This window comes from Monodelphis domestica, chromosome 8 (assembly GCF_027887165.1).
Source record: "Monodelphis domestica isolate mMonDom1 chromosome 8, mMonDom1.pri, whole genome shotgun sequence".
NCBI lineage: Eukaryota > Metazoa > Chordata > Mammalia > Didelphimorphia > Didelphidae > Monodelphis > Monodelphis domestica.
In genome coordinates, this window is record NC_077234.1 from 15385191 (window position 1) to 15529369 (window position 144179).

Genomic DNA, 144179 nt, shown 5'->3' on the forward strand with positions numbered 1-144179 from the left:
TCTGTGTATCCCCAGATGTTATCAGAGTGCATGGCATATAGAACGCACTAAATAAATGTTTATCACTTGATGGATAGATGGGGGAAAGTATCTAAAGGCTATTATCTGTGAGAAAATACAATAAAAGAGGAGAGAAGTATATGAATTTTAGATTTTTGCCTAAAATCTTCTTTCAGACAGGACAGCTTCCATTTTCATTGTGGCTTCAGGTCCATCTAATGTAGAGAGAACTTATCCAGTAAGCCAGGTGGAAAGAAGTAGGACAGATGACAAGATGGTGAGATGACACAATGGTAGACTATTGGGAGGCTGGTTGAATAGACTGGATTCAATTTTGTTATAATTAAAAAATCAGCAGATAAAAAATATAGAATTTTTGAAAATAGTTAAGCAAAACTACCAAAAATAGAGATACCTCAAAGGTTTGTGGAACAAGACATGATGGGGACAAAAGAACTTGAGTTTCTATCCCAAGTTCTTCCATTTATTCACTATTTGACTTTGGGTACTTTTTCTTCTTTCTTGACCTGTTTCATGTCCTCTAAAATGAGCATATCAAACTAGTTTGGCATTTCTCAAACTTTTTTTTTTAAACCTTTACCTTCCATCTTAGAATCAATACCGTGTATTGGTTCTAAGGCAGAAGAGCAAGAAGGAGTAGGAAATGGGGGTTAAATGGCTTTCCCAGGTTCGGTCACATAACTAGGAAGTATCTGAGGCCAAATTTGAATCTAGGACCTCAAGAGGCCTGACTCTCAATGCACTGAGCCACCCAGCTGCTCTCTCAAACTTTTTGATCTTAGGACCCTTTTACACTCTTAAAAATTATTGAGGATCCTCCCCCACCAAAGCCTTTGTATATGTGATTTATCTCTATCAATATTTTATCATATTAGAAATGAAAACATCTTAGAATCATTATGGAAATAGTTTGATCTTAAAGACACCCTGAAAGGGTCTTAAAAACCACCTTGGGTCTGAAGACCACACTTCAAGAATTGCTGGCTTAAATGATCAAGAAGGTCTCTACCAGCTTTAAACAATCTGTGATTCTGAAAGAATTACTCTAGGAGAAAAAGGTCAAAATACCTAATTATATACAATTTATTCATGCTTGTGTTCGCATAATAATTACAGTATTTTTGAATAAGCAAAGGATAGGAACCCTGTGAGACCCTTTGAGACCCTGGTGAATTGTAAAGCAGAAAAGCTGATCTGCTTTTGAAAAGAGTTTCCTTGTAGGACTGAATTTGTAACATTTCCCAAGTTGATGAAATCACAAGAGAAAGAAAAAAAGAAAGAAAGAAAGAAAGAAAGAAAGAAAAAAAGAAAGAAAGAAAGAAAGAAAGAAAGAAAGAAAGAAAGAAAGAAAGAAAGACAGAAAGAAAGAAAGAAAGAAAGAAAGAAAGAGAGAGAGAGAGAGAGAGAGAGAGAGAGAGAGAAAGAAAGAAAGAAAGAAAGAAAGAAAGAAAGAAAGAAAGAAAGAAAGAAAGAAAGAGAAAAAGAAAGAGAGAAAGAAAGAGGGGGGAGGGAGGGAGGAAGGAAGAAAGAAAGAGAATCAGAAAGGTTAAAATCCAACTGAAGTCATGTAGTGAAATAGAATATTGTAAACTGAGGCGAATCTGTGGTGACACTATTACTTGTTTCAATGACTGAATGCTCTGGCACTTGAAATAGAATATAAACTGATGAGAAACTATTACTGCTTGAAATAGAACTTCTTGAACTGACTGCTGGCCTCTGGCTTATGACTAGAGAGTGCTGCTAGAGAGGAACCACCCTGAGGATCTCCTAGTTACAATGGTGATAGATGTGAGACACTGCAAGTACAGGGGAATGCTGCCACACAGGGATACTGGCGCACAGGGATGCTGGTACACAGAGGACTGCTCTGGGGTTTATTCTGGGTTTTACCTGCTGATCCCTATTAATGGATCAGTATATCTTTCTAACTTCCTCCTCCCTTTCACTCCCTCCCTTCTCCAACCCTCTACTCCCTGCCCCCCTTCACCTCCCAATTCTTCATGAATCCTTTGGTTTCTTCCCTCCCCCCTAAGTGAACTATAAAGATCTTCTCTTCTTTTCCTTTTTCAAGTAGGGGTTTATTGGGATAACAAGATGGGAAACTGAGGAAAGTGGGATGAGGGTTTCCCTAATCTATAAGTGGAAATTGAGAGGGTTATGGAAATAATCCAGTAACAAAGGTGAGAAGAGGATCAGTTAGATAAATGAAGGACAACAGCTAAGATCTTTTTTCTTCTTTTACACCATCAAAGTCTCTCAGTTTCTCCTGGCCAACTTAAACTCTTAGATAGAGACAACCAAATCAAAAGCTAAGTTTCTCCTTCTTTTCCTCTCTCTGTGACCAGAAAAACCCCAACTCTTGGTCAGTCAAAATCTCAGAGAGCGCAGGGGTTTCCCCTTGATCAGAAAGCCCAAAACCCAGAGAGCACAATCAGGGTCTTTCTTCAGCCAGACTCAACTGCCAGCTTCAACTGTCAGAGAGAGAGAGAGAGACACTCTCCCTCCCCTCCCCCTCATCAGTTTCCTGCCACTCCTCCTGGGAACATTCCATTTTAGAATCTTGTCTTGATTGACAAAACATGTCCCCAGCTTAGTCTCTTGCATCTTGTCTTGTCCTTCAAAACCTTTCTCTCTTCATGCCTCTTCCACAGTAGCTAATAAGTGTTGGAGCCAGAATTTAAACTCGGTTCTTTCTGATCCCAAATCTAGAAGTCACTCTGAGTCCACAGATAGGAATATTTGAAGGGAAAGAGGATGGAACCATCTTTCTCAGTAAGCTTTAATGGTCTTAACGTCAACATTCCACTGGCAGCCCTAAGATTTTATGACCCTATGAAATAAATGTAAACCTCAAATTTCCTTAGACTTATAAATATTGGAAATTTCACCATTGGGATATTTCATACTTGGAAAATTTCTTACTGATAGTCTATTGGAATGGGAACCCCATTGGCATGGGAGGTTCTTTCTCTTCCCTTCTTAAGATTACTTTAGGACAAAAACCCTTTGCTGAACAATGGAAAGGACTTTGACCTATGCTTAAGCATAGAACAGGAATTTCTTTGAGTCTTGATTGATTTTAGAATTGATTCAATGGAGATACTTGGAATCAATCTCCACCTTACTCAGTCCTAATAGGATTGAGTAAGGGCTGCAGCCTAGATCAAAATTTAATTATTCCAATCTCTACCCTACTCAAGTTAACAGGATTTAGAAAGGGCTGTAGCAAAGGATCAAAGATTTAATCATTTGAAAATATGACCTTCAACAGACATGTGCAAAAGCCAGAAACCTCTGGGCGGTCCTGGGTTAAGCTAGAGCCTCCATTGGCACAGGGAAATTGATGAACAGGGATTGGTAGATGGGAGAACTGAGGGGAGGAACTTGGAGGGTTTTCCTTAAAGATAGGGGGTCGGAAGACTCAGGGAGGTTGTTGAGGTTTTGGTCGGTGTGGTTCCTGGGCTCTGAGAAGGCTTGCTCTGAAGGAAGCTGAAGGTGGGGGCCTCTGAGACTGTTTCTCCATTTTGGACACGTGAGTAATAGGGACTGATCTCTTTTCTTTGCCCCAGCTATCTAAGGGCTTGGGCCTTTTGGCCCAGCCTAAACAGAAGGGGTATTTAAGCCCTATTCCCTTCTCTCCCTTTTCCTCTCTCTCTATCTCTAATTCCTTTCTTACTCCTATTGTAATTAAACTCCAAAAAAGGCTGACGGCTGACTTGAGTTTTTCATTTAGGAATTACATAGCTGATTCCTTGGCGACCTTAAAGTAATATATATCAGTCTTTTAAAGTGATTCCCTTGTTACATAAATATCAGGTTAGAAGTAAAATGATTTAATTTGAACTAAAGAAATATATAAAGATGAGAAAGATTTTTCCATCAAATGTTCATAATTATTTTCTTTTTTAAGATCTTAATTTCTGTCTTAGAATCAACACTAAGTGTGGATTCCAAAAGTGGTAAGGGGTAGGCAAATGGAGTTAAGTGATTTCAGGGCCACATACTAGGAAGTGTTTGAAACCATATTTGAACCCAGGTCTTCCCAACTCCAGTCCTGACTCTATTCACAGGACTACCTTAACTGCCTCAAATGTTCATAATTCAAGTCCTTTCTTTAAAAAATTTAATTCTTCTTTCAGTGATTGTAATTCTATCAAATCTTCCTGTATTTCCCTAGTTGAATATATTAGCCACTCTCAATATTTTCTCCCTAAATCTAATTTTACTTATAAGGGTCTTCTCATTTTGTTCATTTCTTAGCCTATAAAATGAATACTTATGGGGCTTTTTATGTATTTATTTGTTTGTTTTGCTTACTGATTTCTTCATTAATTCTTTTCCCTTTCATTTAAGGTGATTTTTCAACTGATAATTTATTTCCTTTCTTTTCATTCTTTTTGGTTATTATTCTTTCACTCTATACAGTGTACATGTTGCTATTTTGAGGTGATCAAAGGAAACCAGACTCATAGGTTCATCTTGGAAGAATTCCATTCTACTTTGTTTTCTTTGGACTTTGATCTAATGGTCAATAAGTTGGATGGTATGAGAGGAATGATATATATATATATATATATATATATATATATATGTATGTGTGTGTGTGTATATGTATATATACATATATATATTTAATTTTCCTGGGAAGACATAAGGTAGATATGATAAATATCATCAAATATTTGAATTATTTATATGAACTGGGATCGTACTTCTCTGTTTAGACCCAGAAAGTAGAATTAAGATCAATGGAGATCCTCTGATTTTTCAAAGAGATTTAATACAAGGATTAACTTCCTAAGAATCAGAGTTCCTCATTAATGAAATCTTGCAAATTAGAAGCTTAGTCATCCAGGCATGTTACAGAAGAAAGTGCTACTTATTAATGGGTATGCCTGGAGCACTAATGAGGTTCTTCTAATTCTAAGCTTCTGTAATATCATGAGCAATGATATAGCTGAGTAGCATATTCAGAAAAGATCTGCTACTCTGATTGATTAGGGTATCTCATTTCTTGCCCCAATCACACTGGTGATATATTTGATTGTTACTCTAAAACAAGGAAGTTGGGTCCAGTTTGAGAGTAGGGAGAATCAAGAGCACCAGTTTCTAAATTGAATTTTAATTATCAGTTAGATTTTCAACAGGAGAGAAAGAAGATTATAAATTTTGAATTCTTTGCAAAAAGGGAGCAATGGAAAATATTGAGAGATTCTTGAGCGTTTTAGAAGAGTTGGCACAGAGGAAGAATTGTTAATGATTGGTTGCATTCCCCAAAGGAATTTTTTTTTTGTTTGTGTGTGAAATCCTTTCTTGCTTAAGTATAAAAATGATGGCAAACTCCAGTGCATCAATAAAATAAAAGGTCTTGGAGTTTTTGTAAATACAACATTCGTCTTTAACTTTACATCCTGAATATTTCCATACCTCAGAATTAATAAATATATTTATTCTTAAAATATAAATGTCCTCAAACTAAAAGGAAGAAAAAAGAAGTCCCCCTTTATATTGAATTTCCTAGGTTCTTTTCTCCAGAATCTCTGAAGAGTCCATTGTGTCACCTGCGTCTCCCCAAAAAGGAGTTGAAGATAAAACAGAATTTTTTTTAGAACCATATCTAAATCCTTAAGGATACAGTTCTTTCTCAGCAGCAGAACATGCTTTTTTTGAGTAGCAAACTTAGGAAGTTTAATTCTTAATTTTCTCTCACGATTGTTTCCTTCTTTGTGACCCTGAGATTCCATTTATAATGTCTGAAAATGTTATGTATGTGTATGAGAGATAGGAAAACTAGACCAAAGGGGTTATAGTAAAATCAGGGACAATTGCTACTAATCTGATTTCAGATGGGGCTTTTTCATTAAATTTAACAACACATTTTCTCTCCAAGGACAACAAGAAACTGAATAACTTACTCCTTTCAACTGAAGAACAAATGATTGCCTAACAAAATGCTTGTGATTTAATAATAAAAAAAAAACAAGTTATATCTAACCTTGCCTGATTGAATGACTCAGATTTTCAGAAAAACAAATTTTTTGCATATGCATTTGACTTGGAGATAGAAAGTCCTAAATTCAGATTCTACCTCTGGTACTTGCCAGCTGTATGATCTAAGACAAATCATTTTACCTCTCTCTACCTCAGTTTCTTCATCTGTAAAGTGCATAAAACACTTACCTTCCAGGGTTATTGTGAGGATAAAATGAAATGTTTGTAAAGCATTTGTTAACTTTAAAGAGCTATATGTAAATATTCACTTTATTATAACTACAGTCTCACAATCAAATCTGTATTATTCATGTTGTTAATAGGTACTTCTAGACTGTTATTTTTTCAAATCATATAAAAATTTCAAACCAAAATAAAAATATACATTTTATGTTAGATTCTGTTTATCTTGGTAAACCTAAAATTTAACTACCTTAAAAATTAGCACTTTATTGAATTATCTACTATTTTATATAGAGACCAATAAATCTCTGAAGAACTAATGAGTACCTAATGAAATGCTTGAAATTTATTTTTTTATTGATTTGTAAGAGAGCATTATGTGAAGATGTCAGAGTAGGGTGGGAAACTTTCTCACCCTCCTACAATCCCCCACAAATAACAAAAAATAACTCTATAAAATCAACCTTAAAAGTGGCAGAACATAGAAGTGCCCAGATTTAAGCTGAACATCAAAGGGCAAGTAGGGAGAAAGGTATTGAACTTCTCTGGCCTCAGTCCAATTTAATGTAGGCCTTGGAGACTGGAAAAAAAAGCAGCCCCAGAGGACATGATTAGCAACCTCACCTTATTTGCTCAGCCTACCAAAGAATCACTGGAATCTGAATCCAAGAAGGAGGTCCCTGAGAGCAGCTATGCTTCCTGGGGACCCCAGCTCAGGAGACCATGCTGGCCCATGACTAGAGAATCAAGGAGTGGACACTTCTGTGGGTGCCCTTTGCAGGAATTCAAGCCTCATAGCTACCAAATGAGGGACTCTAGAGGCCTGAAAAAGGATAACTGCTCCATCCTGGATTTCTGGGGTAGGAGAGGAGAAGTGAATAAGGAGCCCATACCAGTGAGTATTTGCTGAGGAACTGGGGCCCTATCAGCTGTGGTCACTCCCAGGACAGTGGTCCCTGGCCACAGAGAGAGGTGGACTGGCTGCTTGCAGTTGCAGTAGCAGAAATGCCTTTGGGCTCTGGTTGGAGCACTTGAGGTCAGTCTTCAATGGGGTTTGAGTAGCACCAGGAGTACATCTGACTCTGGATATAAAAATGCAATAACTAAATAGCACCCAAGAAAAAAACAAACACACACACATACTCACAAATCTTGAAACCTGAGATAACATACAACAACAAAATAGAAACCCCAGGACTCTAAGAAAAAATAGCCAATAATTAAGCGATTGGCCTGACCATTAAAATTTAAATAAATAGATAGATAGATAGATAGATAGATAGATAAATAAATAAAATGAACAAGTAAAAGAGAAAGAACACAACTATTGATAGCTATTATGGAGACAGAGAAGATATTGGCTGAAGCTCAGTGAAGTAAAATCACTTACTTCAAAACCAACAAAGAAATACAATAAATGGCCATAGAGCTTTCAGAAGGGTTTTAAAAAAGACCTCAAAAACCAAATGAAAAATGTGAAGGAAAAATTAGGGGGAAAAAAGAGGAATGCAAGAAAAGCAAGAAAGTTATAAAGGTAAGATCACCCAAATGGAAAAAGATATACAGAAAATCACAAAGGAAAATAATGTATTAAGAACTAGAATTGGAGAAGGAGAAGCTATTGGTTTTCTGAGACAACAAGAAATAATAAAGCAAAATCAAAAGAGTGAAATAATCAGAGAATACGAAACATCTTGTCACAAAAACAACTGACCTGGAAAACAGATCAAGGAGAGATGATATAAGACTAGTTGGACTCCTTGAAAGTTACAATCAAAAACAGTTTAGATACCATACCAAGAAATCATCAAAGAAAATTGTCCCAAAATTTTAGAAACAGAAGGTAAAATAGAAATCAAAATAATCTAGCAATCACCATGTCAAAGAGAAACAAGATGAAAATGCACAGAAACACCATTGTTAAATTCCACAGCTCCCAGGTTAAGGAGAAAATATAAAAGCAACAAGAAAAAAATGGAAATACTGTGGAGCTACAGTCAGAATATCATACAAACCAACAGCTGCAACATTAAATGAATGTAGGACATGGAATACAGCATTTTGCAGAGCAAAAGGACTAGGCTTACAATAAAAAATAACATATCCAGCAAAGCTGAGCATAATTATAAAAGGAAAAAAAAACATGACATTTAATGAACTAAAAGAGTTTCAACTGTTCCTGGTGAAAACCCCAAAACTCAGCATAAATTTGATCTATAAGAAATATACAAAAGAAATGAAGGACTATACATAAGCGATCCAAAAACTCAAATTGTTTGATTCAAGTATGGGGAAATATCATCTTTGGCTCCTGGGAATGGCATCATTGCTTGGGTATGTTGAAGGGTCCTGTGCAGAGGGAATACTTAAGGTCTAGGTGAATGTAAAGGAATGTAAAGGGTAATAAAACAGACCAGGAGGAGGCAGGGTAGAATGACCATCTCCTATAAGGAGGAATGGATGGAGGGGTTGCCATGGAGACAGGGAGGAAAGGATAGAGGAATGTGTATTAGAACTCAACTCTCATCATATCTGGGATAAAGAGAGAACAACATATACCATTAGAAGGGTAAAAATTTTTCTTAGTGTACAGAGAAATAGGAGGGAAAGGGAATGGGATAAAGGAGGGACCAGGAAGAGGAAGGAAGATGAGAGAATAAGTAAAGGGAGGTAAGAAAGAAATACCTGGAGGAGAGGACACAACAAGAGGTATGGTGAGGGGACAGAGGAATCAAGAAGCAGGAGGGCACACTTAGGGGATAAGGAAGGGACTTGGGGAAAGATGGATAGAATAGGAAATAAGCAGTGAGGAATGATAGATAAGGGACTGACCTTTGGAAAGGCTCAATGCACTTAACCTCTGTTTGCCTTAGTTTTCTCACTTGCAAAATGAGGATAATAATAACATCTTTTTCCCTGGGTTGTTTTGAGCATCAAATGAGTTAATGTATAAAAAGGGCTTTGCAAATATTAAAGCATTTTTAAATTACAAGCTATCCTTTGATCTTTCTCTGTCTCTCTTCTTCATGTTTATCTCTGTCTCCTACACAGAACTCAGTGGTAATAGGCTGAAAGAATTTAAGTGTTCATGAGTCTAAACAAATTAAAACTATTAAAAAAAAAACTCTAACGTTCCATCGTAGAATCAATACTATGTATTAATTCCAAGGCAGAAGAGGGGCAAGGATTAGGCACTGGGAGTTAAGTGACTTGCCCAGGGTCACCCAGCTAGTAAGTATTTGAGGTTATATTTGAATCCAGGATCTCTCATCTCTAGTCTTGACTCTCAATCCACTGAGCCACCCAGTTGCCGCCATGCTATTTTTTTTAAAAAAGAAACTACAATTTATCTCCTGAAGTTCTAGAGTATGTTTGAAGAAAATGACTAAAGAAACTATCTCCCTCTGAATGACTACATTCTCCCTCAAACCATGTGACTTAGCTTTTATTGCCAGTATTAAAATAGAGGATGTTATTAGAGGAAACAAGCATTCCTCAGCTACTAATCTGGAAAAATCTTTGTGGTGATGTAGATCCATATTTATATTCATATATAACTTTCAGTGCATTAAAAGACACTTTAATTAACCCCTGTGAGGTTGGTGCTATCAATGTGATTTACATCTGCCAGGAATATGATAGATAAGTCACTTTTTTTTTCTTTAAACCCTTACCTTCGGTCTTGGAGGCAATACTGTGTATTGGCTCCAAGGCAGAAGAATGGTAAGGGCTAAGCAATGGGGGTTAAATGACTTGCCCAAGGTCACACAGTTGGGAAGTGTCTGAGGCCAGATTTGAACCTAGGACTTCCCATATCTAGGCCTGACTCTCAATCCACTGAGCTACCTGGCTGCCCCAGATAAGATACTTCTTAACCTTGCTAGGGTTTATTTTCTTCATTTGTAAAATTCGAGAAGGAAGGCATGGAAGAGAATAGGTGTTTATATTGTTCCTATTATGTGCCAGGCACTGTGCTAAGCATTTTACAAGTAGTATCTCATTTGATCTTTACACCAACTCTGGGAGGTGGATGCTATTATTATCTCCATTTTAGAGATGAGGAAATTGAGGCAAACAAGTTATGTATCTTGCCCATAGGTATAAGAAGTATCTGAGGCTGGACTTGAATCCAGGTCTCCATGACTCCAGGCCCAAAGTTCTGTCCATCGCAGAAGAATTTTAAGATTCTTTGCTGCACTAAATCTGTGGACCTAGACCCCAAATTTGCAGTTGAAAGGAGTTTCCATGAGAGGATAATATTTTTTTTATATCCCATAGGTTCCATTCTATCATTATGCAATACATATTTATTATGAGCAAGGGACATGTTTAATAAATTATTTTATTCATAACAAAACATATATAATAAGATGTGGAACAATTAAAAATTTAACAATAATCTCTGTGGCAAAGTGGTTTTTATTCTTCCTCTCACATGAAAATCTTCTGGAATTCTTTTTTTCTGGAACATATTTCCAAGTGGGACTCTGGTAGATTTTGATTGCAGACCAAACTTCCCCTGCCAGGTTATAGTTTCATATGTTAGAGGCAGTGTTTGTTTTCTAAAAATATTAGTAAATACTCTTATCAAAAGAAAAGAAAATCAGTACATTTAGAAAATTTAAATGAATTTATTTTAAATTATTTTGAATTGCCATAAAATAAAACTAGAGTTTTATGGTCCAAATTGCTAGTGACAAAGTTCTGGGTAAAATATAAGAAGAAATGAAATTTCAAATGTTCAATACAAAGAGGTTAGTCACATATGGTATATTGACGGACTACTGAATTCATAGATATGTCTCCTTTTGTTTGGACTCAGCTTCCCTTTTCTCCTCAAAAATAGAGACTTCTGAAAAGGACTTCTTTGTCTTCAGTGAGCTGGATAACAAAGGTCCTAGTTTTATCATTATTCCACCTTGCTGACTGATTTTGTCTTTTAAAGGAATCGAGTCTTTCCTTCTTCAAACAATATGAAACAAGTCAATCATAATAAATCTATTGTTTACACTTCACATTTTCTTTTCAGATTGAACCACTGGTTTGAAGCCACCAGTTGTTTTATTTACTTGGTGGTGTTTTGCTAGCATAACCTTGACCAATACAACAATTTTTCAAATAAAATCTTCAAATAAATACAGTGAAATTCAAAATGAAGGTATACTTTAATATTATAATTTAACCCAGGATTTCTTTACAAACATGATTGGAAGTATTACAATTATATTACATTTTTTTGAAGTGAAACAGAGGAATTAAATGAGAGAGAGCAATGGGTAGCGTAGTAACATTTACATTATTTTGGAAGCTTTTTAAAAGATGGGAACGAATATCAGATGAAAATATTTGTTTTACCTTTTAATATCATGGATCTAAGCAATAGGCACTAGAATAAAACTTCGTGGGAAACTACATCAAAAGGAGCCATTTCAACATTGATACAAGACAATTAATATTTACATAATGGTTTCAGTGAACTATTTCAAAGAAAGCCTGTTTAACAATATTATACCTATACAGGAACAATATTCCATGGTTACAATGATGCTGCATGGGTGTGATCTAATACATCTACTTTTCCCACTGGAAATAGACCCTCTCTGACCACAGTTCACACTATGGATGAATAGTTTCTCAGCATATGACTCATGCTTTTTAGGAAGAGAATCCTAAAGGCCACCACTTCTATTAGGACTTCTTTTTCTAAGGAGCAGAGAGGGCTGAACCAGTTTGCTTACTCTGCTCCTTTGCAAATGATCATTTGGGTTTTGAGAAGCTGGCATAGCCCTTCTTTCACTCACGAATGTTGAAGAGAATCCTTATGGCTATCGTCCTTGGACTGGGGTCTTTCAAGCAATGTGTGGACAGAGTAACAGGTTGTCAGTTTCCTTCTGCTCTTTGAGTCTCCCGTCAATTAAGGACTCAAAGCCTAGCAATAGCTCAGTTTGCACGTAGAACTTATCCAGAACTTTTGAAGTCTTCCTCACTAGTTACCTCAAATCCCACCATAAGAAAAACAATTTTTAAAAGGCAGGGGAGGGGGAGGATTCAGGAAGGGACTTACATTCTCAAGAAATGCAAGAAACAGATTTTCCAGGGCTGGAAAAACACATGCTTATGTTTAAGCTGCTTAGACCCCGAAATGGATTTCCTATTTTCCAGCAATAGGATATACATGGATATAGTATATCTTATCATGTGTGGAAAACTAAGTGAGTAATGGGAATGGGTTCGAATCCCTTCTGAATGTAGTCTGCTTTCCAAATTTACCTCAACATTTATTAATATCCCTTTTGTTTCCAGAGGAGGCATTCTTAAAAGGCCTGCTTTTGAGCTCTAGAAGAAGGTTAGTACCCTATTTTGGAACATTGGTCCAGGAACAATGTCATCAGCCCATTACTACAGGTTCTAGATGACCTTTGAAAATCATCTAACCCAATCAAATACAGTGGGCATTTATTAAGTGTCTACTGTGGGCAAGGTATTAAGCCAGGCCATGGGGTTATAAAGTCAAAACCAAGATATTCTCTGAATGTGGGCAACATTTTATTGTGGAGGGACATATTTTACTGTGGGTTGAGAAGGGCATAGTTTGTATACAGATAAATATAGGCATGAAAATTTGATGAAGGAGAGAACAGTAACAACTTGAGATCAGGAAAAGTTTCAAATGATGACTGGCATGTGAGCTGGAAGCCTCATCTTCTTCCAAGATGAGGAAGGAGGACTTTTCAGACAGACCACAGACTCTTATAATTAGAAGGTATTTCAGGGACCATCCTTGGCTGAACAAGAATCACTTTGTGAGACAGAGTGTTATAATGGGCCAGACATTAGACTTGGAGGCAGGAGGACCTGGGTTCTAATCCCACTTCAAATATTTACAAGCTATGAACCCTTGGACAAATCACACTCTGTGCCTCAGTTTCCATCTCTGTTAAATGAATATTTGGACTGGATAGCTTCCCAAATCTCTTCCATCTCTGATGCTCTGATCTCTCCACAACTCAAGCCATTGATTCAAGCTGATTAGAAGGGGTCTGGAGACAGAGGACTTCAATTTAACCCTTGACTGAAGCTATCTGTGTGAGCATAGCAAATCACTTAATTTCCCTGTGGCTCAGTTTCCTCATCTTTAAAACAAAAGGTTTGGAATAAGTGATCTGACATATTTTCCATTTCTGGATTCTATGGCACTATAGCCTAAAGTGAGAGAGATCTTTTCACCCTCTGAAGGAGAGAACTTATTCTGCTTTGGGAGACTTATAATGGTTAGTACATTTTCCCTGACTTATCAGTCTGTCTCTACACAACGTCTGCCAATTCCATACTGGAAGAACCCCATAAGCACTATGAACAGAAAAGGGGCAGCAATTGCCTAGAAACAAAATCTTTTTGTTAGGGCAGGGCTAGGAGTCCAGAGGCAACCCATTTGGCTCCCTTTATCTACAAAGGGCTGTTTCCAAGGGGTAAAAATAATGCCTGAAAACTATGTATGGGACTTAAAAGTAGAACCCAAACCAGCTACGAAAGTCATTGCCTTAGTAGTCAGTTTTCTGTACCCTGGACAGCTCTTAGCTTCCACTGCCCTCTTCTTCCCTTTTCCGGTACGCTTTATTTAGCAACTGTATTTCTTCCTGATAACCATCTCTTTCCAGATGCTGCTTCTGACTGTTCTTCCTGTGCGCCTCCACGGTGTCCGGAATGGAGATATTGATGTCGCTGTCAGGATTGTTTGTGGGAATGAAGAGGGAGTAAGAGGCGGTCTCCCCCAAATCACAGGAAACGAATCGGTTTTCTTTCCGGGAGTAGCGTAGAGATGGAGACCTGACTTGGGTGGAGGACTGGCTGATGTTGCTGATGATGGACACGGTGTCCATTGCTTCTTCATTGTCACAGATTTCCAACACTTCCAAGTGGATCTTGACACTGGTGTCCGGGAAAGTGGTGGGCGAATCCTCGGGGTTTGGCTCGTGGCCCACGCTCTTGGATCGATAGACTTCGATTTTCTTGGCTGCCGGGGTTATTTTTTGCCCTTCGGCGCTCACCTCATAGGTGGAGAGAGACAAGGTCTTCCCTGTGGGGGCGTGAAGAGACACAGTCCCTTGAAATGCACACAAAGGAATGGCGAGAGCTCCACCAGATTTCTGCAAAACAAAACAGAACAAAAATGCTCGTTTTTAAAAAGCAACGACCATAGTTAATTAATTGAGCACTTCAGCGTTTGCGCCATTTACAAGTATTGTCTCATTCAATCCTTACAACTCTGGGAGGTGAAGGCTATTATTATTCCCATTTTATAGATGAAGAAACTGAGGTTAAAATGTATGATTTGCCCGCGGTTAAATTACTACTAAGCTTCTAAGGTAGGATTTTAACTTAGATCTTTGTTACTAATTAGAGCCTTATTTCTAGGGTATTAAGACTCCCTTTCGAAGTACAAAGCTTTTGCTTTTATTTTTCCCCCTTTGGAAAGAAGCATGACTTTATTTTCTAGTTTAGTTTCCAAGGATCGTCTGGTGACTATGGAAGACGAATTCTGTCATATGAGATTCTAGCACAATTACTCACAATTCAAAGGCTGTGCTCAGACTCAATCTCTCACCGTATGGAAAGAACAATGTACACACGTTTGAGGACGGGAATTGCTTACTGATAAGAATCCACTGATGTTTTCAAGATCAGTAAATTTGGGTCCTGAAAGCCAGTGCCCCAGCTGAGGTACTGGCGGAGTTTCCAATTAGTTCAACCATTCTGGAAAACAATCGGAAATTATGGGAATAGAGTGGCTAAAATGTCCATTCCCTTTGACGTAGGGGTTTGATAAACATCCCACAGTGGTCATGGATAACAAGAAAATCCACATATATGGCCACACTTTTAATAGAAACACTTCTTGCAGTATCCCAAAACTAGAAGCAAGATACATGCCCATTGATTGGCTCATGAATGAAACGAAATACTACTGTGCTGTAAGAAATTAGTACAGTGGTACCTTGACACACGAGTTTAATTCATTCCATGGCTAAACTCGTAACTCAATTTGCTCATGTGTCAAATCAAATTTCCCCATTTAAATAAATGGAAATGCAATTAATACATTTTGATCTCAAAAAGCACACTTTTGGGGGGTTTACATGCTTTTAAATATGAAAAATATGCTTTATAAATAACAAATAAATATATTTATAGATAATAAGAGAAAGTGTAAAGAAATAAACTTGCTTATGAAAAGTTATTTACCTTCAAGGTCAGGCAAAGATGCTGACAGAGAAGGTTTTCATTTTGTGTGCTATAGCTTATTATAACTTACTCTCCACGGGATAATGTGTGAAACAATCATCATTGTCCTCACTGCAGCTCCAACTCCACCTGTTGCAACTTTCTCTGGGTCTTTCAATAAACTATTTAATTTTCCCCCAAATCCTCAACATTTCCTTAATATTGTTTGTGCTAATTATATCATTCTCCCCGCTCCCTCCTCTCCACTAATTTCCTGCAAAACTCCTTATGCTGCTACTGCTTTAACTCCTCCATCCACAGGACCCTTGGTTAAAAGTTAAGAAATTTGCACACACACACACACACACACACACACACACACACACACACACTGATAATAAAGACAAAAATTAAGCAATTCAATACAGATGCTCACAAAGCCAGATAAACACTTAACTAAATGAGAGCCTCATGAAACGTGGGAAACCAAACATTCTGCAGGCTATCTAGTGGAGGGCCGCAGAAGCTTGTGATTCAAATATCCGATCTTATAGCAAAACTTATAGCAAAGATTCCTGATCCTGATTGCACCTATCTCAAATTGTTCCTGACTTGAGGTGCTGTGTATCAAGGTACCACTGTATGGTGAATACAGAGAATCATGGCAAAACTCAGATGAATTGATACAAAATAAATAATCAAGAGAGCTATGCGCAATCGTTACAATTTCAATAATAATAATCATTTTTTAAAATCTACCATCACATAGCTATATGACCCTAGGCAAGTCATTTGACCCCCATTGCCTAGCCCTTACCACTCTTCTGCCTTGGAACCAATACACAGTATTGATTCCAAGATGGAAGGTGAGGGTTTAAAAACATCCATCACAACAAAGTGAAAATGAATGTTGGAGCATTGCAAAGAACAAAAGACCTCCAAGGGAAAAAATAATCCTTTTGCAGAGAAAGGTGTTGAACATTGTCTATATTGTCGGATTTTTTTTTCATTGTGTTGTCTAGTTTTGCTATTTTTTTCCCTATTCTTCTTTTCATCTTTAAAAGATCTTTTTTTGGGACAGGCAGGTGGCAGGGTAGAGTAGATAGAGTGCCAGCTCTAGTGTCAAAAGAACCTGGGTTAAAATTCAACCTCAGACACTTCCTAGCTGTATGACCTTGAGCCACAACCCCATTTACCTAGCTTTTGCCCATCTCTCAGAGTTGTTTCTCAAACAAGCAAAAGTTTGTTGTTGTTGTTGTTGTTAAGCAAAGTTCTTTTTTATACAGGATGGCATTGTGGGTAAAGGGAAGGAGAGGAATACAGGAGGAAATTTAGGCAGTGTGAAAACAAAAGATAAAAAATGTATTTTAAAAAAATCAATTCAGGGTCAAAAACTGAAGTTTATGTAAGTTGTCACTTTATTATTCTATTAAAATGCTGTACAGGTGAGGGAGACGGGATTCAAATGTTATTGAAATTCATTTTTTCCCCTTCTGCTTAATATGCCAGGGAGATTTACAGTCACAGAACTCTGACTCAGATATGGTACAAAAGATGCCTGAACTCTATGTTTTAGCATGAGAATCAAATGTCATTAAAGCAGTGCCCTTACCTTTCCACCAAGAAATCACTGCTGTTAAATAGAACCAAAAATAGAGAACTCCTCCACAGCAATGGGGAGGGAAAAAAAAAAAACTTACTAAAAAGTTTGAGCTTTTGGTATGGTAATTTAAATTTAAGATGTTTTTTCTAGAACTCAATTCATCCCTTAAGCAATGATGAACTAAGCTGTTAAGTATTTGAAAAAGCTTTTGTTTTCCATTGTGTTTATTCTTTTAGCTATAATTTTCCTTTTAATTAGTCTGCTTTCTGCTTGCTAGCTTGAATTTTGATCTCAGAAGATCATATTACTCAGACACATGGAAAAATCACTCCTCTGCTCAAAAATTTTCAGTGGCTACTTATTGTCCCAAACTTCTTTTTGCCTAGTATTCAGGGCCCTCTGGAATTGGGACTACTCTACATTTTCAAGTTTATCTCATGTTCTTCAAATGATGAATCAATTCAATAATCATTTCTTACGGGTCCCCTATGTGCTATGTGCACCATGCTCCATGTTGGGGACACAAAAGCAGACTCAAGAATGTCTGCTTTCAAGAAACTAAGATTTTGTTGGTATAAACATACATTTATATTGGTAGACACAAGAAAAGATGATTTGGCTGAGAGGCATCAGGAAAGACTTCTTGTAGGAGTTTGCTTTTGAGCTAAGACTTAGAAATGTCAGCATGAATTCTGGAAGCCCCAAGTTTGCTCATTTCCCTTAGGAACTTACTTTAAAGGAACTCCCAAAGTGACTTTGTCTTAGATTGAATAAGAGATGTCCTACCACCCATTAAATGGCCTGAATAGGAGTAACAGAAATGCTCAAATCTTCAACCACCCTTTTAGTCTTAGAAGTGTCAAATTGAAATCTGGACACCCCAAGTGTAACTTGGTCCCCTGAGAACTCACCCCAAAGGAAGTCCCAGACTGCCAATTTCAGACAATAGACTTAAAGGCAGACCTAAGTGAGTAGTAGTAGTTTCTTGGTAACTGAGGATGACAATTGTCTTTGTGCATTTTCATCTATGGTGTATAGATGAGTGTTCACAAAGACACTTGTGCGTGAAGGATATTTAAGTGGAAAAGTCGTTGCACAGAGACAGTCCCACTCTCTAGGCGTTGGAAGCCTGGGTCCATTGGCACGAAAAGTCGTTACACCTGGAGACTTCCTCAGCTGCATTGGATGGCCCTGTTGTCCTTTGTGCTCCAACACGCCCTGAGCACTCCACAGTGCTTTGCTGCGTCGCCCTCTCAGCCGTTGAACCTTCTTGTTGGTTTCTTCCACCTGTTCTGCCGAAGCAGTCTTCACATGCTGGGTGAGCAAAGCCCTGGTTCACCAGGGGTCAACAACAATCCGATGGCTACCCTCACAAGGTTTAGCTGGCCTGTCGAAGCCGTTGCCCGGGGTGTGGGCGCTGCCACATGCTAGCAGCTACTGGGAGCCACAAGTGAGAGCTGGGTGTCAGGTGAGGGTCAGAGGCTGGAGAGCTACCCTAAGAGGGCACCACAAGCCCTCCATACCAGAGGTACTACCCCTCCCTGAGCACCCCATATACCCCTAAAGGCAAACCTAAACAGATGTTAATACCCTTTTGTCCTACTACTAGTAGTAGAAACTACTAGTAGTTTCTCCCATTGTATCAAAATCCTCCCCCAAGTAGCCCAGGCCTAGGCTGGACCCTTCCATTTTGTATCCATTGTAAAGCATCAGCCTCTCCCTGATAATCTTGTCCTGGGCTTCCTATTTTCTTGTAACCATGGTAATGGCAATCAATCATACTTCCCTGTCCTTAGTTCCCCAAAAGGTATATAAATTCCCCAAGTTCTATTGTTCTTTGGAAGAAATCATCTAGATGGGTTCATTCTTCCAGGATGTAGACCAGGGGTCCCCAAATTATGGCCCGCAGGCCACATGAGGCCCTCCAAGGCCATGTATCTAGCTCCCATCGCACTTCTGGAAGGGGCATCTCTTTCAGTGGTGGTCAGTGAGAGAAACACTGTATGTGGTGGCACCACAAAGCGCCACATTGCTCATGTACAGTACTACTTCTGGTGACATAATCCTTTTCATGGCATCTTAGAATGAGGCGAGGCACATAGGATTATTTGGCTGCACAAGGGAAGACATCAGTATGTTGACCAGTGATCTGGGGGAGGGGATTCTGTACTGTGTATACTGCTGCTGGGTTAGGGTTAGGGTTAGGTTTATAGTATATATATATATATATATATATATATATATATATATACAACAGTCTGAGGGACAGTGAATTGGCCCCCTGTGTAAAAAGTTTGGGGACCCCTGGTGTAGACCCTGTGAGGTGTTTTTTGGGGGCTGGGCTCTGGGATTGCCACCAAATACTGGACCTATCCCTTTCCTGATTAAAGACTTGGTTTTTCAACTTTAGTAGTTCTGTGCTATTTCCAAGTTAACAAAAGTTTCCCCCATTGTATCAAAGATCTGTTCCCAAGAAGATCAACACCTGTGCAAAAACCATCTTTTTAGGATCCATTGTAGTAGACCCCTCTTTCCCAAGACTGCTTACAACCTGTCAGGGTATATTTGATGTGTTTAATTCCCCAAAAGGCATATGCAATCTCAATGTTCTATTATTCTTTGGAGAATCATTTCTCATGGTGATCCTTTCAGAGATACTGTTCCCAGAGTCCCAGAGCCCTTGACTTTGTGTGGTTTAGGGGCACTTGATTCTGTAGTGGCCAAATATTGAACACAGTCTCTTTCCTGATTAAAGATCTGGTTTTGCTGACTACTTTAGTAGTTCTGTGTTTTTCCAGGTTGACAGAAACTAGGATTTCTTTTAAAAAAAAAACAACTCTTTTTTACTTTTACCTTCTGTCTTAAAATAAGTACTATATCTTATTAGTTACAAGGTAAATGGCTAGACAAAGGGGGTTTCATGACTTGCCTAGGGTCATACAGCTAGTTAGTATCCAAGATTAGATTTGAACCCTGAACCTCCCACCTTTAGGCTTGGCTCTCTATCCATTGAGTCACCTAGCTGTCCTTTGAGACTAGGATTTATCAGAGAACTAAGATGAATTCTAAGCTTTTGGGACAGGCAGTGTAAAGGCAGAGACAGGAAATGTAGTGCCACATGAACCATATAATCCAACTGCTGGAGACAGTTCACTGTCCCCCAAATATATTCAATGTTTTCTTGACAAATTTTTCTCACATTGCTCTCTCTATATGCCTGGACTTGACTCCCTCTTTCTTTTTGTCTGCTGAATTCCAGTCATCCTTTATAACACAACTTAATTAATAAACCAGCACTTATTAAGTACCTACTATATGTTATCTACTGTTCTGAGTCCTGAATGGTAATAGCTGACATTTCTATAGCTCTACAGTTTGCAAAGTATTTTTTCATATCTCATTTGCATTTCTTGACAGTTCCATGGGTACGTATAATTATCCTTTTAAGATTTAAGTTATTTAATCTCCAATTAATTTCTACTTTGTGTTTCCATGTTCCCTTATTACACAGGTTTTTTATTGTGTTATGGCCTGAAAATCTTATACTTATTTTAGAGATGAGGAAACTAGAGTAGTTGGACAACTTGCCCACACTCACAAGGTATGTAAATGCTGTGAGGGGGGTGCTGTGGGGTGGTGAGGTTCCAGCTTAGGCTTCCTTGACTCCAAATCCAACATTCCATTTACTACAACCATGACAATTCAAATGTCATCTCCTCCAGGAAGTTTTATTTGACTTCTCATTTTGACCTCTTGGGGCTTATCCCTTCCTTTACATACCTTCAATGTGTTTAATATGTAATACTTTAAATTAAAGTTGTGGGGCAGCTGGGTAGCTCAGTGAATTGAGAGCCAGGTCTAGAGACAGGAGGTCCTAGGTTCAAATCTTGCCTCAGACACTTCCTAGCTGTGTGACCCTGTTAGATTTAAAATAGTTTTGAGCGTTAAATTATTGTAGATAAGAGAGTGGGAGCCATAAACTGTGATAATTAAAATGTTTGAGCAAGATAAATATATATAACAATTATGACCTCTGAAATGTGTTTTCTACTGTGTCTTGAGTTTATACAAATATGAGATGGTCGCCAGGGAATATATTCCCAATTTATGAATATGCCCAAGCCAACTGGGTTTTATAGAGAAATTTAATTTATAATACACTGATTAATCAATAGAAAAAGAGAGAAAGTAAGAAAGGAATAAGAATGAAGGGCCTCAAGCCAATAAGGCCTAGACCTCAGTCCTAAGAGATAAATCAGTCAGTTGGTTTTATCACTCACCCAAGATCTCTCTAGGTAAGGCTTCTTATGCCAACCTCAGGCTCCACCTTCAAGAGAGCCTCCTTTCAAGAAATGTTTCCAGAGAATTCTCCTCCTGACTCCTCCTGAGTTCACCTTCCACAGCCTCCTTCAAAACCTCTCCAGGAACTCTCCCTCCAGGACCTCTCCCTCTCAGACCTCCTTCAGAGCATCCTCCTCCTCAGAGCCAAACCTCCTCCTCCTCCTCAGTCCTCAGACTTTTAAGCCGACAATCTAAGTTCCCTCCCCTCAGTTCTCACATCTACCAATCACTGTCGATGTCTCCCCTGTGCCAATGGTGGCTCTCCCCTTTGCACATGTCTGTTGAAGGTCATATTCTCAAATAATTAAATCTTGATCTTTGCTGCAGCCCTTCCTAAATCCTGTTACTCTGAGTAGGGTGTAGATTGTAGTTTCCAAGACCTGGCTCTGTCATTCCAAGTATCTCTATTGTATCAATACTAAAATCAATCATGACTTAATGAACTTCCTGTTCTATGCTTAAGCATAGGTCAAAGCCCTTTCCATTGTTTAGCAAAAGGTTTCTGTCCTCAAGTAGTCTTAAGTAGGGAGGAGAAGGATCCTCCCATGCCAAGGAGTTTCACATTCCAATAGAGTTCTTACTATCAGTAGGAAATTTTTTCAAGTATGAAATTTCCCAATGGGGAAATTTCCAACATTCATAAGTCTAAGAAATTTTAAGGTTTACAACCCTAGGGAAATCACTTAACCCTCATTGCCTAGCCCTTACCACTCTTCTGCCTTGGAACCAATACACATTATTGTTTCCAAGACAGAAGGTAAGGGTTTAAAATAAATAAATTACAGTTGTTTCTGTATGTGTCTTATCTCCTGCCAGTCTAGAAGATTCATGAGGGCAAGGGCCACATCTCACCTAAACTTTGCTTCTCCCTTTGTGCAGGAACATGGCACTCTGCACACAGGAGATGCTTCTTCAATCACCCTTCTGGGTTGAAATGAACACTACTATTGGCTTATTGAGTGTAGAAGGAAAATACCTACATCTTTTTGTTAAATGATGCTTTCTCTAGTACAAGAAGGGGAGGTAGAGTGGAGTGTTACCTGGGTTTTTTAATATAGCAAACAAACAAATAAATTAACATAAAAAAGATTTAGAAGGAAAAAATGAAAGGAGTAGACACTTTTGTTGTACTTAATATGGGTTGTCTTCCCCTACTAGAATGTATACTCCTTAAGAGTAAGGACGGTCTTTTTATATTGTTATTCTTGATATTTAGCATACTACCTGAAACAATGGAAGTGCTTAATGAATGTCTTTTTTGTTGTTGTTGTTAATTCACTTATTCATAGAGATAGACCCAATGAGAATATTTTGGGTGTCCTTTCTACTCCCAGGTAGGACAATAGTTGATTCCGATTCCAAAAATTTATTTCATTTTTTTAAAGTCTTAGCTTCTGAATTAGGGTGGCTAAGAAGTTATCAATTCTAAAATAAAGAGTGGTACGGGTTAGGAAATCAGGATTAAGTGACTTGCCCAGGGTCATACATATAGGAAGTGTCTGAGGTTAAATTTGAATGCAGTATCTTCTGTCTCCAGACCGTGTTCTCAAACATCTGTGCTACCTAGCTGCCCCTCTCTTCATTTTGATAATTACTTGATGAGTTAAATTAAAAGTACTTAGACCTAAATTGCTGATGTAATTATTGCTACAACAAAGGAGGTGAAGAGCATCTTTAAAAAAGGCATAAAATCTAAGTTATGAAGCATAACAGTTGGGGATCATTCAGAGTCAAAGGACAAAATTATAAATGAGGCTTCACTATTTTAATGAAAGCCTTCAAAGACAATGACTCTAAAAGGTGTGGTTGAATAACATTGGAAAGATAGCTCAGGCTACTAAAAAAGCTCCCCAAATGGAACTAATGGAAATACATAAAACCTGAAATTATTTTGTCAATATCAGCATAAAAGGAGATATAAATGACATCCATTTTCAGTGATCACATTTGTCCTGTCCATTTTCAGAACACATAAGCAATTTAAAATTAACCAAAGGGGGAAGGTACCCACACTGTACGCATTTTAAACTTTACAGTTTCACTGTCTTCACTTTTTCTTCCCCCTGTAGCGTAAGAGTTAAAATCACATAGAGACAAAGCTATGTAAACCGCCTGTTTCTTTAGATTTCGGTAGTTATGATAGAAGGTATAGTATATGTGTTCAGACTCAGTTGAAATCTTACATTGTAGTACTGTGGGGAAAAAATGTGCTGGATTTGAAGACGCCAGTTTAAATCTTGGCTGTTCTGCTTGCTACTTGTGAGACATGGGGAAAGACAACTATCTCCTTTGTGACTTGGTGTTCCTTTTTATAAAATAATAACGGTTATTGTTAGAATTATAACAACAGCAACAATAATAGCATTTATATGGCATTTTAAAGTTTTCAAAATGCTTTACACATATTATCTCATTTCATATTCACCACAAAACTATTAGAAAGGTTCTATTATCATCCCCAACTTAGATGTGGAGGTAAAATTAGGACATTCAATTAGATGATGTCGTCAGTTCCTTCCATTTAAAATCTATGATCCTATTCCTTAGTAAGCATTAAATAATGTCATTTATTACAGGACTGAATCCCCCATGAAAGTTTTAATGTGAGATAAAGAGTTGTAGGTCTGGAGAATAAAGGATTTTGTTCATATTTTCTCATTAGTAGTCCATTTAAAAGTCTATACATTAGCAAATGCTACCAGAAAGGTTGTTTCTCTTTCTTTCTTGGGAGAAATGACTTAAAGTCTATTTTGTTTGAGGAGAAAAATGAACTCATAACTTGACAAATGCTTAATTTCTTGAGAGAAGATGCTCCAGGAAATCCATTAATTCAAAGCCCCTGAAAAGAACTGGTTCAGAGTCACCGACCTTGGACCTCTTGCAAAATATTCACCATTAAACACAAGATCCTTAGTGGAATGTAGGATGAAGTTATGCTGCAATTTGCTTTGTTTCTTCTCTGATATATGTGGTAGAGGCATGGAGAGAGAGAGCACTTGTAAGCCAAGATGCATTTCTATTTCATATAGTATCCTTATGCAAGGTGAAAAATTGTATAACCTTTAGAAATTAAGTCAGGAAAAAATGCACATATTCACTCCATCTCAGAAAAAAAGAAATTGAACAAGCTATTTATATATACCCTAAGAAAAAATCCCCAGGGCCAGATGGCTTTATAAGTGAATTCTACCAATTATTCAAAAGACAGTTAACTCTACTACTATATAAATTATTTGGAAAAACAGGTGATGAAGGGACATTTCCAAATTCCTTTTATGATACAAAAATGGTGCTGATAGCTAAACCAGGAAGAGCAAAAATGGAGAAAAACCTGCATATTCTCAATTGATTTTAGAATTGGGATGACCCCAGGACATCATCGAGCTTAACTCTTTTATTTTAAATGTGAGGAAAATTGGGAACCAAACTTCTAAGTGATTTGACCAAGGTTACACAAACTATTTAGTGAAAGATGCAGGGTAAAAATTCAGGTCCATTGTATTCCAGTGTTCCTTCACAATGTCATTTGCCTTTTGAAAGAGACTTGCATTAAGTTGGGATTCAAACTTATCTCTCATGTGGGAAGTAAGTTGTCACCACTGAAACACCAATGATACTAGCTACTGACAGCATGGTCATACAGGTAAAAGCAATTATTATAAGACCTTTATTGGCCCCAGACATAGAGTAGGGTAGAGTTTCAAGAATTCAGAGAAAATGAAATCCCTGATACCTTCCTGACATGAAGTTCAGCATTCAATCCAATATACCACATCACTTGTGATACTTTGAGGTGACGTAAGGACATTAGAAGGGAAAATGGAAGCTTATAGGGGAATTAAAAAAAAAGAAACTTAAGCAAATCTTTTCCCCAGCTGATAGAGAGCTTGTCTTGAAGCAAGGAATAGTTGGGTTCTAGTCCTACCTTTTAAAATACTGGTTGTATGACTCAGAATAAATCATTTAATCTTTCAATGTTCTAGTCAATTGTATAAGGTTATAAATTGCAGAAAAGGTGCTGTCTAGCATGGGTGGAATTATATGATCTGGGAGTACCTGAGAGCATTGAAAGTCCTCAAAATTCATGAGATTAAGGTAGGAATAGAAAATCTAGGAAATCTGAGTTATAAACTAACCTTGGACAGTAATCTGAGCTATGTAATATTAGGTCAATTCTTCCTCATATTCTACACAGTCAAGATGATACTAGATATTATCTAATAAAAAACTAGATATTACCCAATCAAAAGATTGGAGTGTTCTCAAAAAGATGGCTGAATGAACAGTTGGATCTTAATTCAACCACTCAATTGTCTCAAGGCAGCAATAAATGTGCCAAATAAAGTAAAAATCATCTTTAAAAGAAGGGAAAGAAAAATAATTCTCAGAAAGAAAATCTAATACACATACATACATGCATACACACAAACAAACAGTAGAGCAAACAACTGGGTAAACATAGAAGAGTTCATAATACAATTGAATAATCTATCAACAAACTTTTATTAAGTGTCTGCTATACTCCAGGAATTAGATTAAATATTGGAGATTCAAGTACAAAAAGGAAAGCCTCTGCTCTAAAAGAGTTTATATCTAAATAGATGAAGAAATGATATTTCTACACTGGAGATCTAGAGTAAAATTAATTAATCAACCAATATTTATTAATTGCCTACAATTTGTCAGACTGTTTTATGCACCATGGATAAAAAAGGGACAAAAGATGGTCCCTACCTTCAATGACCTCACAATCTAAAGGAAGAGATGACAGCAACAAGAAAAAAAATATATATATATATTACATACAAGGTAAATAGGAAATAACCAAAGAAAAAAACAAAAGGAAGAATTAATAGGGGTTGGGAAAAACTTCCTGTAGAAGACAAGATAATAATCAGTCCTTAAAGGAAGCCAGGGAAGGCAGAAGGTAGGAATGATTATGGAGAGCATTGAAGGTATCAGGGACAGCCAGAGATAATGCCTGGAGTTAAGAGATGGAATGTCCTATTTGTGGAAAAGTTAGGAAGCTGTTTTCACTGAACTGAAGAGTCCATGTTAGGGAGTAAGGTGTAAGAAGACTCTAAAGGTAGAAGGGAGATAAGTTCTAAAGGGTTTTTAATATCAAACTTTCAGTTTTGCATTGATAAAATGAGAGAAAAGTCTAGAATAGGAAAATTATTTTTCCCCAATGATTATTTGTTCAACCAAGTGAGCTTGATCTTTAAGATAAAAAAAAAAAGTCAATCACTTCTAATCATTCTTCTTGAGCAAATCATAGTTGAATAGGATTTTTCAAATTCAAATTTATTTAAAAAACTCTATAAAGGTAAACAGGTCCACACAATATGAAAATGCCAGGTGATTAGGTAAGTGACTATTCATAGGTTGCACACAAGAGACAATAGTGTTGTCCCTAGGAGTCTCATGTTGTATAATGGGCACTGAAAGAATAATGCGAGAAGAGTAATGGGCATGGGAATGAAGTGACTTATTGTTTCTCGCAATAAAAGCACCATAGGGGGAGGTCTTTCAAATTAACAACATAGAAAAATAGGGCTTAGAGAGGATCATATAAACTATACTTATATGGGACTTGGCAGTGAAAACATAATACATATAAGTTAAAATAGAATCAAGGGAATCAGAGCTACATCAGGCAAGGAAGGGGAAAGGGAATGTTTGTTTTTAGAGTGGAAATAAAAATTGCATTACTTTCAGCAAAACAAAGGGCAAATAACAAGTAATTAAACTATAAAGGGTAGGGCTGGGAAAAGGACTGAAAACACATTGTTTTAAGCTATAGGTACCTAGTGTCACATTATATATGTGTGTGTATGTATGTATTATAAGAGGCTTTTATGAGGAAAAAGCAAAATTTAGAAAATTGAACCCTGAATATTAATGGTCTGAACCTGCCTATGAAAAAGAATATAATTATAAAATAAGAAAGCCTAGTAATTTTCTAGTACAAAAAGTGCATGAAGATTGAAAATTAAGGGTTAAAACACAATTTATTATGCCCTAATTATACTCTTAAAAGCTGAAGTGGTGATTCCATTTTCAAACTAAGAGATATTAAAGATAGCTTAAATAGAAATAATTGCCCTGAATTTTTTCCTAAAGAAATATAATATACAAACTATATAAATTTTCTCATAGAAAAATGATGGAGAAAGGACAAGGATGTCAATTTTCCTTCCTTAGTTATCAACCTGGTTCAACAAGCCATTGCTGCAATGAGAGCAGATGATGAATTAAGTATCAAAAATATATTTTAACCAATGTTGGAAAAGTCCCAACTAACATTGGCAAAGCCTTATTCTGAATTTTCAACATCAGCTGGTGGGCCAGACATGTGGGCTGGAGACACAGATGGTCTTGCCATACTGTGCACTGGGTATTGTTTATCTAGATCAAATCTTGCAATGTAATTTGTTCAAATTAATACACAGACAATACTGTCAATTCATTTGACCCAACATTATATTTCTAGGTCACAGCTTCAGACTGTACTTATTTTTAGGTTGAATTCAAGCAAAAAAAAATCCATGGCTCTGTCCATCTCCCTGACACTCTGGATGAATAAAAGTTTTATTGATCATCTAACTAGCAACCAATCTAGCTTCTTCTCTTACTCTGAGACAGCACAAAATTATTGGAATAGGCTATTTAGTGTAGAAATGCCTTTCTTAGTGAATTATAATTATAGTTTATAGTTAACAAATACAGAATCCTAGAGTTTGCTTTTTTTACAATAACCATATTAGGTAAGCCATAGAAATAATATTATTCTCATTATATTGATGAGAAAAACAAGGATTAAAGAAGTTATGCAACTTGACTGATAAGAAGCAAGACTAGGACTGAATTAAGGTCTTTGGGCACTATAATCATTTAGGATTTAGGATTGGAAGGGGTATCTAATATAACCTATTTTTACAGATGAAGAAAATGAGATCCCAAAAGAGGTCATGTAGGTAGCCAGTTGCAGATAATGGAATTCAAATTTCTGTCCTCTGACTTCCATCTTCAGAGCTCTTTCCTCTATTTTGCTTCCTGAATTGTTATTAGATTAAAGTTCTACTATGATTAATTCAGGGGCAACTAGGTAATGCAGTGCCTTTGGTCCACCAATGAGGATTGGACTGATGATGGGAACATAACCCCTTCAAAAGCCACTATGGATTCCTAGTAACTGATCATTAAAGACTAAAGCCATTAATGGGAGGAAATTGGGATAGGAGGAAATCAACCTGGATCAGAGTTAGACAACCTTTCCTTCTGTATTGACATGCCCAAGTCTATTTAACAAGAGAGAGTCTACTTCAGTCTCTGGTAATATTCTCTCTTATCATCACCTATCAACAAGAGGGACATTACAGTTGGAGCTAAGGTAGAGGTGGTTAAACGTTGTCTGTTATAGAAGAAAGCAGCAGTCAATGTCTTATTGCAGCTTATCAATCAATCATTCAGCCACTAAATGAGCATTTATCAGATGCTTTCTTTATGCCAGACTGAAGATTGCTGGAAAGCCTATATATTCCACTGAGATCCTTGCAATATCAAAAGAAAGTTAAGAAGGCAATCACCAGAACATTGAACAGACCTACTATGGTGGACATATGGCTCAAAGTGTGTCAGGATGGACAGGTATGAACGAGGGAAAGGGAGTTACAATCTTTATCATTGATAGAACCATCACAGATACTTGAGAATATATGAATAGCTGAATCTCCGTAAATAGAACACAGGTTTTGGAGATAAGAATTTAGTTCAAATCCTTCTTCTGTCACAAGCTATGCAACCCCAGGCAAGACATTTAACCAATCAGTGCTTCTATTTCCTCATTCACAAAGTGGGAATAATAATAACACATAGGTAAAGAGCCTTGAAAACCTTGAAGTACTATGTATTTGTGATCTATTACCATTATCATCATTCTTATTTTAATACTGTGATTCTTATATCTGAAATACTGGAAAACATCTAAAATAGTTATGCCAATGCTATATTTTGTGAATAAAGTTTATAATAATAATAATAGCTAGCATTTACAAAGTACTTTATAGTTTGCAAAATGCAAATATTTTTCTCATTTGATCCTTCCAACAACCCCAGAAAGTAGATGCTATTTTAAACTTCCATTTTCCAGGTGAGGAAACTAAGGTGTACGGAGGTTATTTGACTTGCCCAGGATCATACAACTAATAAGTATCTGAATCAGGATTAAAAGTCAGGTTTTATTGACTTTAGATCCAGTGTTCTATTCTCTGCTCCATCCTGCTTCCTCTAGTTTATAACAGAAATATTCCATTGGGACACCCATTTGCTTCAACTAGATTGTAAGCTTTCTGTGGACAGGGATCACATCTCATTTAATAGTAATAGCTTATATTTACTTATTGCCTTGAGGTTTAAGAAAGTGTCTTGCATGTACTGCCTCATTTGAACTTTGAGAAAAGTCAAAGGGAGATTTCATTTCTCTTCACCATGAAGCCATCTGTCATTGTTACCCGATATTTTCTGAATCTTGGAATGCATTCTCTATTAGTACTATGTTATCGGTATCCCTTACATTTTTGGAGGGTTGGTGGCATGGTCCCCCCCCCCATATGGAAAATTTGTATAAAAATTTTGGCTCTGCCTTCATACCAGAGAAGATGTCTGAATTTTTTTCTTTTTCCTTCATGGAGTGTTGATAAAATTTGAACGAAGTGTTTGATCAATATGTTGATCTTGTTTAATACCACATATATATTTTATGCATTTCTGAGTTTTCTAGTTTATCTGCTAATCTTTCTATGTCATCTGTGGCTTCCACAAAACTCTCCCCAAATTCCCATTTAACTCCTTATGCCAAGCTGTCACATATCAAAACTATGATGGGGAAATTCAAGATGTGAAAGTGATACTTACATTTATTCTATTCTTCTTCTTCTATTTATTCTTTGAGGAGGAATATTTCTTGTGCAAAACACTGCCACTTTTGAAAGAAACTTTAGGTTTTGGTTTGTTTGTTTTTTTTAATACAAGAGAAGAACTTCAATAACAACCCTGTTCTCTGAGTTGAATGAAAATGCAATTTTACTTTGTAAAATGCTTTAATCCATCCTAATGTTTTATCCAAATGACAGGAGATGATTAGACCCCTCAATTCCTACATAGGTAATGAAGGCCGAAAGCTTTTCAAGTTCGAATCTTATGTAACGCAGCCTGATGAAAAATGATCAAACCTCAGCATGAATCCGTATTATCACACAGAGCTTTTGGTCTCTAAATGAGCTTTTGAAATGAATACATCATTGAGCTGAAATTATTTTCTTCATCTTTAAGGCAACTGGCGTTCTCAGATTTTGTAGCTGAGATGATGATTTATTCATTTCCTCTCTCTTGCCTTTAGTATACACATGAGGAGCTTGCAGTCTAAATGTGTGATGTGGGTTTTACTGGGCATCTTCTGACATTCTCTGATCTAGCAAAAAGTCACTTGCCCAATCTTTAGTCATGTATCACAAATAACCCTGAATATTTCTGTGCTAAGACTTAAAGGTTTGAGACTATTATTATCTTGCCCAAATACCTTTAGAATCGATTTCCTTGCAGAGAAAACAGGCTTCTCCCTTCATCATATAAAGCTCTTCACAATTAAGTATGACTCAAACTGACCTTTTCAGACCAATTTCATATTAATTTCTTCACAATCCTATATTCTTGCCTAAATGGTTGAATTTGTGTTTTCCTGCCCTTTGTCCTACCTTTATGCTTTTACATAGATCATCTCCAATACTGAAAACATATTCAAACCTCCATTTCTTAAACTTGGTCTTCTCTTGTTCTCAAATAATCTTATAAATACTTGCTTTTAATGTGTTTTTTTAAATTTCCAGTTAAAAATAAACTTCTTGAAGGAAGAGAACATCTTCTGGTTTTTGCCTCTGTTTTTCCAGTGTCAGGCAAAGTGCCTTACATAGAGTCAGTGAAAAATAAATATTCAATGGATTTCATTGTTCCTCCCTAATTTTGTGGATGGCACCATCAGCCCCCCAGGTACCCAGGGACAAGACCTTTGAGTCATCCTTGATTCTTACTCTCTCTCATCCACCATATCCAGTCAGGTATCCATCATTACATTCTATTTCCATCATATTTCTCCTATTTGTCTTCTTGTCACTCAAATAGCCATCACCCTGGTCCAAGTCCTCATCACTTCTTGCCTGACAGTTGTTGTCTAACTTGTCCCTCTGCCTCAAATATCAAATCTTGTGAAATGACAAGATAACATTCCTAAAGATTAAGACCTACTATGTCCCTCTCTTATTCTAAAATTTCCAGTATGTCTCTACTGCCTCTCGGGAAAAATACAAATTCTCTCATTTGACATTTCTAGCCCTTTCCTATCCAGCTCTAACATAATTTTTCAGACTTACTAGTATTATTCTTATGAGCAACAGCTAAGTGGCACAGTAGAGAAAGTGCTAGACCTCAAGTCAGGAAAACCTCCATATGGGTCTTCCTTCCTATATTTAGTAACTGTATGACTATGGGCAAGTCATTTACCTGCTCTTTGCCTCAGTTTCCTCATTTATAAAAGTGGGGATAATTTTAGGGTCCACTTCACAGGGTTCTGTGAGGACAAAATAAATTAAAATATATAAGGCACTTTGCAATTCTCAAAGCACCATGTAAATGTTATCATTATTATTTACTCCTCTTAGTTCATGGCCAAATTGTCCTTCTTGCTCTTGGTGATACAGCATTTGCTCTTTCTGTGCTTTTTTCACAGACTCTGACTCAGGCCTGGCATGGCCTCTCTCCTCATCTATATCTCTTAGAATCCCAAGTTTCCTTTGAAACTTGGCTTAGGGAACACCTTCTGCATTAGAGCTTTCCTGATTTCTCTAGCTGTTAGTCTCCTCTCATCAATTTGCCAAATCACTTGGTATTTAGATTATTTAAAAAAAGAAAGTGCCTACTAGGTGAGACACTATATATAAGGTTAATATTTTTTTGATTTGTAAGTTTTACAAAGCTTGGGTTTTTTTCTTTGTTACTTTGTTAACTAAGGGGTTACTTTCTGAGAGGTGAGTGGGAGGAATAAATATACATTGGTACTTAAGTGATGAAAAAGCAAAAGCTAACAATAAAACATTTTAAAATACTTTAAAAATTACTTATATGCACCTATGCTTCATTTTTGAGGGCAGGGAGTGCTTCATTATTCTCTTTAGCACGTAGTCCAGTTCCTGGAACATAATTGATGCTTATTTAGTATTTGTTGACCGATTTTTAGGAAACAAACAAAGAGGAAAGAAGAATGTCTTAAAAAGAAGTAGAGTTCATGGTCTAAAGGTATTTGGAAAAGGAGAGAAAAACTCATCAATAAGGAATCAATCCAGAGAACCAAAGAGTTTGTTGTTGTCCGCCCCATTAGGTGAGTTGTTCATTTATATGGATTTGGTAATAAAGAAAATCATCTGTGAATTTGGCCAACCTCTGAAGGCATGTTGAACATTTCTGGTGACTCGGGTCCACTTCAAAGACAACTTGAAAGCTCACTGTGCTGGTGATGTGCCACTGGGAACAGTAAAAAACTGTCCTTACCATTTGTTCTAAAGACAAGCAATCCACCTTGGACACCACTTTTGCCTTGACAAAAATATAAGCAGGCAAGTTCTGCTATGAGGCAATAGAAATCACATCTATTTCCTTAATGAACTTGCCAGAGCCAATTATGGGTCAGTGACATTCCCAGCATTCATTAAACATCAGTGCCAAGTAATCATTATTGATGGCACAAGATCCAATTCATGGTTAGTATAAATATGGAAAACCTCAGTAACCATTCCTTCGGTGCAGAAAAATGTCCAGGAAGGGAAAGCACAGACAGATGCTGTCATGGGCAGAAGGAAAATGAATTATAAATTAATATTTATAAATTATAAACTAATTTTAAGTGACTTGGACATGGCTTTTCCTTGGAGGTTGGAAATCTTTACAGAAAAGATCATTAGATACTTCTACCCTCTGAAATATGAATCCTATTTACTCTTTATCATCATCATTCTTGACAAACATTTGTTGAATCATCTATTATGTGCAAGGAACTCCTCTGAGCCTTCTTAAAACTGCTTACATGTGTAAAGAGCAAACAGTGCCTGAAAGGTTTGGACAGCAGTCTCCAGAGGGAGCAAATCCAGAGTATGAGGGCTTTTAGGGCTGAACTAGAAGCCAGGAAGCCCTATACCCTTACCAGCTATGATATAAGAGGGCAAATCTCTTATTCTCGCTGAGTCTGTTTCCTCATCTGTAAAATGAGGATAATTATATCTATAGTATCTACTTCTTGGGATTGTTGCGATGCTGAAATGTGATATTTTTCTACCTTGAGAGTGCAAAACAAATAACTATTATTATCTTCATCATTACTCAGTCTATTAATCAACAAATTTAAGGTCTCCTATGAGGAAAGCAGAGTCAGCTAAGTGGCTCAGTGGATAGAGCACTGGACCTGAAGTCAAGAAGCCCTGAGTTCAATTGTGACCTAAGATGCTCACTAGCTCTGTAACTCTGGACAAGGCACTTGACAAGCCTCTGTTTGTCTAATCCAATGGGGAAGGTAATGGGAAACCACTCTAGTATCTTTTCCAAGAACATCTGTCATAGCTGAGCAGTAATGAGTCCTTCACTTAGGGGATGCAAAGACAACAATCAGAGAGTTCTGTCATTGGGGAGATTATACTCTATAGGAGGAAAACACTATATAAGTGAATCTACACACAAGGTAAATACATAATAATTTTGAGATGGTGGCAGTAGAAGGTAGGGGAATAGGAGTCAAGAGAAGCCTAACTAGGAACAGTTAGATGACTCAGGGGATAGAGAGCCAGGTTTAAAGATGGGAGATCCTGTGTTCAAATCTAACCTCAGATACTTCCTAGATCTCTGACCATGGGTCACAATTCCAGTTGTCCAACCCTTACCACTCTCCTTCCTTGAAACAATACAATGGGTGGTAGGAATATTGACCCATAAAATGGCAAATCCATGAATCCATTCAAATTTCCAAAGCTTTCCACATAAAAATGTTCAGAGAGAAGGAACATATTGTGAATTGCTCTAGGTTCTACATCCCAAGACACAAAAGATTGACAAATACCACCTGTGACAGGATTCTAAGTAATAAATAAATTAAAGATTGTTGGCTGAAATGAAGACCATTGACTCTTTTTATTGAGGAAGCTAGGTGACAGGCAATGGATATATCACTAAGCCTGGAGTCAGGAATACCTGAGTTCAAATCCAGTCTTAGATATTTACTAGCTGTGTGATTCTGGGTAAATCACTTAACTTCAGTTTCCTCAATGGTACATGGAGATTAAAACTGTATCTACCTCCCAGAGTTGTGAGAATAAAATGAGATAATGATTATAAAGGAGTTCTTCTCTATGTGAACTCTACAAAATGCATGATATTGAAGCTGAGGGACTGAATGCTAGATGATCAAGAAGTAGGGTTTTGATCTTAAGGGTAAAAGAAGGAAGAGAACACCTAGAAAAATGTTCTTGATGTCCCCCCATAAGTGAAAGGGCAGAGACACAAGAGAGTCAGAAGTTATGGCAAAAAGTTTGTCTGAACTCCAATAGTGGCCATTTTTTCTTGGAAACTCAGGAAATATCAGAATTTTTGGAGATGGAGCCAAATGATGTAATCTAGATGTTATTGAATCTTTTGTGGACACAGAAGAGTGTACTAGAGAGATGAATGATCTTATATTCAGAAAACCTGACTATGGGCATAGGCTCTGTGAAGATTAAATTTAACTCTCCCCTGATTGTGAAAATTTAACTCCCCTGCCCATTTTTTAGATTTTAGATTTCATCACCAAAGATAGACGTAAAATGAGAGGAAGGCACAGGAAGTGACACAAAAGAAAGTGTCTTTAAAAGTGAATTACAAGTTCCTCAGTGAGTTTTTACTTAGAGTTCTACTTGGATTTGAACTTCCTGTGAGGGACAGTTCTTCATTCTTGAGGAATTGAGTCTGGAGAAGGATCTACTGACTGGACTGAGACCCTATTCCTGGTGACGCTATTCTTAAATCTCTTCCTTTGTACTGACATGTGGTGAGTGAAAAGGTTGACTCTTAACTGATGTATTTTCTGGAAAAACTAGCCTCAGGAGAGACCTACCTCTTGAGAGAGACTTCCCCAGATCATGGGCTTTGCTGAGGCTGCTAAGGACTAACTCTTCCTGCCCAGGTTGAACCAAGGACTGGGAGTAAATTACTTAGTGCTTAGGCTAGATATCTTACCCAATCCTCTCTCTGATTTTCTTACTTAGCTCTTCCTATATTTTGTAAATAAATTGTAAATAAATCTCTTTGGAATTAATATAAATTTCTGGCAACTCTATTTTAAAAATGTAATCTAGTCCAACCTTTTTTAATTAAAAAACAAAACCTATTTCCCCCTTAAAGCTCAATATGAGATGTGAAAGACTGTGAACAAATTCTTGGTCTTTCTCTACCTCAGTTTTCTCATTTGTAAAAAAAAGCAAATAATGCTTTCATTACCTACCTCTGGGAAATGTTGTGAGAAACCTTTATATAACTAAAATGCTAAAAATGATATATACATTAGAATATTATTATTTTAGTTATTGTTATAGACCTTAAATATCAGCTTGTTTGGTGAACTAGAAAGTAAAAGTCTAAGGATAAGAAGAAGGGAGGGTTTAGCAGCTCAGTTTTTAATAATGATCCTTCAATTTTAATTCTACCAGGTAGTAATGACTTTTTTTGGCAAAAATTGTCCTACTTTTGCCTTAAAATCAATACTGTGTATTGTTTCCAAGGTAGAAGAATGGTAAGGATTAGGCAATGGGGATTAAATGAGTTGCCCAGGGTCACAAAACGAAGGAAGTATCTGAGGTCAAATTGGAATCCAGGACCTTTTATCTCTGTGTGTGGCATTCAATCCACAGAGCCACCTCAATGTCCTCATAATACCTTTTAAAAAATGTTTATTGAAAAATTTTGTTTTTACAAACACATTCAATGAGCACTGCATTCTAATAAAGAAAACCAATTAAACAAAGACAACCAATCAAAGATAACATATCTGAGAGCATATGTAACATTCTAGATCTCCAAGCCTTCCCTCATCCCACTTCTGAAAGGAAAAAAAGGCTTTTCCAGAACTAGGATGAGTCTATACAAAATGCATCTTCCTTAGAGTAGTCTTTTGGTTTCTATTATTAGAGTAATTAATTGAGCAATCAGCAAGCATTTATGACGTTTGCTCATACTTGGCACTGTGCCAGAGGCTGGAGATATAAATGCAAAGCATGATGCAGTAAGAAGCTAATGGGGAGCCAAGACAATAGATAAGAACCATCTACAGAACATATATAATGGTTATATACATATCCGGAATGTGTATATGATATTATATATTATATGGCATATGCTATATGTATATGAAGTCATTAAATATTGGTTATTTGGGAGGACGATACTGGCAATCAGGGAATTTGGGGAAAGCTTCAAGCACGAGGTTATTTTAGAAGGAAAAGAGGGACTCCTTGAGATGGACGGGAGGATGATGAGTAAGATTCAACCATGGAGGTTGGCCAATGCAAAGGCTCAATGATGAGTGATGACATGTGTTAGGAACAGAGAATCCAATTTACTCGTCTGAAGATTGCTGGAGATGGAGAAATAATGTACAAAGAGGCAGTGACAATAGGTTGGAGCCTGGTTGTGAAGGGATTTAAAACAAGAGTTTTTATGTGATCCTAGAAGCGATTGAGGGGTGTTGGCATTGTTTTGGATAGAGGCATGATACGGTCAAATCTTTGCTTAAGGAATAGAATTTGGGTAGCAGTATGGAAGATGGATGAGAATGAAGAGAGACTTGAGTCAGAGAAACACTGTAGTGCCTTTATAGTCATCCAGGTGAGAAGGCATGATTAGAAAGACTCAGATATATTGGGTGGGTGTACATATACCTGCATGCATACAAACTGGACTTTTCTGTCTGACTTCTATGTGATTATCTTCAGGAACTAAAGAACATGAGCCAAGTCCAACCCAACTACTGCCCACTATCACTAGAATCTGGGCAAAGGAATTCTTGGCAGGAAATGGATCAGGGTTAAATCTACAAATGAATCTGGGAGAAAATGCTTGGTTTATAATTAGTCATTCAGATGCACAAACTTTGTGTCATCTCCATTTCTCTCTCTTGACCCCTTTTTTCACAGCTTATCAGGTGCCAGGTTTTAACCTTTGATTTTTTTTAACCATTACCTTCCATCTTAGAATCAATACTATGTATTGATTCCAAAGCAGAGGAGTGGTGAGGGCTAGGCAATGGGGGTCAAGTGACTTGCCCAGGGTCACACAGCTAGGAAGTGGCTGAGGCCACATTTGAACCTAGGCCCTCCTGTTTCTGGGCCTGACTCTCAATCCACTGAGCCACCCAGCTTTCCCAATCCCATTTGATTTTCTTTTACACTCACATTGCCTTCAGACTAATTCCAGCTCTTACCAGTTCTTGACTAGACTTTAAAAAAAATCTTTACTGTTGGTCTTAGAATTGATACTATTCATTTCAAGGCTGAAAAACAGTAAGGGATAGTCAATTGGGATTAAGTGATCTTCCCAGGGTCATTCAACTAGGAAGTGTCTGAGACCAGATTTAAAACCTGGGCAATTCATCTTCAGGCTAGGTTCTTTACCCATTGAGCCACCTCACTGTTTCTCTTGAGTAGAATTATGCGGTAGCCTCTTCACTGGACTCCTGGCTTCTCCTGTCTCTCCCCCTCCAAAAAACTCTCAGAATAATTTCCCAAAGCACAAATCTGACCTTAGTTCAATAGCCTTCAGTGGTTCCATCTGCCTTCAAGGAAACATGGACATCTCTAGTGCCATATGGGGAATCCCCAACTTCAGCTGTTTACAGACTTTATTTGGCCATGATTCACAGCCAAATAATATTATTGGAAGAAAGCTAAGGTTAAAAGATTAGCCTGAGTTATAAGGAGGAGCCTTCAGGCTGAGATCCATTGTCCAGTTGTAATAACTGGCCCAGTCAGGTATGCAGATGCAATTACATAAACAGATATATGTATTCACACACATTTTTCATATAACTCCACCAGCATATAAGAGCATATATACAAACACTCACAAAGAATGCACACAAACACATGCACACATTTGCATTCTCTATAGCTTTTATCCAACTATGGGATTATAAGGATTTGGATTGTTCTAGAGTTTTACCCCATTCAAATTTTTCCTATTTTTTAAAACAAGGATGCCCTTATCCCATGTGAAAATTCTTCTCATTAGTGTTCCATATATTTAGGAAAGTAGACATATATCTCAATAGTTATTGCCAGGGGGTCATTGGTTAGTGCCTTTTACTTGCTCATTTTTTTTGTAACAATCTGTATAATTTCTTACACATTTCAGATATTTCTTTTTTACACATGCCTTGATGGATTGAGGGATCAGCATGGAGTTTAATTTAGATCTTAATCTAATTTTAATTAGATTAAATTAAATTAGAAGTAAAAAGGAAAACATCAGTTTTTGCCAGGTCTTTTTTCTTTCCATTTTTTTTTGCCCTTGTATCTCATTTATTATTTACTACTTATACATTTAATCCATGTGTGCTGATATTTTAATAAAGAGTTATATTATTTTAAAAATCAATAATAAATAATTTAGGTGCTTTCTCACCAGAGTTTAACTTTGAATTATGGGACCTGGGTTTGAATCTCATCTATACTCCTTATCACTTGTGTGACCTAATACAAGTCTCAACCCTCTGGACTTCAGTTTCCTTATCTCATCTCAGAGGTAACTGTTCATCTATTTAAGAAAATCTACAGTGAACTTTCAAATCATAATCCCCAAACCATGTGTAAAGAATGTGACATTCCTGGGTCTTAAATCCCAGTTTCTTTTTTTTTCTCCTTTCTTATATGGCAGAGATATGATGCTGAAAAGAAAATGGTGTTTTCCAAAGCTGATTTAGGAGGCAGCTGCCAACATCTTCCCATCCCACACAGCAAATGCTATAGCAACCCTTAAAAGCATCATTACAAAGGCTTCTTTTCTCCTTTTAAAGTAACTAAAAACCCTTCTGAGGATAGTGAATCTCAGAGAAGGAGCTTCCCAAGGCAGTATTCAGCATAGAGCATCACCCTTCACAATTCACTAGGGAAATGAATCACTTGGCTGCCAAAGGGAATGAGTGCTGCAAATAGGCAAATTTGTCTTATTCCTTGAGAGAGATGAATGCACATTGGGAATACCAATAGATTCATATACAAGATAGACCTAAATGCTTAAATGAGACTTTAAAGGAAAGGAATCCGATGGCGAGCCTTTGTTAGTAAAGTGAGTTTAAGGTTAGCTTTAGAGATCTTCCAAAGATTTCTTTGAATTCATCTCCCATATAGATTTGTGAAGCATTGTGTAGGGAAAATGTACTGAGTTCAGGGTGAGAAAACCTGAATCTGAATCCTGTCTCTGCCATTTATTCCCTGTGTAACCATGTGGAAGATACTGAAATCTATGATGCTGCCATATATGTCCATCAATCAGTCAATTACCATTAGCCAGGCACTGTGCTAAGCACTGGGACTGGGGAGACTGAGGCTCTAATTTTATCGGCATTTACATAATTAATAGGCAAGCAGATCTAATAAATAGAAGAATATCTATGCATATATCCTTGCCTTATTTCTTTATCTTTCTCTAGAGCCCTTTCTCTTCCCTTCTTCCTTCTCCATCTTCTCTTCCTTTTTCCTCTTCTCTCATTCTAGCTCTGTCTCTATCTCTCTTAGCTATTATTTCATCTTTGTGAGAAAACCCTTTATTACTGCAGTTTTGGCAACTGTTTTGTGACTTGGAGTCCTATGGAGTCACCTGGGAAATTGAGAAGTTGTATGCTTTGCCTGGGGTCCCACAGTCTCAAGTTAGATGTAATGGTTTGGAATTAGAATCAAGATCTTCCTGACTCTGGAGCTATCTCTGTTTCCTTGACTGTCCCATGCTGCCTCTCATTAATATATTCAAAGAAAAAGATCTAGATAAGGAAAGTCCTGGAGTTTTACTAAAATAGAAGCTCTCAGATGAGGAAACTCTCTCTACAGGGCAGGTTGTCACTTTCCTTGCAATTTAAAGTCTTAGAGAGTTGCCTAGAGCCCTGTGTCTTTCAGTCATTTTTCCAGGGTCAGGAAGCCATTATGTGTAAGAGATAGGATTTGTGCCCAGGAAATCTTAGCTCAAATCAAGCACAAAAACTTTACAAAATACCTAGTTAGAAGGAAATTTTGAATTGATGAGATCCCAGGTCCTTTTGAGATTTTAAAGTTTCACTTAAGTGACTGACCAGAGTCAATGCTAGAAAGAAGTTGTTGGAGACTCATCAGAGAAGGCACAAACAAACATTTTAACCATTCTCATCCCTTCCTGTTTTGTAAGAGCAGATTCAACTGTTGGAAGAAATCCTAGTGATCTTGTCTGGCCACAGGAACCTTTCTTCTTCTCACCTCCCCTGATCCCTGAACTCCCACTGAAGGTGCTGAGACTTCTTCATCTTTCAGGCCCCGCAGTCAACTTTGACTTACTGTCTTCTGCACTCAAACCCTTATTTCCTATTCCCCCACCCATTTTTTTACTCTTCCAAATACCTCTGAATACCCTGTCTTTGTACCCATTACTATTCCTTTATTTTTCTTTCAATCTATGCCCCTTTACAGATACTCTAGACAACAAACATACATTTTCTAGGGTTTATAATAAGGAAAAAAGATCATACTCAAATTCAGAAATAATATAATATGGTAAAGCAATGAGATGTTTATAAAATAAATCAACCTAGTCCAAGACTAGTTAGCCTGGGAAAAACAAACAAAAATGCTTAACTCAGATTAAATTCAGTAACCAATAATTTTGGTCTTAGAGAATAGTTGATGAAACACATCCTTTTCTTCTTAATAAGGAGATGGGGAACTAAAGGTATGGGGGACTGGAGACCCTGTCAGATGCACCTACTTTATAATTTTGTTTCATTTTGACCCTTCTTTTCAGAAGGGGGAATTTAATGTGAATAGTGACATATAGGGATTTTCCTGTGTTATAAAAATTAAAAAGCATCATTTTATTTATGATGATGACCCTATATATTTGGTAATGTATAATAAAGTTTTGCCAGGTTTGGCAGACATACTGGTTCTCTCTGGCACATAGTAGGTGCTAAGTAAATGGTACTTGACTAAATAACTTGACTGAAAGTAGCATTCCACTCTGCCTGCTCTGTTCAGACATGGATGCATCTTCCCTTCCAAATACATTCACACTACCTTTGGGATTTCCCCACATGGGTTCCTCCATTCTTTTCATCTCAGGTACATTCCTGTTTAATCAGGAATCATTCCTATGTCATGTAAAGCTTTGGGATTCTCCACTTGTAGTATGACATAATATCTTAACAAACAAAGAACATAGCTAGACATCATGGTGTAGTGGAAAGAATGAAAGGTTTGAAATCTCAGCATCTAGGTTCAAATCCCATCTCTGATGTGACTTTTTTTTACCTATGAGACATTGGGCAAATTACAACCCCCTGGGCCTCAGTTTACTTACTCATTTTATAAGAGCTTCTTAAAGATCATTTTAGTCCCTGCTGTTATAAAATCAAAGTCAAAAAGTTCCCTATCTTCCAGCTTGTGTTCTATGAGAATTTGGGAATGTAATTCATATAATGACCATATTAGAATTGTATTTGATTTCCCTGAGTTCAGTCCTTATTCCATCTTTTCCTTTTTATAATGTTTTTTAAGAAAAGTTAGAGTCATTTCCGCACCATTCTGATTAAAAAAAAAAAACGAGCAAATATGGACTCTTCATTTGCGCCTGTCTTAAGAGCTAGAATTTTAGAAGAGTTACAGAGAGAAAATCATTAAAGAAAGGGAAAATGAATGGACTTATCTTTCATCTTCCTAATCCCAAAAGGAGAAAAACAGGAAAAATTGCTACCCAGATGACCTTCATTGTACTGTTAACTGTTGGCTTGTCTCAGCTCTTGAATTTCCAACTTAGAGCAAGGAACATATTTTTAAACAATCCATATCATTCATTGTCTAGTGCAGGGTTTTGTGTAGAAGAGACAGAGAAGAGGAAAATATTGTCAAAATACTCAGCCACAGAGGGATTAAATAACTCAAAGTAATATAGCACATCTGAAATAGAAACCCTAGAGCTCCGCATTATCAGCCTGGGCTGTATTAAGGACATAAAAATGAAGCTCCCATGTTTTTTACATCAGGCAAAGGGGAGCAATAGAGATGGGCTATACTGACCTGAATTGCAACCTGGAGACTCATGAGGCTCATTTTCACAAGATTAGCCTTTGGGGGACACATCATAGAAATATCAGAAAAGCTGAACAGCAGTATGGATCTCTTGTTCCAGTCCCCCTTCCATTTTGTGACACTATCTTTGTGAGATGGCATTAGTGCATTCCTTAGGGAGGCAAGTGAAATGGAGTTGGAAGAGCTCACTGGCATTTCTAATAATCTACTTGTCTCTGTTGGCAAAGTGCTAGAGTAGATGGACTTAATAATTCTCTCCATTCCCTTTTGTCTGTTTTCAAACCCTGATCTGCCTAGAGAATCACCTAAAATTAATTGAAATAATTTAAAACTTTAGCAAAGTTGCAGAATACAAAATATACCCACACAAATCATCAGCATTTTTATATATTTCCAATAAAGTCCAGTAGCAAGTCAGAAAGTAAAATTCCTTTTATCATCACTTTAGACAATGTAAAGTACTTGGGATCCTATTTGCCAAGAAAAACACAGGATTTATATGAACACAGTTACAAAACACTTTTCACAAAAATAAAGTTAGGTCTAAATAATTGGGAAAAAATTAATTTCTCATGCTTAGGCAGAGCTAATATAATACAAATGTCAATCCTACCCAAGTTAATTTACTTATTCAGTTCCATACTAAACTACCAAAAATTATTTTGTAGAACTAAAAAAATAATAATGAAATTCATCTGGAAGAACAAAAGGTCAAGAATATCAAGGGAACTAATGAAAAGAAATGTGAAGGATGGTGGCCTAGCATTACCAGATCTTAAACTGTAACATAAAGCAATAAACATCAGAACAATCTGGTACTGACTGAAAAAAAGAATTGTGGATCAATAAATAGATAAGGGGAAAATTACCTTAGAAATATTTCCCCTTTTAGGATGAGAACTCATTGGAAAATAATATGAAAAAAATTAGGTAAAATCAATATCTATATGATTTAGACATAAAAAATAGCTTACCTGTCAGACCTATGAAGAAGGGAAGAATTATGACCAAACAAGAGATAGAGAACATTATGTAACAAGATATAAAATTAATAATTTTGACTACATTAAATTAAAAAGGTTTTATACAAACAAAACCAATGCAACCAAAATTATAAGAGAAGCAACAAATTGGGAAAAATATTTATGACAAAACTCTGACAAAGGTCTAATTACTCAAATATATAAGGAGCTAAATCAATTGTACAACAAATCAAGCCATTCCCCAATTGATAAATCAGCAAGGGACATGAATAGGCAATTTTCAGATAAAGAAATCAAAACTATCAATAAGCACATGAAAAAGTGTTCTAAATCTCTTATAATTAGAGAAATGCAAATCAAAACAACTCTGAGGTACTACCTCACACCTAGAAAATTAGCTAACATGAAAGCAAAGGAAAATAATAAATGTTGGAGGGGATGTGACAAAATTGGGACATTAATACATTGCTGATGGAGTTGTGAATTGATCCAACCATTCTGGAAGGCAATTTGGAACTATGCCCAAAGGACTTTAAAAGACTGTCTGCCCTTTGATCCAGTAATACCACTGCTGGGTTTATACTCCAAAGAGATCATAAAAGAAAAAAGACTTGGGTTTTTTTTTGAAAATTTTATTTAATTAATTTAGAATATTTTTTCCATGTTTACATGATTCATGTTCTTTCCTTTCCCTCCCTCACCCCTCTCCCATAGCTGATGTGCAATTCCTCTGGGTTTTACAAGTGTCATTGACCAAGACCCATTTCTATACCATTAATATTTGCACTTGTGTGATCATTTAGAGTCTATATCCCCAATCAAATCCCCATCGACCCGTGTGATCAAGCAATTGTTTTTCCTCTGTGTTTCTATTTCCACAGTTCTTCCTCTTTCTGTAGATAGCATTCTTTCTCATAAGTCCCTCCAAATTGTCCTTGATCATTGCATTGCTGCTAGTAGAGAAGTATGTTACAGGAAAAGACTTATACAAAAATATTCATAGCTGCACTCTTTGTGGTGGCAAAAAAATTTGAAAATGACGGGATGTCCTTCAATTGTGGAATGACTGAACAAATTGTGGTATCTGTTGGTGATGGAATACTATTGTGCTAAAAGGAATAATGAACTGGAGGAATTCCATGTGAACTGGAATGACCTCCAGGAATTGATGCAGAGTGAAAGGAGCAGAACCAGCAGAACTTTATACACAGAGACTAACATACTGTGATACAATCGAATGTAATGGCCTTCTCTACTAGCAGCAGTGCAGTGATCCAACACAATTCTGAGGGACTTTATGAGAAAGAATGTATTCATATCCAGAGAAATAACTGTGGAAATAGAAACACAGAAGAAAAACAACTGCTTGATCACATGGGTTGATGGGGATATGATTGAGGATATAGATTTTAAATGATCACCCTGGTGCAATTATCAATAATAGGGAAATAGTTCTTGATCAATGATATATGTAAAACCCAGTGGAATTGTGAGTTGGCTATGGGGGTATAGAAGGGGGAGGAGAAAAGGAGGGATAGAACATGAATCATATAACTATGGAAAAATATTCTAAATTAATTAATTAAATAATTTTTTTTCAATTAAAAAACTCAATGCAACCAAGGTTAGAAGGGAAACAACAGAATGGGATAAAAATCCATAACAAATTTCTCTGATAAAGATCTAATTTTTTAAATATGTAAGGAATTAAATCAAATTCATTCAAATATAAGTAATTACCCAATTGACAAATGGTCAAAGGATATGAACAAGCAATTTTGAGATAAAGAAATCAAAGCTATCAACAATCATATTAAAAATGTTCTAAATCCCTCTTGATTAGAGAAATGTGAATTAAAACAACTCTGAGGTTCTATCTTACACTTATTAGATTGACCAATATGACAGTAAGGAAAAATGATAAATGTTGGAGTAGGTGTGGCAAAATTGGGACACTAATGCATTGCTGATGGAGTTGTGAACTGATCCAACCATTCTGGAGGGCAATTTGGAATTTTTCCCAAAAGGCTATAAAACAATGCATACCCTTTGATCCAATAATACTTCTGCTAGGTCTGCAGGTTTTTTTTTTTAGTACAAAGAACCTACTTTCACAAAGATATTTATATATGCCCTTCTTGTGGTGGCAAAGAATTGGAAACTAAAGGGATGTCCATCAATTGGGGAATGGCTGAACAAATTGTGGTATGTGATGGTAATAGAATGCTATTGTGCTATAAGGAATGATGAACAGGATGATTTCAGAAAGAACTGAAAAGACCTACGTGAACTGATGCAGAGTGAAATAAGCAGAACCAAGAAAACTTTGCACACAGTAATAGTAATATTATGGAATGATCAAATGTGATAAACCTAGCTACTCTCAGAAATACAATGATCCAGGATAATTCTAAGGGACTTGTGACAAAGAATGCTATCCACCTCCAGAGTAAGCAGTGTTGGAATAGGGGTGCAAATGAAAGCATACGAGTCTTTAGTAAATGTGGCTGCTAAGGAGGTGAGGGCTGCAGCATCTAAAAAAGCAGTTGCCATGTTACATCTTCCAGAAAGACATTCCTTTGGATGATAATTATGATTATATCATCTCCAAAACAAAGGGGTTAGAGTAAGACTCTCTGCGGTTACTTGCAGCTTTAAAGTTGCAGTTCAGCATAAAGGAATCAACATTGGCTCTATAATAAGAGGAAATATGTTTAAATTCCATATCTGACTTGCCTAGTTGTTTAGCTTTCTGGCTCTCCGTTTCTTAATTTGTAAAAGGTAGAGGCTGGACTAGATACCCCTGAGTTCCCTTTCAGGGCTATGATAATGACATCATGATCTTCCATGGTAGGAAGACAAACCTAGATAAATTTGCAAAGTATTTCAAAAAAGGTCATCGTTTGGGTGAATGTACCTTTTCCCTCTGGGAATTTCCTATATTTATGAAATGACAGGCTATTTGGGATTAAGAACCAGAAAGAGCAGTGGATGATTGGAGTACATTTTTGTCTTCAGTAGATCCACTTCTAAGCATTACATTTTGTAAACACTGTGTTTTATAAAATTGACACCATTTAAAAAAGAGTTTTTTCAGCAAACTTTATTCTATATTATCATCATCTCACTGCAGGGCTTTTTTGTCCATATTAAATCCGAATGAATTCCTGTCTCGAATGTCCTCCAGCCATTTTGTCTAGTTGAAACTAGGACACTATTTTCACCAGAGGACTTGATGTGCCAAGACATTAATTTTTAACACGCTGAAAAACTCCAAATGCTGAAAGTTACCATAAAATAAATCACATTATTCCCATAATTCACGTACCATCATGGCAGTCAGGCTAAACAAAGATTTTTAAAAAGATTAATTATGCAGTAATTGCGTGTGAGTTCAATTAAATCACTCAATGTTCCCTATTATAAAAGTAAACAATGAAACCCTGCTTTCATTATCCACACCTCAGCTTGGCAACCTTTAGTTGCTGAAAGTGACTTCTGCCATGATCCCCATCTGTTCGGCTGTAAAGACCTCTACCTATTCAGCTTAAAATTCTCCTCAAATGATCCATCTTCCTCATTATATGTTTCCACAGAGTTTCCTAGAACATTGGTCTTGTACCTTTAGAGGATAACATTAAATTACTTTGGGACTGGATATGACCAAAGAGAAAAGAGTGAGACTATCAAGTTATTCAACTCAGGGGAGAATGACCTTCCCAGCTATGTACCATAGAAATGAATGAGTGAAACAGTAGGTGAAAAGAAATAAATCTCTTATAGATTTTGCTCTCAGGATCAAAACTATATATCATCTAACAACATATATTTACTCGAAAGACACTTTTTTAGGGTCTGCTTTGTGGAAGGCTCTGGATATGGGGCACAGTGAATGGAAAGAAGAGATGCAAAAGTGAATAAGACAGTCTCTGCCTTATGGAATTTATCATTCAGAGCAGAGCTGAAATGCACATAAGTGATTGTAAAGAAGGTAGGATTAGCAATGCTGTAAGAAATATCCATCCCAAGTATACACAATGTCACTGGAGGAAAATAAACATTTGCCTAGAGTGTGATATGTGCCAGGGATTGGGCTAAGTATTTTTTGAGAGCAGGATAGAGGGAAATATGTCTAGGATATGGTGATTAGTCCAATTTGTCTGGATTGTAAGAACATAGAGACTATGTGTGAGCCTGACTAGAAACATTGGATAGTTTCTTTTTGTGAAGGGCTTTAAGAGAATCCATTTTAGACTTTGCCCTGGGTGCCATGTATGAGGAAGGATAATGACAAATTGGATAATTTCCAGAGGAGGGTGATAAGCATGGTAAAGAGCCTGAAGATTGGATGAAAGAACCAGGGGAGCACTTAGACAAGAAGAGAAAAGCTGGAGTCTGAGGAAGATAGTAGCTGCTTTCACATATTTAAAAGGCTGTCATGCAGAACAGCATTTAGATTTGTCTTGCCTGGCCCCATTGGACATAAATGTGGAAGTTAGCAAAGAACACTATTTAGGTTTCATGTAAGTAAAAAAGTTCATGACAATTAGAACTAGCCAAAAGTAGGACAAGCTAAAAAGTCAAAGTACTGGCTTCTCCATTAAATGTCTCTAAGTAAAGACTGGAAGGCCACTTGCATATTTTACAGAGGGAATTGGGGTTGACATACTAGATGATTGGATTGCATGGCCTATAAGTTCCCCTACAATTGTATGATTCATCAGGCAATATGTTTTGAGCAGTGGGATGATATGATCAGAATCATACACAGGGAAGGTCAGTCTGGGAACAGGAAGGAGTGTAGGTTGATAAAGGAAGAGATTGGCTGTGGGAAGACAGGTTAGGAAGTTATGCCAATGGGCCATGTAACAAGGATTTTAGTAGGAAGCAGAAAGGAAGAGAGGGATTGAGAGATGTTGTAGAGAGAGCATCAAAAGGACATTGTACCTGATTTCATTTAGGTAAGAAACAAGAAAGAACATGAAAAGTTCTGTTCAGTTGTAAACATAAAAGGCTGGTGTGTGTGTGTGTGTGTGTGTGTGTGTGTGTGTGTGTGTGTGTGTGTGTGACATTGACAGAATAAAAGACAATTTGTTTCAGGGAAGATGTTTTGTTAAGAATTTATAGAATTTGAGATACTTACATAGGGCATGAATGTAGAGATGTGCAGTATATCATTAGAAGCATGGACCTAGAGAGCAGGGAAGAACTCAGGGTTTGAGATATAGGTTGGTAATCACTTGGAGAGAAACTACATCTGATACAATGGGACAAATGAGATTGCTGAAGGAATGAGAGTATAGAGAAAAATTCAGTCAATAAACATCTATTAAACATTTACTCTGTGTCAGGATCTGTGGTAAGTTGATATATAACAGGGAAAATAATTCTTGCCCTCAAGGAGTTTATAGTCCAATGGGGCAGACAACATGTAAATAGCCAGGTACATACAAGATACATATAAAAGAATTAGAAAGCAATTTTAGAGGGGTTAGGCACTAATAGGTTGTGTGTTTGTATGTGTGTGTGAGCATGTACATTAGTGTGTGGATGTTTGTGTGAGTGTGAATGTATGAGTGTGTGTGAGTGTGTATAGATGTCTTGGGACAAGAGATTTGGTGAGGAAGACTAAGAAAAGTTTCCTGCAGAAGGTGAGATTTCCATTGAATCTTGAGGGATAATGAGAAAATCATAAGGTAGAGGTAAGGACGTAGAGTATTCCAGGCACGGAGGATAGCTGGTTCAAAGGTTCAGAGAAATAGGAACTGAGTTTTGTGCTTAAGGAAAATTAAATAGGCTAATGTAGTGAGATCACACAATTCATGGAAAGAAGTAAAATATGTCTAGAAAAGTAGGGAGGGAATTGGGTCATGAAGGTCTTTTAATGGTTCAAAAGAGGATTTTATATTTGATCCTACTAGAACTTATTGAGCAGGGGATATCAAAGTCACATCTATGTTTTAGAAAAATCATCTTGACAGCTAAGTGGAGGACTGATTGGAGTGCGGAGAGATTCAAGTAGGGAAACCAGTTAGAAAACTTGCCGTAGTCCAAGTGAAATATGATGAACTGGGGAGGTTAGTGGAGAGAAAGGGATGAATAGGAGAAATATTATATAAATAAGAATGACACCATTTGGCAGTGAATTTGGATATATGAAGCAAATGAAAGTGAGAAAGTAAAGATGATAAGATTGTGAGTCTGCGTGACTGGGAAGATGGTAATTCCTTCGACAGTAATAGGAAAATTTAAAAGAGGGGATGATCTGTCAAGGAGAAAACTTTGGTGAATATCAACAAAGGAGAAAGAGAAGGAACAGTTAAAGAAATTGGACTGAGTAAATGATATTAGATTAGCTAATTAGGAGGTCAGTGGTGGCCTTTGAGAAAGTAGTCTAATATTGATCAGATTCTCAAATATATATAATGGCATAATAAATATCCATGCTTATTCTCTCTCTCTCTCTCTCTCTCTCTCTCTCTCTCTCTCTCTCTCTCTCTCTCTCTCTCTCTCTCTTCTCTCTCTCTCTCTCTCTCTCTCTCTCTCTCTCTCTCTCTCTCTCTCTCTCTCCACATATATATATATATATTTATCCATCAACTATCACTTTCTTTATTAATCAACTGTATTTCTCTCTCTAAACTCACACTGTTTCCCTATATATTTATTTATCATTTCTCTACTATTTGTTATAAGAATGGGCATTTTTGTGGAGAAAGTAAGAAAGCATGTGAAACAGAATAGTGGTGAAATAAGGAACATGCTGAAGAAATCCGTATGATCCTTCAAAATTCCCAGAGATAACTATTTAATGAAACATATGTAGGAGGAGAAAACATATTTACAGTAGCTATTTATATAAACTTTAGGGTTTGCAACATACCTCATACAAATTTTCTTTTTTGTGTATTATGAAAACAACCCTGTGAATTGGACATTGTGACCTTCATCAGCCCTATCTTACAGATGAGGAAAAGGAAGTTCAGAGAAATTAAGCCATTTGGCCATGGTCAAGCAGCACGGGTCAAAGGTGAGATATGAACTGATGCCTGATGCCAAGTTCTCTAATTTATTACTAAATCAACTCTGCAGAAGATTGTAAACTGATGAGAACAGGAGGTAAAGATTTATTTTAGGGGATGATGATTGGAGAGAACTGAAGCCACATGGGTTTCAAAGATAGGAGATAAATGGTGAAAACTAACTTACTAACAAAAAAATCATTTATTAAATACTTTCCACTGTGATAACTACAAAGAGAGACAGTCCTTTGTTTCAAAGAACTTAGATTTTAAAGAGAAGGCCATATCATTTGGAATGGTGATTTGGGAAAGAATGTTTTCATTTTGGAAGTCATAGCCATGGGAAATGGCATAATGGGGTAGTTAATCAGTGCACCAAATACATAGATACATGGGATATGGATGTAGAAGGAGAATAGAAGAAAAATCAATGGAAGAAAAAACACATAGAAGGAAAACTTTGAGAAAGACAATTGAAACAAAACCCATGGTCTATCAACTAAATATGGTTAACAAGAAAAGTGAAACAGAAATCCTAAGAGTATAGATTTAGAGCTGGAAAGGTCCTTAGAGGATGAGGAAACAGGTTCCTTGATGGGAAGTGCCCTGCTCATGATTACAGAACCATTAAGTATCTGAGGCAGCATTTGAATTCAAGTCTTCCTGATCCCAAGTACTGAGAGTTATCCATGCTCATGTAGATATGCTTCTCGAATCTGAGTGCAAAAAGGACAATTTCATTTTATAGACATGACTGATGGTGGAAAATATTCCTAGAACATGATACTGACAGTGTACTTTTGAAAATGTATGGCAGCATATAATAAGTTATAATGTATAAGCATAACATATCTTACATATATATATAAATAAAGTATGATAAGATACAACAAACATACGAAGAAATCTAAGAACCAGATGGGCAAAGTACAGTGGAGACCCTGTACATGAAAAAGAGTGGAAGCAGAGACAGAAGGTAATGATGATGCTTTGCAGTCCAGACCATAATGACAGAAAAATAAATGAGGAGTTCAGGAAATTGATCAGAAGTCTGGTACCAACATATGATGTCATTTATAGTGATCAGTATATAATTATCTAAACAACTTTGGGTGCTCTATCTCTCTGTCTAAAGAATAGAACTAATAAATTCTTTTCTCATCTTTCAAAAGATAAAGGAACCAACCAGAGAAGACGTCTCATTCTTCTTATGATACTAACAAAATGAAACTGGTTGCTGAAATGAATGTGATGGGACCTTTGGTGGAAAATATCTTGGGCAAAGTCTAATTTTTGGAAAAGTTCATTTGAAAAGGTTCAAATAAAGAATGGCTAGAATCACATAATCTTAAGTAATACAGGAAAAATCAGCCAGAATAGTATAGGAAACTCTCTAGAATAAAAATTTGAAAGCTCAAAGAGAAACAGTTTGGATGAGGAGAAAAATGGGAATGGTCAAAAGTATGATACAGATACTTAAGGTATCAACCAATTCAGACACTACATAGACATGTAAAGAAGATGAAAAAGGGGAAGTAAGAAAGGTTGACAAAAACAATGAAAAATAATGTCAGAAGCACTACAAAAGAATGAACTGAAGTTGGAGAGAAAAGCTAAGGTCAACCAAAAAGATACATTTTTTTTTACTATATTGGAGGGGATAGAACAGCATCATAGAAAGGATAGAACTTCTGTCTGGGCTACATGGAATAATGATAATGGATAATAGAAGACTGACATGCTCAAATCTTATTTTAATTATATTTCTTCTGCCATGGAGAATAATCTTTGGACTAGAAAAAGAGATTAAAAATGAAAATAAAGATTTTTTACTTTAAGATAAGGAGAATATCCTTGGGTTATCAAATTTAGCAGAGTTCAAATGGAATCCTTGCCATAGAGCCAGGGACATGCTCTGGCCCCAGGGAGCAGTATAATCCCATTTATCTCTTTCCTCATTCTCACAACATTACCATGGAATGTTAATGTAGGCTTCTTTGGGAAAGAATATGATTGCCAGATGACTGCAAGTGATCTTTGAAAAAAATGTGGAAGACTTGATTACTTGGTTGTGATGGTAAACATGTCCATTTTCATACAAAGAGAAAGAACATGGTGTCTGTAACCCAAATGTAGTGAACTTGACTTTCATTTCTGACAAACATTTTCAATGTATTATTAAAGAGATGGCTAATAAACATTTATTATTTTTTAAAAAGTAGTGGCAGAGCATTTCTATAGTTTCATCAAGAATAGTATATGCAGAACTAATTTCATTTCCTCTTTTGACAGTTATGAGATTAGTAGAAAATGGGGTAGAGAGTGCTATAGATAGAGCAAAAAAAAAAAAATAGACAGTCTCTTGTGAAATTTTCATGGAAAAAGTAGAGAGATAGGGGGGAAGATAATAGGAAATGATTAAATGGTCAAACCCAAAGGAGACTCATGAATGCTTCTGTGTGCCCTTGGATGAAAGTGCAGTACTCTTGGACTGTCTCTGAGCTCTTTGACAAAAGGTATAGATGCCATAATCATCAAACCTTCAAAAGATACAAAGCTTATTGGAATATTTAAAACAGTAAGTGACAGTCAGGAACCTAAAATCTTGATAGGTGACAACATGGGGTTGAAGCTACTAAAATGAAATATAATAGAGGCAAATGTAAAATGTTTTCCTTAGGTTCAAAAAATAAATGTCACAAGTGAAATGAGACATAGCTGGGAAGTAAATTGTCTAAAATAACTTAGTAGTTTTAAGAGATTGAAAGCTTAAAATTAGTCAATGGCAAACAGCAAAACTAATTGATGGTAATGGAGGCGGCCAGTTTTCTGATTGAAAAAAATACTGTGGTGGATGACAGGAGTGACCCTTTTGGAAGGTCATTGAAGACTTGCACTGAGACCACCATCTCTCAACTCTTTCTCACACACAGGTAAGGTGTATTCACATGGCTGGGGGTTAACAGGAATTAATTAGGAGCCATACCTTATTTTCCTCTTTCATGCATTTGTTTTCAGATTATCTGTGTGTGTATATTTGAGGTGGGGTGAGCACACATGTGGAGATATATAAATTGGAGATGATCAATTGAACTGGAAAATCTCAGAAAGGTGGAACTGCACTTAGCTGGTAAACCAGGGAAGTAACACAAATCAACATATGGTTTCTGTCCTTTGCAATAGACCTCATAGGAATCCTTCAAGATCTTTTGGTTTTTTTTGCCTTTGTTTATTCTTAGAAACAATGATTGTTTAAAGACGTGTCATAAGACACATCCTTTATTTAATTGCCTGAAAATATTTTGTATAAAATATATTGGAGGGAATAACATACTGTAGATGCTTATTATAATATGAAGTTAACAACTCCTACGCACTAACCCCAGGTATAAAAGTAATAATTCAGGGTCCATTTACAAAACAGTAGGAAAGAAATCTCAGTAAGTTATAGTTCTTGAAATTGGACTTGAGAGTGAATAGGATTTAAGGGAAAAAACCACAACCACCAGAAAGGACGTAAAGACTTCCTTGTGTTGACAAGGTCTTCCCATACTAAAAAAGAAAAAAAAACGAGCAAAGGAAGGGGAAAAATGCTAAATTGTCTTACATTAGAGAAGTTAATTATCTTTTAACTTAATGCAAATAACACAAAATATGAAAATTCTGCTGGAATAATCCAAATACCAATTTTTTTCCTTCCTCCTTCCATTCCTACTTCCTTTCTTCCTTCCTTCCTTCCTTCCTTCCTTCCTTCCTTCCTTCCTTCCTTCCTTCCTTCCTTCCTTCCTTCCTTCCTTTCTCCTTTCCTTCTTTTCTCTTTCTTCATTTCTTTCCTTTCTTTTTATAATAATAAAAATATTAACAATAATACCCCACATTTACATTCTATAGTGCTTTGAGGTTTGCAAAGAGCCTCCTGTATAATGATCTCATTTGTTCTTCCCAATGACTCTGTAATGCCAGCTACTGTAATGCTACAGGCATTGCCCTAAGGCAGTGTGGTTTAGTGGAAAGAGCACCAAACTTTGAGTCAAAGACACTGGATCCAAATCCTGCCCCTGAGAGATGCAGTAACTCCCTTGGGCTTCCCATGTTTACATTTCCTCATCTGCAAAATGGAGGGGTTTGATGAGATGACTTCTATCTCTTCCAACTCTAGATCAGAAACTCTTAATTTGGGGTCCATGAACTCCTGTAGATTGAAGGGGAGCGAGACTTTGAACTTGGAAAGGGGAAAAAAATTATACCTACATTTTAATATAAATTGATCTCCTTTGCAATTCTATGCATTTGATTTTAGTCATTTAAACTATGTATTTTATTGATATCTTTTTGGTTTTTATAGTCTTATATAAGAATATCATGTCCCACTCTCTCTTCCTCCCAGAGAGCTCTCTTTTATAAATGATAAAAAGAGGGAAAAACCCATTCAGCAAAGCTAACCAATGTATTAAAAAAGAAAATATTTTAAAACAATGCATTGTAGGAAAGGATAATTTTTCTCTGAAGTCCCAACACCCACAGGCATCTTCTCCTCAGCCACATCTTGTCTTTGAGAGAAGGACAATTTTTTTCTGCTTTGTCCAGCTCTCCTGTGGGGGTTAGCATAATTCTGGGCATTCAATAAGTAACTACTTGTAGAATTTATATAGTTGCTAGGGCACAGCTAACCTGGATTCTGTCTCATGCTAATCTTTCAGTGCTTTAAATTATACTCCAACTTCCCAGCCTCGTGACAGACAGTGAGTACTGCAGTTCTCAGGATCCAGGACAGACTGTGGAGGAGAGAGCTATTGCTTAAGTCATTAGGGGTAATGGAGAGATCATTTGCTTTGGAACTGGATGAGCTGGATTGGAAAGCATGGCTCTGATTGCTGTGTGATCTTGATCAAGTCAACCATTCTGTGCCTAAGGTTTCATGTCTATAAATTGAGGGCACTAGATGAAGTGATCTCAAAACTCCTTTAACAGAATGATCTCCTTACTGAGAAGAGCACTTGGTTTGTGGTCAAGGAACCTGGGTTCAAATCTTGCTTCTCCACTTACAATGGACTTTAGAGAGGTCACTTATATTCTCATGGTCAAATTAAGATCCATGGGGTCAAGTTTCAAACTGCCACCTACCCCCTTGGTGACCTTCATCAACCTGAGCCTCATTTGTCTCACCAATAAAATGGAGCATTGTCTATACATACTCCCTATTTTACAGAGGGTAATTGTGAGGGGAGAGCCTTGTCACTCTGGATGTGCTCACTGAGTGTGTGCATTATTCTCTGTGTTACTTTGGACATGTCTCTGAACCATTCACATACAAAGAACATGGATGGACTCTCTCAGCCAAGTGATACTGGATCATTAGATTATTAATTTAGACTTGAAGGAGCTTTGACAGTCACTGAGTCCAAACCGTTTATCTTACAATTGAGCAAAGTGAAGCCTAAAATCTTTTAGTAATTTGCCAGATGATCACATAGCTAGAAAATATCTGGGGAAGGATTTGAACTCAGATCTTCCTGACTCCATTTTGGAACTCAATTATGCCACCTAACTGACTATGCATACCTATATTCAGGGACTGTAGGGATGATGTAGTCTCAACCTCTCATTTCACAGATGAGGAAACTGAGAGAGTCAAAGTGATTTTGTGATAACAAATGGTTGACATGGGACTTAAATTTAAGTCTTCTGACTCCAATTCTATTTTGTTTCTCTGAACCCCAGTTACTTCACCTGAAAAAGGATAGGCTTAGCCTTAGAAGATTTCTAAGATCTCTCCCCATTTTAACATCCTATGACATCTACAGTGGAGTATTAACTTTTGAAAGGGTAGATCAGGGAAATCACAGATCACAACCTAGACATGAGCTTAGCCTTTGACAAAGTCCCTCATGGCATCCTCACAGACAAGATGGAGAGGCAGCATATAGACATGGGGTCCTTAAATATCTTTATGCCATGTGCTCTTTGGGCTATCAGTCTGGTGAACCCTGTGGATCAGTTCTCAGAATCATGCTTTTAAATAATTGAAGGAAATACTAAATTTAAATTTGTTTAAGGGAAAATGAATATGCATTTTTTTCCAAAAACATTCATGGATCATCTGAACTCTATTGATGGACCCCGTGAACCACTAGTTAAGAACCCCTATTTTAATTTTTGCCATTGCCTTGGATGAAGGCAGAAATGGAATACTTATAAGATTTGCAGATGATATAAGAAGGACCATCTATATTGGCTGGCAGGGTTAGAACACAAAAGAATGTCAGAATGATGGGATTGATATAAATACATGTTAGTGGTGGTTATTTTAAAGCTTTATATTTTCTTTTAAGGAACCAGATTCCCAGATATCAAGTAGGAGATGTGTGGGTAGTAAATGGCTTATATGAAAAAACAAAACAGCTTCAGGTTGTAGTGGTCCATCAGCTCAAAATAAATCAATGGTGTGATGGCAAGCAAAGCATCTTGGTGTTATCCTTAATTTAATTAAGATGCAGAGTGTCTAAAAGGGGGAAAGTAATGTGTCCTGATTAGATCTTCACTGGAATACTGTTTTTATTGTTGGTGCTATTGAGTCCAATATCCTTATTTTATAGATGAGGAAACTGAAGTTGGGAGATTCAGTGATTTTCTGGCATCACTCAGCTAATGAATTTCTGAGGTGGAATTTGAATTCAGGTCTTCATAATTCAGCACTCTATCCACTATTCTTTTTTTTTTCTCCTTACCTTTGGAAGGCTTTCTTCCATGACTGAAATACATTCCTTCTTCATTTCTTCCTTTAATAATAGGTAAGACCTGTTAATGCTCAGCTTAGCTGCCACTTTTTCTATGAAATATTTCCTAATATCTTTTTTCATTGTCTCCTTAAATTATCCACTTTGGTCCACTCCCTGTTCCTGTATATTTCTTTTGTCTCTTTTAACTCCTTACTTTCTGCCTTAGAATCAATACTAAGTATGAGTTCCAAGGCAGGAGAGTGATAAGGGCTAGGCAATGCAGTTTAAGTTATTTGTCCAGGGTCACACAGCTAAGAAGTGTCTGAGGCCAGGCTTGAACCCAGGATCTGCCATCTCCAGGCTTGGCTTTCTATTCCCTGAGCCACCTAACTGGACACATCTCAGCTCCGCATAACTTTCCAACCAAACCAAACCATTTTGCCCTGACTACCACTTCCCTATATGTACTGTTCCTCTAAAAAGATAGAAGCGCTTTGAAGGCAGGGACTTCCACTTTCTAGGTGGCACAGTAGAAAGTTGAGTCTGGTGTCAGGAAGACCTGAATTCAAATGTTATTTCAGAAGCTTACTAATCATATGATCCTGGGTAAGTCATAGCCTCTATGCCTCAGTTTTCTCAATTGTAAAATGGGCATAATCATAGACACTATCTCACAGGGTTGTTGTGAGAGAGACTGATGAGATTTTATCTGTAAAATACATGGCACATAGTAGATGCTTTAAAAAATACTTCTTCCTTCCCCTTTAAGCAGAGTGCAAGCTCCTTTCAGTTTTGCCTTTTTATCCCTACTGTATACATACAGTAGGTGCTTAATAAACACTTGTTGAACTTGTACAATATTATAATTCATTCATTCATTTATTAAATGCTGGCTCCTTCCAATGTGATATGCTAGGTGCTAGAAGAGTTAAAGAAATAAACAATTTTGAGCAGATTCCATAAAAAGAACAGTATGGGGGCCAAACTTCTTAGTTCACCCCTAGAAAACCTGTACAGTGATAAAGAACATGCTGAGAATAACAGAGGAGTTTCCTGTTTGTTTCAGCTGATTCTCACAATCTGCCTTCAGGGGCTATTTTTTCTTTAAAGAATAAAGGAACATTTTTTGTGTGCCAGTTCTGAGGTAGAGAGGGAGAAAAGTATGGATATGAAGAGCATACAGTTTCTAAAAAATAAAATTCATGAGCATGGCAGAGTTCCAGCTAATTTTACAAACCTGGTTTCCATAAGTGACATCTTTAGTCCCAACTGGTCAGTTCTAACAAGGCCTTAATACCTAATTTATGTGGGTGATATTCTAAAATTTTTTATTAGATGCATAGACTTTGATCCTTGGAAAGACCCATGATTTCCTTTAAGCAGGTGCTTGCCAGCCAACTTAGGTGGTAACCCCTTTATTTCACTAGCAGTTGTGTTGAAAAATTCATTGTTTCATACTCTGAATTTTGGTGCAGAATCTCTCCCTCAATCTTAGTTGATCCAAAGATGGAAGATGCATAGTTTATCCCTAGTTCCTTACTTGAAGCCCTTCCAACTTGATCTGAACTTGTTGTCAGCTAATGAACCAGGCTTATTTTCATGCCAGGATGAAGGATAGGGGAAACTCAATGGAGAGATAATGTTCTAGTTCTTTAAACTATGTGTTTTGATAAAAGCACCATGGCCTAGAGGGGAGAGAAAGATGAAAGAGAATATGAAAAATATAACTTCAGCTTTGGCCAGTGACTATATGCTTTATTTTACAGGCAGTAAAAGTTTCAGTATTTCTTTTCATTATCTATGAAGTGAGCAGTGTAAACAGCTAACAATTGCTAAATAACTTATGTAGATTAGTGTGATTTAGTGGATAGAGTATGAACTTTGAGTTGGAAAATCCCAGATACTAATTGGCACAGGCAGAGTTGGGGCTCATTTTCCCATCCCTAAAATGAAGCTCCTACTTGAAAGGAAGAATTAGGCTCATTGTTAATGGAATAAACAGGATTTGATATAAGGTGACTAGTCTTTACCCTTTAATTTGGGATGAAGTTGGGAGATTGAGTGGAGTGAGGAAATGGTGGGATAGTTTGAGAGGAAAGAAAAGAGAAGAAGGAGGAGGAGGAAGAGAAAGAAGAAGATGAAGAAGAAAGAAAGAAAGAAAGAAAGAAAGAAAGAAAGAAAGAAAGAAAGGAAGTAAGAAAGAAAGAAAGAAGAATGAAGAAGGAATCTTGGATCCTAAAATGACCAGTCCAAGGAAAATGGTCATCTCCAGTTCAGAAAACACCTGAGAAGCAGCCTCAGTTTGCAAAGGTGGGAAGCTCAGACTGCAAAACTCCCTAGGGTTGCTGAACCAGATTAAATGTAACTGGGAAATGTTTAACCAAATAAATAAAAATGCAATAAAACAAAAATGATGTTAACTTGTCATTTTCTAAGTTAATAAGCAGCCTTCAGGGATTTGTTTTTATTTGAGTTTGACACCATTCAACTCAGGCATTCATGAAGAACCTTTACTATCTTGGATCCACAATACTATCTGACAAATACTCTACCCAAATTAAGCAATCTGAGTGAAAATGAACTTTAGGTCATCTAATTCAATTTATTCCTGAACCTCAATTCACCTTTTGCATTATCCTTGAAAAATGCTTGTTTGATTCGATTCAAAACCACTTCAATTCAATTGAACTTCTATTTTTCTAAAGCTTCTGCTTTGATTGGTGTCCAGGGGTTCTGAACTCTTTTCTAATATCTGTTCTATTATTTTAAAAAATGGAATTCAGGATAGAGACAAGAACTATCTTCAGCTGATTTCAACTTTCTAGAATTTCTTTCCTTTATTGGAAGAATGACTTTCTTAAAGATTATAGCAAAGGAGAAACATGTTGGGATAAAACAGTGTGAATTTTAATACTACTCCACCCTACTCAGACTGTATGTTAGAAGATCTGATTTAGCTATTTCCTGATTAGTAACAATGGAGATAGTCTAACGGAATCAAGTCTTGGGAACTCTACATTGCTCCACTCTACTTAGTTTAAAAAGGCCAGGAATGTCTGCACCATACTCAAGAATTAAGTGTCTGAGAAAATGGCCTTCAACAGGCATGTGCAGAAACAGCGGACAGACCCCTGGACTTTCTGAAGTCAAGCTAAGGTAACATTGGTACAGATGAGATGCAGGAAAGTGATGTAAAACTGTCTATATAGGGCACGTCACTTCCTCTCTTCGGGCTCTTTTCTCCAGAGAGGCGGCTCTGGCTGGCAGTGTGCTAAGCGTTCTGAGATCTTGGAGTGGTGGCAGCTATTTGTCTGGGTTTTGGTAGTGAGTTTGCCCTTTAGCTAATTCAGGGTCAGGCATCTTGTCTGAGCCCTCTTGGAGTTCAGGCTGATTCCTTCCTCCTTCACACTTCAAAACCTTATTTTCTAGATCCCCTAATCTTTCTGCCAGGCACAGGCCAGGCAGGAGAAATCCTATACCCTTTCCTTCTCCCTTCTTCTTAATTTCTTTCCACCATATTAATTAAATCACCATAAAATTTCAGACTGACTTGGGTATTTTTATTTTATTATTTGGGATATCCATGGCAACTAATAATTAATATAATTTAGGTCACAATGCTAAAATTTATCCTTTACAACAGTGAGTACTACTTCAAACAGGAAGGATACTTTGATAAAGATTATAAATATATGTGCATGTATGTGCACACACAAAGTACATATATATATTTATAGAGTAGTTGAGGATGAATATATATGTATACATATACTTTTTAAAATAAATGATCATTTGTATATGTCTTTATATGTGCATACACATGTATGGATTCTATCCCAGAATGCAGCATGCATATACATATATATATACATACATACATATTTATATATATATATGTCATTCATGAATAAAAATGATTCCTCAGTTACTAAAGTAGTTCACACTGGTTATATCAGAAGATTTTAAAGAATATAAAAAGCACATTATTGATATTAGTAATAGACAGACTAATATTAATACTTCTAAAGGGGCAGTGTTGTAGCACAATGGATAGAGCACTAGGCTTAGAGTAAGGAGTACTTGAGTTTAATCTGGCCTCAGACACTTCCTAGCATTGTGACCCTGGGCAAGGCATTAAAATCTGATTGTCTAACCCTTACTACTCTTCTCCCTTGGAATCAATAGTACTAAGACTGAAGGTAATTTTTTTTTAATAAGGTCTTACCTTCCATGTTAGAATCAATACTGTGTATTGGCTTCAGGGCAAAAGATCAATAAGGGCTAGGCAATGGTGGTTCTGACTTTTCTATGGTCACACAGCTAAGAAGTATCTGAGGCTAAATTTGAACTCAGGATCTCCTATCTCAAGTCATGGCTCTCTATCTACTGATGCTGTCCCAAGAATGTAGGTTTTGTTTGTTTGTTTGTTTGTTTGAAAATCAATGCTACTAAAGCATAGATATCATTAAGATTCCAGAGCCTCTAGCTCAGTGTGGGATAATCATAATTATGGAAACACAAGATATAATGCATTCTCTCTCAACAGATCAGGTAACAAGTGATCAAATATAAAAGCATATAATTGGAAGAGAAGGCCAAAAAAATACAGGAAAAAAGGCAATAGGGATATTCTTATCATCCCTATGAAGAGGGATAATCTTTATAGACACCAATGGGGAAAGTAGCACTGCTCTCCCCACCCCAACCCCCATAATCCATTTGAAGTAAGGAAGGGACATGTTGAGAAAGGAGTAACAACTCCTTCCAGCAATCAGATATTCCTTTCCAGAACATTCTCCAGCAACTTCCATGCATAATCCCAGGGATCTCATTCCACTTCATCTCCATAGCTTTTCCCCCACCACAGCCATTATTCACTGAGGCTCTGCCTTAAATTCTGTCTTCCCTTGCTTTCCAGATGAGCTAATGATTTCATCTGCTTGAAGTGTCATTGGCTACTGTTGCTACCTTTTCCACGAGGGAAGGGGATCTTCATCATTCTTTTGGAAGACTGTCTGAGACCAACAGCCCTCAAAGGCTAATCAACCTATTCTGCTCTTTTGTTCAAACGGTCTTTACCATTCCCCTTCACCATCACCTCTACAAAAGGATTTTTTTTCCCCTGGCAGCTGGCAAAATCTCTTTTCTATTCATATCCATTCTCTGGTAGGTTCTTTGGTACTTGCTTCTATTACTGAATCAGAATGCAGACTGTGTGCTGATTATATGGTCAAAGACTACTGTTGAGTCTTTATGAGGATGAACATGAAGACATGTATCATTTTTTCATTCATTCCTCCAATTTCCCTGTCCATCCTGATCGGCTAAGATTTGGATTGTGTAAGTTGTATTAAGGGTTCAATCATTTCACTGAGAAAGATTACTAAGTCATCTATGGCATGAGGCTAACTCGTGATTTTTGCTCTGCATTCCTGCCATTATAGAACAAGTCTCTGCCCTACTTACTCCATGACTGACTGGTTAACATACCCAAACTGATTAGTGATAGCTTAGATGTGGACAACTAGTGAGACAAATATTCAAACTATTGACAATTTTGTCACTACAAGTCATTTGATAGTCATTATTTCCAAATCAGTTTCCAAACCATAACCTGTTATAATTGATACAAAAGAAAATATTGATATTCTCCAAAGTGCAACTGTTATGCCAAGTAAATATAATTTAATTAAAAAACCCTAGCAACTTGATCTATGAGAAAAGGACCCAGATTTAATAAAAGCAGCACATAATTTTAGAGAGATCTTTCCCTAGCAGAATGCTACTCAAAGCTTTAGAACATTTATTTTAGAGGTGAGATGTATATTTCATAAAGTACTAAATATTTTATTATGATTTCCTTGGTTCTGATGAGTGCTTATCAAGAATGAGAAATGTACCAAAATATTTGTAGTTTGGGTCACAAAATGTGGAAAAGGTATGGTCTGTGCTTAGGAAGGTTCTTACTAAAACAGCTAATCATAGATGGATATTATGTATATTGCTGTACACTTGATGCTGAAGCTTTCCTCATTTTAGAAATCATGTCATAAATGACTTTATCTTATGTCTCGGTGAACAATCAAAGACATATGCATTTACCTCATTTACCTTCAGAATATTCCCATTAAATTTAGAAGCCATATGACTGCCCCTATTTTACAGAAGGAAAAACAAGACTCAAAATCAATTAATTTGCCTCAGAATTGTATAATTAGTACTATAATCTAGAATCCCAAATAAACTTATTCCTAAGTAAACTTTACATATTTACTTCTCTTTGTTGGTTTATTTTACTTATCGTTGAGGTCCCTCGTCCATTTTTATGCTATCCTTTTCAATTCAAAGATAATTTTCTTTGTCAGAGAAAAAAAAAGGTTTTCCATCTGTTAGCCTGAGTACTCTTCCTATTTTTTCTTTGCTCCCAAATCCCCTCTTTTATACTTCTAAAATTTGTTTATATGTCTCAGATAATTCTGAGCATTTTCACTTCTAAAAGGATTATAGAACCAGGCCATACTTTTGTTTTCAGCCTCTATTAACTGATTTTTCTATCTCTGATATCTTTGGAGTTGTTGCAAAAGAGATGCATAAATTTCTACTCTCTTGCATCTTTTGGTATAGATTCTTTATTGGATAAAAATTGGATTTTTGATTGGATTGAAGTTCTCCATCCCAATCTTAGATATCACGAGAAAGAACCAGGAATGTATGGATTGATGAAGAAAAGACTGGATGGGAAATGGAGGTGTGATAGCAGTGTTCACATATGTCAAAGGCTGTCATTTGGCAGAAGGAATAGTCTTGTAGTGTTTGGCTTCACAAACCAGGATCAATGGATAGAAATGGCAAAGACAATTTCAGACTTGATAGCAGAATAAAGTTTCTTTAGTTAGATATGTCCAAATGTGGAAGGGGTTGTCTGGAGAACTTATAGGTTTCTTCTTCTTGGAGGTCTCTAAGAAGAACTAGATAACACTTATCTAGTATGTGAAAGTGAGGATGATTTTTTGGTATAGATTGGACTGAGGTCCCTATCGGCTCTCCAATTCTGTGATCTCGACTCTGGGCATTTCCACTGGCTGTTCCCCATACCTGCAATGTTCTTGCTCCTCATTTCTACTCATGGCTTCCTTTAAGACTCAGAAAACATCTTACCTTCTGCAAGAAATCTGTCCTGTTTCCCCATAATACTGGCTCCTTTCCTTTATGATTATGTCTGCTATATCCCGTATATATTTTGTTAATCCATAGCTGTTTGCATGCCATCTCCTTTATTAGTTTCTAAACTCTGTGACTGCAAGCACATCTTTGCCTTTTTTTATATGCCCAGAGCTTAGTATAGTACTTGCACATAATGGGTACTTAATAAATGCTTGGTAACTGGACTTCACTTCTTTGGTTTCCATGAAATACTGAAGTGGTTCTTATGGGCTAATTTTTCATTTTGCTTCCTGCTCTGCTAATCAGATAATTTTTTTCACTGTTCTTTAGCATCCTTACTTCCTCCCTTCCTCTTCCTCCACAATTCTCTAAGGTGTAGGGAAAAGAGAAAAAGAGGAAGAAATAAAAAAATCAGAACTAAATCTGCTATTTCACTTTTGGTTAAGTGTTTGGTAGGACAAATTAACCAATGTAATGCATGAGAAATCTCTTAATACTGCCCATTAGAGCTCGGATGTTTTTGAGAAAGTTGATCCTTTTCCCTCAGCTCTAGTGAGCCTGAAGGCCTTTAAATGTAAAAAACCCTCTACTCCATTAGAGGTGCCACTAATAATAGTCATGACAGATGCTTTAGGCAATAACTAGATAAAAGTGTTGCTATTATAATGTTTAATTATTGTCTATGAATTTCATCTGTTAGTGATCATCATCTTAGTCTCTTTCTTCTGATCTGTTACAGAGAATCATAAAAACTGAGTATTTTCATTATTATCCCCACGCAGACAGGTTTGAATTTTCAGCTCATAATAGCTTGGCATAATTGAGAACAGGAAGCTGAGGATGTATGTACTTAAACAAACAAACAAACAACTGAAACTAAATGGGGAAGTGACCCAAGCAGAGTATAATCACTAAAATGGAAATTTGGATGGGATGAGCGGTTCAACCAATTCATACCAAATGTGTCTCTGAGATCTCCAAAAATTAAAAGTGGGCATGACTCATCCTATTAGCAGTAGAACTGACTCAGAGGAAAGAGAGATCATGTACTTAGGATATTCCACCATCATTTTCATTTGATGGATTTGGCAGACTCTGATGTGAAGACTAAGTCAAACCAAATTTGCTTAATTTCTACCATCTATACAATTCAATTTAAAGCAAAATTGGTGCTTTCAACTTAAAAAGCATCAATACCATATAGAGCACTAGGTTACCATCTGTATAACAAAATATGCTATCAAATATGCCAATGGATCTGTGATTTCACTGACAGAGAGTATTGTCTCCTTTAATATACATTGCAATTCATCCCTTCCCCTCTGATCTTATTTGACTCTTATTCATTTCACTCCATATATTTTATACAAGGATTTATCCAATGTGCTCAGGCACTTCTCTGCTTTCTTTCAACATTGAGAAAACAGGGGCTGTCCATTGGTTGTCACTTATTCTTGCCATGTAACCAGTTCCTTATCTTTTTTGCTATCCATTTTTATGACATCCTTTACTTTATTTCTCCCCCATAATTCCTGGTTTGTACTGTGTTACAGCCTATTTGTATGCACTGTACATTTCTCCTTGTTCTCTTTTTAGTTCTTTGGAGAAGAAAACACAACCACCAATCTGACATTAAATTCAATATAGTCCAATATTGAAATTAAATTCCCCCCTTTTTAGAAGGAAGTTTGGGTTTTTTTAAAAGAACTTTGAAATTTCTCAAAGGCAATCCAGCTATCTTCCCTTTCCTATTCAAGTTATCCACTTGATAAGTGACCCTATTGTGAAATATGTCATATGCAGTTGGATAAATTGTAGAATTCTTCCATCGGTTATATGGATAAATTATATTATTTGTCATTTTGCATTTCACGGACTACATAATAATCATTCATCATCCACTTGATTTTTCCTGTGTGGATGGGTAAGGCATTTTTTTTACTGGTTATTGATCTCCTTCAGGTGATATAGTATTCCAGGACTTGAAGTCAGCACAATATCTGGAGGTCAGAAGACCTTCCCATTTGTAGAGAATTCATCTTTGATTTGGATGCCTCACTGGGTTTCCTTTGAAACATATTAAGAAAATATATCTCCATGATTTTGCAATACATGATAGTAATGATTAAATAAGCTTCATTGAAAAACATATTGTCTTTTATCATTCTCAAGGTATCTTCTAAAACATATGTTTATCAGGAAGGACATTGTTAAGGGAGAATATTTTATAAAACAGCATTTCATCCTACAGAATCAATTTAAAAAATAATTAACAACCAATGTATACAGTGGGGTCTTATATTCTTTATATATTTTTGTCAGTTGTGTTACAGTCAACAAAAATATGGTCAACTGTGTAATATCCTTTGTGAGCTTAGATTATTTACTTAAATTATTAGGTTATTCTCCTAAAATTTTCATATAGGTAGGAAAGAAAACATATAGGCTGCTCATTGATGATATTCTCCCATTTACTTAAAAATTAAGTAATAAGATAGATTTTTCCCACTGCATTGACATATTTCCCTCTTTAATATATCTTGAAAATTGATCTCCCAGATCCTTTAAAATTACTCTAACATGAACTTCCTCTGTGCATACTCTATAGCATATGCTTTTGACACTTTTGTTTTCTTTGGGGCTACTTCCTTCTCTGTAAATTCATTTGGGATTTTGATTTTCAAGTCAAAGGTAGGGAAAGTTCAACTGTCTGTGCTAACGAATTATGGATTTTTATAAAAAGATTTAGAGATGTTTTCATATTTCATCTGTTTGTTGTCCTCCTACTTTCATCCTCAAGAGGCTTTTCAATAGCTTTACTTATTTGGATTTCTCACTGTTTTCTTTTAAGTTTTACTCTTCAGTATTTCTCTCTGTTTCATGAAATTATTCTGCTCATAATTTCCCCCATCCTTTCCCATAATAATTTATCAACAATTTATATGCTTAACAAACCTTATATTTGAAGGTCACATCTTTTATTCCTTCCACCCTCTTCTCTTTCCTTCTCTCTCCTCTCTTTCCCTCTTCCCCCACCTCCTTCCTCTCTATCTCTGTTTTTGTCTCTCTGTTTGTCTGTCTGTCCCTCCATTATCCATTGACTTACATTCTACCTTCTCTGCCACATCCTACCACAAATTGAAGTTGTCTTGTGTAGCAAATTTTTGGAAATGTATGACATCCTCTACCTCTCATCTATCACTTCTCTGCCAAAAGATAGAAGGCATGTTTTATCATTATTCTCTGAAGTCATGATGAGTCACTGTTATCATCAGAGTGCTAACATTGTTTGAAGTTATTTTCATTTATATGGAGGTGATCAGCCTACTAATTGATGATAGTTTCTCTTCATCTTTACTCTCTATCAATACATATATTTCTCTGAATTTTCATATTAGTTATTTCTAATGCTATAATATCACTCTCATAAAATGATAGCATTTGTTTGCCATTATCTAAATGGATACCTACTTTCTAGCTTCTAATTCTTTATTATTGGAAAAATCTAGCCAACATTTACAGATTTATTAAATATTATTCCTTTTTTCAAATGCTCTGAATCATCCAGATTCTCCGATTTCCTTTTTCTCATTCAAAACTTTCTATATTTCATTTTAGTGATTCTGTGCAGGCTCTTACTAATGCTGGAAATGTGTCCTAATCTCTACCTCTAAAATGTCCACTAGGTCCCTTAAAATTTATCTTAAGCCTTATCTCCTATGTAAGGCCTTTCTAGACTCTCCCAGATTTTAGTTCCCTCAGACGTACCTTTGTATTTATTATGCCAATTTTTATATTTATTCATAAGCCTGAATGACCCCCCCCAAGATAGCAAGCTTCTTGAGGGCAGGTACTATTTTCATATTGGCATTTTTATTCCTAGTTCCTGGAACATAGCGTATACTTCATCAATGTTTGTTGATTTATAGCATACAATATTTTTTTCAATAAATCAGAAAGTAAAGGAATAACTTCATCTGTGTCATGGAATTTAGAAACATTTACTTGGGGAAAATATTAAAAGCAACTTTAAGGATACATTTGTAGGGATTCTAAGGGCTTCTTCTGACTTCTTGAGAAATTGATGAAGGAATGTGTTTTACTATCATCTTTTCTTCCCCTTGTAATATTTCTCTAGAAAAATAATTTTCTACTAGGGTCCACTTTGAAATAAATAAAAATTCTGCCCTCTTGAATTACTTTCTCATAACCATTTCAATCTATAAACTGACCATTATTTTCATTGAATCTTTTACAATCTTGTCAAAAATTCTCAAATATTATTATAAATGGTAGCCAAACTCAGAGATACATAGGATTAAATTTGAGATTAAATCCATAAAGCTCCAAATCTTTTAAATCTTAACTCCATTTAATCATTCATTTAACAAGCATTTAAGTGCCCACTCCATGTAAGGACTAGACTAGGGACTAGGACTTCAAAGACAAAACTGAAACTCTGTTTTGCCATATATTATTAATGGTCACCATCTTGAAAGCATTGCTTTTTAGGTTTTATTAGTCATTTTTTAGAATTGAAGATTATATTTATTCTAAAAGAGAATGATTTTTTAAAAAATGTAGCAGAAAAAGAATTTGATTTGCATTTTGTTGTTCTGGGCTTAAATCAAGATTTTGCTATTTATTATTACTTGTGTGACAGGCTAGACACTTCATTTCTTCTGGGATCAATTTGTCATCTGCAAAGTAGGCTCAGCCCTTGGATGAGATGTTCTTCCAGATACAAAACCCATGATTATAAGTACAAGAAAATGTATACACTCAAATAAGTTTTGTTTTCAAGACTCTGCCCTAATTTAAATGGTGATGCTCTTGCTGGTGACATTTCTGGGAATCTTCTCTTCCAAGTGACTATAGAGACAATTGACAAGGCACATGAGGAAGAAGCCTCAGTGAACCCTCTCATCATTATGGAATTAAAAAAAATAAGTCAGTGTTTCTCTTTCTTTGGATAAGATATGCATGTGTCTGCTACCTTTCCCTTCTCTCTTTTTTCACCCTCTTTTCCCCAGGACGATGATAAGCTGACAATGTCTGTCCTAAAGAGAAGAAACCTTTGAACAAAAGAACTAGGAATCAGGATCAGACTTTATGTGCAAAGAATGATAAGAAATAATAATAGCCTCTTAAGATGTCATTGAAAGGGCTATGAATTTGGAAGTGGGAGGTCAGTAATATGGAAGCCAGGCATCCTGGAAAAAGCAGTAGGTCCATAATCAGACAGATCCGTGTTAAAGGCCTGGTTTAGGTGTATGACCTCAAACTTCTTATTAAATCTCCATTTCCTCATCTGTAGAATGGGAACAGTAAACAAGGGTGTGAATAATATTTATCCTTAGCATGTAGACTGGACTATCTTTTCTGAAGGTTCTTTTATACTTAGGTTAGTTCAGTTTTTGTATTGAAACTATCATGGAGGCTTAATTGGTTCAGAGAACTAAGTTTCAAGTCTGAGCATTGAATTAGCTTCCGAGTGGTCTAAGGACACAATCCATTAAGAGTTACGGCCTCATTTCTCAGGTTTAACTGGTATGTCAGTAGGCTAACACAGAGGCCAGGAAGCTAATTTTGTTTTTATTGTTGATTTGTTTCACTCATGTACAACTCTTCATGACCCCATTTGGTGTTTTCCTGCCAAAAATATTGGAGTGATTTGCTGTTTCCTTCTCTGGCTCATTTTATAGATGAGGGAACTGAAGCAAATAGGATTAAATTATTTGCCCAGAGTCACAAAGCTGAGTATCTGAGGCCATATCTGAACTTAGGAAGATAAGTCTTCATGACTCAAAGCCTGATAGGCAATCCAGTGTGCCATCTAGCTACCCAACTTTACCCAGACCCATTATTGCCAGTTGGTTCCCATCCAAGTACTAACCTACTTAGCTTCTGAGATCAGATGAGTCAGAGTAGGATGGCCACAAAAACCAAGGAAACTATGCCCAGCTGAAGCAGTTCTGGATCTCTTCTGACTATCCTTTCCATATTCTAGTTTAGTGAAATTCTTTTTGTTAATTGTTAGAGAGGTCAATAGTATTTAGTGTTAGTTCAGTCCCAAACTGGAGTCATCAGAGTAGCCTGAGATTGGCCCCTCTTAAAATAAATACTAACTCCTTTCAATGGTATTTATGAGAAAAATAGTTCCATATGCCTTAAACACTCTAGAAATATTCACTTTTTTTCTGGCAAAAGACAAATCTCCGTCAATTCCAAATGCTACTGAGTCAGCATTACCTGAATTTTACTTGGATCTCTATCCCAAGACAGTCTGAGAAAATATGAAGCTTATCTACATTTTACAAACTCCCTTAGACATAAATAAACCTTATTACCAGTCATTTATATAATCTTCCTATCTCCATAATCAGAATGCATGAATCAATTTCTTGGTATTGTAGATAGACCTCATTACCAAGGAATTGGAAATATCGGCATTTGAACCTTACATTAGAAACTTACTAGCCATGTGATTCTGGACAACTCTCTTAACTTCTCTGACTCAGTTTGTCTATCTGCACAAATGATATTTATCTTCCTTACAGGGTTCTGAGAGTCAAATTAGATAATATAAGTGAAACACTGTGTAGAACTTAAATGACTCTGTAAATAGCAACTCTCTTGATTAACATTTAATCAGTATAAAACTGTGAAAGATCTTAATGAGTATCTCTTCCAATGACCTAATCATACAGATGAGGAAGGGTAAGTCAATAAACATTTATCAAATTCATTCCTATGTGCTAGGCATTGTGCTAAGTTCTGGAGAGTCAAAGAAAGGCAAAACCATGGTCCTTTTCCTTAAAGAATTCACAGTCTAATGGGGAATGCAACAAACAAATAACACTATGTACAAAATAGATATGGGATAAATGGGAAGGAAGACTCAAGATATAGAGGAGGGTTGAGAAAGGACTCTGGAAAAAGATAAGATTTTATGTGACTCTTGAAAGAAGTCAGAAGTCAGAGGTGATGAGGGATAGCATTCAGGGCATGATGGACAGTTCATGAAAAATGATTTACCTAATAATGTCTAGTAGATCATAAGAAGGGAAATCAAGATTGAAAGTCAGGTCTTTGGACTTCCAATTCCATGACCCTTTCCATGAACCCTCAGAAGGTATTATTTGTTCTGATTGCAAATGTTTAGCAAAGGGTCCCAAACTTTGCTCTGAGAAGGCCCAGGGGTCTACATTATATGGATCGCAGTTGTCTGGGAAAATTGCATTTGATATGACTAAGCATGGGAGAAAAGATCAATTTCAATCTCTCTTGTGCCCACATATTTTATATATGATCAAATCCCTTAACCCAGTTTGTTTCAGTTTCCTTGTCTGTAAAATGAGTTGGAGAAGGAAGTAGCAAAGCACTCCAGTACTTTTGTCAAGCAAAACTTCAAATGTGTCATGAACAGTTAGATACAGCTGAATAACAATGCCAATAATATAGATTGTCTTTTATTTTTTTCTTGCATCTTTCTTCTGATACTAACACTCTCCTGGTGAAGCCCCTTATCACCTAATTTGTGAACTATTTCAATGGCCTTTTGGTTGTCCTCTCTACCTCAAGTCACTCCAGTTCACCCTCCATTCAAATATTCAACCATCTTATCCTCCCCTATTCAATAAATGCCATTAACTACTAACTGTTTGTATCTAGTTGTTTGCATATTGTTTCCTCTATTAGACTGGAATTCACTTGAGATCAGCAACTCTTTTTTTCTTCCCTTTTCTTCCTATTTCTTAGCACAATGCTTTGTATATTTTAAGTGTAGAATAAATTCTTTTTGATTTGACGTGACTTGCATGAGAATATACCTAGAATGCAAAAGTTTCCCTTTTCTAACTTCTTGTTAGGAGTTACCCAAGCACAGATCAACATCTACAGGTTCTTACAATATATTTTAAGTGTTAAGTGTTTTGTTGCCAAATTATTTTGAGAAATGCTGATTTGGGACTTCATGGCTAATAATGATGTCTCAAAAAGTGCAAAAGAAATACTGATCTGACAGGCTATGATTATAAATTCTGCAGATTACATTTTCCTACTCAGCAGTAGGATAGAAGAAAAACTTGGAAAGCCCTAGGCTTACAAACTCCAGAACAAATGTTCTAAAAAAATAAGATGCAATCCTCTAAAACCTATCCTTAAGAAAAAGCAACAAATTACTTTTTTAAGAAAAGAATCATGACTAATTCTGGGTTATGGGATCACACCTATTTAACAATACGTTAATAGGGGCAGTTGGTGGCTCAGGGGAAAGACAGCAAGGTATGGAGATAAGAAGGCCTGAGTTCAAATTTGACCTCAGATATTTCCTAGTGTGTGACCTTGGGCAAGCCACTTAAACCCCATTGCCCAACCCTTCCTGCTCTTCTGCCTTGGAACCAATACATAGTATTGAAGGCTTTTTTTTAATCATTAATTTCTTCACTCATTCATTAAATAAAAGGTAGTTTGCTTTGTTTTAAGGTTTGCAAAATATTTTATAGATATTATCTTCAGTTCTCACAATAACAATGGAAGACAGAGTTTATACTACCCTCATTTTGAGGGGAGAAAATTGAGGTAAATAGAGATTTGGTGACTTGTCCAGGTCATACAACTTGTAAATTTCTGAAAAAGGATTTGAACTCAGTTCTTCCTGACTATGTCCGGTGCTTTATCCACTGCCTTACCTATCTACTTCTTAGTATTTAATTAAACATCTGATCTCAGTATTTAAAGCACTATAAGTACTGGTATATATGCAAAGGTATAGCTATGCTATGACTCCTGTCTTCTGGAGTTAACAGTCTATTGAAAAAAGGCATCAATTTTGACAGGTATAATACAGGAATTACATGATAAGTAAATAAAAGACAGAAAACATAAATTACAAATGAGGTCCAAAGTGGTTAAAAGTGAAACTATATAGAGGAGAAAAGACAAAAAGGTAAACTGAGATAAGGGATGTAGGGGATGAGAAAGGAGTGGAAAGCTGTAAATAAAGTAGGATTGTGTTGAGCAGGAAGACTTTTGCATATGTTTCCCTCTAATTTAGCACACCCCAGTTTCACAGTGATACATTTTACTGAAAGGGGCAGAGAGTAAAATAAATTTCTACTGGTTAAAACAAAACAAAAAAGTCCTTGTATTTGTAGAGCACAAAATGTAGCCTCAAAATTTACAAACAAGAAATATCTCATGTATCATACCAGATTCCTCATTAACTACAATCACAGAGATCACTTTGTTCACTGGTCCTTTGATTATTAACATCAAATAAAGCATAAAAGACAGACCTGAGATGTTCATCATTGTCTTGTAGAGGGATGAAATGAAACATCATCTTTACAGGTGATGAAGCTCTCCTGCTGATCATGTTTGGGGGTGATATTCTGAGGAAAGGATCAAACCTCAGGACCCTACAAAGTTCCTTCAATGAGATCTACTATTAATCAAAACAGATTAATCCAATAAATTATTTGGAAAATGTAAACAGATCAAAATGTCTGCTACAACCATTCTTCCAGAGGACCAAAGATGACTGAACCATGGTACCCACACAGTAACAAAAAAATGATGGACTCAATAGAATGAGACTCGCATTTTTGGACATGGCCAGTGTGGGAATTTGTTTTGCTTAAGTGCACATTTTTAAAGAGTTTTGTTTTCTTTTTGTTGTCTTCTAAATAGGGATGGAGAGCAGAGCAAGAAGTATAATGTTCATTAAATGAAAAATAAATTTTAAGTTGTCTAGATTATGATAGGCACATTTGCAAAGTCAGTCCATGGTATTGTTAGAAGAATACATTTATTTGGGATAAGCATTTCAGATAGACAATGAATTGAGTACAGAATTGAATAAGGGGAAGAGAATTAGACTGAAAGCATTTGAGAAACTGCAGAGTGCTTTTAATGACTTCAAGCTTCTTTCTGAAATAAAGGCCCATTTTTTAAACATACATATTTTTCCAGGATTCCATTTGGCTGCCTGAATGTCATGGCATACCACAGCCTCTAAAAGAATAAAGTTGTACTAATGGAGAGGCAGATATTCAGCATGAGTGGACTCTACTAAGTCATCAGAAGTATCATAACCACAGAGATATATAACTGTTAAGATAAGGTGGCCTCTTCATATAATGAGAATGAAGAATCACTCATGAGAAGCCCATCATCTGACATCCATGCAACATCAGGCAATCTAGATATGGAAGGTTTTAGGAATAAAGTCTCAAGATCATAGAATTAGAGAGAGAAGAAATTTTAAATGTCATTGTATTCAGTTCCCTCATTTTATGACTGAGGAGACCAAGGCCCCAAGAAGTGAAATGACTAGTCCAGAGTCAGACAGCTAGTAACATCACAGATCTTCCAGACCCCAAATTCAGCCTCTGGCCACTTCTACAAACCAGAGAAGAATCTCACAGCATAAGAAAATCCTCCTAGGCTCTCATCTCTAGTATTTGGCAGAGAAGTAACCCACAGACCTATTGAAGTATTTAAGTGTAAATATGCCCTTATGTGTAAAATCAATGAACAAATCATGGATTTCTTAGAAGCAGCTCTAACTACCTCAACTAAATAAAATGGCTAGTTTAAAGGAAGCAGAGTCATATTTGCTTATTATTTACCTGGGGATGATTATAAAAGCATAGATATTCTCTTTGGACTCCAAAGCCATAGGAGGGTACACTGTAGATGATAATGCACAAAGACAATGGTCATTCTCGGTCACCAAGAGACTACCACTACTACACTACTACTATTCAGAGGAAAGCATTAAATTCTTAATTTAGATGAAATTTCAAAGTCACGATGCCAATGCTAATGGTTCTGCAGGTTGTAATCAGATGGCAAAAAATGCCTCTTACCAACTTAACTCTTAATTGAAGGAAATTAAAGGAAAAATAATCAAGGATGGAAAAATCTTTTGTCTTATGGCTTCACTCTTAAGTCCCATGACCAAAGATCCTCTCTCTGGCTGTTGTGGGAGAAACACATCCAGGTTTTTAGCAGGGTTTCTCCTCTAGAGTGAGAGGCTCAGACTCCATTCAATCCAGATGTAAGAAAAGAGTTTTATTTGAAGAAATTTTTAAGATAGCATAATAGCCTAAAAGCTGGTGGACTAGCCTGGTGGGGGGGGGGTGATGGGATAACTTTGGGGCTGATGGGTTGGGGGCAGGGCTAATAGAATAGCCTAAAGGGATAGCTCAAGGTTTGCATATTTATTATTGGGGGGGGAGTGCTTGTCACCTTTTATTCCAGGGAAACCTTGGTCTTTTCTCAGAATAGTCTCCTCCTAGGCATTACTGGGTACTGCAGGCTGAGAATCCTGGAAAATGAGCAGTGAGAAGGATGGTCTGAGTTCAGGTAGAGGGGTGTTTTTGGATAGGTGAACTTGGGGACACCAGAAAGGGAATAAGGAGCATGTGCAGGTTTGGGAGGGGTTCCCCTGGACTGCCTGAGCCCTTAGTGTTCAAGTATCAGGTTTCCTCCATTGCCCCACGTGTCATCATTTGTCAGTGTGGGAGAAGTCTCTCTACCCTTCTGGAATGTTTTCTTCAAGTATGTGAACATGGCGGGGTGGGGGATACAGTATGGTAGATGATCACTATCGGTAATTAATAATGCCCAACAGTTCAGAACTAAGGTAAATACAGAACTATATGAGCAATTATTAATGCAGAGCAGCACAAGGCTCAGTACAGAACATATCCACAATTACCAATTCAGAATAATCCACAGATCAATCATACAGATTCTGCAATTTATGCTTGACTAATACTGAAACCACAGATTTCGCACTTTGTGCCCACTGCCCATCTCCATCATGGCCACCACTTCCCAAATGTGCTATTTCCTTCAGTAGCATTGTAAGCTCTTAAAGAGTAGGGATGGTTCCACTTTTCTCTTTGTATCACCAAACCCTGGAACATAGTAAGTGATTAGTAAATATACAGTTGATTGACTGATTCCTGGAACATAGTGGTTGCTTAATATTTGCTGGATGATTGATGAAAATAAGCTCATAACTTTTAGGGTTTATCTATTTAGATATAGTATTTATTTTCTTCTCCCTTCTTCCCTTATGGCATGAAAAAGCCAAGCCCTAAGCTGGGTTATCAAGAAAAGTTGGCAGACATTTGCCTGACCTTGAAAAGTGAGATTTAGAATGATATTCCCCTACTCCCAGAGTGAACAGCAAAATTTAATTGGTAGAGGTGAGCTAGGGGACCAGACACATCCATGCAGATCAAAGCAGGCAGAAAATAACTTCTTTAATAAGGCACAACTTTTCACCTTTTTGGAAGGCCTCTGTGGAGGCATTGATGGTAATTATTGTTATGATTGTCACTTCTTATAAAGCTATTTTAGATACACTAATTTTAAAAAAGTTGTTTGGATGGGCAATTAAAAAACAGTTTTTTACAAAAATACAAATCTACTTTTGTTTATATTAATTCCTTCATTTCAGACTGAAGACTCAACCTTTCCCAAAACATTTTCTTAATTAATTTAACCTGATTCTCCTCACTCCTTTATTTCTTCATCTGTTAGCACTCATCATGTATGGGATCTATACTATTTTATCTGATAACTTGCTTACTGTTTTTAAAAATTTGTTCTCTAGTGGTTTCATCTATATTTTGTTTCAATGATTTTAAGTTATATAAGAGATGAGAATTAGGTATCTATCCAATTCCAGGTTCTCCCCTAGGCTGAAGTTCTTGATCACCAATTGCTAATTGTGTATTTCTAACTGGATGTAATGGGGACATCTCAAGTTCAACAAGTCTAAAATGGAACTTCTTATCTTCCCTCCTAAACACTTCCTTCTTCTAAACTTGTTCATTTTTGTCAAAGGCAACCATAATCCTTTCAGTGGCTCAAGCCTGTAATCTTGGTATTATCCTGGACTCCTCATCTCCCTCCACACATATTAAACCAGTTGCCAATATTGACTGTTTTTCCCTTGACAACATTTCCCACATTCAACCCTTTTTCTCTACAAACTATTATCACAGTTTTGGACTTCATCAATGATCTCCTAGGACATTATGACAACAGCTTTCTAACTGATCTGATTGACTCAAGTCTTTGCTCATTTTAATCCATCTTATACATAGCTGCCAAAGAAAATTTCCTTAAGCACAGATATTCCATGTAACCCCTCTACTCAAACAACTACAGTGACTTCCTATTGCCTCCAAGAAAAAACATAAACTTCTCCATTTTTAAAAATCCTTCCTTTCTGTTTTAATATCAGTTGAAAGTAAGTATTGGTTCCAAGGCAGAAGAGAAGTAAGGGCTAGGCAATGGGGTTAAGTGATTTGCCTAGGATCGTTCTGCTAGGAAGTGTCTGGAGCCATATTTGAACCTAGGACCTTGGTTCTCTATCTTCTGAGCCACCTAGCTGCACTTTCTTAATTTTTAAAAACCTTTATGACCTGGCCCCAATCCATCTTTCCAACCTCATGGACATTACACATCTTCCCACATTTAGCTATTCAGTCACATTGGTCTTCTCTCTGTTCCCCGCTCAGTATGAATTCTAGCTCCAGTTTTTATTCCTTTGCAATGGCTGAACCACATGTTTGTAAATCACTTCCTCACCTCTGCTTCATAGAGTTTCTCTCTTCTTTTAATCTGCAGTTGAGGCACCTTCTTCTGTGTGAAACTATTCATGAATAGTGTGAAACACTCTTCCCCACAACTGTCATTGCCTTTCCTCCAAAATTATTTTGTTAACTTTATATTTATGAGCTATATTCTTTCTATATACTTGTCTCTCCTATTACAAGGTAAGCTCAACGTGAGTAAGAATTGTTTAATTCCCTCTATTTGTATCTCTAGCACCTAGCACATTTCTGATATATAGTATATGTCTGACAAATACTTGATGTGAAAGTTGATTGTTTCTTTGACAATAAGAAAAGTAAGATCATGGCTTTAGAGTTAGAAGGGAATTCTGAAATTACCTAGTCTAATGAATCCCTTAATTTTATGATAAGGCAACTGAGGAATTAGGAGGTTAAGTAACTTGCCCAAATTCATATGGCTACTAACTTGTTTGAATCTTCTTCTTTTACTTGGTAGGATAGAGTACTGGGGGAATGCCTAAGGAATTTTTTGCTCAACTCTTTGTGCTCCCAGAAGTCAATTGAGAAAGGTATATGAAGTCATAGTCTGTCTGAAAAAGGCTGTTTCCAGCCCGAGTAACAATTTCTGAGGAATGGATATGTTTCTTGAAAAAGAAAACTTAGAGTAGAAACTGTAAGTTGAGAGAAATGCAAATAAATTATAGACCTCTTCTTTGTCATCTAGCAACAGAACACCTCCACAATCCCTCTCCCCATCCACTCCACATACTATACTCTAGCACACTTCAGACCTAGTAATTATTATTTTTTCTTTTTCCATAAATTGAAAATGTTAGATCATTTATTACCACCCTAAAATGTTTTTCAATAAATTTAAATATACTTAAAATGAAATCTAATAATAGTAGATTAGCCAACCTGTTGATCACTAGGCCTTTTAGAGATGCCTTTCCTGATCTTCACCTCTTCAAATAATTGAGAAAAAGTACCTATGAGATTCCTCAAGGTAAATTTTGATTCCTGAGCTGCAAGGAATGATCTCTTAAAGATGGTGGAGAATAGGTGAGGGGTTACAAGTCTGGAAAAGGACAGACATTATGATTTACCAAAAAGGGAAAGAATACATCCCGCAACTAGAGTTTTGAAGGTTTGACTTCAATTCCAAATAAAATTCTAGAACATAATAACAAGAGGACAAATGAATATCTTGAAAAGGAAATGATACCAAAGCAAGCATAGTATCATCAAGAATATGCCACACACACTGTCTTTCTTTGCCATACCTGTAAGGCAGAGGAGTGGTACAGATGAAATTGACATTTTAAATAATTTTAGCCAATAATTTGAAGGAATCTCTTGTGCTATCATCACAGACAAAATGGAGAGATGTGGGATACAATTATGTGAATTTGGATTTGTTTGAATGGATGGAGTCAAAGAATAGCTATTACTGGTTCATTTTCAACTTGAAAAGAAAAGATCTATAGGCAGCTAAACAGTGCAGAGGATGAACATTAACCCTGAACTTAAGAAAATCTGGGTCCTGGCTAAAATGACAAAAAGAACAACATGACAAATATTGGAGGGGATATGGAAAATTAGGGACTCTCCTACATGGTTGGTGGAACTGCAAACTATACAATCATTTTGGAGGGCAATTCTCAATTAAGCCCAAAGAGCCATAAAACTGTATATATCCTTAGACTCATCAACAGTATTCTGGAGTCTATTTCCCAAGGAGATTAAGGAAAAAAGAAAAAGAATCTATATGTTCCAAAATATTTATAGCAGTTATTTTTGGTGGCAAGGAACTGGAAATTGAAGGGATATCCATCACTTGGGGGTATGGCTAAACAAATCATGATATATGATTATGATGGCATGCTACTGTACTTTAAGAAATGATAAGCAGATTTGTTTAAAATATTGGGGAAAACTCCATGAAATAATAAAGAGTAAAATGGGCAGAACCAAAAGAATATAATATGCAGATTTAATATTTGAAAAATAACTTGTGAATATTAAGCTCCAGAGAATAAAACCCCCAAAATGGAAACACAAAAGACATACTCTATTTAAGTTATTTGCTGGATGATGCCTTTTGTAGTGAAGGGAAGGGAAGGGCTGAGATAGACATAAATGTTATTAATAAATAAATAAATAAAAATAAAATAAAATAAAGAAAACCTGGATTCAAATTCAATCTCAGAGAGTTACAAGGTATATAACTCTGGGAAAGGCACTTAATTTTGACTATTTTCTTTTCTTCATCTGTAAAATGGGAATAATCATAATTGTATCTACTTTCCAAGGTTGTTATAAGGATAAAATGAGATAGTTCTTGTAAAGAATTTAGTGTTTAGTGAAAGTTTAACTCATTTATAGTGGAATGTGGGATCTATCTTTTCTCCTGTACCATTGAACTTTTTTTTTATCATTGACTTGGGATAAAGGTAAATAAGGCATGCCTATAAGATTTTCAAGTCATATAAAGCTGGTGAGGATATCCAAAATGCTGGATGACAAGGTTAGAATCTAATAATAATTTAGCAAGCCCAAGCACTGGCTGAATATTTCATGAAATTTAATAGGGATAAATGGAAAATTTTTCACCTGGGCTAAAAAAAAAAGTGAGTTGCAAAAGAGGTGACTAGATAGTGGTTTATATGAAAATGGTTTATATGAAAATGATTTAGTGGATTGTGAGCTCAATATGAAGCAATAATATAGCAGCCACCTTGTGATATGATCTCAGGTACATTAGGAGAAGTAAATCATCCAAGATAGATTGGGAAGGTGTTAGTCATGCCTAGTCTTGAGCATCATATTTTAGAAAGGTCTTTGTTCTAAGAGTGTCCAGAAGAGGGAGTCTATGGTGGTTAATAACTTTTAGATTATGCCAAGAGAGAATTGGTTGAAGGAAATGGGGGTGTTTAGTCTAATAGAAGACTTATACAGGACAAGACAACTTTATTGAAGTTGGCTGATCTGTTGTAGAAGAAATAGTAGGGCTGTTCATATTGGATCCAGAAAGCAAAACTCAGAGAAATCAGTGGATGTTACAAAAGAGGTAAATTTAGGCTTGCTGTAAAGAAGAAGGAAAAAAAACCTTCTGAAAACTGGAAGTATCTCAAAATAGAGTGGGCTGACAAGGAGCTCATTAGAGGTTTTCTTTTATTCCTTTTTTTTTAACTTTACTTTCCATCTTGGAATCAATGCTGTGTATTGGTGCCAAGGCAGAAGAGTGATAAGGGCATGGCAATGGGGGTTAAGTGAGTTGTCCATGGTCATACAGCTAGGAAGTGTCAGAGGTCAGATTTGATCCCAAGATCTCCCATCTCTGTACCTGGCTCTTAATCCCCTGAGCCACCTAGCTGTCCCCAAAAATCAAACAAAACTAGATGTTGAATTCTTCAGTTTTTTTTAAATTGTGTCTGACTCTTGTGACCTCACTTGGGGTTTTCTTGGCAAAGATACTGAATTTATTTGTCATTTCCTTTTCTGACTCATTCTACAGATAAGAAAATGGGAGGCATATAAGGTGGAGTGACTTGCCCCAAGGTCACACAGATAGTAAATGTCTGAGGCCAGATTTGAACTTGGGAAAATGAATCTTCCTGATCCTATGCCCAGCATTCTATCCACTGTGTCTTCTAGATGTCTCAGTGAATTATTGTGCAAAATATAAAGGACCCTTGTTTACACATGGTCTGAACTCAATGATTTCTGAAGTTCTTTTAGTTCAAAGAGAACTAGATGCCTCTGGAATTTGTCAAATTGTTAATGGTACACAATACAGAAGTACCACCTATAACAATTGAAATGCATGCCATCCAATAATGAAAGGCATTACTTCTTGTTCTTATTTAATTTTTGTTTAATACATTTAGTGAGTGTAGGATAGCAAGAGTCAAATATATTCAGATAATAGATTTAATGCTGGAATAGATCTAGAGGTCATTAATCCCAGTTCCTTTATTTTACAAATGATGAAATAGAGGCATAGTGTCTGAGGCAAGAGTTGAACTCAGATCTTCCCAACTCCAGGTCAAATGTATTATCCATTAAACCATGTGTCTTTAATTTCAAAAGATATTTTTCTTAAGATTGTGAAAAGACATAGGTATTCTTTTATAATATCGAGATGAACATAAAGATAGTCCTTAGTGAACAAAATGAATTAGAGTATTAACACAAGGCTTCAAATGCAAGCTATTCCTTGGTGTTTTCAGAAAGTGAGCAATTAGCCAAGTGGATTGTGCTTCATTACAGTAAGTGATGCAAAAGCTACTGAGACACATTGGAGAACATTCTAATTAGTTAAGGAAAAATCCCCAGAGCATTAATTCCTATGCCTTTAATTACTTTGAGGATAAACATGAATATTACAAGTTGAGTGTACAGTACAATTCTATTCTGTCTATCTAAACTGGGCAGGAAAATCAGGTAATAAAGTACAGACTGAATCACCTGAAAGAACCTTCAAGTAATACAACCCCTTCTTTGGACAGTATCTAGAGAACCAGGCCTTCCAGATATATTGTTATAGCAAATACCAATGAGGCGATAGCCCATTATTGACAATATTTAGCAGCTGTTCCTTGTTGCAAGGAATTGGGTGGCATAGAAGAAAGACACTAACCCTTGAATCAGAGGATATGGGTTCAAATGCAGTCTCTGGTACTATTCTTTCTATGTGTTTCTGGAAAAGTCATTGTACTTCCCTCAGTTTCCTCATCTTGCAAATGAGGGATTGGAACCATTTGGTTTCTAAGATTCCATCCAGATATGGAGCTTTGATCTTCCCATAGGACCCTTGACCTGAGTTTCCTAAACCACGGATTATGACTGTCATTTAGCAGTGATTTGCTGCTGCCTTCAGGACAAAATGCAAACTCTCTTTGGCATCCAAAGCCCTTCCATATGAAGGTTCCAAATGACCTTTCTAGACTCATCTCATATTATCCTCTCCCTGTACTCTGTGTTCCAGCAAGACTGGCCTTTGTGATATTCTCAATATGTGCCATTCTATTTCCTACCTTCTTGCTTTTATATAGTCTGTCTTTCATTCCTTATTTCCCTTGTCTATCACCTTTGTTCTTTGATATCCCTAGCTTTCCTCATAGCTCAATTCCAGTGTCACCTCCTAAAAGGAGGACTTTTGAACTCCCTCTTAGTTGCTCATCCCCCACCTCTATCAAAATGATTTAATATGTACCAGGTATTTACTTGTCTCAATCTCTATCATATCCTCCCAAAGACATTAACTACCTTGAAAAGAGAAAATGTTCTATTTTTTCCCTTCATGTCTCATTGTCTAGCACAGTGCCTTCCATATGGTAGGCACTCCACCAATGCTTATTGAACTGAATTGAGGATAATGAGATAAAATAATGAATGGATTTTTTCTTCCTGGTCACTTTTGTTCAGGTTCTTGCTTAGAGACCAAGTGAAAGCAGTTGCCATTATCAATATACTTCCAGTTTAAGAAACAGCAGCATCTTTTGTCTAAATTACTTTAAATATCAGCTTTTTATTGGAGGAGATTTGAATTGTTTTTGCAAGAGGAAGATCTATTTCTGGATTGGTTATACTTTTGCCTAATAGTTCATTTGCATCCATTTTATATAGACACACTAAAAGGTCTCATTTCACCATATCTACCTATATATATCATACCTATAGGGTCCAATTTGCTAAAATCAAATTCTTATCTCCACAGCTCCCTAAGAGAATTTCATAGAGAAGAGGAATGCAAATTAGAAGAAACAATGCAATTATTGAATATCATTGGCAATAATCTTTGTAAACCTTTGGCCTGAGAAATCCTCTGTAGGTAGCATATTAAAATATTACAAAATAATAAAAATGCCACTTACCTGAGCCCCAGCTGGTACAACTGGCAGAGGACCTGAAATTTTAGTTAAAGGTCACTTTAAAATTAGTTCCTGCTGAATGCCCCCACCCCTTGTATTATTGAGCTTATGAGGCAAAATTCAAGTACAATCCTTTCTTCTGGTTTGGTCACATGCTCTAGAGAGGCTGTTGCCCTCAATGTCCATCTTTATGTTGAAGGTTATATAGCAAAGAGAATGGCCAGTTCCAAGATTTAGGATTCTATAGGAAGATGTTTATCTTTCTGAGTGGCATAGTTGTAACAGTAGTCTTTATTTTCAGCTGCCCTCATTTGAACTTCAGAAAGAAAATTAGTTATTATCAGCCTAATTTTCTTTCTGAAGTATTTGAAGGGATGCCACATAGAGTTGAAATTAGGATGGCATTGCCTGGCTCCAGAGGACAGAACTCTAGATTTATATATTGGATTAGATTTTTCTATAGGATTGTAGATTTATATCTGAAAAAGTCCTCAGGGTTGATATAGTCCACCACCACTTTACAGATGAGGAGAATTTGGCCTAAAAAGCTAAATTGTTCAAGGTCAGTGTACTAACATCAATGCTAGCATTTGATCCTTGCTACTTAATCCCAAATTTACAGGTCCTTCTGCTGTATCACAATGACAATGGATAGAAGATGCAGATTAAAATTTAGCCTTGATTAAAGGAAATATTTCTTTCTAAATAGAGGCATCCTAGGGTGGAAGGAGGTAATTGCAAACATAGTGGCTTCTGCTTTTCTCTAAAGGTCTTTGGGGGCAAAGGCTCTGAATGACTAACTGTTGGCAGATGTTATAGAGGATATTTATTTTAGGTATGTGCTGGACTAGATGGCTTCTAACATCCCTTCACCATCTGAAATTCTCTGGGGTCACTTTGAAATATTTCTCCCATTCACCAAATTATTTCTCATGCCAGTTCCCTTTCTTCACCAGCAGTAGTCTGAAACACCTTTGGGAACTCAGAAAGAGACACACTGTAACCACCCTCCTCTTAATCTTAGTGACCAAAGTGCTTAAGAGTCATGGCAATAGTATGCTGAAATTCCCTTTGGAAATTTGGCAAAGAACCATCTCAGATCTTAGTCACAGCAGACTGGACACCAAATCCATTGAAACATCAGTATACTAGAGGAAGTCAAATGAATAGCCATTGGTTTTCCAGACAGGCAATGCTAATCAAAACCTAGCCTTCTAAACATAATATAATGCCATTTTCATTAGCTTCTTCTACTCTTAATAGGCTATTCCATCTTAAATTCCCCTACCTCCTTACTTGACATCTTTCCCCATAGCTAACCATATCAATAAAATAGAACAGAATAGAAATATATAATGACTTCAAAATATGCTGGAGAATTTATATTGCAACATACAAACTCATGAAATCTTGACCACAAATCCTTTCAAAGGACAATTGTAGAGTAAGGGAAAAGAATGAACTGTTTGTGTAAGGAAAAAAGGCAACTTTTTAAACCTTCAATACATTATGTGAGTGAAATAGATCTTTTACAACTTAAATTACAAGGGAGAAAGCTAAAATCTCTTTGGTCAGAGAAAACTTTCTAATTAAATTGGAATACCACTACTATTTTTGGAGGAGAAATGTATAATGCTAATCTTAAGTAAACAAAGGATTTTTTAAAATAAGGAAAGGTCACGTCAAACAACAAATATGCTATTGAAGATTTTTTAAATGATCACATTTTAAAATTTAATAAATCTCTAGAAATATAAAGTTTTCCATTGCCTGAAAATCAATGGTATATTTTCTCTGGATTTCTGTTCACTTCTTTTATAGCTATACTTTTAAGCAAAAAAGTAAATTTCAGAGAACTGCCTATCACAATGCAAATGACAACCAAGTAGGATAATACATGGGAAATTATAACTTCAGAACAGATCTAGAAGTTCTTTGAGGACATCTTTGAAGGAGATCAAGATTTTTCAAGAGTTTATTCTCTAAAACACCTGCTTAGTTTAAGCATCTTTTATATTTAAAGAGAATTGTTTGTGTATTCCTCTCTGCTCATCAGTTTCATACAGCAAATTTTTTGATATGAAAATATGCCCTAATTACATTGCAATATTTTCAGACCACTAATTTATTATTGTGACTCAAAAAAGTAAGAGAGGCATAAGCCATTCTATTTATGGATAATTTATTGCCTAAATATTTGACCTAAATAAACAAGAAAAATAGAACAACTAATCGTCTAATTTTGCATGGAATATTCTGTTTCTTAGTTAATACATGCTTGTGTACATATATCATCTTTCTAAGTTGCTTCACTCTGAAAATTATTACTAAATATGAATTTTTAAGTGAAAAGAATTAAAAATAAACTTTTTGGAAAATTATTGAAGTAAAAAGAATATGGAGGGGGTAGTTAGAAGACCTGGGTTTTCATTCCTGTTCTGCCATTCCCTATATGACTTTGGACATGTGACTTCCCCACTTGGTAGTATGGTTGCCTCATGTTGAATTGGAACGTTTAGTGCATCTTGCCAATCATATGATTCTGCAGTTCTAAATTACAGGGACATAATGGTATACTTGTAGGAATTTGAGATACCGCATCTTTTGTTAATGTTGATTAGAAAATGTTTTTCCTCTTTTAATTTTTCATTGTGAAAATTTTCTTTTCAATTATTTAGTTTAAACATTGATCAATTTTTGGAAAGTTTTTAGAACTGAATATTTGGAGTCCCTACTGATTTCACAATGTGAAGGGTATACTCTGTGTGATATTTTCTTTTGTATCTGGGTTAACTTGTTTTCTTTAAAAATGCAATTCTAGTATGACTATAGATCAAGATTTAGAAGAGACTTGAAGCAATCTTATAGAGTTTACTAATTTTACAGATAAGGAGATCTAGAACCAATTGCATAAGTGAAGTAACTTGCCTAAGGTCACATAGATAGAAAATATGTGGAGCAAAATTTCAACACCAGTCATCTATTTCCAAAGACAATGCTTTTTCCTTTCTTTAAAAAAACCCTTACTTTCTCTCTTAGAACTGAACCTAAGTATCATTTCTAAGTCAGAAGAATTCAAGGTCACAGGCGATGGAAATTAAGTGACTTGCTAAGGGTTACACAGCTAGGAAGTGTCTCAGATTTAATTTGATCTCAGGACTTTCCATCTCCAAACTGGTTCTCTATCCCCTGATCCACCTGACTGCCATAACAGTGTTCTTTTCATTGTATCATGGGTAGTCACTATCTTCTCCCTGTTCTATTGTTCTTATATGTACATGTTGTTATCACCTAGTAAAATGTATATTTCTTAACACCTAGGGGCTATATATAGAATGACAGAGAAAATAACACTAATTCTTCATTTCTCATGAGGCTGCTTTCTAGACTTAACTGTCACATCCTGGAAGCTTATTCATCCTGGAAGATCACTCCAACCTTGGAATATATATACCTCCAAGTATTCCCAACCCTTCATATTCTTCTTCTGATTATATGATTCTTCTAAGAACCTCCATTTAAGGAGAGCACCCAGGCCAGTGATGTCTTCTTTTCTCAACAGGCAGCACTTTAAACTTTTCTATCATTTTCTATTTGCTGAGAACTTCCATTACTTTCCCTATCATCTTTTCAGTTCCTTTTTAGCCATCATCTTCCCTCATTAAAATGTAAGTTCCTTGAAGGGAGGAACTGTTTTTCTCTTTTGCTTAGATTTGTATCTCAAGTGTTTGTCACAGTGCCTAGTATCAGTCAACATACAATCACATGAAATCTTATATATATATATACATATATATATATATATACATATACATACACCTTCCAAAAGAACAATTGCAGAGGAAGAGAGAAAATAATGAGCTGGTTATGAAGAAAGAGCTAGAAAATTAACCTAGTTACTATAGAGGCTGCCACAAGTCAAATGCTTGTTGCCTACATGACTCTGGAGTCACATATGTGACTTTGGGAAAGTCATATAAAATCTTTGGCTACCAAGATCCTCATCTGAAAAATGAAGAGGTTGGACTATAAGATCCTTTCCAGCTCTAGCTATATGATACAAATAAACTTTTGTTTTAAACTTTCTATCACCATAATTTGCTGAAGTATCCTATATAATAGGTGCTCATTAGATCCTTATTAAGTTGAAAAGGGCTTTACTTCATTAAATTTCACTTTTGTCATCAAATGTATTATTTACAGGAGATGATATTCAGGGAACAATATTACAAATGCCCACGATTAAGTGAAAATATAATTTGTTGTTTTAAAATGTTAATTATGGAATATGACTAAAATTACAGTATTGGGAAAGAATAATTCTCATTAGCAAAGCAGAAATGTGAAAAAATAAAGGCCAACTTAGAATATAATCATCTAATGGCTTGAAGGAAAATATGTTCCCACATCATCTCACAGTTAATTAATCCTTTACTGAAACAATTAGACTTTAAGAACCTTCATATTGTAATTTAGTTTAAAAAAGAATCTCTGAATTGAGCAAACCAATCAGACAAATAGATATGCGTTGCTAAGTTTTGAAAATATTTAAATAATTCTTCAAGAATAAAAAAAATGCATGTAAAGTCTACAATATGGTGGAAGAGAAAACTCAGAATTGAATAAATGAATGAGAATATCAGCAGATACCACATCAATATGAAAATTACTTCTATTAGAGACTTTATAGAATTACTTCCATTTTTTAATTTCATGGGAAATATTCTACTTTACCTGACGAGGAGTTCTTTCAGATTTGCTTCTGCACCATTCCCAGTCTGAAAGTTCTGGTTTGTGACTCTCCTCATGGGAAAGCCTTCTTTCTGGCCCATCCAAAAAGGTAGATTTTTCATAGTTTCTGGTATCTTCTGTCACAAACACCGTTGTCTTGTCAGTCAGCAGCTGATCAATGCCCTTGTCTCTGTCAAAGTCCTGATTTGTTTCAGGGCTAACTGTATTTGTGCTTTTGCTGATATCTGGAAGTATGGAGCTGTCCTGAGAAGGTGTGGTGCTGAATTCTACTTTTATAGCATGGAGGAAGCTGCTGGCATCTTTCTGTGTCTCTCTTAGGGGTCCACATTCATAGTCCATCAAGTTATGATATGCTATGGAGTTTTCATCATCATCTTCATCATAGTGATTGTCATGGGCTATCCTATAAATGCCATAACTGTGTTGGAATGATAAATTGAATTCAAAGCCTTTCCTTTTAGCTAAGGAAAAATAGAAAAAAAATATCAATGATAGATATAGTTAATGGTTGATTAGTGATGTTGTCACATCTATTTTTGCACTCTTCAGTTATAATTATGTAAAACATAGTCATTTGTGCCAGGCCAATGAAAAGAGGCAGTAAAAATTCGAATAAAGTGAGAACTTCACAGGATTCATTGTTTGCACTGAGTTTTAGCTGTATTATAAATGAAAGTATATTATTACCTTACCTTACAGTCAATTACATGAGGTTACTGTGGTTCACATGCATAAAAGAAATTAAGCTGTGAATATGTAAAATAGCTAAAATGTAAATGCAGGGTTTTCAGTTTTAATACCAATATAAAGGATATTCTAGAAGTCTAAACCTACCAAAGCTTAAAACTTCACTATGACTGTGGGACAATGTATATCAAGTTACCAGCTGCCCCATATCTTTTGAATCTTGTTCTGTGCCCATGATTTCATCTGGTGTTGAAAATTTCCAATAATGAACTGACTCTTCCAAAATAGTTCAACAACAGCTCTGCAACTTAGCCTTACAGAATTATTTTAGACACTGAAGCCATTAAATGAATTGGTTAACAGAAAATGTCAGAGACAATCCTTAAACTCTGGGCTTTTTCCTTGCAAGGCCAGCCTCTTACCCACTATAAAGCCTCCATTGTGTATCTCTGATGCTGCTAAATCTGAAAAGGGTTAGGCATGGAGGTTAGTACCTAACACATTAGGTACTAATTTCATTACTGAATGAACATTTTGTAGGCAACATGTGAAATCTTTCAAGATTGAAATCTAGTGAACTATCTCAAGGTCATATACCTTTGGTTTGTGGGTATGGCAAAAACATGTTGGGAAACAAATGCATTTTCAGTTGTAGGAGGGAGGAAGAGTTGGGAATGAAGGTAATCAACTGCCTTTTGTTCCACTCAAATGTGACACAATTTAATTCTTAGGATTAATCTCTGCTCCTCTCCCCCCATCCTTTCCTTTTACTTCCTTCCTTTTAATTTCAGTAACAACTATTAAGTACCTACTGTGTACACTGAACATTTCTTTCTAATTGTTTAGGGAAATGCAAAATTCAGGGAGACAGCAAGATTCAGAAAAAAAGGATACTAGATTTAGAATAGGGAGAGAACTGGGTTCAAAATCATATTAGTTAAGTTAACATGGAAACGTATTAGTTTCTTGATGTGTAAAATGAACATAATGATATCTATAACACCTCAAAAGGCTTTGGAATCTGGTAGGCCTGGGTTTGAATTTTGCTTCAGACATTTACTTAGCTATGTGATCCTGGGCCTCAGTTCCCTCATCTGAAAAATGGGGACAATAATAGCGCCTACATTTCTGGGATGTTATGAGGATCAAATTATATAACATTTATGAAATGTTTTATAAACTTGAATGTCCTATATAAATGCCAGGCAGCTGTTATTCGAGGAGGAAGATCTTAAATGAGATAGTTTATGTAAAGTAATTTGCAAACTAAACAGTGCTACATGTCAGTTATTATTCTTATGAGCTCTTCCCTGTCACTAAGGAAATTACACTCCAGAGTATAGTCATGACACTATGGCAGAGTATAATCTAAGTAAAGTATTCAGTTTTCTTCTTTTAAAAAATGGTGGTATTTCTACAAAGAATCTGCAGGCTGTATGTTTTATTGTTAGACATTTTAGCCATTCTTGAGGGAAGGAAAGAATTTGTGAAAACTTTTAAAGTTTATATGACAATGGAACAGCCAAAATATGATTCATTTTCCTGTATAGCACTGTGCCTTCCATAAACTCAATTCTATTACTGCAATGCTCCCCAAAGTCAAGATTTATAAGCTAGTTCTGCCATTTGACAAAATGGAATTTATGAGCATCATTCATTATGGTTTGATGCCAGAACATAAATAAAAAATATTTTTATTCAGAGGGAATGGAAAAAAGGCCAAAACTATTAACAATTTATGAAAAGTTCTTAGGATCTTTCAATTATTTATTTTCAATCGATGTAGTGATGATTACTGAATTATACTACATTGGTTGTTAGTTAAAATGAGAAATGAACATAATTTAAAGCATGTGATCTTAGTGTAGCAACTAGTGGCTTACCACAGGAGTCTAGGAATATATTGAATAGTTTGGCGACTATGAGAAAGGTATGGACTTCAATTGGGATTTTTTGTATATCATTTTGTTGTTTCAGTTACATGCATAATATCCTTTAAGGGTTATATCCATCGAGAACACACCTCTATTCTTGTGATATATAGGAAGCTGTCTGAAGGAGACAATAAGAATAAAACGTGAAAATGCTAGAAGCTGAGGGGGTTATGGAGAGTTCTAATCATTTGGACTAGTGCTATAATAGTGCAAGTAGACAAAATTTTTATCCGATTATATTTAATTTATTTTACATTGAAAGTGTCTGATATATGGACATAATGTTAGCAGTTTAAAATTATCATGTCCAAAATAAAGCTTATTATGTTTACTCTTAAACTTGCTTATTCTTCTGACCACTATTTTTCTACACTACCATCATTCATCCAGCCTTATCTTTGTCCTCTCCTCCTTACCTCTCCTATTCTTCATTTACCAAATTCCATTGATTCCACTTTTGCAATAACTTTTATATTTCCACTCTCCTCTCTTTTCATGTTGCCATCAAAAAATACAGTCCTCAATTACAACCCAAATGGACGATTCAAGTAATTTTTAATATATTTTTTCTGCCTCTACCCTGTATCTCTTCAAACCATGTTTTATACCACTGGTAGAATAATCATTCCTTTTCAATTATGTAATCATGGTGCTTCACTGCTGTAAATAAATATTTCAATGACTTTCTATTACCTACGAAATAATATTCAAATTCCTTCATCTTTCATGTGAGGCCCTTCTCAATACGCTACTACCAAACCACTCCCAACCTGGCTGATGTTATTCCTGTCCCAATTGGCCCATCTTGGGCTTCATGATCATCTTCTATACACTCAGCTTCTCTAGATCTTTACTCATAGTGTTGCTAGCATAATAGTCCTTCACCCTCTTCACCATTTAATTTGGCTGTTCTCTGAAGATCAACTCAAATGTCAGTTCCTTCGAGAATGCTAAACTGAAATTCCTAGATAACAATGATCTTCTTGCTCAGGTCTTATGTGGCACCTGCTTCAAACTTTTCAATATTACTTTATTGATAGTGTGCATTATAACTCCCTGAGGTTGTCACTATTCTAAGTTCTATGAGGACAGAGTCTGTGCTCTGTTAAAACTTTGTATTTTCCCCAGTACCACAATGAGGTGGTAATAGAAATTAGGGGTTTAAGGAATATTTGATGAATATTGTAAGCCATTAAGGCAATAGTGTATTAGCTAAGTAAATATTTTAATGTGAATGTGTTATAATAATTATTATTAACAATAATTACAGTTAACACCAAGAGAACATTCTAACTAAAGACTCTGAGAAGGAGAATACTTTGGAAAAGAATTCATAAGAAGAATCATGACAATATTGGCCATTGTGGAAAACTCTGGGCTGACAACCAAGTTATCCTCATTTAAATATTCTTGTACTTTATTAAGCAAGAGTTTACTAAGTATCTACTTAGATGTTAGTCATTATACTTGGGATACAAAGACAAATATCAGTTAATGATATAAAATGCTTTTAGATGAGAACAATTCTAGATCTATTTTCCAAAGACCTTTCTAAGAGAGCAGCGTGATGTAGTGGGAACAGCCTTAGTCTTAATATCAGGGGGGAAAAAACAACAGCAACTTAGAATTGAATCCTGTTTTTGTTAAGTGTGAGGGTCATATTCCTTATGCATAAAAGGCGAATAATAGCAATACTACTATCATCAAAGGTTTTTAAGAGAAAAATATCTTGTCAAATCATGTAAATATGAGTTATTGTTCTCAATATTCTGTAGACATTCTGTTGGCTTTTCTTGAAAGAACAAACAACAAAATCAATTATTTATTGCTTTCAGAATAGCCATCACTATGAAGAGTCAAAATAAGTTATTTTGGTGCACATTATTGAACATGCTTCACCGTGTGCCAATCATTCATCTCCATGAATGCAGAAAACACATGTTTTGTAGAGAAAAGGTATAACCTGAATGAATTGTTTACTTGACAAAATTTAGTCAGCTGGGAAAGAATATTAAAAGGTCATGGTCAAGTATAAGGAACCAAAAAAGCATGTCCATCTTGGAGAAAGTATCCATTTTAAACTTAAAGCTATAAAAAATGAAACAATAGCAGATTTTTAAAATTACATAGTTGTCTATATGGGAAATGACAAAGACTATTTAAAAAACCTGAAATCAATAGAGTGACAGTGTAATTATGAGAACTTAAAATTTCTAACCTTGAAAAATAATTTTATTTCTTATTAATTTGAATTTTATTCTCTGCTTTTATTATGTATAAGACTTTTAAAATCCATCAGTGAAGGTAGTGTTTGGGAAAGAATCTCCTCTTCCTATTCTGATGAAAATATTTTCTGAAATGTAAAGCATTAGAAAGTTGTCTATGGCCAGTGAGAATTCTCTGATCCAAATATATTAATTTAAATATAATTTAATATGCTTTAAAAGTATATGCCATCTGGATGTATTATGGACTTATCATGTTAAAAAGTTACATAGTCTCAGCCACATATCGGTGAACCTAGATCTTCTTGGTTCTGAAGCAAACTTTCTATGCATGAAGTCATGAACATCTCAATATAACCTAACATTGCAGCTATTTTTTTTTAACTGGAGAAGGAAATAGTAAAGCACTCTAGTTTCCTTGCCAAGAAAACCTGACTGATAGTCCATAGGGTCATGAAGAGTTGGACATGACTGAATGATTGAACAATATTTTTGAAGTACATTTTTTGCTTCTTAAACAACTGTTGTTTCTCTACTGAGTATATCAAAAATTTTAAGTTGTTGCCTTATTTTATATATAACGTGATAATTATCCAGATAGGGCTAAAAGTGCAAGACTCAGGCTTTTCTATATGCACCATTCCTGCTCTTAGAAGAGTGAACACATCTCAGCAAAATCAGAGCTCATTAAATTTTTTATGTTACTATAATTTGGAGCTCAAAGAAAAGACCTCAGTTTTTTTTTTCTTGTACTCCTTTCAAAATATTTAAGTTTCTTGCAGAGTTTTAAATTAAAATCAAAATCTCTACAAAATAATGAAAAATATATCCTCATGGAAAGTATTTTAGGGATAGTTTCATAAAAGTATAATTTTGGTTTTTAAAATAATTTTTGTTAATGTTGATATTTCCTTTCTGAGGCATTATTAAATATAACTTGTGGTTGGAAACAGGGTAGAGGGATGATCTCTGCTAATTATTTCCTAGTTGCCTGAATTCACTTTCCAGTTTTAGTTCCAGTGATTAACATTCAGTGAAAATTGAGATGCAAAGTCTTATTTATATCTTCACAGTCAAGTAATGGGATCAACTTTACTTACAAGAAAAAAAAAATGTGACTCTTTTGCCAGTGCAATTGACTCAGGCAAGATAGCTATGGAGGAAATACTGTTTTACTTTGTTAAAAGTAGAAAAGCCTTGGAAGTAAAACTGGTGATCCTTCCTTCCAAAGGATGATAGTACAATAAGAAATCTGCCATCTGGTCTACTGGAGCCAACCATTATGACATTCAGACATTTCCAGGGGCCAGGTTTCAAAATCTGGCTTTCTGTCACCCCAGCAACAAGCATATCTATGGCAGTCTTTCCACTAATATAAATATTACACACTTTTGCCAGAATCTCAGAATTTTTTTTTCTGGCACTATGGAGAGTCAAGAAAGAATCACTGCATTGTCAACTTAGCATAAATCAGTTCACTGGAGTTTCAATCTCACTAGCAGTCTGTTTTCTCCCAAATCTCTTATATTTCAGGGGTGGAAGTCAGTATTCCAAGTCAGAATAAGTTCATCCTTTTAGTGGTAGTGTTTGACTTATAAGAAAGTATTAGAACTTTGAAGCTGCAAAGACATTGAGTGAGAATTTTTTTTCCTAATGTGGTAGCTAGTAAATATTTTCTTCTATTCTTCAAAAACTATATGTTTTCCTGGGGTTCCTTCTACTATTTCAGACTCTCCTCTTTAATTGAAACTCCTCAAGACCTTCTATAACCAAAAAACAAATCAACTGATTGCAAGACTTCTGGTTATGATTCTAGCTATTATTAGTTAGAAGCCCTATTCATGGATAGAAAGTCTCACAGTCAGGTACTGGGACTATATTCAATTTTATTCCCCCCCACCCCCCGCCCCTGCCTGTCCTTGGGATATTTCTGGTATAGGTATCTCTAGATGAGGAATAGCTATCTCCCACTGCAAATCATTTTAGATGATAAGGATTCTAGAGGTTAAGGGACATAGCTGAGGTCACATAGTCAGCTATAATCAGGGTTAGAACTCAAACTCTGGTCTTCTTAATTGTGAGGCCAGCCCTCTATCCACTATGGCAAGGAGTCAAATCACATGTACCATAGTTCATGTCCAGTCATTGTTTGTAAAAGCTATTGAAATATTGTTTTGTAAATTTGTAAATTGTATTGTAAAAGCTATATGAAATGTCTCAGAATAATTTGAGATTAGTCTTTATCTAATTAGCTATGATGCAGTGTGTTATAGGGTACTGACTTCTGGATTTGGACTCAGGAAGATCCAAGTTCAAAACCTGTCCCTTTTGTTTAGTAGCTGTATGATGGCCAGACAATCTCATTTACTTCTATGAATGTTTCTTCATACATAAAATGATGAGTAATTCAACCTTCCCAAGTTGTTGTGAGGATCAGATGAGATAATGTGCATGAATCACTCACAAAAACCAGAGAGAGTTTTATGGACACCTTAAGATAAGCATTTTGGGCAGAGCAGCACCCTCCTTTGATCTTCTGAGACCCTCTCCTGTCCTTCATCCTTCCCATTGCCAGTCAATTGCCTGATTCTAGGTCTACAACCTTTCTCTGCTCACTCCATCCCTTCACTCACAGCCACTACCCTTGTTTGACCCTCCCTGCCCCATGCCCTATTGTAACAATCTGCTAACTCATGTCCTAGTTTCTAATTCATACAATCTTCCATTTATTTTCCAAACCCTTTCAAAAATCAGTCCCCCAAAGCATGCATCTGACCTTATCACTCTCTTCCCACTGTTGAAATTTCAATCGTTCCCTCACTTCAATATTTCTCAAGTATGAACTCTTCAGCCTCATCTGTTGTCTCTTTGTGTCTAGTTGCTGCTGGCCTTCCCTGATTTATTTTATATAACTGCCTTTCATGTATTCTACATGTTACTCGGATTAGTCTGCTTGCTTTGCCCATACTGGCGATTCCATCTTCCATCTCTAAGCCTTCATAAAGATCACCCATACTACCCAGAAAGTGCTTTTCTCTCACCTATACCCTCTCAACATCTTTGACTTCTTTTGAGACTCAGCTCAGGTTCTATGTGCTCTGGATATCCCCTTGTCTGGGAAATGCTCTTTCTTATGTTGATTTGACTGTTCCTGTATTATTTTTGTCTTGGTGGCTAGTTCAAATCTTACATATAGAGAAGAACTCAATGTTTTTTTTTAATTAATTGGTAGTTGTGATAAGGAGACAGCTCTGCATTTGGGATTTAATTGATGTGGATGAAAATTCCCTTAGATTATACAATTTAGTAACTCATCTGAAAATCTTGGAAAATTTCCTGAGATACTGAGAATTTAACTGACTTGCCCTTAATCACACAGCTAGCATGTGGCAGCAGCAAGCCCTCCTGATTCAAAAGCTTCTAGTCACTGATTCAAAAAACCTCTCTATCTACTTCTATCTATATAGAGGGATCAAGATCATAATCAAAGACCTAGAAAGCAATGGGCCCTCAGAACCGGGCTAGTCCTATCCACTCATTATACAGATAAGGAAACTGAGGCCCAGGAGATTAAGTGATTTGCCCAAGATCACAGAGATAGTTCTAGACAGTAACATATATAATATATAATAGTAATAAGATAGTATATAATAATGAATACTTACACCAATACTTGTAGATTAATTATAATTTCAAACAATAGCAGTAATATAATAATTCCATTAAACAGGAATTGGGGAGATTTAGGTTATATGTACATTATAGCATAGCAATAATTTCAAAAATAAAAAAGGTGATTTTTTTTTGTCCATGAAATTCCAGATCATCAATTTGAAAACCACAAGGTCTGTTTCTAAGCAATGTAAAAAAGGACCCCATGGACTCTAACTACATCTAGGGGAAATTGTTTTTTTTTTCCTTTTTGGTACCATCAAAACAGAGATGCTTTTAAAATCAGTTTTAACAACTTGTTTAAAACAGGGGCCCAATAATCTTTATACCTGTATGCAGGGTAGGTCAGTCGCCACAAAATACAACTGAAGTGGACAAAAGGGAAGATTTTTCTTCCAAAAGCAGCTTTCCAGAATGATCATCCCTTTCACCTAGACACTGGAGGATTCTTCCCTCCCACCCCCCTTGGATCTTAGCCATTTCTGTCCTGCTGTTTTCAAAGACCTTTCCAGAAAGAGGCCTGAGATTGTCTTTTTCTTTTCAATTAGCCTTTCCTTTTGCTTTCTTACTCTTATTTCTATTCCCCAGCCCAGGGAAGAGATCATAAAGCCTTGGAAACTTTTGTTTTAATTGGCTGTTCCTTTGGAAGGCCATGGACAATACTTGGGTGTCTTGGATTTTCTCTCCTCACAGATTTGCAGCTGCATACTAATTTGATGTACAATCTCAGTACCTTGGTATCTGCCCCCCACCCCCACCCCTTTCCACAAGTCTGGGATAGGCTTGTTAAGTGGTTCAGGTAATGAGGAAGTGAAAGCTTCAAGGCTGTGGGCTTTGAATGCCAATGAATTTCGGGGCTTTTTGTATCTGGCCTCAAAAGCTTAGCAAGGGACTTGCTTGAAAGCTGTCTTAGCTCTTTAGGGCTCTGCTAGCCTGGGATAAAAAGGCTTCTCATCCCTTCTGGTTCTTTATTAGGTATTCACAGTGGGATCTCCTTCCTGGTCCTCATTTATCCCTACTGGTAATGGGAGAGTAAGGTCCAGCCTGGGGCCCCAGGGGTTACCTGGAGGGGGAGCTCTAGGAGGCTTAAAAAACCTAGGAACAAACCCGCCCAGCCTCTGTCATCTCTTTTTGTTCAGCTTCAGGTATTCCGACTTGCTATTCCCTTCCTGGTGCCTACATAAGCCCAGAGTAAGATCCAAGTCAGGGCCAAGGAAGTGAGGCTTCAGGGGCTCTCTGTATGAGTGTGTGTTGGGGGAGGGGAGGTTCTGGGTTAGAAGGCCTCCCTGGCTTCTTCTTGGTCTGCATCATTGATTCCTGCATCCTTTCTCTGCTCTTGGCCCTCTAGCCCCTGGCTCGCTGAGCCCTTCTCCCACCCACAGGCTGCCTTACTTTTGGTCTCCTCGGAAGTCACAGCATAGGTGTTCTGCGGGCAGTTAATGATGCAGCCACAGGGCAGGTGGGTCCAGCGTTCAGACAAGACGAACACTGGGGTCACGGTGGCTGCCAGGGAAGTCAACAAAAAGCTGAAGAGCTCGAAGGGGAGACTCTGGAACTCCGGGGTGCTCCGGGCCACCATGTGGATCTGCAAGGACACCAGGCTTCAGAGTGCAAGGACTCCCAACCCCGTGCCCTCCATCCCTCCAGGGAAGCCTCCCTTGTTTCCGTCCCTGGCCTTCCTGCCCTCTAGGCCATCCTGTCTCCCACTTTCCCTTCCTGGCCACTCTCCTTTCCGTTCTCCTCAGGGACATCTTCTCTTCGCCAGTCTGCCTGTCTGGTGGTGGCTCTGCCCTTCGGCTTGCCAGCCTAGCTCCCCGCTCCCTAGCTCTAGGGCAGGTCTGGAAAGAGGAAGAAGTCTGGGAAGGACCCTTAGCTCCTCAGTAGGTACCCGGGTTACCCAGCCCGGCCAAGAGGAGAAAAGGAAAGGAGAAGCAGGCCGTAGGCACGGAGGAGGCATCCAGGACCCGGGGCTGCGGCCAACCCTGCAGTGCAACCCAAACTGGCACGGTCTCTTCCCGTCCTGTCCAGCCCAGGCTGGCAAGACCCCGAGCTCCTCCAGCCCTACATCGGAGAGGGGGTGTAACTTAGTGGATGCTGCCGCCGCCAGGCCTTGGCTGGGTTAGCGGCTCCTCTGACCCAGCTTTAGCCGGGTCAAGCAACAGGGCTGTTTTTGATCTTCAGTCAGTTCCTCCTGGGGCCCCAGCTCCCCCATCACAGGACCACAGCACAGCCCAGAACAGCCGTCTTGGCCTCCCTGTTCTCGGCAAGAGAAGGCGTCCCGGGTTCCCTGTCAACCCTTGGGTCTGCACTGTCTGTTCCCATCTGTCTGTCTCCTTTTTTCTTCAGTAGCCCCAGGGCATTGTTCCCACTCAGTAGGGGTGCGGCTACAAAGGCCTGGGGATGAGGGAGGAAGTTGGGATAGGGCTGGAGGTAGGGATCGAGACAGGAGTTGGGGATGAGCATGGGAATGAGGCGGAGTTGGGATAGGGATGAGGAATGGGAGGGGGATGAGACCTGGAAAGAGATGGGCTGGAGTTGGGATGTGTTGAGGTCAGAGATGGAGAGAGGGACTATTTGGGATGGACTGGGGATGGATATTGGAATGGGCTTCAGGGACAGTGATGGGGCGAAGGTGGAGATGGGGCAGGGGGCAGCAGGTGTCTGCTGAAAGGATAATTACACTTCCCTCTTCGCTGCCCTTGCTGAATCCCCAGAACTACCTTGGGAAGAGGGAGCATCCCTGGCCCTTAGGTGGAAACCTCAATGAGTTTATTTGGAAAATATTAAAACACACGTACAAACACGCCCAACCCTATCAAGCCGGCACATTCCTACAGAGGTTTCTAGAGAAGTGCCCACTGCTCAGGGAGCCACTCTGAAAATTAGAGGAGTCTCTTGTGGGCACACTGGTGGCAATCGAGTGAACCCTTATTGGTCCGCCCACTGGAAAGCACGAACACACTTACATAAGGATCTGTCCATCCATCCATCCGTCCATCCATCCGTCCATCCATCCATCCATCCATCCATCCATCCATCCATCCATTCGGAGTTACTTTCTACATGCTTTCCTGCCTTTTCTGTGAGTGAATGAGTGAATGAGTGAGTGAGTGAGTGTGTGTGTGTGTGTGTGTGTGTGTGTGTGTGTGTGTGTGTGTGTGTGTGTGTGTGTTGGTTACCATCATTGGAAGCCAAAGGACGACCTTGGTCAGCGCCAGAATCAAGGAAAATCGCTTCTGGGCTATGCTCACGGTGAAGCTTCGGCTGCCGCGCTGGACGCCCCCCTGCTCCTGCTCAGGCCGCCTGCAGCCTCTGGCCCCTGCCTCGGTCCCTGTCCTGGGCCCCTGCCCTCCGGGCAGACCCAGGGCAAAGGCAGCCTCTGAGCTTAGGGTGCGTCCCGCTCCCCTATAGTATTGCACCGTGGAGACTTGGGGATCCTCTGGGGTGCTGGGGAGGGCACCGCCCCGGGTCGGAGGGGTGCACGGCGTGAAGCCTCCTCCGCGGGAGATTTCCTGGTAATTGACTCGAAATCTAGGCAGCTGGTCGGAACACAGCAGCTGGTAAGTGAGCGGGACAGAGAATCCGGCCAGAACGCAGAAGCTGAGCGAGTAGACAATAAACAGCAGCAGGGAGCTGTTCCGGTCCGCTAGACACCCCCAAGGCGTGCGAACGAAGGCACCCCAGCCCCAGAGGGGGAGAGTGCACAGGAGAAGGCTGGCCACCCAGATGGCGAGCAGAGTGCCCAGAAGAGCACGAGGCTGGCCGGCCGCGCCAGGGCTCGCCACACTTCTGTGTAGCGTATAAAAGTTGTAGGAAACTATAACTGATGCCTTGAGGTTGCTAGAGATGCCCTGGAAGAGGTAGAGAAAGGCCGACGTGGCGCACAGGGGCTGGGAGTCCTCGGGACTGTCTTTTGGCCACTGCAGAAAGAGGAAGATGATCATGGGCAGGACACTGATCAGGTCGTCCACCGACCAAGAGGCCACCATCATGGAGAGCACGGTCTTGTTGGGCATTTTCAGCAGGGAAGCTAAGGAATAAATGCTTCCCACCAGCGCTGTGATAGTCATCACAAATGTTAAGCAGAGGAAGAAAACCGTTAACGGTCTTGATCGGTTGGGAGTCGTGTCCTTAATAGGGCTCTCCATCCCTGGACTAGTCCCATTCATGGAAAAGTTACTGGGCATCAGAGACATTGTCCCGGAATGGCACTCAGTTGTCCTTATCAATGACTCTGCAAGTTTTCACCAGGCGAGACATGACTAGTAATTGCCAAGTGGGGCTTTTCTTGGCTCCCACCAAATTGCTTTTCTGTCTTTCTAGATGATCTCTCTGGTCAGTTCTTCAGGACAGGGTCAGGCACATGTCCTGTATGTTTGCCACCCACATTGTAAAAATCGGGGTCCACTGAACTGCTTATTAAGAGAAAACTCCCACCCTCCATTCAAAAGAAAGCAAAGCACACTCAAACTCCAAGATCCCCAGCCCACAAGTTTCAGACAAGAAAGCAATTCCTCTTGGATCCTGTGCTATTCCTTTCCATGCCGCCAGACAGTTTCATTGGTTTCTCAGAATACTCAAACTCCATTCACTTTGGAGAGTAGTTCAAGAAGAGCCTTGCTTGACAGCTGGGTCAGGAAAGAAGGCAAATCCTCAGGTACATTTCAACCCTGCTGGCTCAGCGAGAGAAAGAGCACAGAATGAGAGGCTCTGTCTTTGAACCAAGCTGCTGCTGCTGCTGCTGCTGCTGCTACTGCTGCTGCTGCAGGAGGGAGGAGTCAGCTCCGAGCAGGGACTCAAAGGAGGGGGAGGGGGAGAAGGAGAAGGAGAAGGAGAGGATGCATGCGCTCATGGATCGACCTGGTTCCCAGTCTGATCCCAAGCCAGAAGCAGTCCTTGTGAAGCCACACCCTTCAGGGCTGAGACTTCAAACCCTGTGCAAACACTTGCTCGAGCTTGGTGTCATACTTCCGAGCTCAGAACTCCTCCAGCGACTCAGATGCTCTTCTCAGTCTGATTGCCAGTTCGGTTTCCGAATGGAAACTAGCGCAAAGCCTCCAGATTCCTCTTGGAAAAAAGATGAAAACGATTTCAGTCTCCTTGTCAGGATGACAAAGAACGGTTATTTCCATTTGTACCACAGACGCAAATTTCCTAGAAGTAAAGAGACAGTGTGCCAGAGTGGATAGAGGGCAGCCTCAGATTGAGGAAGCCTTGGACTCTGCTTCTGTCTCTGGCAAACACTGATTCTTATCCTAGGAAAGCCGTAAAACTTCTCAGTGCCTCCAGGCAACACTAAGACCAGAAACTGCGGACCAGTTAGTTACCCATCAGCACTGGCAGAGGGAGTTTCCTCCCGGGGAGTTTAGTACACCGCAGCTCTCAAAGAAATCACCGCCTTCTCCTCCCCACCCCCACCGCCCAAATACTCAGAAGAAACAAATGTATTTAAGGATATCAGTAAAATCGTAGGTCTAGACCCCAGTCCAAAGGATTCACCACAATTAACTTCACAAGGGACAACACAGAAGCTGTGTATAAGAACAGCAGTCATTCCCGACTTGTGTTTTTTGTCTTCTGTAAATAGTGCCATTTAAGTATTTGTTACCTCCAGCAGCTCCATCAATTACTTGAAAATTAATACGGGCTGGGCTTGGTGGTGCATTCCTCTATTGCTAGCTCCTGTGGAGGCTTTGGCTATTGGGACACTTGAACTCCAGAATTCTGAGTTGCAGTCTGCTATGTGAACTGGGTGACTGCACTGACAGGGGTAGATATGACCATTCCTCTGGGGGACTCTGGGGAAGGTGGACAACAAGTTACCTAATGGGAGGAAACTGCCCCAGATTGGAAACTAAGAAGGTCAGAACTCCAGTGGTATGGAACGGAGTAGGACTGGGACTATGGACAGCTCCTGAACTTCCAGCATGGGCAAGATAGGAAGATCCAATCCATAAAAAAAGAAAAACAGATGAGAAAGCATGCTTTAGGGGGAAACCCTGATGCATCAGCAGTTTGGAAACCAGGGTTCTGGTTCCAGTCTTGATATTAATACATTTGGGAGAGTCATTCTTCCTTTCCAGACTTCAACTTCCCTCTTATGTAAAATGAGAGATTAGACAGAGATGAGATGGTCTCAAAGGTCTTTTGACTTTCTATGGTTGTGTGCCATGCTGGAGGACTAGTGCCATTTTTGTGTCCCTGGAAAGGTTTGCAAATTTTGGTCCTCTTGAGGGAGGACTGTTTACTGGTAATCTTAGGCTTCACTGCTAATATGTGTAGATTTTCTGATCAAACCTCTGTCCTATGGAAAGGGGAATTTTTGGCAAGAGAATTTTCTGAATTTTACTCAAATAATTATAAAAAAGTGGCTTGTATTGAAAAATCTGTATCTTGGGCTCAAGGTGGCTGCTTACTTTGCATACCTTTAGTTCTTGTCCTGGACAGGACCCACTATGTGGTATAAACTACCCAACTGTAATATCTTTTGGTCATAAGGAATAAAGGAATGCAAGCAGCAAGGTGGTGCAATGAATAAATTATATTAGCTCAGAGCCAGGAAGACTTGAGTTCAAATTCTGCCACTTACTTTTACTATCTTTGGAACTCTGGCAAAGTCACTTAACATCTATATGTCTCAGTTTTCTCATCCGTAAATGGAGATAATCCCTCCTGCTTACCTCAAAGGGATTTTGTTATGAGCAACAAATGAGATAACATGTGAAAATCATATTGCAAATTTTAAGGAATCATGTAAATGCTAGCTATTATATTAGTAGAATCAAGGGATTTAGAACCGGAGGGGACCTTAGAGTTCATCTATCCTGGCCATCTCAGTTTTGGGATAAGGACCAAGAGAATCCAAGAAGTTTAAAGCACATAACTGATAAATGAGATTGACAGCTCTCCCAATCCAATGATTTGCCTCAGTACAAGGTTTACCCTGATGAGGACTCCATTCTGGACATAGACAAATCCAATTATGTTTTTTAGAAGGCACTGTTTAGAATTAGATCACTGGTTCTGCTTTTGGCCTGACCCTAATAACCATTACCAGGAAATCAATTCCTATGGAAAAGGGACTAATCATGACCCACTCATAGGGCAGGCAAACCACTCTAGTTGAAGCAGGAAAGTACCCTATGAGGGAGGTTTGAGGTATTCTTTGCAGGGCAAATTGAACCAGCTCCATTACTACTTTGGCCACCATCCCCCTTTGGACCCAGACAAAGAGATAGCCAAGATAACCAAGCCTGAATCCAAGAGCCTTGGGAAGAGCAGGGTCCTTCATATCATCAGGCTTGTTTTCATTGAAGGAAGAAGTTACTGTAGAGAAGAGGTCCATCCTTCTCATCACTTCTAGCAACAGCTGCTGACCAACTGACCCTAATAGGTAGCTAGTCACAGAAGACCTAAGGGTGGAATCATCATCCCTCATTCCCATACTACTGGTTTGGTTTCTAACCCAACCCTCATAGCCGTCATCTGGGGAGATAGTTCTTGTTGAATAGGGGCCAGACAAATCCCCCAAATGCCAAATAACTGCCACTAATAGGGCAGGCAAATCAGGCTAGCTGAAGGATCAAAGCACATTAAGGGAGAGATAGGAGGCAGCAAGTACTAGGTAAGTCATACCAACAACACTAACACCACCATTTTGATCACCATTTCCCCAGATTCAAATGGAGATAGTCCTCAAACTGTGAATCAAAGAACCAACCCAATGCCCTCATCCATCATGCTGGGGAAAAAGACCTCTCATGGAAGATGTAATATGACAACTACTCCTATAGCCATTATAGCCATAGCTGATGTGGTTTGTCCTTCACTTTCAAAGAACAAATCCTGAATAGCTATCACCACTGAAGACCCTAGAAACAAAGTTTTTGCCACAAAAGTATTTGACATATTGCCAAATGATTGAACATTAAGCATTAGAGACCAATCTTACTTTATTAGTGAAAATGATATTAACGAAGAAGCATTACCATCTTTTGCCATTGTAAAATCTAAAATTATATCTCAAATAATAAAAAAATTATATTTCTTTGAGGTTTATTAGGGATCATTAGAAATCAAGGAACAAAGATATAATGGAGCAAAAGGAACAAAAAATAAAAACCATGTGTACATGGCTGATTAGCCCATTTAAAATCCCCATGCTTAGCTTACCACCATACTTGCTGCATCATCCCAAAAAAAGAGGATGTGGGAGGAGTTATCGCCAGTTAAATACCAATAACATGGAGATGCAGGAGAAATTATAGGGAATTTTGGGAAATACTAAGGACTTCTGGGGAATGAAGTCAAAGGATCAAAATCTACATTTATACACCATAAAGTGCTGGGACTACAATCATGAAGACTTATTTTCCCTAATTCAAATCCAGCTTCAGATACCTACTAGCTGTGTGACCTTGACACTTAACCCTCTGGCCTCAAATTCCTCATATATAAAGTGAGCTGGAGAAGGCAATGGCAAATTGCTCTAATATCTTTGCCAAGAAAACCCAAAATGGTGTCACAAAGTGTTGGATGAGACTAAAAAGTGACTGATCAACAACAAATTGCCATCTGCTTTGGTACTGTGCCTTCCAGACCATGAGGCATTTCCAAATAACTTGCAGCTGAAACCTTCTGCATATAGCTTCTCCAATTACAATGTGAGTTCTTTGAGACCTGTTTCGCTTTTCTAATTTATCCTCAGCATTTACACAATGCTTTCCATATAGTAAATGCATAATAAATGCATCATTCCTGCATTTCTCCATTCATTTCCTCTCCTCTAGAAGAGTTGCTAAATGTGTAAATAAAAGCAGGAGACATTTGAAAGAAATATTGGTCCAAGCTATCATAGTCTGTCTGAGCTTTCTCTCTGTCTGACCTGCAGTGATCCATCCATTCAAATGCTGAAGATCTATGCCGAAGACTCTTACACCAGAGAAACAGAAAGAAGCTTGAGGTGAACAAAGTGATCCAGTTTAGTAATAAGATTTAGAGTATCATATTGATTTAGTTAGTGACTGAAATTGCATTTTACATCAAGACAACAAGTATATATTAATTACTTATTATGTGCCAGGTACTGTGTGGTGTGGGGGATACAAGGAAGAGCAAAAATACAGTCTCTACCTGCAAAGAGCTTGCTTTCTGATGGAGGAAACCATACATAAAAACCTTGGTAGATACAAGTCAGATGGGAAATATTTGGCACTCTGAGAAGGCAAAGAATTAATAGCAAGGAGTCTGGAAAAGGCGTCCTCAAATAAGAAGGATTTGAACTGAGTCTTGAAGGAAGTCAAGGAAATACAGAATTGGAAGTGATGGTACCAAGCTTTCTAGCCATGAGAAAGCAGACACTGCAAAAACTTAAAAATAGAAGATGATGTGTTGGATTGGAGGGACCCAGGTCTATGGAAGCAAGAAGGGAAAGTAGATGCAAGTGTTCATGTCCTATTCCCAAAGTCAACATATGTCTCCTTTTTTTGTTGTCACACTGTATTGATATCCAATCACATGTCAGAATAGTTTTGAAAGAAGACTCATCACTAGTTATATTAAACACTGGGTCACCATATTGAGAGCCAATTATCCAATGGCATTGTGACAATACAAATATGGGCTGGAAATTTTCTGATATCTGATTTGATTTCAATGGATTTTCCAATTGTAATGCTTTACAATCTTGAGTATGATTGCCAAGTCCCAACTCCTTTTCACTATTATTGGAAAATTTGGATTTCATTTGGGTTTCTCTCATTTTTAGCTTTCTTCAAATTCCAAAACCATGTCTGTGACATAACTTTGTTTGAGAAAGGTAACTTGACTTTTGACCTTTTATTTTTTTTTGATTGGTCAGATTTATCTGTGACACAATTATTATTCAGTGATTCTTCACTGTTAGCAATATCCCCTGACATATTATTTTAATTGAACCCCGCAATAACACAGAGGGAGGTACTTACCTTTGCCTTACCTCCCTCCCTCATTTTTTATTTAATATACTTGAATATATAGATAGGCAGGCAGGCAATCATTAAATATTTATTAAGCATCTACTATATGCTAGGCACTGTGCTAAGCAATGAGGATACAAAAAAGGGATGAAAGATAGTCTTTGCCCTAAAATAGTCATTGCCCTAAAGGAACTTACAATATAATGAGAGTCACAACATGCAAACTATCTATAGGATAAAGAGGAAATAATTAACAGAGGGACACTGGTATTAAGAAGGGTTAAGAAAGACTTCCATTAAAGATGAGATTTTAGCTGGAACTTAAAGGAAACAAGGGAAGTCAGTAGGAAGAGAAGGGGAGGGAGAGAGTTCCAGGCAGGGAGACAGCCAGAGAAAATGCTACAAAACAAGAGATAGAGTGTGATAGGTACAGGAATACCCAGGAGGCTAGTGTTACTGGGTCAAAGACTATGTGTTGGAGAGTAAACTATAAGAAAACTGAAAGAGGGGGCAAGATTATAAAAAGTTTTGAATACTAAAAAGAACATTATGTATTTGATAGTAGAGGCAATATGGAACTCCTAGAGTTTATTGAGTAAGTGGCTGAAATCATCTGACCTGTGCTTTAGGAAAATCATTTTAATGGCTAACTGGAGGATGAATTGGAATGGGTAGAAACTTGAGGCAAGCAGATTCCCACAATAGGTTATTGCATTAGTCCATGGGTGAGGGGTGAGGGAATGTGGACCTGCACTAGTGGAATACCAGTGTCAGAGAAGAGAAGGGGACATATTCAAGAGATGCTACAAAATTGAAATTGACAAGTCATGGATGCAGAAGGTGAGAGAGCAAAGAAATCTGGAATGATTCCTAGTTCAAGAACCTGAAGGATTGGAAGAATGATGTTGCCCTCAACAGTAATATGCAAGGTAGGAAGGAGCCAGGTTTATGAGGAAAGAAAATGAGTTCCATTTTGGACAGATTGAGTTTAAGATGTCTACTCAACATCCAGTTTGAGATGGCAGTTGGATGTCAGCAGAGAGTTTTAGGCAGGACAGAAATATTTGAGAATTGTCAGTATAGGGATGTCATTACATTCAAGGGAGTGGATGAGATCACTAAGAAAAGTAAATATAGAGTGAGAAGAGAAGAAAGCCCATGACAGAATCCTGGGGGAAACTTCTGATTGAGAGATATGATCAGAAGGAGTATCCAGAAAAGGAGAGAGAGAGAAGGAACAGTCAGATGAGTAGGGAGAAAACTAGGAGAGGGTTGTATCTCAAAAACCTAGAAAGGAAATAGTATCAAGGATGAGAGATGTTCTGTACAAAGCACTATGCCAGATGCTGGTGATATAAATAAAAAACCCAACACAAATCTGGCCCTATTCTCAAGGAGCTCTCCTTGTGAGGTACACAATACACACAAGATATCCCAAAGTTTTAAGCTATTAAAGGTAAAGACTTTTGTTATGCCTTGCATAAGGATTATAGCTGCTGGTAAGATGGGAAACTTCCATAGTCTGTTAATGTATAATAATATAGACTATGGTAAGATGACAGGATCTGTAATGATGTTTTTCCAACAAAGTCATACCTATATCTGATAATGAGCCACTTAACAGTGCCAAGGACTTTGGTGGCAAGAACTTTCTTTTCTGGGATTTCACTAGCTGTGGCTTCTATGGAGGTAGGGCTCAGCCTCCACAGAAATGGGTGCCAGCTTGCATCATCACAGGGGATAGAAGCTGGCAACAACAATTTCACTTCTTACCACTGCAGCCCTGGCCCACATATCACATCCTCACTGATTTCCCCATCCATCCATTCTGAATTTTCTATTAAAATGGAAACAAATGGCAGTGCTTCCTTACTCATTAGCATGTTGCAGAAAGTATAATAAACACTCTTCCAAATACAGGAGGAGAATAGAGTCACCAACATTACTTTTTTCATTTATTGATTTCTTTTTAAAGCTATGAATTTTTTCTTAACTCATTTGCTCCAAAAGCACCAGATAACATTTTGTTCACTCTCTAGGAAACACGTCAAGGAATGATCATGATGCCAACGATGACAATGATAAAGATGAAACTTGTGAATAGTAGTGGGTTGTCAAGTTGTCAAATAACCCAAAGCTAGGAAGGATAGCTAAAATAATATTGAATTAGAATTGTTTCATAAATTTAGGGATAGAAACAATGTTAGAGAATATATGACTTTACTCATTTTTTAAAATAAGGAAACTGAGGCCCAGGGAGTTACATAGATTATGAGAGACACTGGATTGGACTTTAAATCAAAATCCTATGTTTTTACTCTGATTCACACTTCATCTCTAATTGAGATTCACAATGGACGGAATAGTTTAACAATGACCTGAAGCCAATTAGATATGATTAATAGAGCTTAACCTGAGGCTATCAATTTAAGCTAAAAATCATTTGTACTCAGACATAATGGAGTAGATGAAGCAGATTCCAACTTGATACAAGGAAAAACTCCTGCTCTCCAAAACTGCATTTGGCTACTTCCTCTTTAAGTAGTGAATTGCCTATCATTTGCAGATTTTTCAAATGAAGATGGGCTACACATTTACTTCTCTGGGATACTGAAGACAAGATTCTTACTCTTGGTTTAAACCGTGGATTAGATGTCTCTGAGCTTCTTTCAAGTCTGCAACACAATTTCATGCTGTTCTGGCCTTAATGCCTAATCTAACACTTTTCTTTCTCCATCAAGTATATTGTTACACGCTTTTTTTTTTGTAAAGTTCTCTTCCAATTTCATTTCTTTCTAGGCAAAATGACTAAAATCACTCTGAAATACATTGTCGCACCAGTCAAAGAACTATGGGATTACTTGTGAAGAATATCATTAAAATAGGCTCTGATATTCCTGATAGGTCATACATTATATATTGGCATTACAGTGCCTCTTCCTTTTGATTGTCTTTGGGAAGAGTTGGTGGTGTGGACTTCAGTTGTGCCTTTTCCCATTTAACCTGAATGTCCAAAGAAACTCAGTGTTGTACCTAGAAGACTAGCCTTGGAGTCAGGGAGACATGGGTTCAAGGTCTAGTTCTAATAATCTCTTTGTGTGACTATGGAAAAGTCAGTTTATCTCTTAATAATCTAGATATCTCTAAGTCTTTAAGTTATAGGCCATATAATGGTTATATATTGTCATTTTTAATTGGGGAAGGAAATTTCTGTTCTAGAAGTTCTCTATATCAGTGATACCCAGGCTGTATGTACATACATATATGTATTTAAAACTAAGGTGTTTATGTGTGTATGTGTATGTATATATACATGTACATATATTAATATGTAAGTATATATGTGTTTGTGTTTTCCTATGATGTAACTTATGACCTTGACCATAGATCATATTGTCTTTAAGAAAATATCCATCACATGTCTAGGATTCAATGATTATAACACGTGAACTTTATATATGCTTTATTTAAATGTCATGCATGTTTATATGTATATATTTACATATATGTCATGGGCATATATTTTATATGTTAAGAAAGAGAGAACGTGAGCTGCCATTATTTAGGATACTTCCATATGTAATTATTATCATAAAATGCACTGTAATTATTAATACTTTTGCCTTAAAATAAGAAGACAAATGCAAAATTCTGAATTTACAAAACAGATTACTTAAGGAGTTCATTTTATATGAAGACTTTCATGCAAGGATTCTTCATGTAATAATTATAAATAGCAAGTTCTCCTAGTGTATTTGAAATATGATTCAATTTACACAAAATTCAATTTAGTAACTTCTTTCCAGGAGCATTACTTTTGGTTAAGAGAATTACAGTTGTCCTTTCATGGCTCAAAAAGGTCCAGTTACTTGAAATAGTAAGTAGCCCATTTTTCTTACAACATTTCTCTCAACAACAACAACGATGATGATGATGACAACAATAACAACAAAAACACCCTGAAAAGAACTCTGAAATAATCAGGGTAACAGTGAGGGCTCTGAAAGAAAGATTTCTAGGAAATACTTTCAAGTCTTTGAAGAACTAATTCATCTCTTTGGAAGAACTATCTCACAGGGTGTCTCATTCACTCTACTCACCTTGCATAAGACCTGGTTTCTTTGATAATTTTAACTTTGGATACTATTATCCAGTAACAAGGGAAGGCAAAGTTGGACTTGATATCAATAAGAATTATACTTGTATCAGATGTACATGAACCTGGATTTATATCTCTTGGATTATCATTACATTTTAATTTACTTTGACAGTTCAAAATATAAACTCCCTCTTAGTTATAGCAATACAACACCTCAAACAACAAGCAATGAACACTATGACAGTTACATTTTTAAAGGAAATCATCTTTAGTGTAACGATTTCTGAAAATTAATGCAAATAATTCATCTTTCCAAAATTTTGTGTAATGTCTAAAAACACTGAAAGACAAATGAAGTGTTTTCCATAGCAAGTCTTTGGCTCTGTAGGACAAACACACGATCAAATCAAAAGTAATGCTTCATAGCTCAGTGAGTTTTTGATGAATCAATGACTCACTGGTGTCAGTGATTTGCAACAATTTGCAATCCCTCCATGCCCTAGTAAACAATCTTCCTGATTTGCTGGGACCAGTAATCATTTATTACCTATACAAATATACAAATCTCTAGGGATAAACCTTATTTAACTTAATTAGGCTCATTTCCAAGTGATATACAGTCTGTTATTGAGACTGAAAATTTAAAAGTGCCTATTGATATATTATTCTCTTTTAAAAAATATCATCCATTTCTCAATGATTTCCTTTCCAGTGAAAAGCTGACTTATTTCCTCCATTAGCATGTACACTCTTATAAGGGAAAAAAAAACTTTTACACAAAACATTTATAGCCACACTCTGTGGTGGCAAAAAATTAGAAAATGAGGGGAAGTCCCTCAATTGTGGAATGGCTGAACAAATTGTGGTATATGTTGGTGATGGAATATTATTGTTCTAAGAGGAACTGGAAGGATTCCATGTGAACCAGAATGACCTCCAGGAGCTGATGCAAAATGAAAGGAGCAGAACCAGGAGAACATTGTACACAGGGACTGATACATTGTGGCACAATCAAATGTAATGGACTTTTCTACTAGCAGCAATGCTAGTAGAAACCCAGGAAAATTCAGAGGAACTTGTCAGAAAGAATGCTGTCCACATCCAGAGAAAGAACCATGGTAACGGAAATGTATTAGAAAACTATGTGGTTGGTCATGTAATGTGATAGGGATATGATTGGGGTTTTGATGTTAAAGGATCGTGCTACTGCAGATATAAATAACATGGAAGTAGGTTTTGAACAATGATACATGTATAACCTATGCTTGTTGGATTCGGGAGGGGGGAGGAAAGAGAAGAAAGGGGAAACATGAACCATGTAACCATGGAAAAATATTCTAAATTAAAAAGGGGGGGGAAGAATGTATACTCTTGAGAATAACAACTCTTAATAGTATAGTACCCTAAAAGGCAGGCACTATTTTTTTTGCCTTCATTTGTATCTTAGCCCTTAGCACAGTGTCTAGCACAGGGTAAATTCTTTTAAAATACTTCTGGTTGGTTGATTGAGAGATAAAAATAATTAAACAATACAAATCAACTCATTGATCAGTGGGCCATTTTCCATACCTGTAGTCTAGTATCTTTTTACCAAGAAGTGAGAGGCAGACTTGAACAGGTCCTCTGAAGTGGATACTGTTCACTGTGCTGACTGTAGTCCTGAGGTCTCCAAGCATTGTTTTCTTTCCGTTATTTTGGTTACCAGGTAAATTGCCATCCTGGCAATTTTTGCTTTATTCGCCATCAGTTCATGTATATCTCAAATTTCTCTGAATTCTTCTGATCATCATTCCTTTTGGCTCAGTTTTATTGACTGCACACTTTCTTTATTTGTAAAATGGAGATAATAGTAGCCTTTACCTCACAGGGGTGTTATGAGGATTATAAAAGAAAATGCATGCAACACACTTTGCAAATCTAAAAGTGACATAAAAATGTTAGCTAGTATCACTTGCAGAACTGACATTTTGCTAGAAATCAGAGATTAGATGGAACTTTTACTGCACTGCAAAACCTTCAGGTCTTCCAACCACAATGAGTTAGTAGAATGAGACCATGCCATTCTAAGTATGTGTCTTGTGTGTTGGAGCTAGTTCAAGAACTGAAAGCCAAATGGTAAAATTTTAGGGTGACTACCTATGCCATAGAAATCGACAAATGATACAAATCTGAGCTGGGATTATTTTGTAAACTGTCTAGACTTTTCAAAAAGTCATGATGAAATATTAATAAGGCAGAAGAAACCAAAAAGTTTATCTTGTGTGCATTTTTGAAAGAACCAGTTAACCATTGAACAGCATACTCCTGCTTATTCTATATCTCTCTTACACATACAATGTACTACACACACATGTACAGAGACAAAAAATGTACCATAAGGCTTGTTTTCATTCCTGTAGGATTTCTCTCCAATGTTTCCAGCTGTTTGCTATTGTTTAGACAGACTATATATAGCTGATTATCAGTTTTAGATCATGTTCATATAGCACTATACCAATTTATTTAATAAATGCCTGTCTGGCGCTATTGAAAAAGCCCTGGATTTGTTGTGGGGGAACCTGAGCCCTAGTTCCAGCATTGTTACTTTATATATGTATACATATATAATATAGATATAGATATATATGTATATATATATGACTTTGGGTAAATAATTAAGTGTTTCTGTACCTCAGTTTCTTTATATTCATAGTTATAAAATGAAAGACTTTTCTTTTAGTTCTAAAACCTTTGAATTCAAACTCAGCCATTAATTTAGATGCTTTATACATGCTTTAAATCATTGTTTCAACTGATTTCTTTCATGAAATTAGTGTGTGTTTTCTCTTATTGAATCAACTCATTGCTTTGGCCCTTTGGTGATATAGTCTGTTTAGATTGGACCCTTTCCTTAAAGAAGGAGAAGGGGGAAACATAGAAATAGCTAGAAAAACTGACAAGACTGATAAGACCATAAGTCCTGTCCCTGAAGCCAAAGAATTTGACCAAGTCTTGTGTTTATCCTTGTCCATGACAATAGTCATTCAAAGGTTTTTGGGGGTCTGTTTGCCCTGGATTCATACATCTTTAAAAGACTGCTGCTCCCTTTGAACTCAGAAAGATAAAACGGTACATTGCCGACTAGTTCAGTCTTCTTAAATAAAGCCTTATAGCTTTCCATTCTGGACAAGATTAGTTACCCTCTGACATGTGCTGTCATCCTTCCTAGGACTAGAGACAAAAAATGTGACCCAGATTTGTGAGGGATGAAGAAGGATCAAAGGAGATAATATACATAAAGTACTTTATAGACATTAAAATGTCATATAAATATTCTTCTTCATTTTATTTATTAGAATAATAATCATAATCATGATTAGGCCAATTTTAGGCTCATTTTTCCACATTATTTTTCTCTTTCCAGATTGGTTTGTATTCCATTGATAAATTCCATACTTAGGTCAGCAAAGTGTAGGATCTAATCCTTTTCTATGATATCACAGACAAGAAAGCAAATGTAGAGTTACAGCCCACGTTATCTTAATTCCTTTCCTCCTTTTTTCATGGTCTCTGTATATAGCATTAATTTTGAGGATTATACCTGATGTACAGAGAAATTTTGTTTTACTTTGAATTCTCATGTCTCTAAAATTGGTATTAAGTTTGTTAAAAATCCTTGTGCCTGGGTATTTCTTAATCCATGAAAATTTTCTTTATGGTAATTGTTGGAGAAACAATATTCAATCAATCAACCAATAGTATTTATTAAGCATCTACTATGTGCCAGGTACTGTGCTAAGCACCGAGGATAAAAAAGGAGGAAAATCAACTGAAATTTCTTTCTAGACAATTCCTTTCAATAATGCGCAATACTGATGATATGGGGATAGAGAATAAGAAGGGAACCAAGAATTTCATGAACGCAGGGGACATTGGGATGAGAAAACATCCCTTTTATAATGTGGGTCATCACTTGCCTGGCAATTTCTAGTCTCAGAGAGCTTCTTAGAGCTCAGAGAGAATAAGCAATTTGCCCAGAGTCACACAGTCAGTATTTGGCAGAGGCAGGACATTTTTATAACCTTTGCTTTCTATCTAAGTAATATCTCTAAGACAGAAGGGAAAAGGCTAGGCAAATGGAGGTAAGTGACTTGCTCAGGGTTACATAGCTAGTCTGAGGTCAGAGTTGAATCCAGGACCTCCCATCTCCAGACCAGGCTCTTTATCCACTGAGGTACCTAGTTTCCCCTCAGTATACTGATAATTACAAAGGAATATGAAGTTGTGGGATGAGAGCATTTTTGAATGTAGCTCCTTCTTTATCTCCTTTTCAACTTGCTCCACTTGTCCAATCAGCCAGATTCATCAGAGGTGATTCACTGATCAAAGTAAACTCAATGGAATGTCTGGATATGTAAATGGATATATAAATATAGCATGTCTAATGCAAGGTGTAAATGAGGCTCAGCCATGCATTCCCTCCTTCTGTCAACATAGGGCAACACTTTTGTAGAATCCTAAGATTTAGAAGTAGCATAGAACTTAGAAATTATCTAGTCCAATCTCCAAATTTTACAGATGAGGAAACTGAGTAGTGAAATGTATTGTCCAAGGACATAGGAAATTGTGGAGTTAGGATTTGAACCCAGATTCTCTGCTTTTATAGTCAGTGTACTTGTCACCAACCCATAGTGACCTTAATGAGCCAATACCCTAATCTAGGCAGATGTGAAAAGACAACATGTGACAGTCTATAGTAATAGCATTCCAAAGGACAGATAAACTTTACTTGCAACTTTTTGACTTGACTTTTTATTGCTGGGGATTCTGTTTTTGCATCCCCAGTCTTTAACCCAATGCCTGGCATATAGTAGCTGCTTAACAAATATTGGTCAGTTGATTGATCTTTCACCAATTTCTCATTTCCTAACTGCCAAGTTACCTTGCTACTCCTATTCAAAATGCTCCTTAATTCTTAACTCCTAGAGCAACTGGAATATTAATTTTTTTTTCACCATTGGACCATGTAATCAGTAATTCTTATGTGTGTGGGGGGGTAAGTGATTAAAAAAAACAATTACTGTGACTAATTTAGCTAAAAGAAGCTTTTAAAAGGAAGGCCATTGAGTCAGATTAACTTGGATTCAAGTCTTGGCTCTGATGCACACTAACAACATTGCCATGGACAAGTCCTTTAACCTTTTAGTTTATCAAGTGATTATTGAGGATTCTAAGTTCCAGGGGGGTGGCTGATGTATATTAATGGAGGACATTTCTAGAACACGCATTCTCTCCACAAATGAAATCACAGGTCTGGAGCAAAGAAAGCAAAAAAAAAATCTGTTTTCTTGTATGAGCCCTAATAACTATCTAGATGCCTCTAAGTAATGCTTGTGACTGATGGCTGCTTAAGTCTCATTATTGTTAGTTTTTATATACTAGTGAATTAATTTTTAAAGCCTTTCCTTCTGTCTTAGAATTAATACTAAATATAATTTTCGAGGCAGAAGAGCAATAAGGTCTAGGCAGTTGGGGTTAAGTGACTTTCCCAGAGTCATAGAACTAAGAAGCATCCGAGGTCAGATTTGAACCTAGGATCTCCCATAAAGCCGCATAGCTACACCTAGCTAATTAATTAAAAAAAAAAAAAACTTTTACAACTCTTCTAAGAACCAGTATTGGTTGTAACAGTTAAAATTCAACTGCTATGATTAAAATTTAGGGGGGAACCTGGGGCAGGTAGAATTTAGTTTCTCTCTGCAAGGAGTATTATATTTTAGAGGTTTATTAAAGTTTGAGAATTTAAGAAAATACAAGTAAGAAAGGCATGTGCTAGATGGGCCGAGAGGCCCAATTCAATTTCACTCACATCATGAGAGACAGTCTGCCAGGCAGCAGAAGTAGAAAAGAGGAGCACGTAGCCTTTACAATCAGGTTAAATACCCCATCTTGCTCTTGGCCCAGGTGAGGTTACAAGGCATTTTGGGAAGTGAGCAAGGACTTCTGGGGAATGGAGCTGTGGATTCAAGTCTCCACTTTTACATGGTTCTTAGACAGAAGAGTAGTAATGGCTAGATAATGGGGCTTAAGTGACTTGCCCAGGATCACATAGTCAGGAGGTATCTGAGGCCATATTTGAACTCAAGACCTCCCATCTCAAGACCTGGCTCTCAATCCACTGAGCAACTTGGATGCCCCTAATTAATTAAAAAGAACTTAAAACTCTCAGGCAAATTACTGCAGCATTGAATGAGTGTCACCATGGGGCAAGTAGGACTCTTTTGGTGTAAGAATTATATGTTTGATGCCCAGGTCCTCTAAAAAGTGATCTTAGAGCCATAAGCTTGATGGGTTGAGTTAACATCCTTACAAATGGAAAGGTTAGATGGTCAGTCAAAGAATATTTATTAAGTGCTTACTATGGGTCAGTCACTGTGTCAAGGACTGAGAGTAAAAATAAAAACAAAAAAGAAAGACAGTCCCTGCCCTTAAGTTTATAATCTAATGGGGGAGATAGTAAAGAGGAATCTGCAAGGCATGGTGAGATAGTGAGGGAATGAAGATACCAAACACAGGGACACTGTAGATGAAGTCTAAAATAAAGGGTGGTGAGAGATGAAGGTTTTAACAGGTAGACATGAAGCATAACATGGATACTTTGGAGAGCAACAAGAATTGATAACCAACATGGTGACAACATTTGGGTTTATGCAATTGGAGTGTTAGTTGAAAAGTGGGGATGGCATGGTGGCTAGTGTGTTAGACTTTAGATTCAGGGTTCAAACCCTATCTGAGACACTCACTAGCCACATGACCCTGAACAGATTATCCAACTTCTCTGAAACTCAAATTTCTCATCAGACCAAGTGAGTGGACTAATAGCATCTACTTCACAGGGATGTTGTGAGGACTAAATGAGGTGATTTGGCACAGTACCTTGTGAACCTTAAAGTTTGGTGTAAATGCAAGCTATGATTCTTGTACTCTAGCCTTGAGAGGAGAAAATGGAGAAAGCCTAGAGTAGCCTTCAAGTATTTGGAGGACTCTCATATAGATCACAGGTAATACTACTCTTTCTGTCCCCCCCCCCCAAGAATGCAGAACTATTTTCAAAGATGGAAGTCACAATAAGAAAACACTCCCTAACAAAGAGAATTGTCTCCAAGAAGAGTAGAATGCTCTTGGCAGCAAGAGGAAGCTTTCTTTCTTTTTTTTTTTTTTTTGGAAATCTGTAAACAATAGATGAATGGTCCCTTGCCAGGGACTTTGACAAGAGGAGTCTTGTTCAGGGATGGGTTAGACTAGATGGTCATCAAGATCCCTAACTCTACTGAAGACTGGCGATTCTGGGTGTGCTTTTGGAAAATCAAGTTGATATGGTTAAAGAGGCAGGTTTATTCACCCTGAAACATTCTTGTACATGGCATTCACCACTGTCCATTAGATTATAAGTCCCATGGGATCTGAGGGTATATCAGACATTATTTAGATCAGCTGGCATGTAGGCCATTAGAAGCGCGGAATGGCAATGAAAGAACATTAACTGTGAAAAAGAGGGAATAAACTTAAACACTGAACCAGAATCCTAGTAGTTTGGCTAATATAAGGCAGGATTTGTTCCCCATAGAAAAGTATAAGATATAAATGGCAACCTATGGGGTTTTCTCCCTTGAAGGATAAGAACGGGAGACCTAATAATCCAATTTAATTAAAAATATTTTTCATTAAAACGAAAGAAGGTTCGTATTGTTCAAAGTGCAGGAAGAATTTCCTGTTGAGTATCCCCAATGCCAATGAATGAAGTTAATTTTCTCCTCATCCACTCTCCTTGAAATTTCTAGACTCAATCAAGACTCAGGTCAGGCACCATCTTCTAGGCATTTCCTGATTTCCCCCTAGATAATGTTTTCTCCCTCTTCTCTGAGAGGAAAGCTTGGAGGCAGTACTACCTCCATGGAGGTAGTACAATGACTAGACAACTGCCACTGGAGTCAGGAAGACCTGCATTGGAATTTGAATTCAGATACTAACTGTATAACCCTGAAGTCATTCTGACTTTCTCTGTTTCCTCATTTGTAAAATGTGGACAATGAATATAGATATCTATGTTACAGGGTTATCGGGAAGAACTAACAAAATAATATTTGCAAAAATACTTAATGACACTTTCTGATACACAGTAGGTGCTACCTAAATGCTTATTCCCTCCCTGATATCATTTTGAAATCACTGTGTATATATTGTATTTTCTTGTCTTTGTACATTTGTATCCCTTCAGTAGAATATAAACTCCTTGATAGTAGGGTCTGGTTTTTGTTTTTTTTTTAATTCTTTGTATACTCTACAGAATGCCTGAGACCTCAACAATGGAAATTCCTAAAAGCATCTTATATTCCAGATAGCACTTCAGTTCTCTTAGACCTAACACATTAACTCCCCCATAGTAGGCAATTAATAAATACTTAGTTGAGTTGAATTGAACTCCATAGGACGTTCAGGTATGGGTTGACCAAGATGACTTCTCAGGTTCCTTTCAAGTTGGAGATTCTGTGAATCTATGAGTTGTACCTGAATTACCTGGACAACATAAGAATAGATTCAGAAAAAAAATACTTTCCTGTCCTTCCAGTGACTTATCTTCCTAACTATTCACAGATCCCTTTGGCTTTTGTGCTTGGACAAAGAACACACTCATCTTCCTTGTTATGATTCCATGGATATCAATCTCTGCCAGCATAGGCATACTGATAAATATTTAACATCCATCTTTCTTGAGAAAAAGTGTTCTTATGATAACACATTTTCAGTTTCGTCTTCATTATTGGCATTTTCTCCATCACTTTCTTCATTCTAGACAATCAACAGAACAGTAAGTCAAGTCCTTATTTATATGATTTGCTGATTTCCTATGTATAAATATTCCAACTAAAATTTGAACAATTAGCCCTCTTGAACTAGTCAAGTGGATTCCAGCATACTCCTGTCAATAGTCAGCTGGGTATCTGATTTCAACCTAGTCCTCAGTTTATGTCTACTATTTTTCTGGTAAGTGGAGGATAATCATCCTGCCTGCCTAGAAACTTCCATCATGACTTGTATACGCTGCCTTTGCTTTGGATGGCACATGACACTATTGACTGAAATCCCTAAAACAGATTCTTGCATCTTCAAGGCCAGTCTTCCTCCCACAATTCATTTCCTACATGAAGGGATCCAGAAATTATTAAGTTTCAACAGTAAATTGCTCTGACTTTTAATTAGCTATCCTACAGAATGTATGAGACATTGAAAATTATGAATTTCTAGAAGCATCCCAATTCCCATCTTTGTGTCTAGTAAGTAGTAGAACCTCTGGGAAAAAGGGAAAGGACATTTTAGTGAGTTTATTTGCTGAATTCCTAATTGTTTTCCCAAATGATTGTATATTGAATCATAACTCCATCAACAACCCAGTGTGCTTATCTTCTGACAACTCCTCCAGCAACTTAAATTATTTATGTCTTTTGTTATCCTTACCAACTTGATGTGTACAAGGTGAAACATTAGATTTGTTTTTGTTTTGCATTGCTTTTATTATTAATTATTCATAGTATTCTTTCACCTGGTTCTACTAGTTTGATCTTTAGGGAAGTTTGTTCATATTGTTTGGAAACATCTATTGAGAAACAAACAAATGCATGGTTTATGTTTCTTAAAAGCAAACTCTTAATTTGAGAAATTTGATACAAAGATTTTTTTCTCACTCAACTACTTCCTTTTTTATACTAGATGTATTCATATTTTTTGTGCACAGAAGCTTTTTAACTTTATGTAATCAAAATCATTTTATATTTTGTAATTGCCTCTATCCCTCGTTTGGTTGAGAATTCACTTCTTACCCATAGATTTAAAAGTTGCAGATATCTTCTCTTCTAATTTTAAAATTATTTTATATTTAATTTTTTTATTATAGACCTAACATGAATTTATTATAGAATATAGTGCAAAATGTTGGTCTAAGCCTAATTCTTGCTGGACTGATTTTCAATCCCCCTCACATTTTTTTAATCACATAGAGATTTCTTTCATCAATTCAATTCAATTAACATTTATTAAGTACTACTATTTGCAAGAGCAGCTAAGACATATGGAAAATAGAGTGCTAAACCTAAAGTCAAAAAGAATCATCTTCCTGAATTATTCTAATCTGGCATCAGATACTTACTAGATGTATCACCCTGAGCAAGTCACTTGACCTTGTTTGGCTCATTTTCCTCTTCTAAAATGAGCTAAAGAAGAAAATGGCAAACTTCTCCAGCATCCCTGCCAAAAACAAACAGAAAAAAACCAACAACAACAGAGAGTTGAATATGATGAAAAATGATGATATAACAATGTGTGAAGGAAGTTATTCAAGGGACTTTGATCATGAGGATTGAATGGAAGCTCTGGTGTCCCACTCCTACCCCATAGTTAGCAGGAAAAGTCAACAATTGAGGTAAGGGATCATGAAGCAGGAGGCAGGTCTGGGATATCCCTTGGGTGGCCCAGGAAAAGGAGAAAGAAGACAGTTGGCTCACTAGGCATGACACGTAAGAGTCAGTGGGTGGAGAAAAAGTTTGGTAAACTGAGGCAAGACTGGATTTCTGTCTCTGAATTTCCATGTGGGTGTTGGCTGGGTGGCTCACATGGCTGCTGTTGAACAGCAAGTTAAATGGAGAAGCTAGATTAGGGTTAATCTTCCATAAAAGTTATCTACCTCCTCTCTCTCTTTCTTCCTTCTCCCATATTCCTTTCTAATTAATAAAATAATAAAATCTAGGGCCAGTCGCTTAATTTTAACCATAACAATGAGAATAACTATTTGCAAGGCAATGTGCCCTGGGAATATAAATTTGAAACCTATAAACTATCCTTGCCCTCAGGTAGCTCATGATCTAATGAGAGAATTCTATGCACAAAAGGAAGCTTAAAAGAGAGATAGTGATCACCAGAGCATATCTGGCACATGATACCTAGTGGAGTGAAAACCACAGAGTTCAAAACTCAAATGAAGAGTTATCTGGAGAGTTCTGAGACCTTCATAAAAGAAGGTTAAGGAACTAAATTATTGCTTTGCCTTCCAGACCTCCAGTTAGAGGAGTGAAGCAACTGAGAAAATTGAGAAAGTGTTGAGTATTGAAATCTGAGTCAATCTACATTGACTTGATAATAAACTTATTCTGGGGGGAGGTATGATGTTGTCTAGAGTCAAACTAAGCAAAGACACTGATGGAAAATGAAGAGTTGAGACAATAAAATATTATCAAATGAAGTAATGTTTGTGAAATTGTGCTTATTAAAATTATATTATTTTTCTTTAAAATTATGTTTTGGGGTTCTAGAACACTGAGTTATTGTGATTCATCTTTTCTCCATCATTGCCTAGTCTCTCCCTTTGATTTATCTGTCCTTAAAGCTGGATTGTAATATAGTATACTATCTGAAAGTGCTATTCTCCCTTTCATTCTCACTTCTTTAATTATTTCCTGTAACATTCTAGATCTTATTTCTCCAAACTTAAATTATTTTATTGAATTACATAAATTCTCTGTGATGGTTTGATTAGTATATTATTAAAATCATAAATTAATTTTGGTAGTAGTGTCATTTTTATTTTATTGACCCAGTTAAGCCAGGAACAGTGGCCATATATTTTTAGAGATATATTTTTCCTAAGAACAGATTTTATATTCCAGAAATTTACATGATTTCATCATTATCATTGCTTTTAACACAATTGCTTATTGTTTCTGTGACATTCTTCAAATATTAGGGTAAGGGTAAGGGGGAAGAGAACAAGCATTTATATAGTACCTACTATGTGCCAGACACTAACCCACTTATTATTCAGATTTCTTTTTTTAAAGACTCCTTTTAAGTATTTGACTTTTGTTCATGCTTCTGAACTAATTACTATTTTTATTACTTTATTACAGGTAAAGATTTATTTACTATTTCTGTTTAAACAAAAAAATATTTATTTGCAATATTTATGCACCAAAATGCATGGTTAATTTTGGTAAAATTTCCTTGGGGTACAGAAAAAATATATTTATATTTTCATGGTTGCTGCTGATAGGTGCTACATGTCTTTAGGTCTAGTTTTTTTTTTTTTCCAGAAATTTGTTCTCTCTTTTTTTTTCATTTAAGATTCAAATATGAGAGGCAGGAGAGTCTCCGGATGCATCATTAGGTATACTTATTAAATAATTAAATTTTCATATATTAATATATTTGAAATGTAGGTTTAATGTTGGTATTGGTTCATTCTCTGTGAAACCTTTCAGCTTAATGCAATTTCCTGGTTATTCCCAATATTGTGATTTTTTCCCTTCTCTGATAAGACTACAACTCTTGCTTTTTAGGCATTTGTTTGATGCAGAACAAATTTTGTTCTTTCCTCTCCTTTTTATTAGGTATATGTTTTTGCAAATGTGTCTTTCAAGCAAAAGATTGTGGGCTTTTCTTTTTATGCAATATGCTTTTCTCTTTCTTTTAATTGGATTATTTAGCCCATTTACATACAAAGTTATGAATTAGCTTCATGGTTCTCCAGTTCAGCTTTACTCTTGCTTTTTCTGAGTTAGGAATTTTTTTCTTGGTTTCTCATCAATTTTCTAAGATGATATTTTTGTCTCCTCAATTATTTTTATTTAATCTTCATTAAGGTGACCCTATGCTGATGGACTCTCTTCTCCAGCCTACACATATCTCCAGATGCCATTGACTGGCTACAACTTCAAGTCTATGAGGTGGCCTAAACCAGACTGAGGGTAATTGAGAGGCTTAAAACCTATCATTGAGGTAGAAGAATGTCTACCCCAGGCATGGGAAGACTTCCCTTCGTGAAAAGGGCTGATGAGAAGAATTTGTTTCAATGGACATAAAAGTAGGAAAAGCAAGTACTTAGATGTTGGTCAGATGTTGAAGAAGCCAAGGTCACCCTTAGAATCTCAGGCCACTGCCAGTTGTTCTGACTTATTTTGCCACTGAACTTTAATGACTCTGGAAGAGTGAGATGATGATATTGTTTATCTCTGTCTTTCTTAAATCTAATTTACATGAAAGTCAAAAGATACCACCATAATGTCATGTTGGTTCTTTTTAAATGTGAAAGACAACAACCAACCAAAGAAATTATTTTTTAGATCTTTCTTCTTTTCCCATTTTTTTCTATTTTGTTTTATTTTTGAAGTACTCATTCTTGCACATGATAGAATCATTGTCTCCTGGTAGACTCCTGGTAGAACATTTCCTGTTCTGTGATTATATGCTCCTTCCCTCCTCATAATCATTTTGTTTCACACTTGGTATAAAAAATTCTCTTTGTGTTTATGCTTTCTCATCCTTTCAAATATAAGTTCCTAGAAGAGCTCTAATTCCTTTTCTTTTGAGGTACAGTGTTGTCTAGGGAGGCACAATGGTTTTTCAGTTAGTGATCTCTCTTACCATCAAATCCCTAGATACTATACTCATTGTAATCTCTAGAAATGGGAGAATCACTTCCACTATTTTTTCTTATTTTGGTAGTTGTAATCATTCAAGAAGATTTCCCTACATTTGTCATATTCTGATAATGAACATTTAAATTCTCAGCTATAATTTCATTTTATGTATTTCTTTTTGTATTGTTGATTGCCTTTCCTTTGTGAGTTTAACTCAAAGATTTATATCTACTAATTAAAAATAGTTAAATATTCAATATGAATTGTTCTTTTTCTTATTATACAATGTGACATTTTAAATTTTTTCTGGATGGAATTATATTTTGCCTGTTCTTATTTCTTCCACTTTTGCTATTTTAAAATATTAATAATATTAAAATCAAAATATTAATAGAATGAGATATTTTAGGCAAATCTATCTAAATTTCAATTTACCTATAGGTTTAAAAATAATTGCTTTTGATTGCTTTCTTTTCACTAACTTTACTTTCTATATCCACTTTCTAACCCTTTTCTTTTAATATATTAACTGAAGCAATTCACATTTAATGTAAGAAGATATTAATTTTGCTTTATCTTCTGGCATTTCCCCTCACTTTTTCCTTTGTGGTGTCTAGAGGGAAATAAAACCATCTTATATTTCTATAAGTTTTTATTACTAAAGAATTTAATGAATTAACTAAATTTGCCTTGTTATTTTTTTTAAATCAATGGTTCACTTGAGATTTGACTCTCCTTTTGTTAATAACAAGTTTTTTTCTGAGATTTAATTCTATTCAATAACATATGTATAGTTATTATCTATCTATCCTTTTATCCTTTATTCATCTATCTCCATCTATGTCTATCTGTCTCTCCTTCTATCCATCCATCCATCAAGACATATCTATCTATATCCATATCTACATCTATCTATCTATCTATCTATCTATCTATCTATCTATCTATCTATCTATCTATCTATCTGTCTGTGTGTCTGCGTGTGTGTGTCTATGTCTGTCTGTCTGTTTTGTTGCATAGTTTCTAAATACAAGGATACAAATAAGAGAAACAAAGTCTCCAAGCCAAAAAAGAAATAGGTTTATTGGGAGAGGGCCAGTCTCACAATAAACTAGACTTCTGGTCAAGACTAAAAGACCTAGAGCCTTGTGAGAGACCTTACTATATACCACAAGAATATCACTTCTTATATACCAGTACAAAAATAATCCCAAGACAATAGTTATATCCATATAAAAATAGAGGTACCTGGAAGCAATGTTCATTGGTTGAGGTTAATTAGGAAGTCCTTTTCACTGGTACAAGAAGTCACTTGATAGGAAAGGGGAAGTGGGGGAGCCTGAACCCTATATTCTAAGCCTGATGATGTAAATGATGATGAGTGAGTGGTGCTGGATGGTATCAGGCTTTGAAAGCAAGGTCAAGACTGGTGATGTATACTAGATCACAAGTTCAAGACCATAATTGCTGAGGGTATATGATATAGGAATTTACAGGCTAAGGTCAAAAACTAAGGTCTATGCTAACAATGATAAATTATGCTAAATAAGTTATCTTCTTAAATTAAAAAATCTTAGAACTTATACTAAAATAATCACAAAAGGCCTGTTAAAATCATCACTTATGCTAACATTATTTAACTCTCCTAGAATTACAATTATGATTAACTCAATGCTACTGCTAACATTAAAATCTAATCCTTATATATGGGGGTGGGGGATTTTTCACTCACAGTCTGTCTGTCTATCTATCTACCTATCTATCTATTGTCTATCTATCTATCTATCTATCTATCTATCTATCTATCTATCTATCTATCTATCTCCATCTATCCATTTGCAGTGGTGCTAGGCACTAGGAATGCAAAGACAACAAACAATTGTACTTGTCTGGAGTGGGAGTGGGGAAAACATATCCATACATATATCAGCGATGCAAAGTAATTTTATATAGGAGAGAACATTAAAAATTGGAGAAATCATGAAAGGTTTTATACAGAACTTGAGCTGATCTTTGAAGGAACATAATGATTCTAAGAGATGAAAGATATAAAGGATAACATTTCAAGTTTGAGTCACAAACTGTAATCTCTTCCTAAGGAATGGAAGTGTTTTGGGGTAGGGACTTTTTGGTTTATTTTCCATCCAGTGCTTTTCCATTGAGGAAAAATAGTAGGTGCTCAATAAATACTTTATAGCTGGGAAAAAATGTAGGCTTGGAGATGGGATATGGAATGGTAAGTCTGAAGCCATTCATTTCATCATTTTGGCAAAAATATAAAGTTCATAAATAGAATTTATATGAAATTTCTGGAAAGGTATATGGGAACCAGATTGTGGAGGACTTTAATTCCAGGTTGAAGAATTAATACCTTGCTTTCATGGAATGGGCAGAGCTGTGTCTGAGGAAGATTATATTGGAAGCAGTGTGGAGTACATATTAGATAAGGCAGAGACAGGAAGGAGAGTTCAGTTAGGAAGCTTTTTCAGGTGAATGCTTATAGGGCTTAATTTGGCTTGTGGTCTTGTGGGTGGCATAGTACAGGTGCTAGATTGTATTTCTTTTGCTTTTTTGTTAATTGCTAAAGTTTCTTATTATTTTACTTGCACCAAATTATGCATTCTCTCCTTTCAATTTAGGATTATTCTCTGTCTTCATATATAGAGCAAAACGTTCAGATATGAGATATTGTAGTTTTCACCAGATTTAAGCTTTTCTAGTTACTCTGCAATATTATGGGGATGTCTGTCAAACTAATACATCTGCCATTTTTTTCAGGCACTACTTAATAAAATCAATATAACTATGCCTGTCCCACTTAATCATATCCTCAGCCAAAGATTATTACTCTCCTGACAAAATAGCTATTAACCATGCTGCAACTCCTACACAGTTTACTGAAAAAGTAGCATACTTCAGCCATTTGATGGTAGGATATTGGAACTGGGTTTTCTATCTATAGTCCCAGATGTTCATAGACACATATATTCAGTATAATAAATCATTTGTGTCCTGGGAACAGATTTCCTTTTTCATATCAAATCAATAACTTGTGTGTGGATTTTTCCTTAAGCAAGACAAAAATACACACATAGTCCTCTGCCTCCTGTAGAATATAAGCTCCCAGATGGAAGAAGTTGCTTTCTTTTTGCTTCAGTAGCCCAGTGCTTACCACACAGAAGGACCCGTGAAATGTTTTTCTTTAAAATAAATATCATTATTTTTTAAATGCCTCCTTACTTGAACAGGATCTAATAGGTGGTATGAAGGGATCCCTCAGGTTCTACTAAAATATCTGAGTTTTCCTTACTGTTAGTAGCATAGAATAAGGGTCTTACAGATATCCAAATCATGAGGATGTGTCAACATGCTACAACTTGCAATTGCTACCACAGGGTGAATAGGAGGTTCTTGGCTTGGTTGTAGAGTTGTTAAAAAATGATTATCAGCTTCAGCCTATTGATGTCTTAGCATGCTTGAGGCTTAGGAAAGAGAAGGGAGCCTATGATTTGAATTCGTGCATCCTGTCATTCCAGAATTCAGATTTGTAGCCAATACAACATTGATAGACTGAGTTATGAAGAACTTCTGTTGGTATCCCATCATTCTTCAGTTCAGGTTTCCAAGCTAGTATGGTAGTGATTCCCTGAGGAGCAAGTAGTACATTTTTGGAATAAACTTTAAGAACCCAATACAGAGGTAGGTGAGACTCAGGATGATCTGGCTGTCGTGTCACATCTGGACATGAACTATGGAGGAAGTGAGTTAAGTTTTGAGCCTAATCTCCATCACTTCCTCTCCTCCCACCCCATATTCTGCCCATGAAGGACCAAGACAGCATAGTAGAATTATGTTCTTTGAGTGCTGAAGAAAATGCTTACTTTTTGTTTGTTATAACTTTGAAATAAATATTCCTTTCTTAAAATTACCAGATCTTACTGGTTAATGGCTAAATGGGGAAGGACATGAGATTGAATCCATTTATTGCCTGTATAATCCTAGGTAAATAACTCTTCCCCTCTGAGCTTGCTTTCTTATCTATCAAGTGAGGAGGTGGGTGATAGCACATGTCTCTTCCAAGTGTAAATCCTTTGGCTATTGTTGTTATTGTTAAGTTGTTATATTCCTTTTTTACTCTTTGTGATCCCATTTGGGGTTTTCTTGGTAAAGATACAGTAGTGGTTTGCCATTTCTTTCTCCAGCTCATTTCATATGTGAAGAAAATGAGATAAACAGAGTTAAGTGACTTAGCCAGGGCATACACTAATAGTAAAATAAATACAGTTCCAGTTGTTCTGAAGTAGGTGATGCTTATGAATGAATTCTTTCTTAAACATCAAGAGCAACTTAGATTCCTAGCCTTTAGGATACAAATACAAAAATGAGACCATCCTTACTCTCAAGGAACTTCCATTGTAATGGAATGATACCACTTATAAAGGGGAATGCTAGCCAGGAAAGTTTTCATATGGGGAGTCCGGGGGTTGTAAGTAGTCACAGTGTAGTCAACTGTCATGACTTTTGGTGTAGCAAAATGCAGATAATTTTGATTTGATAATTAAATACTATTCCAGACAAAGATGTCTCCTATTCTGAAGATCTGAAAATTTTAGAGTTGTAGCTCCTACTTACCCCTAGTCTCCCTGGAGGGTTTGTCTAGCATCCCTTCTTCTTCCATTGGATCTCCATGATCAGTCCGGGCCATATTGAAATTCACAATTTGTCATTTCCTTTCTTCTCTTCTTAGCTGTTTTTCTCTTAGTTTAGAAGCTTGAAAACATACCTTCTCTTTTCTTTAATTTGTCCTTCTTCCTTCTGGGAAAAATTGGGAAAAGTTATTCAAATTACTTTGAATTATTTCCTTTATAACCTTATTAAAGAATGACCTGGGAAAGTCAAGCATTCTTTGACAATACTGCATTCCTAAGGAAGAAAAATGTCTCATAGGATTGTAAATTTCTGTTGAATTAATACAACTAATGACTGAATGGTAGGCTGCTTTCCCAACATTGATAGAGTGATTTACAGGTTGGTCTCTTGGGATCCTTTAGCTTCTAGGATTTCAGAGTGATAGTAGGAGTATCTAAAAGAGGATCTAATAAGTGAGTTGATTATCTGAAACCAGAAAGGACACATGTGTTTCCTGAGTCATTCTGTTAGTCTGACCTTGGAACTGAGATTTCATTTGATGACAATCACAGAAACAGCAGTGCCAAGGCTTAGTGGGATTCACTGCAGAGAACTTAAAACACTGATGCCTTTTTTAGCAATTAGTTAAATTGATTACTGTAAAGAACACAGCATCAATGAATTTAAAAAATGAGATAAGCCCATTTCTACCCTTGAAACAACAATGTTTGACGCAAATCTCAAGAAGTGATGTGTGCAATTTGCATCTAAACATAAAAGAGTCATAGAATGTGACTCATCATTCTTACCTTCCCACTTGAAAGTCACAAATTTATTAGCTGTAGTTTACAGATTGGAAAGTTATCCCAAGTCAAATGATGAACTGACTGCATAACCTTTTCTATTATTAATAACACTTGCCCTAGGACTGAGTTGTCCCCGGGTTTATGCTTACAGGTTGACTTTTGCAAAGACACTTTCTTTAGTATTTTGATAATACTTTAGTTATTTCATTGGGATTGTGGGTATCTTTTTGTTAAAAAATAATCTTTCTTGAACATAGGAAGTTGCTGTCTGTATTTATCCTGAAGGGAACTGGAGTTCTCAGTCCTTGTCATCATGAATAAAAGATGGAAACATGTGATAACTTTTTAAAAGTGAACAATATTATTGTCATAACTTTGCCACTGTTCTGGTGACAATGCTTCTAATCCAGATGTGCCCTTCAAAAATACCGACAAGGACTCTGAAATGAAATGAACACACCTTACTTTTTCTTATTGGAATAACAAATTGATTCCTAAGCTTCAGCTTTTTTTTTTTCTTTTTGTCTGAGCAGAGCTGAGATATATTTTAAATTAAGCAAAGTGCTAAGAGTACTGGATCTGGAATTAGGAAGACCTCAGTTCAATTCTTGCCTGCAGCTGTCAGATTATGAACAATACCCTTGTCTTCTTAGTATCTTAGATTGTCCTTCAGCAAAATGAGGATAAGAATACTTTCACACCTGCCTTACAGCAATCTTCTTTATTTCTCATCAGGTTGAATTTTGAAATTCTCTCCCCTCTTCCAGAAAACTTTTCTTCCTAGATGTTCATTCCAATTTTAAAGTTTATGTTTTGGAGTATCCTCCATCTCTTTGGTCTCTCCTTCTGATTGGAGAGCTCCTCCCCTAATCTTCATTTAAGGAAGGCCATGCCTTCATTTCTCACCAGGCTGCTTTCTGGACTTCCCTGACATCTCTGCCATTTTCCCATTCCTAGTTCCTTCATCTCTCCCTTTATCTTCTTTTAGCTTCCATGTATGTGCTTTCTTGCTGAATTAGGTTAAAAGTTTCTTGAGGGCAGGGAGAGGTGTTGTTTTTGTTTTTGTTGTTGTTTACATCTGAATTCCTAGTGCTTAACCTAGCACTCAGTACCCAGCAATTGACTGAGTAGTGAGCATCCCTCAAGATCAGACACATGAAATGCTTTCTTGACAGTTACCTTTTTAAACTCTTTTTGTAGCAAGTCTAATATGGAAGGCCAAGGGCTAGGGAAATTGGATTAAGTGACTTGCCCAGAATCACATGGTTAGGAAGTGTTGGAGGACAAATTTGAATCTAGATCTTCCTGACTCTGCCTAGTGTGAAATAAAAATCCTTCCTAGATGGATTGGAGATGATAAAACCCCACCTAGGGACCTCCCCTGGGCCAGTAAAGCACAAACCTTGCAATTATAAAGAACAAGCAAACAAGTTTATTAAGGGTAGGGAAATGATAAAGTCCTAAATCTACACAGCTATAGCTCCTCCCACCAATCTATGCTCCTCCTCTTGGGGTTTGCTCTTCTGATCTTGAAAAGCCTTTCCTATAGCCTTTCCTATAGCTCCTTGCTCTTATCTAAGACCCCAGAAGCTATCTGACTATAAACTAATTAATATGAATTGTTAAAAAGACAAAGATGAAAGGACTCACAAGTGTATTTGAGCCCTTACCTAAAGCCTGGGGTTGGCTTCTCTAGATAACCCAGAGTCTCAGGTGACAAACCCTTGGGATTACCTTAGCCAAGTAGATTTCTGGCAGATGGATCACAGGCAGATGGTCTCTGTACTTCAGGGGGAAAGCAGTTCACTCCAAAGCAAACTTTCAAACCAAGGAATCACTAACCTCTCTACAAGATTAGGATTGCCAAGGAAAAATTGCTGGAGCAAAGACCTTCTTCCAGTTTAGTCAAATGCAGGAAAGATAATGACCATTAATGCCAGCAAAACTCCCACAATCCTTTTCTCCTTGTCAGAATCTTCTCCCAGGGCTTATATTCAAATTCTCTTTTCCTCTTAAAGCTAATCCATGAAATTTACTTAATTTCTTACTTATATTCCCACAAGTGATCTATTCACTGTGCCAACTAGTTGCCTCATCATTTATTTTTATTTAAAATCCCTTAATTTCTATCTTAGAATCAATACTTAGTGTTTGTTCCAAGGCAGAAGAGTGATAAAAGCTAGGTACTTGAGGATAAGTGACTTTCCTAGGGTTATACAACAAAGAACTACCTGGGGCCAGCTTTGAACCTGGAGACAGATATCCTGTCTCCAGGGTTGTTCGATCATGCTACAGAGTGTATATCATCTTACCATTGCACTGACCCCATGTACAATTATTCAGAATTATGATTCTGGTTCTTGACTTTTAACTTTTCAGGGACTATTTGTAGGTAATAAAATTTGAGGATGGAGAATATTCATAATAATCCATGCTTACATAGCAATTTCAAATTTGGAAAGCAGTTCACATATATTTAAGTCTTCCAGCGATATCATGGGGTTGGCACTTGAGCCATTATTAGTTTTGTTTTGTTCAGTCCTTTAGTCATGTTTAACTTTTTGTGATGCCATGGGCCATAGCTATCCATGAGGAATGCCATTTCCTTCTCTAGTGAATCCAGTAGACTCTTTCGTCAGGTGATCCAGTCAGAGTTTAAGTGACGTGCCCAGGGTCATATAGCTAGGAAATGACTTCACCTGGATTTGAACTCAGGTCTTCTTGATTCTAGGCCCAGTACTTTATCCAACAAGCAACCTAGTTTCCTCATTTTATAGATGAGGAAATGAAGGCTTCCCAAGGAAAAATGATTTGTGCAATCAAAGCTAGTAAAAACTATTAAGTTGTTTAAGGCAGCATTAAACCAAGGGTTTCTCAAACCCACATTTATCACTATATTAGGAAGCAATGTTCTGCCATGGAAAGAATGCTGATGCTAGATCAGAGGACCTGGGTTCAAGTCTTGGCTTTGTCATTTACCCCTTCTGTGATCTTGGGCAAGTCATTGCCTCTGGGTTTCAGTTCCTCCTTTTTAAAATGAGGGGGTTAGATTAGATGGTTTTTATGGTATTTTCAAGCTCTAAATCAGGGATTCACTGTACCATGTTGAGATTCTGCATTGATTAACTGAATATAAGACTTCATACCTCTCCTCTGACATTCTTCCCCCCATTGAATTATTACCACTTACTTAATGCTTTCTCTTGCTGATTTTGCCTTCTCCACATTAATGAGGTAGCACCACACTTCTGTACTTACTTTCCAAGGCACTTTCCTCTGTCCTTTGTTGACCCTTCCAGGAACTAGATTAGGTTAGCAGATTTAGCAGCAGCAGGCCCCCACAGTGGAAGCCTCCAGAAGGAAATATGGAAAGGTGACCCTTTGGGCTCTTCTGGGTGCTTCTTTCTTTTGACATTTCATGTAGCCCCAACTCCAACTTCACATCGGGAACTGACAAGGCCTCACATAGCATCTCACAATCATCTTAGGCTGGAACATCTTAGGCTGGAAGCTTACTTTGTAGAAGAGAATTAGAGATCTAGGGAGATTAAGTCCAAATTCAGATAGCTAATAGAATAAGGAAGAGCTGGAGTTTTGCTTTCCAACCTAGTGTACTTTCTGCCACATCAGGTAATAGCAAATGTGCCCTGTCCAAATTATATCTTTGTGAGCACTCTCTTTGCACCCAAACAATTCATGTCACCAACTTTCCTCCTTGGGGTTTTTTCTTGCACCTGCCAGGAAAACTTTGAGTCCTGGAAAAGGCTGCCATGTTTCTCTGCTATCCTTCTTTAAAAAGTTTTTGAATATGAGGACTACATTTTCTGATTCTTTTGTTTTGCATTCTTGTCATGTCATTAGTTCAATGCTCTCTAGGAGGTACATGCTCAGGAGATTTTTGGGACTAAATGACTCTGTGTCTAATGATTCTGACATAGTGAAAAAGAATAACAAAAATAGAAAGAAGCCAGAAGCCAGGATTAAGAATACTAAGGTAGCTTATGCTTAACAAAAGTTTAAGGCATTTTTTATGATGACATTCAATCATTTACTTTTCATAAACAATTCTAATCTGTCCCTCCATCCTGTTGACTAGCAGCTAAACTGTAGAGCTAATAATTCCTTAAGTCAAATTTTTCCTTCTTAATAAAAGAAGTTTTAAAATTGTTCCCTTCTCACTCTGTAGGGATGATAGGGAAACTTTCTTCTCCTCTCTTTCCTTAGATATTTTCGATAAACACATATGGATGGATTGTCCCACCCAGTTGATTTCTATCCATAGGGGATAGAGAGATGAATGAGGAGGAATTAAGATTCTATACTCAGGTTCTAGATTAATGTGTTGATAAAGAAGAGAATTACATTTACTACCTGGACACTGGGAGGAAGAGAAATATAGGCTGGGATGTCATGAAAAGTCAACATAAAACTGGGCAAAAGGGAACAAAGGTAGATGTATCCTTGAGTACTCTTGGAAATATCTTGTACATGATGAGGCATCTTAGGGAAAGGAGGCTTTAATATGTTTAAGGCTCTGAAGATGTAATTCTCACTTGAAGTAAACATAAGCACCTGAGATAGAAGCATCCAGGATCATTTATTTTTCCTTTAGGAAACTGAAGGAAAGTTGAACAAATGTCACAATACTAAACTTTGATCACTGTGATGTTTACAGTCATTTATCTTATTTTGGGGGATTTCATGTATTTTATTCAATAGGCTATATATTTGTTCTTGGATCATTTGATCACAATAAGATGAGTACTGGACTACAGGGAACACTATTGTCTTGCTCAGCACATTTTAGTCCAAATAATCAAGCTTTCAATAAGTATGGCTAGCTAAGAGAGTTTAACATGCATTTTCCTTGAGTTATCCTTTTTGAAAGTCAAAAATACAACTCTTTATCTTTTTAATATTAAGCTCAAAACCATTAATGAACACTATATCTGAAGAACCTATCATAGTGAATGGGTAATTTAAAAATCTAAATAAACATTTGCATCTAATTGGGTATTGTTATTAGTAACCATGGTTTTTTAACCCTTAATTTCCACCATAGAATCAATACTGTGTATTGGTTTTAAGGCAGAACGGTAAAAACTGAAGATTTCCCATCTCTAGTTCTTAATGGTTGTCAATATATGGAGCCATCCTGTGATCATGATTGTTAATCACCACTTCTTAATCATGGCTTAATTCTAGCCTGAATGTAGAACACTCCTCTGCAAGTTTTTCAACTCAAATATAGAAGGTCTACTGGGGCATTTTCATAGTTCTGCTATCTTCCAGCTTCATATGATGTCAAAGACATTGCTGTCTTTGTTCCTGTGCCTTCAACAGTTTTACCTTCCCAGCAAGAGGATTTACTCTCTTCCTTACTCAGCCAATATTAATTATCTTCTTTCTACCTAAATTTTGAATCTATTCCTATCGCAGACAACACAAGGGACTTCGATGAATCAAGCCATGAATTATTGCCCAACTTATACCACTGAAGTAAAACAGAATGAGTTATGCCTTTCTGATCTCCTGCATTTGGTTCTCTGGATATTTTGTCTACAGCAAAGAAACAGAGAATTTATTATTTCCTTACCAATTATTCATAACTGTTGATCACTAATTTTTTTAAACCCACTTTCCATCTTAGAATTAGTAATAAATATTGGTTCTAAGTCAGAAGAATGGTAAGGGCTAGGCAATGGGGGTAAAGTGATTTACCCAGGGTCACACAGCTAGGGAGTGTCTGAGGCCAGATTTGAATCCAGCATCTCTCATCTCTAGGTTTCATCTCTTTCAATCCACTGAGTCACCTTGTTGCCCCCTAATCACTACTTCTTAAACTCAGTTTTATTCAAGTTTAAATCTAGTGTTTCGAACTTGGCCTGAATTGCTCATGTAAGAAATAAAATCATTTATTGGGATATATTCAAAGTTACATGAATTTTATATATTTTATAATTCCAAGTAATAAAATGGTTGCTTGAGTAATGATAACTAGTATTTCTATAGTGTTTTAAACTTTGCCAAGCACTTCACAGGCTTCTCCTTTTATCTATCCAACAACCTCAGAAGGTAGATGAAATGGTTAACTGAATTTTATAGATGATAAAATGGAGGTCAAACCAATTTGTCCAGGGTCATATAACTTGCAAGTATCTCCTGAGGAATGTGAATGAAATCTTCCTTACTCCAAGTTCCACACTGCCCACTGAAGCACATAGCTGCTTATGTCCTTTAATAATGTTTTCCTCCATATAGTTGGTCTCTAGGACAGAATATACAAAAACTATCCCAAAAATACTGGTTAGATTTCGTAAGAAAACTACCAAATAACAAATATTGTGAAGTGCTCATTTAAAATCCTTGGTAGTTATGCTACTTCTATGCTAACAATGATCCCTCCAAATTATGAAACAAATATTATGTTCTTAGATGATTCTTTGTCACTCATTGCATTGCCAGAGTCAAAATTGAAATGCATACCATTGGAAGTTTGGATTAATTTAAATTTGGTTGAGCTCTACAGAAATCCTCATTTTTAATCCATTTTTATTTTTTAAACCTTTAAAACAATATTAATATGACATATTGCTCTATTAGGCACAACATAGTGAAAACAACTCACAATATCTTTGATGATGGAAATTTTTACAGTGCCACAGGGCTAATTCTTCACATTGAGGGTCATGGTACTTATGGAAAGTTTAGAAAAAGCTATATTGGGGGAAAGGAAAGATTTTAAGACCAAGCAAGAGTTAGAAAAAAAATCACAAAATGTAAAATAAATAATTTTGATTACATTAAATTAAAAAGTTTCTGTAAAAACAAAGCCAATGTAACCAAAATCAGAAGGGAAGCAACAAATTGGGGACAAAAATCTTCTAACAAAAACCTCTGACAAAGGTCTAATTACTCAAATTTATAAAGAGCTAAATCAATTGTACAAAAAAATCAAACCATTCTCCAATTGGTAAATGGGCAAGGGACATGAATAGGCAATTTTCAGATAAAGAAATCAAAACTATTAATAAGCACATGAAAAAGTGCTCTTAATCTCTTATAATCAGAGAGATGCAAATCAAAACAACTCTGAGGTATCACCTCACACCTAGCAGATTGGCCAACATGACAGCAAAGGAAAGTAATGAATGCTGGAGGGGATGTGGCAAAGTAGGGACATTAATGCATTGCTAGTAGAGTTGTGAATTGATCTAACCATTCTGGAGGGTAATTTGGAAATATGTCCAAAGGGCACTAAATGACTATCAGCCCATTGATCCAGTAATAGCACTGATGGGTTTATACCCCAAAGAGATAATAAGGAAAAAGGATCTGCACAAGAATATTCATAGTGGCATTCTTTATGGTAGCAAAAAAATTGGAAAATGAGGGGATGCCCTTCAATTGGGGAATGGCTGAACAAATTGTGGTATATATTGGTGATGGAATACTATTGTGCTCAAAGGAATAATGAACTGGAGGAATTCCATGAGAACTGGAATGCTACAGGAATTGATGCAGAGTGAGAGGAGCAGAACCAGTAGAACATTATACACAGAGACTGATAAACTGTGGCATAATCCATTTTAATGGACTTCTCCATTAGTGGCAATGCAGTGATCCTGAACAACTCAGAGGGATCTATGAAAAAAGAACACTATCCACATTCAAAGGAAATATTGTGGGAGTAGAAACACAGAAGAAAAACAACTGCTTGATTACATGGGTCAATGGGGATATGATTGAGTATGAATACTATAAATGATCACCCTAGTGCAAACAACAACATGGAAATAGGTTCTGATCAAGGACACATGTAAAACCGAATGGAATTAGACATCAGCTATGGGAAGGTGTGGGAGAAGGGGAAGGAAATAATATGATTCTTGCAATCAAGGAATAATGTTCTAAATTGACTAATTATATAAAATTTAAAAAAAATTTAAAAAGCCATTGCTTAATTAGGTTCAAAGTGAATTAAACAGACAATGGAATTAATAAAATGCTTTGTATTAAAAATATTGAGGTATTTTATTAATGTTTTCTTTAATTAAGTTGTTTTCCAAGTCAATATAATTGTCTTGCTTTTTAGTCACAGCATTGTTTTAAAAATCTGAAATTAAAATTTTGTCATCTTAAAAAAAGATATATTGGGACAAATTATAAGTTTATAAATTCTGTAAACTATGTTGTGGCATGTCTTAAAAACTGATTTTTTTAAAAAAGAACTGAATCTATAACACAAGATTAGTTATACTTTTGTCTAGTACTTTTTTTTTCCATAAGATTGTTGTGAGGATCCAATGAGCTCATAAGTTTGTAGATTTAGAGCTGGAAGGGACGTTACAAAGACCTCTGAACTGATAAGCTCATTTTGCAAATGAGAGAACTGAGGCTAAGTTATATGTTCAATGTCAGAGGCAGTTGGTGACCTAGCCAGCATTTGAACCTTTGTCCTTTAGCTCCAAATACAGCAATTTTTCTGGCATGCCGTGAAACCTCCGTCTCAAAATGTTTACACATTTGAAGTGCTTTGTAAACTTTCAAATGCCATGAAAATTTATCTGTAAAGATAATGAGTATGAAATTCACTTTTTAAAAGTAAGCAAATGACAAAGATTAGTTTATGAATCTAGTAAATCATATTCCAGTTAATGGAGGTTTTATTGAGATCTAAATGTTAGGTTGCATATGGTAAAGGGCTCTGTGGATCTCAATCACAATGTGGGGAGTTATCCTCACTCCAGCAAGAGGAGATATTTATGTGTCAAAGTAACATCTTGTCTGCTATGTATTGTAATTCTAAGCCTTTCTCCATGATCCTCAGCTTTGAATATTGATCCTAACCTTGATTATCTTCCTCTATCCTTGTCCCTTCAGTAATGTGTCTGTCTCTAGAGCTTAATTGACCATTGGTTGATCTCTCTCTTTTTTTTTTTTTTGTGGATCAATACTAAAAAATGGTCCTATATTGATGACTCATTTTTCTTTTCTTCTTTTCTCTTCTCTTTCTTTCTCTCTTTCCTTCTCTCTTTCTCTCTCTCTTTCCTTCTTTTTCTTTCTTTCTTTCTTTCTTTCTTTCTTTCTTTCCTTCCTTCTTTCTTTCTTTCTTTCTTTCTTTCTTTCTTTCTTTCTTTCTTTCTTTCTTTCTTTCTTTCTTTCTTTCTTTCTTTCTTTCTTTCTTTCTTTCTTTCTTTCTTTCTTTCTTTCTTTCTTTCTTTCTTTCTTTCTTTCTTTCCTTCTTTCCTTCTTTCTTTCCTTCCTTCCTTCCTTCCTTCCTTCTTTCCTTCTTTCCTTCCTTCCTTCTTTCTTTCTTTCTTTCTTTCTTTCTTTCTTTCTTTCTTTCTTTCTTTCTTTCTTTCTTTCTTTCTTTCTTTCTTTCTTTCTTTCTTTCTTTCTTTCTTTCTTTCTTTCTTTCTTTCTTTCTTTCTTTCTTTTTCTCAGTATTTCTCAGTGTTTTGATCTTATATCTGTAATATACTTGAGTATATTAAACTTTGCCAAGCATTTCACAGACATCTCCTTTTATTGATCCAGTAACCCCATGGCTCATGTGACTTTGATTAAATCTGATACTCTTCCCTTGCTGGTGGTGAGGTCATCACTGGAGTTCAGCTGGTTCTTTGTGTGTCAATTTGAGATGTTATTCACCTCCCACTTGTAACTGACTCTCAGGGCTCTCTAGTAGCTGTTTACAGAACTACCTAATCCACAATGGCTCCCAAGGGAAGCTAGAACTAACTACATTAAGGATTAAAATGACAAAAAAGGGATTGTCATCCTTCAAAGGATTCATGGTCTCACTTGGTATGGTTTCTTTCTACAATAATGCAAAAGTTATCAATCCAAATTTCCTATTCTTGTAGGATTTTTTTTTCATGATTTCCCCCCTTCCAAAGAGTATAAACCCAGTGCTCTGGATGGTCCTTAATTTTCCCCTTTTTGTAATGGAAACAAGCCTCTCTCATGCTGCCTGATTTGTTTTCCCTCATTCTTAAAATACAATCAGCTCACTTCTTTATCTTATAAAAATGTACTGAATTTTTTTAAATGCCACTTCTTTTGTAGAAAAAGTACTATACTTTGCTTACAATGACTATAAATCTTTTAATTCTCATTGAATTTGTGGAAATTTGGATTCTTTTCGGTTTATGATGATTAATGATACTTAGTCATATACCATCTTGTGGCTTATTATATTAGAATTTAAAAGATGGACTTTTGCAATATTGAGCATCTTAGGATCATGTAACATGCTGCATTTTTCCCAAATGGGACCCAGCATCATATCCTACTCCTATTCACTTCTGAATTTGGGCAATTGTCAACCTATAATGCTCACTGAAGACATCTATGTTGATGCATTGGCTTATTCAGTTACCTGTCAAAGTACATTTTAGACTATAAGTACTATGTATTTCCTATCCATTTTGTTTTTAATGTGTGGATTGTCAGACTCATCTCTTGTGAGCGAAACATGGCCCCTCATTACTGGGGTCCTAATGTATTCAAGTGCTGAATATAGATGTCAATAAGAACATTCTGATAAGACTCTCAGGTAAAGTAACCCTCTTCTCTAAATTTTGTGAAGTCATTCTTGATGTTGGAAAGATATTTTTGTTGGACTACACATATACTAAAAATAAAGTTGGGTTGATACCCAGAACACAATTCTATACTTCTTTTGAAGTATTACTTAGTTCATATATCTTTTAAAAAAACTAATTTTTTAAACTGACATTATTTTGAATGGAGGCATGATCTAGTCTTTAAAATGGTAAATTGAAACCCTAATTAAATCCTGTAGGTTTTGTTAAAGCATGAATCATTTTGCTATATACTATAAATCTTTGGACTGAAATTTAGTTAACATTTAGAGGATAAGATAAATGCATTTTTTTTTCATTGTGGAGAGTCATATTTCTTTTACTGTAAGGTTATATTTACATGATGTCAAGTATCCATATGAAATTCAAGTTTTCCAGGTTCCATCCAGATGTTACAATATACAATATGTTAGCTTCAATTGACCATCCTTTTATTTTTCATATTATTTAAAAACTAATTAAATTTATTTTTCACCAATTACATGGAAGAGCACTTTCCAATATTTTAAAATAATTTTGAATCTCACTTCCCCCCATTTTTCCCACTCTGCTGAGATGGGAAGCAGTCTGATGTAGATATTACATATATAATCATGAAAAATATTTTCCATAATTTTTTTTGTGGAAGGAAAAATTAATAATTAATTCAGAAATAAAAAAATTTCTTTGGTATGGATTCAGATTCCATCAGTTCTTTCTTTGGAAGCAGATGATTTATTTACATATTTTTTATTATTATGAGTCCTTTACTATGAATTATGTTTTCCTGGTTCTGCTTATATCACTTTACATCAATTTGTGTCTTTCCAGGTTTTTCTGAGCTCCTCCTGCCTCTTATTTTTTTAACAACACAACAGTATTCCATTACAATTATATACTGCAATATACTCAGCCATTTTCCAATTGATTGACTTCCCCATACTTGCCAATTCTTTCCCCTAGGACAAAATAGCAACTTTAAATATTTTTGTATATAAAGGTTCCTGCCCTTTTCTGGGTTTTTAATTTCTGTAGGATATAAGCCTAGTAATGTTATTCTGACCACATCCCTCAATTTACTCTCTTTTCTGTTAGTCCATCCCCTTCCCCTCCTCTTTTCCTGTAGGATAAGATAGATTTCTGTACCCAATTTATCAGGTATGCCTCTTTGAGGCAATTCTAATGAGAGTAAGGTTCAAGTGCTTCCCTTTACACCTCCCCCATCTTTCTCTCCACTGTAAAAGCTCTTTCATGCCTCTGCTATGTAAGATAATTTACTCTATTTTATTTCTCTCTTCCCTCTCTTCCCAAAGCATTCCTCTTTCTCACTCCTTAATTTAATTTTCTTTTTAGATATCGTTCCACAATATTCAATTCACACTCTTTCCCTCTGTCTATATATGCTACTTCTAATTGCCCTAATAATGACAGAATTCTTAGAAGTTACAAAAATCACCTTTCCAAGTAGCCATGTAAACAGTTTAATCTTATTGAATATATTTTGATTTTTCTTTCCTGTGTGTTTTTGTGCTTTTCTTGATCTTTGTACTTGAGATTCTAATTTTCTATTAAGCACTATTTTTTTTTATAAACAATGTTTGAAAATCTTCTTTTTTCCCTTGAAGGATTATGCTGTTTTGCTGAATAAGTGATTCTTCACAGAAGTTCTAGCTCCTTTGTCCTTTGGAATAACATCCCAGGCCCTCAAATCCTTTAATGTAGAAGCTGCTAAATCTTGTGTTATTCTGACTGTAGCTCCATGATATTTGAATTGTTTCTATTTTTGTCTGCTTATAATATTTTCTACTTGACCTGAGAGTTCTAAAATTTGGCTATCATGTCGTTGGAAATGATCTTTTTGGGATCTCTTTCAGGGGGTGATTGGTGGATTCTTTCAATTCTGTTTTACCTTCTGGTTCTAGAATATCAGGAAAGTTTTCATTGAAAATTTTTTGAAAGATGACGTCTAAGCCTTTCCCCCCTTTCTTTTCCTTTGCTCTCAAGCAATGTAATAATTCTTCAATCATCTCTTCTGGATTTATTTTCTACATCAGCTGTTTTTCTAATGAGATAGTTCATCTTACTTCCATTTTTTTCATTCTTTTGACCTACTGTTTCTTAATGTATCATGGAGTCATTAGCTTCCACTTACACCATTTAAATTTTTGAGGCATGAATTTCTTGAATGAGGTTTTGTGTCTCATTTTCCATTTGGTTAATTCTATGTTGTAAAGAGTTCTTTTCCTCAATGAATTTTTGAATCCCTTTTTTCCATGTAGCCAATAATGCCTTTCAAGGAGATCTTCTCTTCAGTTCATTTTTGTATATCTGTTTCCATTTGGCCAATTCAACTTTTTAAGAAGTTCTCTTCCATGATTTTTTTGTTTCTTTTACCAATTGGTCTGTTCTCTTTTTTAAAGCATTATTTTCTTCAGTATTTTTTTGTGATTCTTTACCAACCTGTAGGCCCCCCTTTTCATGATATTCCTGTATCACTCACATTTCTTTTTACAATTTTTTCTTCTACTTCTCTTATTTAACATTTAAATGTATTTTTGAAATCCTTCATTAATTATTTTTGGGCTGAAGACCAGTTTTTTCCTTGGAGGTTTTGAACACAGCAGTACTGACTTTGCTGTCTTCTGAGTTTACGTTTTGGTCTTCCCTGTCACTGAAATAACTTTATATACTGAGTTTCTTTTTTGTTGTCAGTGGATTATTTTTTAGCCTTTTTATTTTCTTTTAAGTTAGAAAACTGTTAAAGTTAGGTTCTGTTCCTGTGGTGAAGGGAACACTGTTCCAATCTACAATTGCTACAATCTACAATTGGAAGTCCAGAAGCTGGTAACAGAGATAATATGTGCAGAAATACACTCAGCAGAGAAGCATAGTAGGGACTATAATATCAGGAGAGCAAGAGTCATCAAATGACCTCTTCCCAGGGGAAAGTGGACCTATTGAGAAAAACATGGTAGGGAGATAGAGATGACATCAAAGATTAGATTCACAAGGGGGCAGCTGAGTAGTTCAGTGGATTGAGAGTCAGGCCTGGATATGGGAGGTTCTAGGTTCAAATCTGACCTCAGACATTTCCTAGTTGTGTGACCCTGGGCAAGTCATTTAACTCTCATTGCCTAATTTACCATTCTTCTGCCTTAGAATCAATATATAGCATTGGTTCTTAGGTTGATGGTAAGGGTTTAATTTTTAAAAAAGAATTAGAAGCATCAGTTAGCACTTTGTGAATATATATGCTTTGAA

The 144179-nt window shown here is 36.6% G+C and overlaps 1 protein-coding gene across 3 annotated transcripts; it reads right to left on the reverse strand.

Moving 5' to 3' along the window:
* Window positions 1-10809: 10809 nt before the first annotated feature.
* On the reverse strand, window positions 10810-102699 carry GPR149 (G protein-coupled receptor 149). Of its 3 annotated transcripts, XM_056808355.1 has the most exons (5): window positions 100574-102262; window positions 98787-98979; window positions 88859-89337; window positions 84128-84159; window positions 10810-14345 (listed from the first exon to the last, which is right to left on the reverse strand). In XM_056808355.1, exons 1-5 carry the CDS (start codon window positions 101588-101590, stop codon window positions 14243-14245), a joined length of 1824 nt encoding a protein of 607 aa, XP_056664333.1. In that variant the 5' UTR covers window positions 101591-102262; the 3' UTR covers window positions 10810-14242. The 3 variants fall into 3 exon arrangements, with proteins under 3 accessions (XP_056664333.1, XP_007502407.2, XP_001372546.3); XM_007502345.3 differs by lacking the exon at window positions 84128-84159 and having other exon boundaries at window positions 100598-102699; XM_001372509.5 differs by lacking the exon at window positions 84128-84159 and having other exon boundaries at window positions 100574-102699.
* Between the last annotated feature and the right edge of the window lie 41480 nt (window positions 102700-144179).

Excerpts from the sequence above, each read along its gene's own strand:
- GPR149 (XM_001372509.5), bottom strand. The coding sequence starts at position 101,590 with ATGTCTCTGATGCCCAGTAACTTTTCCATGAATGGGACTAGTCCAGGG. Across the intron at positions 98,980-100,573 it reads TCCTTTGGCTTCCAATGATG|ATCCACATGGTGGCCCGGAG; the intron begins GTAACCAACACA and ends GTGTCCTTGCAG. Across the intron at positions 89,338-98,786 it reads GACTTCCGAGGAGACCAAAA|CTAAAAGGAAAGGCTTTGAA; the intron begins GTAAGGCAGCCT and ends ATTTTTCCTTAG.